Source organism: Entelurus aequoreus, linkage group LG03 (genome assembly GCF_033978785.1).
Source record: "Entelurus aequoreus isolate RoL-2023_Sb linkage group LG03, RoL_Eaeq_v1.1, whole genome shotgun sequence".
Taxonomy (NCBI): Eukaryota; Metazoa; Chordata; class Actinopteri; order Syngnathiformes; family Syngnathidae; genus Entelurus; species Entelurus aequoreus.
This window is the reverse complement of record NC_084733.1, coordinates 84,513,384-84,650,618: the sequence shown is the minus strand read 5'-3', so window position 1 is coordinate 84,650,618 and position 137,235 is coordinate 84,513,384. Positions and strand designations below refer to the sequence as shown.

The window sequence follows — 137,235 nt, the reverse complement described above, 5'->3', positions numbered from 1 at the left end:
AAGCCGAGTCCTACTTTCTGGGCCTGTTCCACACACTGCATGTAAGCAGACGCTATCTTGGAGCAGGTCAGAGTCTTTCCTGGTTGCTCCTGGTAACATTTCAGGATTTGACTCTGAAGATCCCCACACACGGGCTGGATGTTGAAGCGCCTGAAGGGGACCATCGCGGTAAAAAAAAAGTCAAAATGGCTTTTTCTCCAGCTAACGACCTTATAAAAAAAAAAGTAAATAAACTCTCACGCAAAGCGCCTGTGTGTCTCCTCTTTGCCTTTTTGGAAACTCTCAGAGGAAGCCTTGAAGAACTCCGCGCACTGGGGGGACAACATATTTGCATTTTAATTAATAGTGTTGAAACTAAAGTAAGCGAGGAATGAGAGGTTTGTGTCAAAGTACAGAACAAACTCACTTGTTTGCCTTTTTGCACCAGATTTTGCAAAGAAAATGCAATTGAAAAAAGTAATAAAATGTTAAAAGTAGGACATGTGTGTAGGTTCATTTTTAAAAAAGGATAGGGCATACTTGCCAACCTTGTATATTTACAACTAGAATTCCCCAACTCAAGTATTTCATATATATATATTTGTGTGTGTGTATATATATATATATATATATATATATATATATATATATATATATATATATATATATATATATATATGTATGAAATACTTGACTTTCAGTGAATTCTAGCTATATATATATATATATATATATGTATGTATATATATATATATATATATATATATACATACATACATATATATATATATATATATATATATATATATATATATATATATATATATATATACATACATATATATATATATATATATACATATATACATATATATATATATATATTTTTTTATTATACATACAAATAAAATAAATACTTGAATTTCAGTGTTCTGGAGGCTATCCAGTAGATGGCAGCATTGTCCTGTTTAACTTCTCCGTTCATGAATGAGTATATCATTTCGGCCACCGTGTTCAATGGAGAAGTCTGTTCTACAAAATGTACAGGCAACATACATACCCCTTCCCCTTCGAACTGTCCTGGATGAACTGAAATTGTTGTTTCCATTCGTTTTGGAACTTGCAAGCGTATTTCTTCATCTTGCTCGTCGACGGCGTCGCCATGTCTGTAACTTCCTCGTTCTTCTGCTTCGTCTCCTTGTTGTGTGCGCAGTTGTGCACTCTACTCCCTAAAAGCCGTAGATGTTATGACGTCATTGGGCAGGCAAGCTGTTTATATTGTGGGAAAGCAACAGGCTGTCCCCCCACTCAGGTCCGCATTGAGCTGGAGGGGGCGTGGCCTCCAGCTCCGGCTGAATACCGGGAGTTTGTCGGGAGAAAATTTCTGCCGGGAGGTTATCGGGAGAGGCGCTGAATACCGGGAGTCTCCCGGTAAAAACGGGAGGGTTGGCAAGTATGGGGTAGGGGGGAATAATTTTTTGTTTTAGTATGTTATTTGTTTGAGAACAAACATGACACAAACCTTCCCAATTGTTAGAACTACCACTGTTTAATATGTTTGTGTGTATGCTTCACTGATGACACTATTTGGTGATCATCGTTTTGTCCTACTCATTTCGGCGGTTCTTGAACTCACCATAGTGTGGACTGTGACGCAACAGTTTGTTTACATGTAAAATCTTCCACTCCTTTGTCTCATTTTGTCCACCAAATGCACAAAGGTGACCTCTGTTGATGTTATTGACTTGTTGGAGCGCTAATCAGGCATATTTGGTCACTGCGTGACTGCAAGCTAATCAATGCATTCACACACAGCATGAAACTTTTGGTGGACAAAATGAAACCAAGAAGGAGTGGAAGATTTTACATGTAAACAAACTGTTGCGTCACAGTCCACACTATGGTGAGTTCAAGAACCGCCAAAATAAATAGGACAAAATTACGTTCACCAAATAGTGTCATCACACTGCAAAAACTGAAATCTAAGTAAGATGAAATATCTCAAATAAGGGTGATAGTTGCTTATTTTCTGTCTGATAAGATAATTTTTCTCACTAAGCAGATTTTATGTTAGTGTTTTACTTTTTTTAAGCGTTTTGGTCCTAAATGATCTCAGTAAGATATTACAGCTTGTTGCTGAGATTTGATGACCTATATTGAGTAAAACATGCTTGAAACCAGAATATCAAGTGTTGCAAAGCTGTGTCATCAACACTCACAAGTATAAAACTACTTTTTTAAAAAGTAATCATTTCTTATTTCAAGCATGAAAAAAAAAATCATGACTTTGACACAATTTCGTCTCATAATTAAAACAGATGACAGCCAAATGGACTTTGCTGTTTTATTTTCAATGAAACAATAGAAAATATGCACTCATAAAGTAGTACAGTTGGCACAGTACAGTAAACTGACAGTTAATATTTAAACATTTAACATGTGACATTTCTAACAAATTTCTTCAAAATTACAATAAAAAATGTTTTGGCCAGGGGCCGGGCTGTATATATGCGCACTAATTGACTGAAAGAGCACGCTTACTTGGTGCGATGATGTCATGTTATTGATGGAAAAATGCATTTTTAGACCATATGATTTGCCTGAGCGGCGAGGAGCCCCCGAGAGTAACAAGCGCTTGCCTTGTTGCCTTTCCATTAAGAACAATAAATTAGTTTTTAGCATAAGTTTGCTGGTTTCAAGAAATGTAATGCCGAGCGCATATCATTATGTCAAGATAATGGCACTTGCATTTACTTCATTTAAGAATATTTTTCAACATATTGAGCAAAAAGGTCTCTTTTTTTCGACCAAGAAAAGTGCACTTGTTATTAGTGAGAATATACTTATTTTAAGGTATTTTTGGGGTTCATTGAAGTTAGCTAATTTTACTTGTATTGGAAAGTCTTGACAAGCCAAATTTTCTTGTTCTATTGGCAGATAATTTTGCTTAGTTCAAATAAAATACCCCTCATTTTTTTATTGTTTTTAAACACGGACTTTTTGCAGTGCAGTGAAGCATACACACAAACATATTAAACAGTGGGCTTTCTAACAATTGGGAAGGTTCGTGTCATGGTTGTCCTCAAACAAAACACATACTAAAACAAAACAAAAAAATTTCCCCCCATCTTTTTCCATTTTTAAAAATGCTCCAGGGAGCCACTAGGGCGGCAAAATAATGTCAACGATGCAACAAAGACTGAAGGGGTTGTCATTCCTGAACTACAGCGCCTCTCAGTGGCCAAAGGTAAATGGCAAACGCAGTTGTGTTTACCTTAGATTCAAGTTGAACAATGTGCTCTTTGTGGAGAGCGTTCCGTCTCTTTAAGGCTTCCTCTTTCTCCTCCAGCTGATGAGCCTGCCAGTGAAAGACTTTACTATGACATCATTGTTTAAGTAAGATGACGATGACATCATAGCTGACTGTAAATTACTATGACATCATTGTGTGCTAAGGATTACGGTAACATTGTAGCTGACTGAAAATGACTGACATTGTTGTTTAATAGGGATTACGGTGACATCATAGCTGACTGAAAATGACTATGACATCATTGTTTAGCAAGATTACGATGACATCATAGCTGACAACACCGTTTTTGAGTGTGTGCTTTTTGAATGCACACAAATGAGCAGACTTCCAACTCTAGGTAGAAAGGTGTCAAGTTCACAAAGTACAGTAAATCCCTATTGGCGAAAAAATACATTACATCCATTAGAAGCCCCATCAGTCGTTTTCTGTTTAAGATACTCGAAACCAGTGTTTTTCAACCTTTTTTGAGCGTAGGCACATTTTTTTCCATTTAAAAAAAAAATCCAGGGGCACACCACCAGCGGAAAATGTCAAAAACGAAACTCAATAGCCTATGTTGATAATATAAAGTTGTTCTCATCAAATACCTGACGCCATTGTTTTGATATGACTTCCAACCATAACCATCCTTGCATCATTAATACTCTTGTCTCAAAGTGGACTTACAAAGCAATTAGCTACCTGCTGCCACCTACTGATATGGAAGAGTATTACATGGTTACTCTGCTGACCTCTAGACTACTGTGCCGTGGGAGATTATCTAATTTGACCTATTTGGGTTAAAAATATTTTTTGCAAACCAGTAATTATAGTCTGCAAATTATTGTGTTGTTGAGTGTCGGTGCTGTCTAGAGCTCAGCAGAGTAACCGTGTAATTCTCTTCCATATCAGTAGGTGGTAGCCGGTAGCTAATTGCTTTGTAGATGTTGGAAACAATGGGAGGCAGTGTGCAGGTAAAAAAAAGTGTCTTATGCTTAAACCAAAAATAAACAAAAGGTGAGTGCCCCTAAGAAAAGGCATTGAAGCTTAGGGAAGGCTATGCAGAACGAAACTAAAACTGAACTGGCTACAAAGTAAACAAAAACAGAATGCTGGACGACAGCAAAGACTTACTGTGGAGCAAAGACGGCGTCCACAAGACATGACGTGACAATCAACAATGTCCCCACAAAGAAGGATAAAAACAACTGAAATATTCTTGATTGCTAAAAACAAAGTAGGTGCGGGGAATAGCGTTCAAGGAAGACATGAAACTGCTACAGGAAATTACCAACAAAAGAGGAAAAGCCACCAAAATAAGAGCGCAAGACAAGAACTAAAACACTACACACAGGAAAACACCAAAAAAGTCAAAATGAGTCGGGGCGTGATGTGACAGGTGGTGACAGTACACCTACTTTGAGACAAGAGCTGTAGTGATGCATGGTTGGTTATGGTTTGAATGAATATCCAACAATTGCGAGAACGATAGATGATGTTTTACAGATCATCTTCAAGCCGCTTTCTGATGGAGCTAACTATTTTTAAGTACATTCAGATTTTACTTCAATCAATAACGGAGCAGCATCTCCTCATCCGGAAACAATAACACCGGGAATGTGTCCCGTGAAAAAACGTCCGACCGGAACGCTAATAACTAAAGTTCCTTGGGCGAATAATTTAAACTCACTACACCGGTATGTTTTAGCGCTTTCATAGCGAGTTTACTGACAGATATAAGTAAGAACTTCACACTACTTTATATTGCAATGGGCAACAGTGGAGAATGAATGCCACATAACAAGAAGACGCTTATCGACTACGGTGTCGGCACGGACTACAAAGGCGGAGGGGCGCAATTTTTCAGGATTTATGCAGATCCCAAATACAGATCAGCAGGTACCAAAAGGTAAGAACAGTTGCTTTTACATAATATTGCGAAACAAAACGGCAGATAATATGTCTTACCTTATACACACACCATAATAATACTCCTATGTTTAAGCACATCAAACGGTGCAGCCTACACTTAACTCTTGTTTGACTGCCATCTACTGGTCACACTTATCATTACGCCATGTACCAAATAAAATTGCTTCGAAGTCGGTAAGCAAAACCAAACTCTTATTATTATTAAGGCGCACTGTCGAGTTTTGAGGAAAAAAAAAGGATTTTAAAGACCTACTGAAACCCACTACTACCGACCACGCAGTCTGATAGTTTATATATCAATGATGAAATCTTAACATTGCAACACATGCCAATACGGCTGGGTTAGATTACTCAAGTGCAATTTTAAAATTCCAGCGAAATATCCTGCTGAAAACGTCTCGGTATGATGACGCCTGCGTGTGACGTCACGGATTGTAGAGGACATTTTGGGACAGCATTGTGGCCAGCTATTAAGTCGTCTGTTTTCATCGCAAAATTCCACAGTATTCTGGACATCTGTGTTGGTGAATCTTTTGCAATTTGTTCAATGAACAATGGAGACAGCAAAGAAGAAAGCTGTAAGTGGGAAGCGGTGTATTAGTGGCCGTCTGCAGCAACACAAACACGTAGCCGGTGTTTCATTGTTTACATTCCCGAAAGATGACAGTCAAGCTTTATCATTGGCCTGTGGAGAACTGGGACAACATAGACTCTTACCAGGAGGACTTTGAGTTGGATACGCAGACGCGGTACCGTGAGTACGCAACCAGAATGTTGCCATAAGCATTTTGTTTAATTTGTATGTGTAACGCAGTACGCAGCTGCGGCTTCCAAACATTTGATCGCTTGCCCGTATGTGCGTGCCGCTATGTGCAGGTCACGTACGTAACTTTGGGGAAATATATGTGCTGTATGAACTTTGGGGAGGTGAACGGTACTTTGGGCTGTGGGATTGAGTGTGTTGTGCGGGTGTTTGATTTGTATTGGCGGGTTATATGGACGGGTGGGGGGGGGGGGGTGTTTGTTATGCGGGATTAATTTGTGGCATATTAAATATAAGCCTGGTTGTGTTGTGGCTAATAGAGTATATATATGTCTTGTGATTATTTACTGTTTTAGTCATTCCCAGCTGAATATTAGGTCCCACCCGCCTCTCACAGCATATTCCCTATCTGAATCGCTTCCACTGCCCTCTAGTCCTTCACTCTCACTTTCCTCATCCACAAATCTTTCATCCTCGCTCAAATTAATGGGGAAATTGTCGCTTTCTCGGTCCGAATCGCTCTCGCTGCTGGTGGCCATGATTGCAAACAATGTGCAGATGTGAGGAGCTCCACAACCTGTGACGTCACGCGCATATCGTCTGCTACTTCCGGTACAGCCAAGGCTTTTATATCAGCGACCAAAAGTTGCAAACTTTATCGTCGATGTTCTCTACTAAATCCTTTCAGCAAAAATATGGCAATATCGCGAAATGATCAAGTATGACACATAGAATGGACCTGCTATCCCCGTTTAAATAAGAAAATCGCATTTCAGTAGGCCTTTAAGTGCGCCTTACAGTCCGGAAATTACGGTAGTAAAGTTGCAATTACACAACATCACGTCTTGTCAAAGCATCTTCCAACAGGAAAATGTTGACTGGATTGTTCGATAGCTGCAGCACGTTTCCCCCTACAGATAGCTTTCAAAAAGTACTTATTTACAAATTAAATCTGAGAAAGAGGGCCTGGGGGGTTTACTGTACTTTCCATCCTACCTTCATGTCCACTCACTGAGACAAGACAGCAGGGCGAGAAAAAGGGGGAAAAAAAGGGCAAATAAGAGGACAAAGATTTGAAAGGTTTGCTAGTTTTCTCACGTAGAGTTGCATCACCCGTCTGTCGTCCTCCGTCCTCAAGCGCTCCTTGGCGATGGCGTCGCTCAGACTCGCCTCGTACGCCGCCTTGTCCGCCTCCCTCACCCGCTCCTCCACCTGAGCCTCGGCCTGCGCTCTGGCCGCAGCGTGGACCTCCGCCTTCATCGCCTCCAGCCTTGACAAAGAAGAATTATGTGGTAAATAAATAAGGACGACAGCCCTAATGTTATATTTCATACAGAGCAGTGGTTTATCTGGGAAACTCTTGTCTTTTTAAAGCTTTATTTTTTTGTTTGCACTTGGAGCAGCACATGACTTCCTTCATTGGCCAATGGGGCGGGTTTGCTTGAGCCCTGTGAATTCTGCCTAGCAACCAACAATAGTACAACTGTGGAAGTCTGTTCTTAATTTCAATCATGCTACATTTGTATTGAATTGGGACATTTTAAATGAAGTAAAATGCACATCATTGCTTGAAAAAAAAAAAAAGGCTTTCGGACAGGAAGAGAGCTCTGTACTGTACAGAGATGGGACGTTGGCGAACGAGTCGGAACTTTTGAATGTTTTCTTTAAAGTGAACAATGAGAATCGATTCGCAGATGCAACCCATTCGCACACATCAGGTCGGGTGGTACAGACTTGAACTTGTCCAAATAATTTTGGTAGTTTTATCTACTTTTTTATATACATATTATTTGTAGTTCTTTTCTGTAGATATAGCACCACCTTATGGAATCTTTACCATGAAAACATCAGCAAAATTAAATTATAATCAACATTGCGAGTGAATATTCCCATCAATAAAGTATATATTGGTGGGGTGTGTAAGTTTGAGGTATAACTGCTGCCAGTGATTCTTTCCTTGATACTTCAACCACAAGTACTACTATAATAAGGAGTCAGTCTTTTGAACGGCTCTTTGAAAGGAACGAGCCACACTTTTGACACCAAGGCTATAAATAATAAAAAAATACATCTGATAAGTCTATGGATAAAAAGCAGAGCCTGGCGACGCATGCGCATTTATCATAACGCACAGTCAGCATCTCTGCTTCTGTAAACAATGACGGTGATGATGTCAGCGATGCAAACTTGTCAGCCACTTCTCCAAGAGACTCCTTTTGAACATCCTCGCACATTAACACTTCAAAAGGCACATATTTGCCCCGTTTGTTAACCTACAAAGTATGTTTTTGGGGTGGAGGAGTCTGGTCGGATGCTGATTAGCTTGAAGCTAACAGCCAGCCTGTCTCCATCCTCGAACGAGTTTCCATGGACTCACAAAGACTAAAACAAGTCATTTACTGGAGACATGGCACAGGATGAAGTTAAAAAGGTGGACTTTACACTCACCTTAGTGTTTGCCATCAAGTCTGTCTTTTGACAGACCCTCACGGTAAAGTTGTGCCAGTGCAAACTGAGGCAGTGTTTGTCATTAATAAAACTTTCGGCAAATCAAAATTTACGACCAATAAAAACACAATCAACGGGGACGGAAATTTGACCCGGCAAATATAAACAAAACAAAACACAGTCGGAAAGCGATAATATTCTATGTTATATATGTTTTATGTTGCACGACTGCACCAAGTAAATTTCCTAGTTTGTGAACCCGTTCTCAAACAATGGCAATAAAAACTATTCTGATTCTGATAATCGATAAAATAAACAAAAACAAGCAAACCAGGCGGTAAAAAAAAAAAAAAAATCTGCGTCCTATGAACGCGCGGGCTTACGGAATTGTGCGTCCTTTCTGATTTCAATGCGTAAAAAGACACAAAAAGTACGTTAACGCCAACACTGTATGCGTGTATAAGTACTTATTGAGTACATTTAACACCACAGCAATAATAACCGTGACTAGGGATGTCCCATAATATCGGACTGCCGAAATTATCGGCCGATAAATGCTTTAAAATGTAACATCGGAAAATATCGGTATCGGTTTCAAAATTGTCGGTATCGGTTTCAAAAAGTAAAATTTGTGACTTTTTAAAACGCCGCTGTGTACACGGACGTAGGGAGAGGTACAGAGCGCCAATAAACCTTAAAGGCACTGCCTTTGCGTGCCGGCCCAGTCACATAATATCTACGGCTTTTCACACACACAAGTGAATGCAATTCATACTTGGTCAACAGCCATACAGGTCACACTGAGGGCGGCGGTATAAACAACTTTAACACTGTTACAAATATGCGCCACACTGTGAACCCACACCAAACAAGAATGACAAACACATTTCGGGAGAACATCCGCACCGTAACACAACATAAACACAACAGAACAAATACCCAGAACCCCTTGCAGCACTAACTCTTCCGGGACGCTACAATATACACCCCCGCTTAACCCCCCCCAAACCTCGACCCCGCCCCCACAACCCCGCCCACCTCAACCTCCTCACGTCCCAAATTCCAAGCTGCTGTTTTGAGGTATGTTAAAAAAAAATAATGCACTTTGTGACTTCAATAATAAATATGGCAGTGCCATGTTGGCATTTTTTTCCCATAACTTGAGTTGATTTATTTTGGAAAACCTTGTTACATTGTTTAATGCATCCAGCGGGGCATCACAACAAAATTAGGCATAATAATGTGTTAATTCCACGACTGTATATACCGGTATCGGTTGATATCGGAATCAGTAATTAAGAGTTGGACAATATCGGCAAAAAAGCCATTATCGGACATCTCTAACCGTGACCATTTTGGGCCTGATAACTGCAATATGAAACTGTTACTATTGTTATGATCCTCCTATGAGTAGATATAAGCACGTAAGAGTTTGTTGAAGATGATGCTGTGTTCTTACTGTAGCTGCAGCTCCTTCCTCCTCCCCTCCATCTCCTCCTGAAGGCTCCTTTGCATCTCCTCTCTGATTTTCTGCCTCAACTCCGCCTCAAACTCCTTAGCACCAACCTGAGAGACTGTTTGGGGAACACACGCAAACAGGAAACGATTAACAGAAGGTGGGGTTTTCAACAGGAAGGGGAGGCTAACCTGCGGCAGGTGGCGCCGTGGGGACAAAGGCGGCTACTTCCTCCTCCACATCAGGGGGCAGAAGAAGGGCGGCGGCGGGTTCCTCCGCAGGCGCTGAGGCCAAGCCTTCAGGAGGTCCGTCGGTGGGTACCACAGCTAGCTCCGTGGCGGGATAACAGGGCGCGGGGGAAGCAGCTGGCGGCGGTGGGTGAACATCTGGAGGAGGAGGAGGAGTCACCTTTGCAGGAGGAGGAGGAGTCACCTGTGCAGGAATCTGCGTTGGCGCCGCGGCTCTCTGATTGTGAGCGTCTGATGGCGGTGTCAACGTCTCCTGCTCAATGGGAGGTGGTGGATCTGAAGGTGGCGCTCCAGGCTCTGCAGGGGGTGGAGCACCAGCCTCTGCAGCGGGTGGAGCTAAAGACTCTGCAGGGGGCGGAGCGTAAAAGGTGACGACCGATGGCGGCGAAGAAGGTGATGGGCCCTGAGGAGGTGTGGCGGGGCTCGGTTCAGGAGGGGTCCGAAGAGGGAGCAGGTGCTCCGCTGAGGGGGCGGTCACAGGAGCGACTGCGTCTCCGTGAGGTGGGCCAGAAGACAGCGGACTTGGTGACGGGGGGCTGGCGATGTTTTGTCTCATCCGTTTGATGACTCTGGCTGACAGCTGACGACATGAGACACCATCATCATTATCATCAAGCGAAGTCAACAACACAAATACGGTTATAAGTTGACTCATCTTAGCATTATTGGCATTTTTGATGGGTGTGGAAAATGGATCTTACAACTTCACACTCGCGATGATGCAGATTTCTGATAACAAAAATACTTCACAATAAGAAACATTGCACAAGTTGTCTCAGAGAATGGAATTTTAATCGAAATACTGAAAAATGCCATTTTTAAAAGGGTAGAATTAGAGGTGGTCATCTTTGGTCACCTCACCATTTGATTAAGATTGGAGGGCTACAATTCTATTATATTTTTTTATTATTATATTGTATATGTAAGACATTGAATTAATAACAATAATAATATATTTTATTTGTAAAAAGCACTTTACATTGAGTAAACAACCTCAAAGTGCTACAGTGTATTAAAAAAATAAATAAATAAAAAGATTTAAAAAAATAAAAAAAATAAAAACTACAACAGCCAAATAGCTAAAACTAGTATGCATATATCTAAAAAAACCGGCTTTTTAAAAAAAAAAAAAAAAAGGGTTTTTAAGCCTTTTTTAAAAGCATCCACAGTCTGTGGTGCCCTCAGGTGGTCAGGGAGAGCGTTCCACAGACTGGGAGCGGCGGAGCAGAAAGCCCGGTCTCCCATTGTTCGTAGCTTTGTCCACGGAGGTTGGAGGAGGTTATCCTGTCCGGAGCGGAGGTGTCGTGTGGAGGATTTGGGGGTGAGTAGTTCTTTGAGGTAGAGGGGGGGCATTTCCATGGAGGCACTGGTGGGTTAGTAGGGAGAATTTGAATTCAATCCTGAGTGGAACAGGAAGCCAGTGAAGGGATTTGAGAGTTGGTGTGATATGGTCATATTTAACAATTACGGTATTTAATAATACCGTATTTTCCTGACCATAGGGCACACCGGATTATAAGGCGCACTGCCGATGAATGATCTATTTCTAATCTTTTTTATCATATATAAGGCGCACCGGATTATAGGGCGCATTAAAGGAGTCATATTATTATTTTTTTTTCTAAATGTAAAAGACTTCCTAGTGGTCTACATAACATGTAATGGTGGTTCTTTGGTCAAAATGTTGCATAGATGATGTTTTACAGATCATCTTCAAGCCGCTTTCTGACAGTCGCTTCAGGATGCGCCGTTTTGAGGGCGGTCTTATTTACGTGGCTCACCTTCGGCAGCGTCTTCTCCCCGTCATCTTTGTTGTAGCGGTGTGGCGTGCAAGGACGGGGGTGGAAGAAGTGTCAAAAGATGGCGCTAACTGTTTTAATGACATTCAGACTTTACTTCAATAACTAAAGTTCCTTGGGTGAATAATGTAAACTCACTACTAGGAGTATTATTATGGTGTGTGTATAAGGTAAGACATATTTTCTGGCGTTTTGTTTCGCAATATTATGCAAAAGCAACTTTCTTACCTTTTGGTACCTGCTGACCTGTATTTGGGATCTGCATAAATCCTGAAAAATTGTGCGCATCCGCGTTTGTAGTCTGTGACGACACCGTAGTCTATACCGTAGTCGATAAGCTTCTTCTTTTTCTCTTTTTTCTTGTTATGTGACATTCATCCTCCGCTGTTGCCATTTCTAATATAAAGTAGTGTAAAGTTCTTACTTATATCTGTCAGTAAACTCCCCATGAAAGCGCTAAAACATACCGGTGTAGTGATTTTTTGCCTTATTTACCCAAGAAACTTTAGAGAGTTCCGGTTGGACGGATTTTCACGGGACACATTTCTGGTGTTGTTGTTTCCGGATGAGGAGATGCTGCTCCGTTATTGATTGAAGTCAAGTCTGAATGTCATTAAAACAGTTAGCGCCATCTTTTGACACGTCTTCCACTCCCGTCCTTGCACGCTACACCGCTACAACAAAGATGACGGGGAGAAGACGCTGCTGAAGGTGAGCCACGTAAATAAGACCCGCCCACAAAACAGCGCATCCGGAAGCGACTGTCATAAAGCGGCTTGAAGATGATCTGTAAAACATCATCTATGCAACATTTTGACCAAAGAACCACCATTACATGTTATGTAGACCACAAGGAAGTCTTTTACATTTAGAAAAATAAAATAAAAATATGACTCCTTTAATGCGCCCTATAATCCGGTGCGCCTTATATATGGAAAAATATCAAAAATAGCCCATTCACCGGCAGTGCGCCCTATAATCCGGTGCGCCTTATATATGAAAAAAGATTTTTAAAAAATAGACCTCTCGTCTGCAGTGCGCCTTATAATTCGGTGCATCCTATGGTCCGGAAAATGCGGTAATTTTTTTTTGCTTTTTTTCCCCCTGCATTTTCATGGTTTGCTTTTCTTTGCCAACTGAATTTAGGAACTGAGGAAGAACAGACTGGAGAGGCAGCTGATGGTGACCTTCTACCGCTCGGCTGTCGAGAGCCTGCTGACGTACTGCACAACAGAGTGGTACGCCAGCTGCACTGAAGCAGACAAACAGGCGATTCAGAGGGTCATAAAGTCTGCACAAAAAATCATCGGCTGCCCCCTCCCCTCCCTGAAGGATTTACACAACTCCCGCTGCCTCAACAGAGCAAAAAGCATCACCAAGGACAGCACACACCCTGGCTTCCACCTGTTCGACCTGCTACCATCGGGCAGGCGCTATAGGTGCATCAGAGCCAGAACAAACAGACTCAGAGACAGCTTCTTTCCCAGAGCTGTCACCATCTTGAACTCTAACTTATAATAATAATTCACCCCTATACAATATCCTACCCTAATACCCTACTGTGCAATATTACCCTTCGAGTGCAATACGTCCGACACTGATTGTTATTTATTACTCCGGTACTCTTGTCTTGTTCTGTATATTGTACAGTATTTTGTATTTCTATAGTGTTTTGTATATTGTACAGGATTGCTTATTATTTTTATTGGATAGTAGTCTGTTTATTTCAATTGTTAGTTTTTTCTTTATTACCTGTTGTGTAATTACATTTATTTTTACCCCATATTTGTTCCCACTACCGCACCTTAAATTGGAGTCCTTAATCTCGTTATATGCAAATATAATGATATAAAGTCCATTCTATTCTATTCTTCTATTCTAACTTGAGCACTTTGGACACCCCTGGTGTAAATGATTAAAATGGTGTTTAAGTTTTGTTTTTGTTAAAACAATACATATGAAGTCAACAGTGAAAATCTGCTGGTAGTAAACACTAATACAGTCAAGATATAATTGCATTTTTTTAATGGACACATTCCTCTAGATTAGAATAATACTAAAATAATCCTGTATCATATACAAATTAGTCCATGCATGGATTATGTTGTTTACAATTAAAAAAACACCCAAAATGTGTTGCATTTCTAGAGAATGTCCACACTTGGTGTGACAAACCTGCTCTATAATTAGCTTGAACCCTAACCTCCGTGGGCCTGCGGGTTATTCAAACAAACCAAACAAAAAGTAAATTTAGTGATAATTTAAATTGATTTATTAATTAGCGGGAGTCATTTAATTGTAACACGCACAGTGTTGACTTAAAAGATGAGTTTCTCACTTGCAAATTAAAAAAAGCACTCACCCGAATGCCCTCCACCAACGTGACGCCTCCACCCTCTCCATGGTGGAGATGACTCGGGCTGTTTCCTCCCATGAAAAGCCCGCCGCGCACTTTCCCTTCCACGCGTGTTTTAATCCACTTAGTGCCTTCCAATACTACCAGTAACACTATTTAATCCAAACAGCAGCGCTCACCATCTGCATACCGAAGAGGATCAGTACCGACGACTGCCATTGGTGGATGGAACATGTGAATCAACATACCCTCTCCCGATTGGCCCGTTGCACTTCCGTGATTCGCGAGAACATCATGTACAAATTTTTAACCATAAACATTTTTTGATATTTTTGACTAAATACGTAAATTTAATCATTTTTAATACCAATAAAAGTGTGGTTATAATGTGTAAAAAAGAAAATAATTGTGATAAATCGTTTTAAACTGTTCCAATTTTAAAAAATAACCCACATTTAGGACAATGTAAACAAAATATTTTATCAGTAAAACAAATCTTTTTTAGCTGCTATTTTAAGTCTCTTAAGTGGACCTTTGCTTCTGCCCCTGAAAAAAACAAACCCATTATGAGATTAAAAAAATTTGAATTTATGAGATGAACAAGAAATTATGATATAAAATTGTCAACATTATGAGACAAAATTATCTGCATACCGAAAAGGATCAGTAACGACGACTGCCATTGGTGGATAGAACATGTGACTCAACATACCCTCTCCCGATTGGCCCGTTGACCTGCCACTTCTCTTTTCTGCCCCCCCCCCCCTTAACATGGGGCCACAGATAATCCCTAGCGAGGTACCAGTCTAGAATGATGACATGCTAATGTAATAACAAGATACTAATAAAATCAGTATACCTTAAAAGAGACAAAATGTGAACATTAGCATAAAGAATGTAGCGCATTTTCTTGTCCTATCTGAAAAAGTAGAGCAGAGATTGCAATGTTGGTGTGATAAAAGTGATCTTTATTTTATAACTTACGTTTACTGTACACAAAGACTGATTATATACGGTTAGTTCCTGTGATCGTGTTTGGGCGTCAGTTTTTTGTTGTCAAGAAAGCAGATTCACCAGGACGTCAGTTTGATGTTGTCAAGAAAACAGAATCACCAGGACGTCAGTTTGATGTTGTCAAGAAAACAGAATCACCAGGGCGTCAGTTTGATGTTGTCAAGAAAACAGAATCACCAGGGCGTCAGTTGGTTGTTGTCAAGAAAACAGAATCACCAGAATGTCAGTTTGTTGTTGTCAAGAAAACATAATCACTGTGACGTCAGTTTGTTGTTGTCAAGAAAACAGTATCACCATGACGTCAGTTTGTTGTTGTCAAGAAAACAGTATCACCATGACGTCAGTTTGTTGTTGTCAAGAAAACAGTATCACCATGACGTCAGTTTGTTGTTGTCAAGAAAACAGTATCACCATGACGTCAGTTTGTTGTTGTCGTGAAAACAGTATCACCATGACGTCAGTTTGTTGTTGTCGTGAAAACAGAATCACCAGGACGTCAGTTTGTTGTTGTCAAGAAAACAGAATCACCAGGACGTCAGTTTGTTGTTGTCGTGAAAACAGTATCACCATGACGTCAGTTTGTTGTTGTCAAGGAAACAGAATCACCATGACGTCAGTTTGTTGTTGTCGTGAAAACAGTATCACCATGACGTCAGTTTGTTGTTGTCGTGAAAAAAGTGTCACCATGACGTCAGTTTGTTGTTGTCGTGAAAACAGAATCACCAGGACGTCAGTTTGTTGTTGTTGTGAAAACAGAATCAGCAGGACGTCAGTTTGTTGTTGTCGTGAAAACAGAATCACCAGGACGTCAGTTTGTTGTTGTCGTGAAAACAGAATCGCCAGGACGTCAGTTTGTTGTGTCGTGAAAACAGAATTGCCAGGACGTCAGTTTGTTGTTGTCATGAAAACAGAATCACCAAGACGTCAGTTTGTTGTTGTCGTGAAAACAGAATCACCAGGACGTCAGTTTGTTGTTGTCGTGATCACCATGACTTCAGTTTGTTGTTGTGAAAACAGAATCGCCAGGACATCAGTTTGTTGTTGTCAGGAAAACAGAATCACCAGGACATCAGTTTGTTGTTGTCAAGAAAACAGAATCACCAAGACGTCAGTTTGTTGTTGTCAAGAAAACAGAATCGTCAGTACGTCTGTTTGTTGTTGTCGTGAAAACAGTATCACCATGACGTCAGTTTGTTGTTGTCGTGAAAACAGAATCACCAGGACCTCAGTTTGTTGTTGTCAAGGACCTGTTTGTTGTTGTCAAGAAAACAGAATCACCAGGACGTCAGCTTGTTGTTGTCGTGAAAACAGTATCACCAGGACTTCAGTTTGTTGTTGTCGTGAAAACAGAATCACCAGGACCTCAGTTTGTTGTTGTCAAGGACCTGTTTGTTGTTGTCAATAAAACAGAATCACCAGGACGTCAGCATGTTGTTGTCGTGAAAACAGTATCACCAGGACTTCAGTTTGTTGTTGTCGTGAAAACAGAATCACCAGGACCTCAGTTTGTTGTTGTCAAGAAAACAGAATCACCAGGACGTCAGTTTGTTGTTGTCAAGAAAACAGTATCACCATGACGTCAGTTTGTTGTTGTCGTGAAAACAGTATCACTATGACGTCAGTTTGTTGTTGTCGTGAAAACAGTATCACCATGACCTCAGTTTGTTGTTGTCGTGAAAACAGAATCACCAGGACGTCAGTTTGTTGTTGTTGTTGTTTGTTGCTCTTCTCTCTGGCACTCATCGAGGGTGGACGCTCCCCTTCCCTCTCCCTTATCTCTCCTGCTTGCTTCTTTGTCTTGTCTTAACTTTTTTGTTGCCTCTTTTTGCACTGCTCTCCAAATCTAAACATTGGAACTATTTAAGTGGCCTCAACAAAATTGACAAGATCTTGGGTTTAGGGGAACCTGCTTGTCGTGACGGAGCGGTTGTTGCTGGACACCCGACGGACTCTTGGGAGAAGAAGGAGTGCCGCGTGCCTGGCGACCCTTTTCTGTCGAGGACGTGAAGATATCTACTTATTCGGAATTATGACAACAGGACATGTGCTGATTGGAGTAAGCGTTGCTCTGGTTTGTCGACAAATTGGAAGTTGCTGGCAGTCTTCAAAGTACCCCAAAGCTGCCACAAATGATTGGAGGATGCGGGAAGAACTGTGGACACTTGTGATTTTGGATCACATCGGACTGTCTGCCCCTGCAGGTTTGAGGACCAGTCATAGACAATTTAGAGTGAAAAGCACATTTTATTTTCACTCGCATACAAAACATTCTAACTTGGATTGTTTCCCTGGCTTGGAGACTCTCCCGAAGGACAGTGCGGCGAAGACACAACAAACTCCCTTCTTGTCTCTCATGGACACACACCTGTTGTTGTTGACTTTGGACTAGCGACTGCACGACATCAAGGCCACGGAACAGAGACACACTGCAGGCTTACACACAAACATGCATCCACAAAAATATACGCCACACACATACATACCCCACCCCGCAATCCAACGCCCTCGACGCAAATCCCATAGGCGTGATGAAAGGATGGTCAGCGCATCAGAGCTGCGGCCTACCACCATGACCCCGCACTCCCTTCCCTCTGTTGCTAGATATCTCGAGATGTATGTTGTAATATGTATATGTGCTTTGCTATGGAGGTTTTTTCCCACTCCAGACTGAGCTCCCTTAGGAGCCCAGTCTAGATTGTATTTCTTTACTCATCCTTCCCCAGCGTTTTACCTTTTTCCCCATCGCCTTGTGGCGACCCATCAGCGTTCCTGTTCTGTAACCCTGTACACTGTTTGTTTGTCTAATCTTGAACGGGTTTGTGCTGAAAACAAAGTTTCGTTGTACTTGTGCAATGACAATAAAGACCTATCTTATCCTATCCTATCCTGTCAAGAAAACAGAATCGCCAGGACGTCAATATGTTGTTGTCAAGAAAACAGAATCGACAGGACGTCAGTTTGGTGTTGTCGAGAAAACAGAATCACCACGATGTCGGTTTATTGTTGTCAAGAAAACAGAATCACCAGGAAGTCAGTTTGTTGTTGTCGTGAAAACAGTATCACCATGACGTCAGTTTGTTGTTGTTGTGAAAACAGAATCACCAGGACGTCAGTTTGTTGTTGTGAAAACAGAATCACCAGGACGTCAGTTTGTTTTTGTTGTGAAAACAGTATCACCAGGACGTCAGTTTGTTGTTGTTGTGAAAACAGAATCACCAGGACTTCAGTTTGTTGTTGTCAAGAAAACAGAATCACCAGGACGTCAGTATGTTGTTGTTGTGAAAACAGAATCGCCAGGACTTCAGTTTGTTGTTGTGAAAACAGAATCACCAGGACTTCAATTTGTTGTTGTCAAGAAAACTGAATCACCAAACGTCAGTTTGTTTTTGTTGTGAAAACAGAATCGCCAGGACTTCAGTTTGTTGTTGTCAAGAAAACAGAATCGCCAGGACGTCAGTTTGTTGTTGTCAAGAAAACAGAATCACCAGGACGTCAGTATGTTGTTGTTGTTGTGAAAACAGAATCGCCAGGAGTTCAGTTTGTTGTTGTCAAGAAAACAGAATTGCCAGGACTTCAGTTTGTTGTTGTCAAGAAAACAGAATTGCCAGGATGTCAGTGTCCAACCTGTCATGTGAGTACCTTAAATGTCCACTTAAGTGGGCGTCTGTTGTACTGCTTGCCCTGAGTCTTGTCCTGAAGTCAGCTGCTCCTCAAGTGGGTGGTCTGTCCCACCGCTAGCTCCTCCTTCCGTTGGTTGCGCTAACGCGTCAGTCCCACCGCTAGCTCCTTCTAGCGCGACATGGGAGGTGAGCGTACCCGGAAGACATTCCTGCAACTTGTCCTCCGTCGTCGTGATACGATCCTCCAGCACCGACACTGTCTGTGGACACACAAGATACCTATTGCTTTTGGGCACCTGAGACACATCTAACAGGTCTGACCTTGGACACCACCTCCCACAAGCATCTTGGCTGGAGAAAAATCAATAGAAGATTTGTATCAGTTGAAGTATTAGATTTAAAACCAACAGAAGTTTTGTATAAGTTGAAGTATTATAATTAAAATCAATAGAAGTTTTGTATCAGTTGAAGCATCAGAATTAAAAGCAATACAAGTTTTTTTATCAATAAAAGTATTATATTTAAAATCAATAGAAGTTTTGTATCAGTTTAAGTATTGGAACTAAAATCAATAGAAGTTTTGTATCAGTTGAAGTATTGGAACTAAAATCAATAGAAGTTTGTTCATAAGTAAAAATATTATATTTAAAATCAATAGAGGTTTATTGGTAAAAGTATTACATTTAAAATCAATAAAAGTTTATTGGTAAAAGTATTATACTTGAAATCAATAGAAGTTTATTCTTAAAATATTATATTTAAAATCAATAGATGTTTATTAGTAAAAGTGTGAGATCAAAAATCAATAGAAGTTTATAAGTAAAAGTATTATATTTAAAATCAATAGAAGTTTATAACTAAACGTACTATACTTGAAATCAATATAAGTTTATTATTAAAATATTATATTTAAAATCAATAGATGTTTATTAGTGAAAGTGTGAGATCAAAAATCAATAGAAGTTTATAACTAAACGTATTATACTTGAAATCAATAGAAGTTTATTATTAAAATATTATATTTAAAATCAAGAGATGTTTATTGGTAAACGTATTATAATTAAAATCAATAGAAGTGTATCAGTAAAAGTATTATATTAAAAATCAATAGAAGTTTATTGGTAAAAGTATTATATTTAATATCAATAGAAGTTTATCGGTAAAAGTATTATATTTAAAATCAATAGAAATTTATCAGTAAAAGTATTATACTTAAAACCCATAGAAGTTTATTAGTAAAAGTATTATACTTAAAATCAATAGATGTTTATTATAAAAGTGTGAAATCAAAAATCAATGAAAGTTTAATAGTAAAAGTAATATATTTAAAATCAATAGAAGTTTATTGGTAAAAGTATTATAGTTCAAATCAATAGAAATATATCGATGAAAATATTACATTTAAAATCAATAGAAGTTTATTGGTAAAAGTATTATATTTAAAATCAATAGAAGTTTATTGGTAAAAGTATTATATTTAAAATCAATAGAAGTTTATTGGTAAAAGTATTATATTTAAAATCAATAGAAGTGTATCGGTAAAAGCATTATATTTAAAATCAATAGACGTTTATCAGTAAAAGTATTATATTTAAAATCAATAGAAGTTTATCAGTAAAAGTATTATATTTAAAATCAATAGAAGTTTATATGTAAAAGTGTTATATTTAAAATCAATAGAAGTTTATCGGTAAAAGTGTTATATTTAAAACCAATAGAAGTTTATTGGTAAAAATATAAAATTTAAAATCAACAGAAGTTTATAAGTCAAATATTATATTCAAAATCAATAGAAGTTTATAGGTAAAAGTATTATATTTAAAGTCAATAGAAGTTTATAGGTAAAAGTATTACATTTAAAATCAATAGAAGTTTCTTATTAAAAGTATGAGATGTAATCAGTGTGAGATTGAAAATCAATAGGGTGCTTGTGAAGGGGGACGTACCCGCGTGAGGACGTCCAGCTGTTGGACGATGTGCTGCAGGATGGAGTTGAGGACGGGCGAGGGACGTAAGGTGTCTCCAGGTGTGTCTTGGTGTCTTCTTCTCTCCTCGTGCACTTCCTGTTTGGTCTTCTGCTCCTCCTCGCTGGTGTCCTCCTCCACGGCATCCACATCCTCCACAGCGTAGTGGGCGAGGTCAGCGTTGTGACGCTGCTGGTGAGGAGAAGATTCAAACATCTCTTTGTGATATTCAGAATCACATACGAGTGCACATGTTGCCCGTCCCCTGAAAAGAGGTGGAGGGGTCGCACTAATATACAATGAAAACCTTAACCTTAGCTCTAAGCTAAGTAATATCATTTGAGGTCTGTCACACCGCTACCTCTCTATTTGGCTGTTATCTATCGCCCCCCATGGGCCCTATTCCGACTTTATCAGTGAACTTTCAGAGTTTGTTGCTGATCTAGTGACGCATGCAGATAATATAATTATAATGGGGATTTTAATATCCATACGAATGCCCCGTCATACCCTCCGTGCATGGCGCTCCAGACTATAATTGATAGCTGTGGTCTTACACAAATAATAAATTAACCCACACAACGGTAATATGATAGACATAGTCCTTGTCCGGGGTGTCACCACCGCCAAAGTTATGTTACTCCCGTACACTAAAGTAATGTCCGATCACAACCTTTTTTTTTCCCATTTCCTTTATTCATTTATTTCAGGCAATGACATATTAAAAAAAGTACAAGGTATCACCTTGTAGAACACATAAATCAATATAATGCAAAAGGTAATGTACAGTATGTAAGCATGATGATCCAGTTTTGCCTGGGATTTAAAAAAACAAGATTTGTCAAATAATAATAAAGAATTAACAAACATAATATATAACAAATAATAAAAAATGAATAAATATTAAAGAATGCATACATATAATAATAAATAATGAATAAATATAATAATAAAGAATGATTAAATATAATAATAAAGAATGAACAAATATAATAATAAAGAATGATTAAATATAATAATAAAGAATGAATAAACATAATAATAAAGAATTAATAAATATAATAAATATTAAACAATATAACAATAAAGAATGAACAATATAATAATAAATAATAAATAAATATAATAACAAAGAATGAATAAGTATAATAAGAACCTTCATTTAACGACAGTATAACCTTCTAGTCACATGTAGCTACAGTAAAAACGCCATAGAACTCCAGTGGAACCTTAATTTAACGACAGTAGAACCTTGTAAAACACATGTAACTACAATAGAATCTTGTAGAACACATGGAACTACAGTATAACCTTCATTTAACGACAGTATAATCTTCTATGCACATGTAACTACAGTACAACCTTCATGTAACTACTGTAGAACCTTGTAGAACACATGTGAGTACAATATAACCTTATAGAACACATGGAACTACAGTGGAACCTTCATTTAACGGCAGAATAACCATATAATAACAGTAGAACCTTGTAGCACTACAGTAGAACCTTCTAAACACACGTATCTACAGTAGCACTTTCATGAAACAGTAGAACCTTCTAGAACACATGGAACTACAGTAGAACCTTCATTTAACGGCAGTATAACCGTCTAGACACATGTAACTACAGTAGAACCTTGTAGAACACATAAGTACAGTAGAACCTTCATGGAACTCTATTAGAACGACAGTAGAACCTTGTAGAACTACAGTAAAACCTTCTAAACACACGCATCTAAAGTAACACCTTCATGTAACAGTAGAACCTTGTCGAACACATGGAACTCCAGTAGAACCTTCATTTAATGACAGTAGAACCTTGTAGAACCTTCTAAACAGGTGTATCTATGGTAGCACCTTCATTTAACAACAGTAGAACCTTCTAAACACATGTGTCTACAGTAGCACTTTCATGAAACAACAGTAGAACCTTGTCAAACACATGGAACTCCACTACAACCTTACATTAACAACAGTAGAACCTTGTAGAACACATGTAATTACAGTAGAACCTTGTATAACACATGTAACTACAATAGAACCTTATAGAACACATGGAACTACAGTAGAACCTTCATTTAACGACAGTATAACCTTCTAGACACATGGAACTACAGTAGAACCTTCATGTATCTACAATAGAACCTGGTAGAACACATGGAACTCCAGTAGACCTTCATTTAACGACAGTATAACCTTGTCGAACACATGCAACTACAATATAACCCTGTAGAACACATGTAACTACAATATAACCTTATAGAACACATGGAACTCCAGTAGAACCTTCATTTAATGACAGTAGAACCTTGTAGAACCTTCCAAACACATGTATCTACAGTAGCACCTTCATGAAACGACAGTAGAACCTTTTCGAACACATGGAACTCCAGTACAACCTCACATTAACGACAGTAGAACCTTGTATACCACATGTAACTACAATAGAACCTTATAGAACACATGGAACTACAGTAGAACCTTCATTTAACGACAGTACAACCTTCTAGACACATTGGAACTATAGTAGAACCTTCATATAACTACAGTAGAACTTTGTAGAACACATGGAACTCCAGTAGACCTTCATTTAACGACAGTATAACCTTGTTGAACACATGTAATTAAAATATAACCTTATAGAATACATGGAACTACAGTAGAACCTTCCTTTACGCCAGTAGAACCTTTATTTAATGACAGTAGAACCTTGTAGAACACATGTAACTACAATAGAACCTTATAGAACACATAGAATTACAGTAGAACCTTCATTTAACGACAGTATAACCTTCTAGACAAATGTAACTACAGTAGAACTTTCATGTAACTCCAGTTAAACCTTCACCTAATGACAGTAGAACCTTGTAAAACTACAGTAGAACCTTCTAAACACATGTATCTACAGTAGCACCTTCATGGAACTCCAGTAGAACCTTCACTTAATGACAGCAGAACCTTGTAGGACCGTCATGCTAGTACAGTAGAACCTTGTAGTAACTAGAGTGTGAGATCAGCATTATAGCACAATGATTGTTAAGAGAGTGGACAGGTGACAAGATGGCGACTCACCAGGTGACGTTCGGCCTCCTGCAGCACCACGATGTGCGGCTCAGGTGTGTGTGTGTCTGCCAGAGATGCAGCGACCTGCGAGGACACACACACACACTTTTATATGAAAATTGAAATAGAAATATTTAAAGATGACCGTCACCACGGCGACGGCAAGTGACCTGGACGTCAGAAGGATACGTGGAGTGAGGGTGGGCGGTCCTTGGCTGGATGTCGGTCAGGTGGGGCGGGGGATAGGACACGGACCTCCTGCTGTGCTGCTGCAGGACTTCATTGTAGGACTTGGTGTCAAAGTTGGTCTTCCACAACATCACCTGTAGGACACCAGCAGGAGAACATCCATGAAGATGACTTTGGAACGAGAACATCTGACATACCCATCATCCATGAGTGATATCAGTCGATACCATCACATGTATCAACTGTTACAATGTATTTATGCTGACAATATTTTAACATTATTTCTTTTAAGACATACAATAGTTGGATCAAAACCAAGTCAATAGTACACAATAACTTCAGAAAGTCAAAAGTACTATCTACTACTCTTTTAAATACTGTAGTTTTTACCTTCAAAGTCCTCGCGTGTACAGGGAATTATTCCCTCAGTTTGTAAATATGAACCACAACAATAAAAAAAAAAAAGTATTTTGTTAAAATAAAAATATCCACCTACTCACTCGAGAATCGGTCATATATTGATACTACCCTTCGTATCGATATCGGCAATTTTTGGATGAAACTGATCCTCCTCTTACATGTGTTGTACTGATTGGGACAATGCTGACTCAGCAAGACGTGTTGATATCTTGTTATCTCTATGGCTTATTCATTTCCTGTTCATATCTGCTTCCTTTCTGCTGTCTCCTGCTTCCATCTACACTTATACAAAAATTTAAAAATGTAATGAAAAACTAAAATAAATAAATAAATAAAATGAAGAGTGGATATTCAGACACAACTAAGGGGCTAGTATGTCCCGTATCTTAATGTATCATGCATCATCATGAATCATCATGTATCATCATCTATCGTCATGGTTCGTCACATATCGTCATGTATCATCACGCATCGTCATGCATCGTCATGTATGATCATGCATCGTCCTGTATGATCATGCATCGTCCTGTATCATCATGTATGATCATGCATCATCATATATAGTCATGTATCATCATATATCATCATGCATCGTCACGTATTGTCATGTGTCATCATATATTGTCGTGCATTGTCACATATCGTCGTGTATTGTCATACATGGTCATGCATCGTCACATATCGTCGTGTATTGTCATGCATCGTCGCATATCGTCGTCACGCATCATCATGCATCATCACGTATCGCCATGCATCGTCACACATCGTCGTCATGCATCGTCACGTATCGCCATTGCATCATCATGTATCTTCACGTATCACCATGCATCATCATGTATATCATGCATCGTCACGTATTACCATGCATTGTCATGTATCGTCAAACATCATCATGCATCTTCACATATCCCCATGCATCGTCACATATCCCCATGCATCGTCACGTATTGTCACATATCGTCGCCGCGCATCATCATGCATCGTCACGTATCGCCATGCATCGTCACGTATCGTCATGCATCGTTACGTATCGCCATGCATCGTGCATCGTCACATATCGCCATGCATCGTCACGTATCACCATGCATCTTCACATATCCCCATGCATCGTCACGTATCGTCATGCATCGTTACGTATCGCCATGCATCTTCACATATCCCCATGCATCGTCACGTATCGTCACATATCGTCGCTGCGCATCATCATGCATCGTCACGTATCGCCATGCATCGTCATGTATGTCACATTTCGTCGTCATTCATCATCACGTGTTGCCATGCGTCGTCACGTATCGCCATGCATCGTCACGCATCATCACATATCGCCATGCATCTTCACATATCCCCATGCATTGTCACGTATCGTCATGCATCAAAATGCATCGTTACGTATCGCCATGCATCATCATGCATCGTCACGTATCGTCACATATCGCCATGCATCGTCACGTATCACCATGCATCGTCACGTATCGTCATGCATCGTTACGTATCGCCATGCATCTTCACATATCCCCATGCATCGTCACATATCGTCGCTGCGCATCAAACATCGTCACGTATCGCCATGCATCGTCATGTATGTCACATTTCGTCGTCATTCATCATCACGTATTGCCATGCATCGTCACGCATCATCACATATCACCATGCATCATCACATATCACCATGCATCTTCACGTATCCCCATGCATCAAAATGCATCGTTACGTATCGCCATGCATCATCATGCATCGTCACGTATCGTTACATATCGCCATGCATCGTCACGTATCACCGTGCATCTTCACATATCCCCATGCATCATCACGTATCGTCATGCATCGTTACGTATCGCCATGCATCTTCACATATCCCCATGCATCGTCACGTATCGTCACATATCGTCGCTGCGCATCATCATGCATCGTCACGTATCGCCACGCATCGTCATGTTTGTCACATTTCGTCGTCATTCATCATCACGTATTGCCATGCATCGTCACGTATCGCCATGCATCGTCACGCATCATCACATATCGCCATGCATCTTCACATATCCCCATGCATCGTCACGTATCGTTAGCATCAAAATGCATCGTTACGTATCGCCATGCATCATCACGTATCGTCACATATCGCCATGCATCGTCACGTATCACCATGCATCTTCACATATCCCCATGCATTGTCACGTATCGTCATGCATCGTTACGTATCGCCATGCATCTTCACATATCCCCATGCATCGTCACGTATCGTCGCTGCGCATCATCATGCATCGGCACGTATCGCCATGCATCGTCATGTATGTCACATTTCGTCGTCATTCATCATCACGTATTGCCATGCATCGTCACGTATCGCCATGCATCGTCACGCATCATCACATATCGCCATGCATCTTCACATATCCCCATGCATTGTCACGTATCCCCATGCATCAAAATGCATCGTTACGTATCGCCATGCATCATCATGCATCGTCACGTATCGCCATGCATCGTCACGTATCACCGTGCATCTTCACATATCCCCATGCATCGTCACGTATCGTCATGCATCGTTACGTATCGCCATGCATCTTCACATATCCCCATGCATCGTCACGTATCGTCACATATCGTCGCTGCGCATCATCATACATCGTCACGTATCGCCATGCATCGTCATGTATGTCACATTTCGTCGTCATTCATCATCACGTATTGCCATGCATCGTCACGTATCGCCATGCATCGTCACGCATCATCACATATCGCCATGCATCTTCACATATCCCCATGCATCGTCACGTATCCCCATGCATCAAAATGCATCGTTACGTATCGCCAAGCATCATCATGCATTGTCACGTATCGTCACATATCGCCATGCATCGTCACATATCGCCGTGCATCTTCACATATCCCCATGCATCGTCACGTATCGCCATGCATTGTCACGCATCATCACATATCGCCATGCATCTTCACATATCCCCATGCATCGTCACGTATCCCCATGCATCAAAATGCATCGTTACGTATCGCCATGCATCATCATGCATCGTCACATATCGCCATGCATCGTCACGTATCACCGTGCATCTTCACATATCCCCATGCATCGTCACGTATCGTCATGCATCGTTACGTATCGCCATGCATCTTCACATATCCCCATGCATCGTCACATATCGTCGCCGCGCATCATCATGCATTGTCACGTATCGCCATGCATCGTCACGTATCGCCATGCATCGTCATGCATCATCACACATCGCCATGTATCGCCATGCATCTTCACATATCCCAAAGCATCGTCACGCATCAAAATGCATCATTACGTATCGCCATGCATCATCATGCACCGTCACGTATCGCCATGCATCGTCATGTCACACTTCGTCGTCATGCATCATTACGCATCATCACGTATCGCCATGCATCATTATGCATTGTCACGTATTGCCAAGCATACTCGTGTATCGCCATGCAGTCCTGTATCGCCATGCATCGTCACGCATTATCATGCATCGTCACGTATATCTTCATGCATTGTCACGCATCATCATGCATAGTCACGTATATCGTCACGCATCATCGCGCATTGTCACGCATCGCCACGCATCGCCATGCATAGTCACGTATCGCCATGCCTCGTCAGGTATGGCCCTGCATGAGGAGCGGCGACTCCAAGCACCAACCTTGGCGTCCAGTCCGGCAGAAGCAAAGAGGTCTCCCTCGGTGGAAAAGCAGACAGTGAGCACGGCGCCCTGGAAGCAGGAAAGACAAAAGTGGTTTTTGAAGTTACTTTCCTCCGCACAAACGTCTTCCTGCAGAACTGAAGAAACATCCATAAAACACTTGAAGCAAGAAAATAGGAGAAGAACAAACAGGAAACGCTGTCAAAGAGCGCACACCTGTGCCAGGGTCTACCTCCCAATCCGGACCAGCCCCAAAATATCATCCCTTCTTCCTTATTTTACTGGGGACTATTTCCTGAGAACCAGGACCAGGACTCTCTGAGCTATGTTGCTCTTGATCTTTGGCAGAACCAGAGTCACCCAAATCCATGACTTTTTTGGCACACACCGAATCCCGCCGGTCCTACCAGACACCGAGTCACATCAAATCCAAGGGTGCCATGTTACGGTACCTGGCTTGTGTGTGACGTCATGCCTGATTGCTATATATATATATATATATATATATATATATATATATATATATATATATATATATATATATATATATATATATATATATATATATATATATATATATATATATATATATATATATATATATATATATATATATATATATATATATATATATATATACATATATATATACATATACATATATATATATATATACATATATATATATACATATATATATACATATATATATACATATACATATATATATATATATATATATATATATATATATATATATATATATATATATATATATATATATATATATATATATATATATATATATATATATGTGTGTGTGTATTTATACATTTTAATACTGCAGGGAAAATAATGAATATTAATAACGTGTGTTTTAGATTCGCATACGTGTGTTTTAGATCTGTGTTGTAGATCACTGCATGTAAGCAATGATATTACAGACCTTCGATCCCTCAGGCGGTACTGGATCAAAAAGCGATATCAGTGTGTAAAGGATATCACCATATGGGCTCAGGAACCCTTCAGAAAACCACTGTCAGTAACTAGTTTGTCGCTACATCTGTAAGTGCAAGTTAAAACTCTACTATGCAAAGCGAAAGCCATTTATCAACAACACCCGGAAACGCCGCCGGCTTCGCTGGGCCCGAGCTCATCTAAGATGGACTGATGCAAAGTGGAAAAGTGTTCTGTGGTCTGACGAGTCCACATTTCACATTGTTTTTGGAAACTGTGGACGTCGTGTTCTCCGGAACAAAGAGGAAAAGAACCATCCGGATTGTTGTAGGTGCAAAGTTGAAAAGCCAGCATCTGTGATGGTATGGGGGTGTATTAGTGCCCAAGACATGGGTAACTTGCACATCTGTGAAGGCACCATTAATGCTGAAAGGTACATACAGGTTTTGGAGCAACATATGTTGCCATCCAAGCGACGTTATCATGGACGCCCCTGCTTATTTCAGCAAGACAATGCCAAGCCACGTGTTACAACAGCGTGGCTTCATAGTAAAACAGTGCGGGTACTAGACTGGCCTGCCTGTAGTCCAGACCTGTCTACCATTGAAAATGTGTGGTGCATTATGAAGACTAAAATACCACAACGGAGACCCCCGGACTGTTGAACAACTTAAGCTGTACATCAAGCAAGAATGGGTAAGAATTCCACCTGAGAAGCTTCAAAAATGTGTCTCCTCAGTTCCCAAACCTTTACTGAGTGTTGTTAAAAGGAAAGGCCATGTAACACAGTGGTAAAAATGCCCCTGTGACAACTTTTTTGCAATGTGTTGCTGCCATTAAATTCTAAATTAATGATTATTTGCAAAACACAATGTAGTTTCTCAGTTGGAACATAACATTTCTTGTCTTTCATTCGGCTCCAAGAACACGTCCATAGCTGAGACCTTATGTCCGTGCAGGGTGTAGATGAGGCGTCCCTCCAACAGGTCCAGCATCTTGATGGTTCCATCGCTGGAGGCGCTGATCATGTAGTTATCAGACGGGTGGAAGGAGAAGCTGTTGATGCTTGCACTGTGGACTTCAAAGACACCATCATTTCCTGGACATCTCCTACTATTATTAATATTATTTACCTTGGTAGTGCTGGATCAGCTTGTTGGTGCGGATGTCCCAGATCCTTAGTGTGCTGTCCGCCCCCGAGGCCGCGATGCAGGTGCCTCTGGAGTTGAAGTCCACAAAGGTGGCTGATCTGGAACATGAGGAAGACAGCTGAGCTCAGAAGTGCTGACACGGAAGAAAAGCAAAGAACGTTTGTGGGTTCTGTTTACCCGCGGTAATCGGTGAAGCAGTTGATGCAGTGTTTGCTGGACGTGTCCCACAGTCGCACGCTCCGGTCGTCCCCGCAGGACACGATGAGGCGGCCGTCGGGAGAAAATCTGCACGCCAACAAGTCCCAAGCGGCACTTTTAACAACACGGTTACAAAAAGCTACCGCAGGTGTGGACTGCGGACATGTGACATTTGCCAACCGATCCACTCTTTTGAACGGCTCCTTTGAGTGAGCCATGAGATGCCATTCCCTGTTTTTATTTTCCACATGCAGATATACTGCCGGCAATTGTCCACACTACTGGAAAATGATTCATACTTAAAGGAAACATTTGGAGTCACTTATTTCTATTAAAAAATGTATTAATTATACACACATATATATATATATATATATATATATATATATATATATATATATATATATATATATATATATATATATATATATATATATATATATATATATATATATATATATATATATATATATATATATATATATATATATATATATATATATATCCATCGATCCATTTTCTTCGCTTGTCCCTTTCATATATATATATATATATATATATATATATATTATATATATATATATATATATATATATATATATATATATATATATATATATATATATATATATATTATGGCTGCAACTAACGATTAATTTGATAATCAATTAATCTGTCGATTATTGCTTCGATTAATCGATTAATAATCGGATAAAAGAGACAAACTAGATTTCTATCCTTTCCAGTATTTTATTGAAAAAAAACAGCATACTGGCACCATACTTATTTTGATTATTGTTTCTCAGCTGTTTGTACATGTTGCAGTTTATAAATAAAGGTTTATTTTTAAAAAAAAAAAAAAATTTAAATAATAAAAAAAGTTGCCTCTGCGACCAACATAGAGCCAACGAATCGATGACTAAATTAATCGCCAACTATTTTTATAATCGATTTTAATTGATTTAATCGATTAGTTGTTGCAGCCCTAATATATATATAGAATAGAATAGAATAGAAAGTAATTTATTGATCGCTGGGGGAAATTCAGATACATACATACATACATATATATATATATATATATATATATATATATATATATATATATATATATATATATATATATATATATATATATATATATATATATATATATATATATATATATATATATATATATATTCGCCATATATATATATATATATGTATATATATATATGTATATATATATATATATATATATATATATATATATAAATAAATGATAAATGGGTTATACTTGTATAGCGCTTTTCTACCTTCAAGGTACTCAAAGCGCTTTGACAGTATTTCCACATTCACCCATTCACACACACATTCACACACTGATGGCGGGAGCTGCCATGCAAGGCGCTAACCAGCAGCCATCAGGAGCAAGGGTGAAGTGTCTTGCCCAAGGACACAACGAACGTGACTAGGATGGTAGAAGGTGGGGATTGAACCCCAGTAACCAGCAACCCTCCGATTGCTGGCCCAGCCACTCTACCAACTTCGCCATATATATATACATATATATGTGTATGTATGTATATTTATATGTATATATATATATATATATATGTATATATATATATATTAGGGCTGCAACTAACGATTAATTTGATAATCAATTAATCTGTCGATTATTGCTTCGATTAATCGATTAATAATCGGATAAAAGAGACTAACTAGATTTCTATCCTTTCCAGTATTTTATTGAAAAAAAACAGCATACTGGCACCATACTTATTTTGATTATTGTTTCTCAGCTGTTTGTACATGTTGCAGTTGATAAATAAAGGTTTATTAAAAAAAAAAAAAAAAAAAAACTTTTTTTTTTTTTTTTTAAAAAGCCTCTGCGCATGCGCATAGCATAGATCCAACGAATCGATGACTAAATTAATCGGCAACAATTTTTATAATCGATTTTAATCGATTAGTTGTTGCAGCCCTAATATATATATATACACACACATATAAATTATATATATATATATATATATATATATATATATATATATATATAAATTATATATATATATATATATATATATATATATATATATATATATATATATATATATAAATTATATATATATAATATATATATATATATATATATATATATATAAATTATATATATATATATATATATATATATATATATATATATATATATATATATATGTACATAAAAAAATTTTTTTTTTAATATATATATATATTTAAAAAAATATATATATATATATATATAAATATTTCCACACACACACACACACACACACACACACACACACACACACACACACACACACACACACACACACACACACACACACACACACACACACACACACACACACACACACACACACACACACACACACACACACACACACACACACACACACACTCAAACTAGGGTTGTCGAAATAAATTTTGGTCCCGGTACCAAAATGTATTTCAATGCTTTTCTAAATAAAGGGTACCACAAAAAATGGCATGATTGGCTTTATTTTAACAAAAAATATTTAGGTACATTAAACATATGTTTATTATTGCAAGTTTGTCCTTAAATAAAATAGTGAACATACAAGACGACTTGTCTTTTAGTAGTAAGTAAACAAACAAAGGCTCCTAATTAGTCTGCTGACATATGCAGTAACATATTGTGTCATTTATCATTCTATTATTTTGTCAAAATTATGAGGGACAAACTGTAAAAAATTTATTATTAATCCACTTCTTCATTTACTGTTAATATCTGCTTACTTTCTGTTTTAACATGTTCTATCTACACTTCTGTTAAAATGTTATAATCAATTATTCTTCTGTTGTTTGGATACTTTACATTAGTTTTGGATGATACCACACATTTAGGTATCAATCCGATACCAAGTCGTTACAGGATCATACATTGGTCATATTCAAAGTCCTCATGTGTGCAGGGACGTATTACCTGAGTTTATAAACATAATATGAATTTTAACAAAAGGAAAAAAGATTTTGTGACGATAAAAAATATAGATGTAATCATAGTAGTATTGACTAGATAGATACGCTATTGTACTTGGTATCATTACAGTGGATGTCAGGTGTAGATCTACCCATGGCATTTGTTTACATTTAGGAGCACTAACTTTTGTTAGCGGTGACGCCGGTGAGCTATTGTATCCTCCTACGGTGTGTAGTGAAGCATGTTTAGCTATTCCTCGTCCTGCAGTGATAATGATACTTGTAAGAAACTTACTTTATTTGTCGCCATGGAGGCCAGAATTAGTGACTTAGAAGTAGCTAAAACACTGTTTGTTCTCCCTTTTCTGTCTACAATCTGTTTCTGCTTGTAAGTACTCTGTGTGTGCGTTGCAAAACATGCTCCTCTGCTCGTAAAAAAAGGGGAACCAGTACTTTTCAAACAGATTATAGTACCAATTTTGATCCATTAGTACTGTGATACTATACTAGTACCGGTATACCGTACAACCCTAATATATACACAAACACACATATACATATATATGTACATATATACACACACAATTGTTATTATTGTTACAATAAGATGCAATCGTGGAGACGTAAAGAGTGCAGGTGTTAAAGATTCCTGTTTGCGGGTGTTGCTGCTTACCTGGCACATCGCACCCAGTTGGTGTGCTGGTTGAGCGAGTAGACAAAGCATCGGCGGCTGACGCTCCACACCTTCACGGTCTTGTCGTCGGACGCCGTCACTAACTTCTCGCCGTCGTTGGAGAAGGCGACGCTGCGCACGGTGGCCGTGTGCGCCTTGAACACCGTGGACTCTCCTTTCCTGTCAGGCGCACAGGGGGGCGGAGTTCTATATTTGTATGTTATAAATATATTAAAAATGGGACTGGTAACGTTAACGCATGTGATTAATCACATATTCATTGGCATTAATCACGTATAAACACAGATTAATTGCATGATTTATTTGAATGACCTTAACTGTGGCTGTTTACCTGAAAGGTGTGTTGTTGTAGTGTACGTCACTGATGAGGTCAATAAGACGTGATGATGCAATCACTAAATAATGACTTGGTTTGAACTGTTTTGAATAAATAAAACTAGAGATGTCCGATAATATCGCCTGCCGATATTATCGACCTAAAAATGCTTTAAAATGTAATATCGGAAATTATCGGTATCGTTTTTTTTATTACCGGTATCGGGTATATATATTTATTTATTTTTATTTTTATTTTTTTTAAAGTTAAATCAACATAAAAAACACAAGATACACTTACAATTAGTGCACCAACCCAAAAAACCTCCCTCCCCCATTCACACTCATTCACACAAAAGGGTTGTTTCTTTCTGTTATTAATATTCTGGTTCCTACATTATATATCAATATATATCAATACAGTCTGCAAGGGATACAGTCCGTAAGCACACATGATTGTGCGTGCTGCTGGTCCACTAATAGTACTAACCTTTAACAGTTAATTTGATTCATTTTCATCAATTACTAGTTTCTATGTAACTGTTTTTTGTATTGTTTTACTTTCTTTTTTATTCAAGAAAATGTTTTTAATTTATTTATCTTATTTTATTTTATTAATTTTTAAAAAAAAGGACCTTATCTTCACCATACCCGGTTGTCCAAATTAGGCATAATAATGTGTTAATTCCACGACTGTATATATCGGTATCGGTTGATATCGGTATCAGTTGATATCGGTATCGGTAATTAAATAGTTGGACAATATCGGATATCGGCAAAAAGCCATTATCGGACATCCCTAAATAAAACATTTTAAAATGTTTATGTATGATATTACAAAAGTAAAATTGCTTTGATATCCAAATATTGGGCTTTTTTAATTTAAATTTGAAAATAATTTTAATTGCAAGTCATTATTTGCTGCAATTAATTGCAATTAAATCGTTTGATAATTCAATTAAATAGTATTGAAAAAAATTGAAAAAAAATCCCTTAGAGACAGGGTGAGAAGCTTTGCCATCCGGGGGGAGCTCAAAGTAAAGCCACTGCTCCTCCACATCGAGAGGAGCCAGATGAGGTGGTTCGGGCATCTGGGCAGGATGCCACCCGAACGCCTCCCTCTGGAGGTGTTTAGGGCACGTCCAACCGGTAGGAGACCACGGGGAAGACCTAGGACACGTTGGGAAGACTATGTCTCCCGGCTGGCCTGGGAACGCCTCGGGATCCCCCGGGAGGAGCTGGACGAAGTGGCTGGGGAGAGGGAAGTCTGGGTTTCCCTGCTTAGGCTGCTGCCCCCGCGACCCGACCTCGGATAAGCGGAGGAAGATGGATGGATGGATGGAAGTATTGAAAAAAATATAGTAAAAAAAATCTAATAGTCAATTCAAAAGTGTGATTGATCTGATTTTAAAAGTGCATCATTTTTACCTTTGGCACTTATTTTACCACCATAGAGTGTGTACAGTTTGTTGTAATAAATAAGATTAAATAAAATGTTGGTTAATGAAATACAAAAATCCTCACATTTATTGATGCCAATTGAGTCCAATATTTGAAGTCAAAGCATAATAATTGTGTAAATGTAACAATAAGTGTTTCCGGTACATTATGATTGTGTAAGGTACTTTTTTGAAACCTTTATTTTGTTAGCGTAGCCCGACTGGATGTTGCCCACAGCGCTGTTATTGTGAAGGGGAGAAGTGTTGTTCTGAGCTTGAAGAGTTAAAAAAAAAATCCTCTCAAATTGCGACCACCGTTTGTACATTGATGTTACATCCATGATGTCGTTCACAACAACACAACAGATGAGGTGTGTTGTGGGTGTGTATGATTGTTTGTACATTGATGTTACATCCATGATGTCGTTCACAACAACACAACAGATGAGGTGTGTTGTGTGTGTATGATTGTTTGTACATTGATGTTACATCCATGATGTCGTTCACAACAACACAAGAGATGAGATGTGTTGTGTGGATTATAATTTTTTGTACATTGATATTACATCCATGATGTCGTTCACAACAACACAACAGATGAGATGTGTTGTGTGGGTATGATTGTTTGTACATTGATGTTACATCCATGATGTCGTTCACAACAACACAACAGATGAGATGTGTTGTGTGGGTATGATTGTTTGTACATTGATGTTACATCCATGATGTCGTTCACAACAACACAATAGAGGAGATGTGTTGTGTGGGTATGATTGTTTGTACATTGATGTTACATCCATGATGTCGTTCACAACAACACAACAGATGAGATGTGTTGTGTGTGTATGATTGTTTGTACATTGATGTTACATCCATGATGTCGTTCACAACAACACAACAGATGAGATGTGTTGTGTGGGTATGATTGTTTGTACATTGACGAGGAGCCAAAATGGAAATTAAAATTTAAAATGACTAATTGTCCAGCCATATTGTGTCTTTTAACTTTAAGTTTGAAGAGGGTAGTTAAAGACGACCTACATGGACGGCTTCCACAGTCGCACCATCTTGTCCTTGGACGAGGTGGCCACCAGGCTCCCCACCGGGCAGAACTGGACCGCAGTGACGGTGTCCTGATGGTTGACAAAGCGCAGAGACCTCCCTTTGGGGGACAGATTCCAGACCATCAAACTCTTGTCCGCGGAGCCTGTGGCTGAAAGACCGGAGAAATGTCATCAAAACTTAAGTAGGCTGTAGATAAATCTAATTAATGATGTATAGTCACTACAGTGTAGTGACTATACATCATTAATATACAGACTATACACATGGGCCCAGGAAAAAACAGGGTTTCCCTGACATCTACAAACCCCAAAACCAGTGAAGTTGTCACGTTGTGTAAATGGTAAATAAAAACAGAATACAATGATTTGCAAATCCTTTTCAACTTATATTCAATTGAATAGACTGCAAAGACAAGATACTTAGCGTTCGAACTGGAAAACGTTGTTATTTTTGGCAAATATTAGCTCATTTGGAATTTGATGCCCGCAACAGGTTTTAAAAAAGCTGGCACAAGTGGCAAAAAAGACTGAGAAAGTTGAGGAAAGCTCATCAAACACTTATTTGGAACATCCCGCAGGTGAACAGGCTAATTGGGAACAGGTGGGTGCCATGATTGGGTATAAAAGCAGCTTCCATGAAATGCTCAGTCGTTCACAAACAAGGATGGGGCGAGGGTCACCACTTTGTCAACAAATGCGTGAGCAAATTGTTTAAGAATAACATTTCTCAACCAGCTATTGCAAGGAATTTAGGGATTTCACCATCTACGGTCCGTAATATCATCAAAAGGTTCAGAGAATGTGGAGAAATCACTGCACGTAAGCAATGATATTACTGACCTTCGATCCCTCAGGGCGTACTGCATCAAAAAGCGACATCAGTGTGTAAAGGATATCACCACATGGGCTCAGGAACACTTCAGAGAACCACTGTCCGTAACTACAGTCGGTCGCTACATCTGTAAGTGCAAGTTAAAACTCTACTATGCAAAGCCAAAGCCATTTATCAACAACACCCACAAACGCCGCCGGCTTCCCTGGGCCCGAGCTCATCTAAGATGGACTGATGCTAAGTATAAAAGTGTTCGGTGGTCTGACGAGTCCACATTTCAAATAGTTTTTGGAAACTGGGGACGTTGTGTCCTCTGGCCAAAAGAGGAAAAGAACCAGCGCAAAGTGTAAAAGCCAGCATCTGTGATGGTATGGGGGTGTATTAGTGCCCAAGACATGGGTAACTTACACATCTGTGAAGGCGCCATTAATGCTGAAAGGTACATACAGGTTTTGGAGCAACATTTGTTGCCATCCAAGCAACGTTATCATGGACGCCCCTGCTTATTTCAGCAAGGCAATGCCAAGCCACGTGTTACAACAGCGTGGCTTCGTAGTAAAAGAGTGCGGGTACTAGACTGGCCTGCCTGTAGTCCAGACCTGTCTCCCATTGAAAATGTGTGACGCAATATGAAGCCTAAAATACCACAACGGAGACCCCCGGACTGTTGAACAAAGTGTAAAAGTGATGACGTCATGTTGACCACGCCCCTCGCCACGCCCACACCACCCAGGCAATCTGGAGTAAACACTGTATACTGTACATGTACTGTATATCTGCAGAAATCAACAAGCCACGTCTTATAGGCGTGATTATTTTATTATTAAAAGTTTGCTAGACTCGAAGAATAAAAGAAGGACAGAATAGTTACCCAGTTGTTTGGAGTTGGGACTGAAATGTGCACAAGTGACAGCATCCGTGTGGCCCTTCAACACCCTTTCCATGCAGGGGTCGTCCTGCGACGAACACAAACGTATTCCGTGTGTTTGTCATGGTTTCTGCACAATTTTTAAGCAATCTTGAAGAACAAAACCGCAGCAAGCAGCGGGAGGGTTGACGTAAGAAAGCGAAACAAGTTACTTGGCACACATTTAGCTCGCATCAGTCAACGACTTCTTTATTTTCATCCGTCAAGACGTCCATAGTCGTGACCAAACTTACCAACACTGAAGCCATGGTGAGCCTGGAACTTGTTTATCCTGCTTCCTCCATGACAGTCAAAACTTGGCGCCCTCGCCGTGCTCCGCAGACCAGACCAGTCGAACTCAGATCAAACAACAACGCCAACATTGTGAGCGTTTGCATTAGAATTGAGAAACATCGCTGCACTTTGCATGCAATTGACCTTTTTCCTCACTCGGAAAGTTGAGTCAACATCGCGAACAAGCCCGCTGCATTCGTGTACAAATGACTAGGGCACGTCGAGTGACAGAATCACCCAAAATAGGTGACGAAATGACTTCATACCCGGCGAAAATATGCCAAAGATGATGTATTCGCCTCGTATATGAAGTAACGCGTCCTTCGACGCTTAGCAACCACACTAGCCTACTGTTTTTCACCTGGGACAGTATCGGCGTCTGCTATTGGCTGGAAAAAGTTCAGCACTTTCCAATGGCGTCTGTGATTGGTTGAAAAAAGTCCAGCACTTCCTAATGGCGTCGGTGATTGGTTGTAAAAAGTCGACACGTCCCAATGGCGTCTGTGATTGGTTGGGCAAAAGTCAGCACTGCCCAATCAGCGCTTCGATTGAAGAGAGGTGACAATTCTAGGGCTTCGGTTGAAGTTGCGTTACTAAAACGCGGTAAATGTTCATTTGTTGGTTCATAATAATCCAAATTATCACTGGGATACACGGAACTTGCCTATTTCTACGAGGCGTTAAACTCAAAATATTACTGCACGCGTTACATCGCATATAATAGTGCAGAATGACAAGCACTCTCAACCACACTATCTTACTGTTGTTGACGTGATACAGTATCGGTGCCTGTTATTGGCTAGAAAAAGTCAGCGCTCCCCAATAGCGTCTGTGATTGGTTGGAAAAGTCAACACGTCCCAATGACGTCTGTGATTGGTTGGGCAAAATTCAGCACTGCCCAATCAGCGCTTCGATTGAAGAGAGGTGACAATTCTAGGGCTTCGGTTGAAGTTGCTACTAAAACGCGGTAAATGTTCATTTGTTCGTTCATAATAATCCAAATTATCACTGGGATACACGGAACTTGCCTATTTCTACGAGGCGTTAAACTCAAAATATTACTGCACGCGTTACATCGCATATAATAGTGCAGAATGACAAGCACTCTCAACCACACTATCTTACTGTTGTTGACGTGATACAGTATCGGTGCCTGCTATTGGCTAGAAAAAGTCAGCGCTCCCCAATAGCGTCCGTGATTGGTTGGGAAAAGTCAATGCTTCAAAATGACGTCTGTGATTGGTTGGGGAAAAGTCAGCACCGCCCAATCAGCGCATCGATTGAAAAGAGGTGAAAATTCGAGGGCTTCGGTTGAAGTTGCTTTACTAAAACGCGGTAAATGTTCATTAGTTGGTTCATAATAATCTAAATTATCACTGGGATACACGTAACTTGCCTATTTCTACGAGGTATTGAACTCAAAATATCACTGCACGCGCTACATCGCATATAATAGCGTCCAATTATTGACAAGCACTCTCAACCACACTAGCCTACTGTTGTTGACGTGATACAGTATCGGTGCCTGTTATTGGCTGGAAAAAGTCAGTGCTTCCCAATGACGTCTGTGATTGGTTGGGAAAATGTCAATGCTTCCCAATGGTGTCTGTGATTCGTTGGAAAAAGTAAACACCGCCCAATCAGCGCATCGATTGAAGGGAGTTTAAAATTCGAGGGCTTCGGTTGAAGTTGCGTTACTAAAACGCGGTGAATGTTCATTTGTTGGTTGATAATAATCCAAATTATCACTAGGATACAAGTAACTTGCCTATTTCTACTAAAACGCGTTACTAAAACACGGTGAATGTACATTTGTTGGTTCATAATAATCCAAATTATCACTAGGATACAAGTTACTTGCCTATTTCTACTAAAACGCGTTACTAAAACACGGTGAATGTACATTTGTTGGTTCATAATAATCCAAATTATCACTAGGATACAAGTAACTTGCCTATTTCTACGAGGCGTTGAACTCAAAATATTACTGCAGGCGTTACATCGCCACTTGTAGTTTTTCATTATTTTCGTACGTTTGTGAGCTTTTAAGTGCTTATCATTCTGCACTGTTGGATGGAGGAGACATTTGAACATCATCGAACAATGTTTGCATGCCTGTAAGGTGACTAACTGACTTCATACCCGGCGAAAATATGACCAAAAAAAAGTATTCCGCCGCTGTGCAACCGGTTGTACAAGAAGGACAGTATCGGCTTCTGTGATTGGTTGAATGAAGTCAGTGCCGCCCAAAGGCGTTTGTGATTGGTTGGAAAACGTCAGCACTGCCCAATCAGCACCGAGAGCTAAGCTAACGGAGACTAGCACCATGCAAGGCTCAATGAAGACGTCATGTCGTCGTTGATGTAATGATTGTGATGATGTAAAGGCGCCATTGTCATGCTTTTGAGGCATTGTCTTGAAAACACGTCTCCTTGTTGTGTCGCCGACGTCTGTGTTGCATCACGGAGGCGACGCTAGTCACCAGCTTGATTGTTTAGCCTGTGAGCGATGGCTCATCAGTTGACTAGTTAGGTCTGGCTTGTTAGCACGGGAGAGCTCCGTTTCTTTAAAAAAAAAAAAAGCCAACGTTTCAATAAAAGCCACAATATTGCTTTTCGTGGCACGGCGTTGTTAATACTTTTTTTTTTTTTGTGCAGCGACGTTTAAATTGTGTCTTAGTGTGAAGAAACGTCGCGTTTGGTTTTCAAGGCATTCCGTCTTTTGGAGAGGAAGATGTCGCTGTACAGAGGCATCGGCGGAAACAAGGTACTTTCCTGCGTCAGTACTTCGTATTTGTCATACTTGCCCTGATAATGTGAAGTATAATGTGTGTACATTTGCGCCAATACGGGGGTTAACTGACTGAAGCTATGCTAGCTGGCTAGCTGCCGTTTGAGCTCCATGTCATGTTGCTATGGCAACCCCACAGCACCTGCTAACTATTCTGTCAAGAATTGTCCTTTCTTCCATCACAATACATGACCAAAATGGTCTTTAATTCCATCACAGTTCATGACCAAACTTGTATTTTCTTCCCTCACAATTCATGACCAAAATTGTCTTTTCTTCCATCACAGTTCATGACCAAAATTGTATTTTCTTCCCTCACAATTCATGACCAAAATTGTCTTTTCTTCCATCACATTTCATGACCAAAATTGTCTTTTCTTCCATCACATTTCATGACCAAAATTGTCTTTTCTTCCATCACAGTACATGACCAAAATTATGTTTTCTTCCATCACAGTACATGACCAAAATTATGTTTTCTTCCATCACAGTACATGACCGAAATTGTCTTTTCTTCTATCACAGTACATGACCAAAATTGTGTTTTCTTCCATCACAACACATGACAAAATTGTCCTTTCTTCCATCACAGTTCATGACCAAAATTGTATTTTCTTCCCTCACAATTCATGACCAAAATTGTATTTTCTTCCCTCACAATTCATGACCAAAATTGTCTTTTCTTCCATCACAGTTCATGACCAAAATTGTATTTTCTTCCCTCACAATTCATGACCAAAATTGTCTTTTCTTCCATCACATTTCATGACCAAAATTGTATTTTCTTCCATCACATTTCATGACCAAAATTGTCTTTTCTTCCATCACAATACATTACAAAATTATATTTTCTTCCATCACTGTACATGACCAAAATTGTCTTTTGTTCCATCACAATACATGACCAAAATTGTATTTTCTTCCATCACATTTCATGAGCCAAATTGTCTTTTCTTCCATCACAGTGCATGACCAAAAATATTTTCTTCCATCACAATACATGCCAAAATTATATTTTCTTCCATCACAGTACATGACCAAAATGGTCTTTTCTTCCATCACAGTTCATGACCAAAATTGTATTTTCTTCCCTCACAATTCATGACCAAAATGGTCTTTTCTTCCATCACTTTTCATGACCAAAATTGTCTTTTCTTCCATCACAGTTCATGACCAAAATTGTATTTTCTTCCATCACAGTTCATGACCAAAATTGTATTTTCTTCCCTCACAATTCATGACCAAAATTGTCTTTTCTTCCATCACAGTACATGACCAAAATTATGTTTTTTTCCATCACAGTACATGACCGAAATTGTATTTTCTTCCATCACATTTCATGACCAAAATGGTCTTTTCTTCCATCACATTTCATGACCAAAATTGTCTTTTCTTCTATCACAGTTCATGACCATAATTGTCTTTTCTTCCATCACAGTTCATTAACAAAATTATATTTTCTTCCATCACAGTACATGACCAAAATTGTGTTTTCTTCCATCACAGTTCATGACCAAAATTGTCTTTTCTTCCATCACAGTACATGACCAAAATTGTATTTTCTTCCATCACATTTCATGACCAAAATGGTCTTTTCTTCCATCATATTTCATGACCAAAATTGTCTTTTCTTCCATCACATTTCATGAAGTTATATTTTCTTCCATCACAGTACATGACCAAAGTTATATTTTCTTCCATCACAGTACATGACCAAAGTTATATTTTCTTCCATCACAGTTCATGACCAAAGTTATATTTTCTTCCATCACAGTTCATGACCAAAATTGTATTTTCTTCCATCACATTTCATGACCAAAATGGTCTTTTCTTCCATCAAAATACATGACAAAATTATATTTTCTTCCATCACAGTTCATGACCCAAATTGTCTTTTCTTCCATCACAATGCATGACCAAAAATATTTTCTTCCATCACAGTACATGACCAAAATGGTCTTTTCTTCCATCACAGTACATGACCAAAATGGTCTTTTCTTCCATCACAGTTCATGACCAAAATTATATTTTCTTCCATCACAGTTCATGACCAAAATTGTCTTTTCTTCCATCAAAATACATGACAAAATTATATTTTCTTCCATCACAGTACATGACCAAAATTGTCTTTTCTTCCATCACAGTTCATGACCAAAATTGTATTTTCTTCCATCACAGTACATGACCAAAATTATATTTTCTTCCATCACAGTTCATGACCAAAATTATATTTTCTTCCATCACAGTACATGACCAAACGCATACCGAAGAATGCAAAGTATCAGCACATCAAAACAAAACTGGACACAGGTTTGCGTACCATAATAATGTCATATTTCTAAACCATTCCCACTATTAAACTTTCATTTCTGTGTCTTGGAACCAGGGGTCAGCCTCACCAAGTATTTGGAGCGCCTAGAGGACATCAAAAAGAGTTATAACAAACATTTATTTGGCCCTTATTCGTCTGTTTGTGAATGACTTAGTTTCTTCTTCTTTGCCCTCCAGACTACAAGTTTAACCGAGGGGAAATCTACAAACGCTTTAAAGTGACAACATTTGCAGAACTGGTAAGATTCCACTCAGCTTGTTTTGGAATAGGAGTTCAAGTTAGAATGTGTACGGCACGTATTTAACGGTTTTTGTACAAACCCCAAAACCAGTGAAGTTGGCACGTCTGTAAATGGTAAATAAAAACAGAATACAATTATTTTCAAATCCTTTTCAACTTATATTCAATTGAATAGACTGCAAAGACAAGATATTTAACGTTCGAACTGGAAAACTTTGTTATTTTTTGCAAATATTAGCTCATTTGGAATTTGATACCTGCCACATGTTTCAAAAAAGCTGGGACAAGTGGCAAAAAAGACTGAGAAAGTTGAGGAATGCTCATCAAAACACTTACTTGCAACATCCCACAGGTGAACAGGCTAATTGGGAAAAGGTGGGTGCCATGATTGGGTATAAAAGCAGCTTCCATGAAATGCTCTGTCGTTCACAAACAAGGACGGGGCGAGGGTCACCACTTTGTCAACAAATGCGTGAGCAAATTGTCCAACAGTTTAAGAACAACATTTCTCAACCAGCTATTGCAAGGAATTTAGGGATTTCACCATCTACGGTCCGTAATATCGTCAAAAGGTTCAGAGAATCTGGAGAAATCACTGCATGTAACATTGAATGCCCGTGACCTTGAATCCCACAGGCAGTACTGCATCAAAGAGCGACATCAGTGTGTAAAGGATATCACCACATGAGCTCAGGAACACTTCAGAAAACCACAGTCAGTAACTACAGTTGGGCGCTACATCTGTAAGTGCAAGTTAAAACTGTACTTTACAAAGCGATAGCCATTTATCAACAACACCCAGAAACGCAGCTGGCTTCGCTGGGCCCGAGCTTATCTAAGATGGACTGATGCAAAGTGAAAAAGTGTTCTGTGGTCTGACGAGTCCACATTTCATTGTTTTTGGAAACTGTGGACGTTGTGGCCTACGGACCAAAGAGGAAAAAAAACTTCCGAATTGTTCTAGGCGCAAAGTTCAGAAGCCAGCATGTGTGATGGTATGGGGGTGTATTAGTGCCCAAGACATGGGTAACTTACACATCTGTGAAGGCACCATTAATGCTGAAAGGTACATACAGGTTTTGGAGCAACATATGTTGCCATCCAAACAACGTTACCATAGACGCCCCTGCTTATTTCAGCAAGACAATGCCAAGCCACGTGTTACAACAGCGTGGCTTCATAGTAAAAAGAGTGCGGGTACTAGACTGGCCTGCCTGTAGTCCAGACCTGTCTCCCATTGAAAATGTGTGGCTCATTATGAAGCCTAAAATACCACAACGGAGACCCCCGGACTGTTGAACAACTTAAGCTGTACATCAAGCAAGAATGGGGAAAAATTCCACCTGAAAAGCTTCAAAAATGTGTCTCCTCAGTTCCCAAACGTTTACTGAGTGTTGTTAAAAGGAAAGGCCATGTAACACAGTGGTAAAAATGCCCCTGTGACAACTTTTTTGCAATGTGATAGATAACTAACAGTGTAAGCTCAACAAATGTGCCTTCTAGCAGAATCAAATTTAGGGATTTCTAAGGTGTTCTTTTCTGCCAAAAGGAGGGCAAATGTTCCTCAAACACCATCATTGAAGCTTTAAAAGTGTACAGGCAATGTTTTAGCTCACTTAAGTGTAAAAAAAGAAGTCAAGTTGTGTTAACTTTGAACATTTCCCGCTGACACCTCAGATCCTTCAGGTGGCGTCCGTGTCGGACTTCGCCGAATGTGTCAGTGGGGATTCCAGTCACGGCCTGGATGGTAAGACGCAACAATTAGCATCACAAACATTTAGCATCATGTCTGACGTGACCCGGGTTGTAAGACCCAACAATTAGCATCACAAACATTTAGCATCATGTCGGACGTGACCCGGGTTGTAAGACCCAACAATTAGCATCACAAACATTTAGCATCATGTCTGACGTGACCCGGGTTGTAAGACCCAACAATTAGCATCACAAACATTTAGCATCATGTCTGACGTGACCCGGGTTGTAAGACCCAACAATTAGCATCACAAACATTTAGCATCATGTCGGACGTGACCCGGGTTGTAAGACCCAACAATTAGCATCACAGACATTTAGCATCATGTCGGACGTGACCCGGGTTGTAAGACCCAACAATTAGCATCACAAACATTTAGCATCATGTCGGACGTGACCCGGGTTGTAAGACCCAACAATTAGCATCACAAACATTTAGCATCATGTCTGACGTGACCCGGGTTGTAAGACCCAACAATTAGCATCACAAACATTTAGCATCATGTCTGACGTGACCCGGGTTGTAAGGCCCAACAATTAGCATCACAAACATTTAGCATCATGTCGGACGTGACCCGGGTTGTAAGACCCAACAATTGGCATCACAAACATTTAGCATCATGTCGGACGTGACCCGGGTTGTAAGACCCAACAATTGGCATCACAAACATTTAGCATCATGTCGGACGTGACCCGGGTTGTAAGACCCAACAATTAGCATCACAAACATTTAGCATCATGTCGGACGTGACCCGGGTTGTAAGACCCAACAATTAGCATCACAAACATTTAGCATCATGTCGGACGTGACCCGGGTTGTAAGACCCAACAATTAGCATCACGTGACCCGGGTTGAAGAGTGTCTCTCACACAGACGGTGACGGCGTGATGGTGGCAAAGGCAGAGGCGGAGTCAAACGGCTCACCCGAGAGGTTGGGACCTTCAGGGCGTCAGGACGGGGCACAGGAGCAGGACTCCGGCCAGGGCAGGTCCACTCTGCTAAGGTAGCATTTAGTGTCTACTAACATAAACGTTTGTTATCACATAGTATAATAGTCACTAACATGAAGGTTGTTATTACATAGTTTAATAGTCACTAACATGAAGGTTGTTATTAAATAGTTTAATAGTCACTAACATGAAGGTTGTTATTACATAGTATAATAGTCACTAACATGAAGGTTGTTATTAAATAGTTTAATAGTCACTAACATGAAGGTTGTTATTACATAGTTTAATAGTCACTAACATGAAGGTTGTTATTACATAGTATAATAGTCACTAACATGAAGGTTGTTATTAAATAGTTTAATAGTCACTAACATGAAGATTGTTAAAAGGTTGTTATTACATAGTTTAATAGTCACTAACATGAAGGTTGTTATTACAGAGTTTAATAGTCACTAACATGAAGGTTGTTATTAAATAGTTTAATAGTCACTAACATGAAGGTTGTTATTACATAGTTTAATAGTCACTAACATGAAGGTTGTTATTACAGAGTTTAATAGTCCCTAACAAGAAGGTTGTTATTACAGAGTTTAATAGTCTCTAACATGAAGGTTGTTATTACATAGTTTAATAGTCACTAGCATGAAGGTTGTTATTACAGAGTTTAATAGTCACTAACATGAAGGTTGTTATTACATAGTTTAATAGTCACTAACATGAAGGTTGTTATTAAATAGTTTAATAGTCACTAACATGAAGGTTGTTATTACATAGTATAATAGTCACTAACATGAAGGTTGTTATTAAATAGTTTAATAGTCACTAACATGAAGGTTGTTATTACATAGTTTAATAGTCACTAACATGAAGGTTGTTATTACATAGTATAATAGTCACTAACATGAAGGTTGTTATTAAATAGTTTAATAGTCACTAACATGAAGGTTGTTATTACATAGTTTAATAGTCACTAACATGAAGGTTGTTATTACATAGTATAATAGTCACTAACATGAAGGTTGTTATTAAATAGTTTAATAGTCACTAACATGAAGATTGTTAAAAGGTTGTTATTACATAGTTTAATAGTCACTAACATGAAGGTTGTTATTACATAGTTTAATAGTCACTAACATGAAGGTTGTTATTACATAGTTTAATAGTCACTAACATGAAGGTTGTTATTACAGAGTTTAATAGTCACTAACATGAAGGTTGTTATTACACAGTTTAATAGTCACTAACATGAAGGTTGTTATTACATAGTTTAATAGTCACTAACATGAAGGTTGTTATTACATAGTTTAATAGTCACTAACATGAAGGTTGTAATTACAGAGTTTAATAGTCACTAACATGAAGGTTGTTATTACAGAGTTTAATAGTCACTAACATGGAGGTTGTTATTACATAGTTTAATAGTCACTAACATGAAGGTTGTAATTACAGAGTTTAATAGTCACTAACATGAAGGTTGTTATTACATAGTTTAATAGTCACTAACATGAAGGTTGTTATTACATAGTATAATAGTCACTAACATGAAGGTTGTTATTAAATAGTTTAATAGTCACTAACATGAAGGTTGTTATTACATAGTTTAATAGTCACTAACATGAAGGTTGTTATTACATAGTATAATAGTCACTAACATGAAGGTTGTTATTAAATAGTTTAATAGTCACTAACATGAAGGTTGTTATTACATAGTTTAATAGTCACTAACATGAAGGTTGTTATTACATAGTATAATAGTCACTAACATGAAGGTTGTTATTAAATAGTTTAATAGTCACTAACATGAAGATTGTTAAAAGGTTGTTATTACATAGTTTAATAGTCACTAACATGAAGGTTGTTATTACATAGTTTAATAGTCACTAACATGAAGGTTGTTATTACATAGTTTAATAGTCACTAACATGAAGGTTGTTATTACAGAGTTTAATAGTCACTAACATGAAGGTTGTTATTACACAGTTTAATAGTCACTAACATGAAGGTTGTTATTACATAGTTTAATAGTCACTAACATGAAGGTTGTTATTACATAGTTTAATAGTCACTAACATGAAGGTTGTAATTACAGAGTTTAATAGTCACTAACATGAAGGTTGTTATTACATAGTTTAATAGTCACTAACATGAAGGTTGTTATTACATAGTTTAATAGTCACTAACATGAAGGTTGTTATTACATAGTTTAATAGTCACTAAAATGAAGGTTGTTATTATATAGTTTAATAGTCACTAACATGAAGGTTGTTATTACATAGTTTAATAGTCACTAACATGAAGGTTGTAATTACAGAGTTTAATAGTCACTAACATGAAGGTTGTTATTACATAGTTTAATAGTCACTAACATGAAGGTTGTTATTACATAGTTTAATAGTCACTAACATGAAGGTTGTTATTACATAGTTTAATAGTCACTAACATGAAGGTTGTTATTACAGAGTTTAATAGTCACTAACATGAAGGTTGTTATTACATAGTTTAATAGTCACTAACATGAAGGTTGTTATTACATAGTTTAATAGTCACTAACATGAAGGTTGTAATTACAGAGTTTAATAGTCACTAACATGAAGGTTGTTATTACATAGTTTAATAGTCACTAACATGAAGGTTGTTATTACATAGTTTAATAGTCACTAACATGAAGGTTGTAATTACAGAGTTTAATAGTCACTAACATGAAGGTTGTTATTACATAGTTTAATAGTCACTAACATGAAGGTTGTTATTACAGAGTTTAATAGTCACTAACATGAAGGTTGTTATTACAGAGTTTAATAGTCCCTAACAAGAAGGTTGTTATTACAGAGTTTAATAGTCTCTAACATGAAGGTTGTTATTACATAGTTTAATAGTCACTAGCATGAAGGTTGTTATTACAGAGTTTAATAGTCACTAACGTGAAGGTTGTTATTACATAGTTTAATAGTCACTAGCATGAAGGTTGTTATTACATAGTTTAATAGTCACTAACATGAAGGTTGTTATTACATAGTTTAATAGTCACTAACATGAAGGTTGTTATTACATAGTTTAATAGTCACTAACATGAAGGTTGTTATTACAGAGTTTAATAGTCACTAACATGAAGGTTGTTATTACAGAGTTTAATAGTCACTAACATGAAGGTTGTTATTACATAGTTTAATAGTCACTAACATGAAGGTTGTTATTAAACATAGTTTAATAGTCACTAACATGAAGGTTGTTAGTACATAGTTTAATAGTCACTAACATGAAGGTTGTAATTACAGAGTTTAATAGTCACTAACATGAAGGTTGTTATTACATAGTTTAATAGTCACTAACATGAAGGTTGTTATTACATAGTTTAATAGTCACTAACATGAAGGTTGTAATTACAGAGTTTAATAGTCACTAACATGAAGGTTGTTATTACAGAGTTTAATAGTCACTAACATGAAGGTTGTTATTACATAGTTTAATAGTCACTAACATGAAGGTTGTTATTAAACATAGTTTAATAGTCACTAACATGAAGGTTGTTATTACATAGTTTAATAGTCACTAACATGAAGGTTGTAATTACAGAGTTTAATAGTCACTAACATGAAGGTTGTTATTACATAGTTTAATAGTCACTAACATGAAGGTTGTAATTACAGAGTTTAATAGTCACTAACATGAAGGTTGTTATTACAGAGTTTAATAGTCACTAACATGAAGGTTGTTATTACATAGTTTAATAGTCACTAACATGAAGGTTGTTATTACATAGTTTAATAGTCACTAACATGAAGGTTGTTATTACAGAGTTTAATAGTCACTAACATGAAGGTTGTTATTACATAGTTTAATAGTCACTAACATGAAGGTTGTTATTACATAGTTTAATAGTCACTAACATGAAGGTTGTTATTACAGAGTTTAATAGTCACTAACATGAAGGTTGTTATTACATAGTTTAATAGTCACTAACATGAAGGTTGTTATTACATAGTTTAATAGTCACTAACATGAAGGTTGTTATTACATAGTTTAATAGTCACTAACATGAAGGTTGTTATTACATAGTTTAATAGTCACTAACATGAAGGTTGTAATTACAGAGTTTAATAGTCACTAACATGAAGGTTGTTATTACAGAGTTTAATAGTCACTAACATGAAGGTTGTTATTACATAGTTTAATAGTCACTAACATGAAGGTTGTTATTACATAGTTTAATAGTCACTAACATGAAGGTTGTTATTACATAGTTTAATAGTCACTAACATGAAGGTTGTTATTACAGAGTTTAATAGTCACTAACATGAAGGTTGTTATTACATAGTTTAATAGTCACTAACATGAAGGTTGTTATTACATAGTTTAATAGTCACTAACATGAAGGTTGTAATTACAGAGTTTAATAGTCACTAACATGAAGGTTGTTATTACATAGTTTAATAGTCACTAACATGAAGGTTGTTATTACATAGTTTAATAGTCACTAACATGAAGGTTGTTATTACATAGTTTAATAGTCACTAACATGAAGGTTGTTATTACATAGTTTAATAGTCACTAACATGAAGGTTGTAATTACAGAGTTTAATAGTCACTAACATGAAGGTTGTTATTACAGAGTTTAATAGTCACTAACATGGAGGTTGTTATTACATAGTTTAATAGTCACTAACATGAAGGTTGTAATTACAGAGTTTAATAGTCACTAACATGAAGGTTGTTATTACATAGTTTAATAGTCACTAACATGAAGGTTGTTATTACAGAGTTTAATAGTCACTAACATGAAGGTTGTTATTACATAGTTTAATAGTCACTAACATGAAGGTTGTTATTAAACATAGTTTAATAGTCACTAACATGAAGGTTGTTATTACATAGTTTAATAGTCACTAACATGAAGGTTGTTATTACAGAGTTTAATAGTCACTAACATGAAGGTTGTTATTACATAGTTTAATAGTCACTAACATGAAGGTTGTTATTACATAGTTTAATAGTCACTAACATGAAGGTTGTAATTACAGAGTTTAATAGTCACTAACATGAAGGTTGTTATTACAGAGTTTATTATAGTCATTAACATGAAGGTTGTTATTACATAGTTTAATAGTCACTAGCATGAAGGTTGTTATTACAGAGTTTAATAGTCACTAACATGAAGGTTGTTATTAAACATAGTTTAATAGTCACTAACATGAAGGTTGTTATTACAGAGTTTAATAGTCACTAACATGAAGGTTGTTATTACATAGTTTAATAGTCACTAGCATGAAGGTTGTTATTACATAGTTTAATAGTCACTAGCATGAAGGTTGTTATTACAGAGTTTAATAGTCACTAACATGAAGGTTGTTATTACATAGTTTAATAGTCACTAACATGAAGGTTGTTATTACAGAGTTTAATAGTCACTAACATGAAGGTTGTTATTACATAGTTTAATAGTCACTAACATGAAGGTTGTTATTACATAGTTTAATAGTCACTAACATGAAGGTTGTTATTACAGAGTTTAATAGTCACTAACATGAAGGTTGTTATTACATAGTTTAATAGTCACTAACATGAAGGTTGTTATTACAGAGTTTAATAGTCACTAACATGAAGGTTGTTATTACATAGTTTAATAGTCACTAACATGAAGGTTGTTATTACATAGTTTAATAGTCACTAACATGAAGGTTGTAATTACATAGTTTAATAGTCACTAACATGAAGGTTGTTATTACAGAGTTTAATAGTCACTAACATGAAGGTTGTAATTACAGAGTTTAATAGTCACTAACATGAAGGTTGTTATTAAATAGTTTAATAGTCACTAACATGAAGGTTGTAATTACAGAGTTTAATAGTCACTAACATGAAGGTTGTTATTACATAGTTTAATAGTCACTAACATGAAGGTTGTAATTACATAGTTTAATAGTCACTAACATGAAGGTTGTTATTAAATAGTTTAATAGTCACTAACATGGAGGTTGTAATTACTCGTAGGCCATGGCAGCTGTCAGTGTGTGTCATGTCAGAAGATGCAAAGACGTTATTCTTGTCATCCTTTCTGCCAGCGTCATCAACGGTGTGGGCGAGCTGAACATGAACGGCGACAAAAGCAAGGCGCCGGACAACGCGGACCCCGATAAGCCGTACCCGGACTGCCCCTACCTGCTGCTGGACATGCGTGATCGCGACAACTACGATCAGTGCCACATCGTCAGCGGTATGTGGCTCCGCCCCTTCCTGGTCCTCCTACAATAAGGTCCTCACGGTTGGTCTCCCATGTTCTCCGCAGCCTACAGTTTCCCCATGGCCATGCTGTCACGCACCATGAACCCTTACACCAAGGAAGTGCTGGAATATGTATCCTTATCCTCGCCTAGATCTTGTCATAATGTGTGGCCTTCGCGCACATCTGAGGTTTTGGGGCCCGCCAGGCATCACTAGTTTAAGAAGGCATCTGGCCCCTAATATTTGACTTTTTAATTGCTGCAACTTTGCTGCCATCTTGAGGACAATGTGAGTAAATCAGGTCAATGACCATGGAATACACATTATATATATATATATATATATATATATATATATATATATATATATATATATATATATATATATATATATATATATATATATATATATTTATATATATATATTTATATTTATATATTTATATATATATATATATTTATATTTATATTTATATTTATATATATATATTTATATTTATATATTTATATATTTATATATATATATATATATATATATATATATTTATATATTTATATATATATATATATTTATATATATATATATTTATATATATATATATATATATATTTATATATATATATATTTATATATATATATATATATATATATTTATATATATATATATTTATATATATATATATATATATATTTATATATATATATATTTATATATATATATATATATATATATATATATATATATATATATATATATATATATATATATATATACAGGTATATACCAGCTTTTCCTCCCAGGGAATTAAGGTCACTGGTCAATCCCAAATTCTTTTGATGACATATATGCTGAGTAAGAAGGACCATCAAGACAGAATAGGAATATTAAAGTACTAGCTGATCCAAACATGAATATCAATATAGAAATAACTCTTAAACATATATGCATTCTCCACAATATATATATACAGTATATATATATATATATATATATATATATATATATATATATATATATATATATATATATATATATATATATATATATATACATACAGTCGTGATCAAAAGTTTACATACACTTGTAAAGAACATAATGTCATGGCTGTCTTGAGTTTCCAATCATTTCTACAACTCTTATTTTTTTGTGATAGAGTGATTGGAGCACATACGTGTTGGTTAGAAAAAACCTTCATAAAGTTTGGTTCTTTTATGAATTTATGATGGGTCTACTGAAAATGTGACCAAATCTGCTGGGTCAAAAGTATACATACAGCAATGTTAATATTTGCTTACATGTCCCTTGGCAAGTTTCACTGCAATAAGGCACTTTTGGTAGCCATCCACAAGCTTCTGCTTGAATTTTTGACCACTCTTGACAAAATTTAGCTAAATTTGTTGGTTTTCTGACATGGACTTGTTTCTTCAGCATTGTCCACACATTTAAGTCAGGACTTTAGGAAGGCCATTCTAAAACCTTAATTCTATTCTGCTTTAGCCATTCCTTTACCACTTTTGACGTGTGTTTGGGGTCATTGTCCTGTTGGAACACCCAACCTCCGGGCTGATTTTTTTTAGGTTGTCCTGAAGAATTGGGAGGTAATCCTCCTTTTTCATTGTCCCATTTACTCTCTGTAAAACACCAGTTGCATTGGCAGCAAAACAGGCCCAGCGCATAATACTACCACCACCATGCTTGACGGTAGGCGTGGTGTTCCTGGGATTAAAGGCCTCACCTTTTCTCCTCCAAACATATTGCTGGGTATTGTGGCCAAACATCTCCAATTTTGTTTAATCTGACCACAGAACTTTCCTCCAGAAGGTCTTATCTTTGTCCATGTGATGTCAGATGAAACACAAATGGAGCTGTTTGGCCACAACACCCAGCAATCAGTTGTGTGATGTCCACGTTGTTGGTTGTTGACCTTTAACCCCGCCCGAGTAGAAGAACACCGACGGCAAGATCATCATCGTGTACGACGAGGACGAGCGCATCGCCAGCCACGGCGCCACCATGATGTGCCAGCGAGGCTTCGAGAACCTCTTCCTGCTCAGCGGAGGTACATAAGGCGGAGCCCGCAGGCGTTGCCGTGACGACGTGAGCCGACAAGTGTCCTGTGTCCCGCAGGTCTGAAGGCGGTGGCTCAGAAGTTCCCTGAGGGCATGACCACGGGCACCCTGCCGCTGTCCTGCCAGCCTCCTCCCGCACCCTCCAAGTGGAAGAAGTGCCTTGCTTCGCCACCGCCGCCGCCCTCGCGCGTGGCCGACAAAAGATGGCGCTTCACTGCCGACGAGCTCACCAGGATCGAAGGCCAGCTGGAGAACATCGCCGTCAACAGCAGTAATAACTCTTCTTATATTATTAGTATTATATTCTTTCTATGCACAAAACATACATAATACTCTATTTAATTTATATTATTATTATTATTATTATTATTATGTTCTTTCTACACACTAAACATACATAATACACTCTTTACTTTGTTATTATTATTATTATTATTATTATATTATTTCTACACACAAAACATGCATAATACACTCTTTACTTTATATTATTATTATTATTATATTCTTTCTACACAGAAAACATACATAATACACTCTTTACTTTATATTGTTATTATTATTATATTATTTCTACACACAAAACATACATAACACACTTTACTTTTTATTGTTATTATTATATTCTTTCTACACACTAAACATACATAATACACTCTTTACTTTATATTATTATTATTATATTATTATTTATACACACAAAACATACATAATACACTCTTTACTTTATATTATTATTATTATTATATTTTTTCTACACACTAAACATACATAATAAACTATTTAGTTCATATTATTATTATTATTATATCTTATTCTTTCTACACACAAAACATACATAATACACTTTTCAGTTTATATTCTTCTTATTATATTCTTTCTACACACTAAACATAATACACTCTTTACTTTATATTATTATGATTATATTCTTTCTACACACAAAACATACATAACACACTCTTTACTTTGTATTGTTATTATTATTATATTCTTTCTACACACTAATCATACATAATACACTCTTTACTTTATATTATTATTATTATTCTATTATTATTTATACACACAAAACATACATAATACACTTTTTTCTTTATATTATTATTATTATATTTTTTCTACACACTAAACATACATAATACACTATTTAGTTCATATTATTATTATTATTATTATTATATCTTATTCTTTCTACACACAAAACATACATAATACACTTTTCAGTTTATATTCTTCTTCTTTTTATTATTATAGTCTTTCTACACACTAAACATACATAATACACTCTTTACTTTATATTATCATTATTATATTCTTTCTACACACAAAACATACATAATACACTCTTTACTTTATATTATTATTACTATTATATTCTTTCTACACACTAAACATACATAATAAACAATTTAGTTCATATTATTATTATTATTATTATTATTATATCTTATTCTTTCTACACACAGAACATACATAATACACTTTTCAGTTTATATTCTTCTTATTATTATTATATTCCTTCTACACACAAAACATACATAATACACTTTTCAGTTTATATTCTTCTTCTTCTTATTATTATATTCTTTCTACACACTAAACATACATAATACACTCTTTACTTTTTATTATTATTATTATTATTATTATATTCTTTCTACACACCAAACATACATAACACACTCTTTACTTTTTATTGTTATTATTATTATATTCTTTCTACACACTAAACATACATAATACACTCTTTATTTTATATTATTATTATTATTATATTATTATTTATGCACACAAAACATACATAATACACTCTTTTCTTTATATTATTATTATTATTATATTTTTTCTACACACTAAACATACATAATAAACTCTTTAGTTCATATTATTATTATTATTATTATTATTATTATATCTTATTCTTTCTACACACAAAAGATACATAATACACTTTTCAGTTTATAGTATTATTATTATTATTATTATTATTATTATTATTATTATTATTATTATTATTATTATTATTATTATAATATTCTTTCTACACACAAAACATACATAACACACACTATACTTTTTATTGTTATTATTATATTCTTTCTACACACTAAACATACATAAAACACTCTTTACTTTATATTATTATTATTATATTATTATTTATATACACAAAACATACATAATACACTCTTTACTTTATATTATTATTATTATTATATTTTTTTCTACACACTAAACATACATAATAAACTATTTAGTTCATATTATTATTATTATTATAAGATTATCATATCTTATTCTTTCTACACACAAAACATAATACACTTTTCAGTTTATATTATTATTATTATTATTATATTCTTTCTATGCACTAAACATACATAATACACTCCTTACTTTATATTATTCTATTCTTTCGACGCACTAAACATAATACACTCTTTACTTTATATTATTATTATTATATTTTATTATTCTTTCTACACACTTAACATATATAATACACTCTTTAGTTTATATTATTATACTATATTTTATTGTACTTTTCTACTCACAAGACACTCTTTAGTTGATATTATTATTTAGCAAAAATGCTGTGCTTCATCAATACATTCATTTCATCATCCTGTCTTCAGCAATAATATGTAGATTAATTAAAGTGTAATAATTGTAGGTTTATAGTGTTGATTTTAGTAGAAAAATACTGTTATTGTATTAATAAATGTAGTAGAAAAAGTACGTTTTTTTGCAGTAATTGTTCATTTAAGCGGAAACAGGTTTATTGTGTTCCACTAAAATGACCAAATAAGTTTATTGCAGTGGTGAAAGTTTCAGTAATATTGTAGAAAGTGTACTTGACGCTGGACTTTGTGCAGTCCTCTTGCCAAAAACAATATGTTGTTGTGTTCAGGTCGTACGTCCAGTCGCATGTCCACCTGCAGCAGTCTGTCCAAAATATCCAGTGTTCACACTTCTCACACGTCATCCACGTCCGGCAGGGACGGCCATGTTCAGAGGCCCTGGAAGTAGCCCCGCCCCCTTTTCAAGTCTTTCCTGCTGCTGCGGAATCAATCAATACTTGGATCTGTGGAGGACTTTTTTATTAATATTTAATGTGCACGCAGGTCATGTCCGGTTGGGACAAAACATCCGTGTGTGTGTGTGTGTGTGTGTGTGTGTGTGTGTGTGTGTGTGTGTGTGTGTGTGTGTGTGTGTGTGTGTGTGTGTGTGTGTGTGTGTGTGTGTGTGTACACTGGACAACTGAATGTTCATAAGACAAAAGATGCATTTTTAATGCTGTATTTTTGTAAACTGCTTAATGTATCACAACTGTCTTAATGATTTGATTCAATGATGAGGCTGATTTTTACTGATTGTGTGTGTGTGTGTGTGCGTGTGTGTGTGTGTGTGTGTGTGTGTACTGAACAACTGAATGTTCATAAGACAAAAGATGCATTTTTAACACTGTATTTTTGTAAAGTGCATCATGAATCACAACTGTCTTAATTTGATTCAGTGATGAGGCTGATTTTTACTAATTGTTTTCTTTTGTGTGTGTGTGTGTGTGTGTGTGTGTGTGTGTCTTGCTGCCTTCCTTGTTGTGTTGTTGGTTTCAATCGTGGAAGATCACCGATTTTCCTGTCATTTTCAAGTGTGTTGGTCTTTAGATTGAAATAAAATGATAGAATTATGGAAATATTTCATGTCATTTTTTGTCATCCTATATGTGGAGGGGGGCGTGGTCTGCCGGGCCTGCCGCGGAGCGGGGTGTGTAAGGACCGGCCTCGAAGCACAGCTGGCAGGTGAATGGATTACCCAGCTGGGGCTGATCGTTCAATCACCCGCCATGCTCATTAGCAGCAGCCGGGCCGAGACACGGTTGTTGGAGTTGGAGTGAACGAGGAAGTGCGCACTGGACATTGCCAGAGAGACTGAAAAGTTGTGCGCTGTCCTAGCGTGTGTGCGCTGCCAATAAAAGAAGACATTTTTAACAGCAGACATCCAGGTTGTGGGAGGATTTGTCAGCATCAGGTGAACCTACGGGAGAAAGACCTCCACACTATGTAAACATGTTTGCAACTTGTTCAAAGTATGAAATAAAAAACGTAAAACTTGTTTATTGGCCTAAATGAACACACAGGTGCTCATTGCAGAGGCGTGCACATAACACAAATATCAGTTGTGTTCACAAATAGCTAAACAAAAGTCTCAGGTGCCTCTTTGACCTTCATAAGTACTGAATGTTGACTATTGGGCATGTCTCCCTGTGAGTATAAACACTTTGTTGTCTGGGCATGTCATTCCCCCTGTGAGGACAAATACATTGTTGTCTGGGCATGTCTCCCCTTGTGAGGATAAACAAACTGTTGTTTAGGCATGTACCCTCATGTGAGGATAAAGACTTGTATTGTCTGGGCATATCATTCTCCCTGTGAGGCTAAACACACTGTTGTCTGGGCATGTCTCCCCGTTAGAATAAATACATTGTTTTCTGGGCATGTCTCCACTTGTAAGGATAAACACATTGTTGTGTGGCCATGTCCCCTCATGTGAGGATAAACATATTGTTGTCTGGGCATGTCATCCCCCCGTGAGAATGAATACATTGTTGTCTGGGTATGTTTCCCCTGTGAGGATAAACACATTGTTGTCTGGGCATAACCCCCGTAAGAATGAATACATTATTTTCTGGGCATGTCATTCCCCCTGGGAGGATAAACACATTGTTGTCTGGGCATGTCCACCCGTAAGAATAAATACATTGTTGTCTGGGCATGTCATTCCTCCTTTGAGAATACATACATTGTTGTCTGGGCATGTCATTTCCCCTGTGAGAATAAATACATTGTTTTCTGGGCATGTCCACCCGTAAGAATAAATACATTGTTGTCTGGGCATGTCATTCCTCCTTTGAGAATACATACATTGTTGTCTGGGCATGTCATTTCCCCTGTGAGAATAAATACATTGTTGTCTGGGCATGTCCACCTGTAAGAATAAATACATTGTTGTCTGGGCATGTCATTCCTCCTTTGAGAATACATACATTGTTGTCTGGGCATGTCATTTCCCCTGTGAGAATAAATACATTGTTGTCTGGGCATGCTATTCCCGCTGTGAGGATAAACACATTGTTGTCTGGGCATGTCATTCCCCCTGTGAGGATAAACACATTGTTGTCTGGGCATGTCCCCCGTAAGAATAAATACATTAAGGATTAATACATTGTTGTCAGGGCACGTCCTCTCCTGAAAGGATAAATACATTGCTGTCTGGGCATGTCACCTCATGTGATGAAGACAAACTGAACATTCCAGTTGTGATTGAATCAATGCTCTGAATATACATAATCAATGATCAATGATCAATTCAAAGGCATTGATCAGACAGTGATTTTTCTCATTTGTTATCAGTGTTCTTTGCAACTGAGAGACCAAGTAATACGTGGCCACATGAATAATAATAATAATTATAGCAATAATAAGCATAATAGTAATACCAACAATGATATTTTAAGAACATTCATATTGTACGCGCATTTCACCACCAGGGGGCGTTCCCATCTCAAGTCAGTTAATAAGGTTATGATTAATGTTTATAATTGTGCTTGCAAATCCTTACTGTATCATACTCAGCGCTGTTACTAATATTATGGTCACATGTATTTGTGTGTACCTGTGTGTATCTATAATCTACCTGTGTGTGTCTATCATCTACATGTGTGTATCTATAATCTACATGTGTGTATCTATAATCTACCTGTGTGTATCTGTAATCTACACGTGTGTACCTATAATCTACATGTGTGTATCTATAATCTACCTGTGTGTGGCTATCATCTACACGTGTGTACCTATAATCTACATGTGTGTATCTATAATCTACCTGTGTGTATCTGTAATCTACACGTGTGTACCTATAATCTACATGTGTGTATCTATAATCTACCTGTGTGTGTCTATCATCTACATGTGTGTATCTATCATCTACATGTGTGTACCTATAATCTACCTGTATGTATCTATAATCTACCTGTGTGTGTCTATCATCTACATGTGTGTATCTATAATCTACCTGTGTGTACCTATAATCTACCTGTATGTATCTATAATCTACCTGTGTGTATCTATAATCTACCTGTATGTATGTATATATATATATATATATATATATATATATATATATATATATATATATATATATATATATATATATATATATATATATATATATATATATTAGGGATGTCCGATAATGGCTTTTTGCCGATATCCGATATTCCGATATTGTCCAACTCTTTAATTACCGATACCGATATCAACCGATACCGATACTGATATATACAGTTGTGGAATTAACACATTATTATGCCTAATTTGGACAACCAGGTATGGTGAAGATAAGGTCCTTTTTTTTTAAATTAATAAAATAAAATAAGATAAATAAATTAAAAACATTTTTTTGAATAAAAAAGAAAGTAAAACAATATAAAATCAGTTACATAGAAACTAGTAATTAATGAAAATTAGTAAAATTAACTGTTAAAGGTTAGTACTATTAGTGGACCAGCAGCACGCACAATCATGTGTGCTTACGGACTGTATCCCTTGCAGACTGTATTGATATATATTGATATATAATGTAGGAAGCAGAATATTAATAACAGAAGGAAACAACCCTTTTGTGTGAATGAGTGTAAATGGGGGAGGGAGGTTTTTTGGGTTTGTGCACTAATTGTAAGTGTATCTTGTGTTTTTTATGTTGATTTAATAAAAAAAACAAAAAAAACCGATACCGATAATAAAAAAAAACCGATACCGATAATTTCCGATATTACATTTTAAAGCATTTATCGGCCGATAATATCGGCCGGCCGATATTATCGGACATCTCTAATATATATATATATATATATATATATATATATATATATATATATATATATATATATATATATATATATATATATATATATATATATATATATATATATATATATATAGTACATATATACATATATATACTGTATATAGATAGATAGATTGATAGATAGATAGATACAAATGGCATCCAACAATCAGACACTTGCATTCTTTTATTGGTCTGCTTGATGACACTTGAGGCGTCAAACAACATTCCCCCTACAGGTGGCGCTGTGCAGGTCAGTACAGGTTCTTGGAGCTGTGGTCCATGATGGCCATGAGGGCCAACCATGTCTCCTTGGCTGTGGGCACGATCTGGTTGGCGGGCAGTATGAAGCCATAACGTCCAGTGTCCCTCAGCTCGAAGGTGAACGAGTACTTGATGCCTTGGTTGTAGGTCCAGTCGATGGTGCCGCCGCTGGCCTGGTCTGTAGTGACCGTGTGGGGAATATTACAACCTATTGTTACCATCGTTGGTGGAGGTCAAGAAACTAAAATGGTCATTGGTGGAGGTAAAAAGCACTCACAGATGGTGTTGATGATGCTTCCGTATCTGTAGCGAGTGCGGTACAAGGATGCCAGGTCAGTGATGGCCTTCTTGGCTAGATTGTGCTGCAGAAACCCCAAAGGACAGTATGTGTTATAGAATGTTCTGGAAGCACCAGGACAGACAAGACCTGAATGACAGCATTTAAGAACAAGCTGTTACCAGCTCAGCCTGGTCCCTGACGGGGGTCCGGGTGTAGCCGTAAGGGTACAGCAGCATCTGCGAGTACGAGTGGATGGACACAAAGGACTTGATGTTGCCATGAGACTTCACAAAGTCCACGATGGACTTGACTTCCGACTCGGAATGGGCTCTGGATCCACGGTATGTCTCGGAGCAAGGACTACCGCTGGCCCCGGGTCCTACAGTCATGAGAGGAAAAACAAACTTGTTCAGACTCTCCACACAGTTCTCAGATGACACTGATCTTCAGGAAATGAAAGCAGTCAAACATTACCTCCAAAACCAGCATCCCAGTTCCTGTTGGGGTCGACACCGACACAGCTAGAACCAGGATTGGGCTTCCTGGTCTTGCGCCACATGCGGTTCTGGAAACATCACACACATGTTAGGTCTTCTGGTTGGTCTACTTGAAAAGCTTTCAGTGTTGTCGACTCACTCTAGTGTGGGTGTAGTAGTATCCGTCAGGGTTGGTGACCATCTCCAGGAAGATGTCCATCTTGTTGAGGATGGCGGTGAGCGCGGGGTCGCGGCCGTAGTCGGTCACGATCTGAAAATGACGGACACGGCTGTCAGAATGTGAGAATGGAGCTGAGGGCCGACAACATTAGAACCTGAGAGCCTTTAGAGTACCTTCTTGGCGAACCAGGCACCGCTAGCCTGGGTCACCCACTCCCTGGAGTGGATCCCTGTGTCAATCCAGATGGCGGGACGTTTGCTTCCACCGGTACTGAACTAAAAACCGCAAGAAGGTATGCCAGTGTCAGGAAGAAGCAGGTCCAGTAGTTCTTTCATCAACGTTTCCTTACCTTGAGCACGTTGAGGGGACGACGCTCGTAACTCTGACCAATCACCAGCTTGCTGACCAGTGTGGGATTCTCAGCAACCAGCATATCCTGGAAACTGTACAGCTACCACAGCAAGACCCAGGTCAGAAGTCTGAGAGTCCGTTATTTCAAAGACTTAAAGATAGATTAAGTTAGGACTTTGAAGTCGAGATGAAGTTCAGGCTGTCGGTCCAACCTCGCTGATGGTGTGGTATCTGTAGAAGTCGAAGCTGTCTGTGTTTCTGGGCTCGGCTTTACGAGTGGAAGCGTCCATGTCCTCCTGCTCCTCGTCCAGGATCGCCTGCGGACCGACGAGCAAGACAACGATTTCAAAGTCTTTAAGTCGAGCACAAACAATCCGAAATGTGTTTGACATGTCGGCTGCTACGTTCCACCTCAGTCCTGTAGGTGGCAGCAATGCACCTCAAAAGCAAATGAAGTCTGGAACGTACAGACCAGTAAACAAACAAACGACTCACTGATAGGCCACTCCAACATACAATTTCAAACGTGTGACTCGCCATAGAACAGAAACTGCCCTCCTCAAAGTCACCAGACCTCCTCCTCTCTTCAGACTGAGGACTACTCTTCATCTCCATCTTCATCCTCTCTGCCAATCAACATCCTGTCCTACTTTCCTGCCCTCACCTGTCTGACATCTTGTCTCACAGACCATAAACTCTTCATCCTTTTAGGTAACTGCTTGTCCTCTACTAGCCTCCTGTCCCAAGGTGTCCCACAGGGTTCACTGCTTGGTCCTCTCCTCTACATCCTCCCCCTCGGTCAGATGATCCGTCACCATGGTCTCTGATTCCACTGTTAGGCCGATGGTATCCGAGGTTGCATATCCACAAAATTAATCTGACTTCTTTTTCCTTCTCAAACGGTTTTTCTCTGCAGCTGAAACCCTCACTCAGGCTTTCATCACATCAACATCTGGAACTCATCATCGGCGGTCACTCGCACGAGTATGACGATCCTCCTGGTAGGGGTGTATCCCTTTATGGAGGATGCCTGTGTGTGACTTTGTTTAACGTGGGGAGACTGGTGCACAGACAGTCACCACACGATCCTTGACAGAATCGGGTCAGGGTCCAGTGGCATGGAGTCCAAGATGACTGGAGACCCTTTTCTGCTGCAGCCTTCCTCCGCCATCGCAGCCGTTGTGGTAGTTCTTAAATCTACCGTCTTCCGCCTGCTCCGCCGTTGAGGTCTTCACCATATCCCTGGCTAGGGGGCAATCAGGTATTAGGCTTTTGCCAAGGACCACCTGGGGTAAGGGGTTAACCTCCTACTGCCCCAAGACCCCATAGAGGAGCCTCCACTGCCGGATGCCCTTTAACGTCATGCCCAGGACCTCTGGAACTACTTCCTCTTTGGCACCACCACCAATCTCCTCAACAAACATTCTCAACTCAGTCCCGTTCTGACATTGACAACAACAACAACAACAACAACAATGACAACAATGACAACAAGAACAACCTACCTGCAGGTCTTCAATCATGACGGAGAAATGGATGTTGTTGTTGTCCAAGTAACCTTTGACAGACTCCAGATTGTGGCCAGGAACTCTGACATCCACAAAATTGTTCACGTCAATAACCTCCATCCAGAAGTCCAGCTGACAACACACACAAAGGGGGCAAAAAGAGCAGTTTATAGTTGATGATTGTGTTATGTTGTAGTTTAAAGTTGATGTTGATGATTGTGTGATGTTGTAGTTTATAGTTGATGTTGTAGTTTATAGTTAATGTTGATGATTGTGTGATGTTGTAGTTTATAGTTGATGTTGATGATTGTGTGATGTTGTAGTTTTTAGTTGATGTTGTAGTTTATAGTTAATGTTGATGATTGTGTGATGGTGTAGTTTATAGTTGATGTTGATGATTGTGTGATGTTGTAGTTTATAGTTGATGATTGTGTGATGTTGTAGTTTATAGTTGATGTTGATGATTGTGTGATGTTGTAGTTTATAGTTGATGTTGATGATTGTGTGATGTTGTAGTTTATAGTTGATGTTGATGATTGTGTGATGTTGTAGTTTATAGTTGATGTTGATGATTGTGTGATGTTGTAGTTTATAGTTGATGTTGATGATTGTGTGATGTTGTAGTTTATAGTTGATGTTGTAGTTTATAGTTAATGTTGATGATTGTGTGATGTTGTAGTTTATAGTTGATGTTGATGATTGTGTGATGTTGTAGTTTATAGTTGATGTTGTAGTTTATAGTTAATGTTGATGATTGTGTGATGGTGTAGTTTATAGTTGATGTTGATGATTGTGTGATGTTGTAGTTTATAGTTGATGATTGTGTGATGTTGTAGTTTATAGTTGATGTTGATGATTGTGTGATGTTTTAGTTCATTGTTAATGTTGATGATTGTGTAATGTTGTAGTTTATAGTTGATGATTGTGTGATGTTGTAGTGTATAGTTAATGTTGATGATTGTGTGATGTTGTAGTTTATAGTTGATGTTGATAATTGTGTGATGTTGTAGTTTACAGTTAATGTTGATGATTGTGTGGTGTTGTGGTTTATAGTTGATGATTGTGTAGTGTTGTAGTTTATAGTTGATGTTGATGATTATGTGATGCTGTAGTTTATAGTTGATGTTGATGATTGTGTGATGTTGTAGTTTATAGTTGATGTTGATGATTGTGTGATGTTGTAGTTTATAGTTGATGTTGATGATTGTGTGATGTTGTAGTTTATAGTTGATGTTGATGATTGTGTGATGTTGTAGTTTATAGTTGATGATTGTGTGATGTTGTAGTTTATAGTTGATGTTGATGATTGTGTGATGCTATAGTTTATAGTTGATGTTGATGATTGTGTGATGTAGTTTATAGTTGATGTTGATGAGTGTGTGATGTTGTAGTTTATAGTTGATGTTGATGATTGTGTGATGTTGTAGTTTATAGTTAATGATGATGATTGTGTGATGTTGTAGTTTATAGTTAATGTTGATGATTGTGTGATGTTGTAGTTTATAGTTAATGTTGATGATTGTGTGATGTTGTAGTTTATAGTTGATGTTGATGATGATTGTGTGATGCTGTAGTTCATAGTTGATGATGGTTGCGTGATGTTGAAGTTTATGTTGAAGAGTGTGTGATGTTGTAGTTTATAGTTGATATTGATGATTGTGTGATGCAGTATTTTATAGTTGATGTTGATGATTGTGTGATGTTGAAGTTTATAGTTGATGTTGATGATTGTGTGATGTAGTATTTTATAGTTGATGTTGATGATTGTGTGATGTTGTAGTTTATTTTGAAGAGTGTGTGATGTTGTAGTCTATAGTTGATGTTGATTATTGTGTGATGTTGTAGTTTATAGTTGATGATGATTGTGTGATATTGTAGTTTATAGTTGATTGTGATGATTGTGTGATGTTGTAGTTTATGTTGAAGAGTGTGTGATGTAACATCACACAATCATCAACACCAACCATAAACTACAACATCACACACTCATCAACATCAACTATAAACTACAACATTACACACCCTCAACATCAACATCACACACACGCGTCAACATCAACTATAAACTACAACATCACACACTCATCAACATCAACTATAAACTACAACATCACACAATCATCAGCATCAACTATAAACTACAACATTACACACTCAACATCAACATCACACACGCGTCAACATCAACTATACACTACAACATCACACACTCATCAACTATAAACTACAACATCACACACTCATCAACATCAACTATAAACTACTACATCACTGATGTTGGAGTTTATAGTTAATGTTGATGATTGTGTGATGTTGTAGTTTATAGTTGATGTTGTAGTTTATAGTTGATGTTGATGATTGTGTGATGTTGTAGTTTATAGTTGATGTTGTAGTTTATAGTTGATGTTGATCATTGTGTGATGTTGTAGTTTATAGTTGATGTTGTAGTTTATAGTTGATGTTGATGATTGTGTGATGTTGTCCTACTTGAAGTTCCTCCATGTCTCTGAGCTGCGCCAGAAGAGACAACTGGACTTCATCTTCTGCTACGATGCGAAGGACTTGATGTCTTGGAGGAAGAAACACAAGTGATGAAGTGAGTGTGTACATGATGATTATCAATCATGTGATTATGATCATAGTTATTACCACTCACCCTTCAAAGGTGTCCTTGCTGAGCGCATCAGCGAGCAGCACGACCAACAGCAGCAGAACCTTCATCTTGAGAGAAGCTCTCAGTCTGCCCGCAGCCTGCAGGCTCACAGCTTTATGCACCTGCCACTGGGACACGTCACCTCCACCAAGGACCTTGCTGGGAGGCAGCGGCTGCTTCAATTCCCACGTCACACTTATGTGTTCTTTGGAAACAACATCCAGCTTGTGTTGGACCTTCATATTCATACTCAATACACACGTGTACTGTAATATTCATACTCAATACACTCTTGTACTGTAATATTTATACTCAATACACACTTGTACTGTAATATTCATACTCAATACACACTTGTACTGTCACGGTGGGGTTAACTTAAAGAGGTTCGTTCTCCCGGAATGCAGGACGGGCGGCTCCGGACGACAGCGTGAAGGTAGGATTAGATTTATTTAACATTAATCACCAAACTACAAAAATGCAGGCAAAACAACAAAAGGGCAAGCGTGCCTTCCACATAGGAAGCTAAGACTTAGCATAGACTATGACATGGAATAAACAAAACCTCCTTGGCATAAACGGTGTGACGCAAACAACAGAGGCAGGTGAAAATCAGAAGTAACCATGGTGACAAAACAAACAAGGAAGTGCAACCAGGAACTAAAGAAGTCCAAAACTAACCGAACATAACTAAACTAAACATGATCCGGATCATGACAGAGCCCCCCCCCCTTAAAAGACAGATTCCAGATGTCCAAAAACACCAAAACAAAAAAAACAAGGCAGAATCGAGAGTCATGGGAGGGCAGGAGGGGGACATGGCAGTGGGTCGCCAGACCGAGTGTCCCCAAATCCACCGAGGACAAGTCAAGTGGCGGCGGCCGCCGCAGCAGGCGAGGTGGGCGACCCGGGAGCGGCCACTACCGTGGCCGACGGGGAGGTGGGCGCACTTGGCGAGGCGGACGACCAGGGAGCGGCCACATCCGTGGTCGACGGGGAAGTGGGCGCGTCGGTGTCGGCGTCGTGGCAGGCTTGGAAGCAGCGGACGAGGCAGGCGGGGAAGCAGACGGCGAGTCAGGCGTGGACGCAGACGACGAGTCAGGCGTGGACGCAGCAGCAGACGAGTCAGGCGTGGAAACAGCAGATGAAGCAGTCACGGGTGCCGTAGACGAAGCAGGCGGCGGGTCTTGGCATGGCGGGTCTTGGCATGGAGGGTCTTGGCATGGAGGGTCTTGGCATGGAGGGTCTTGGCTTGGAGGTGCTTGGCTGGGTAGGTGCTTGGCGGCGTGGAGCTGCTACGGGCGGCGCATGGCGGCGTGGAGCTGCTACGGGCGGCCCTTGGCGGCGTGGAGCTGCTACGGGCGGCACTTGGCGGCGTGGAGCTGCTACGGGCGGAACTTGGCGGCGTGGAGCTGCTACGGGCGGCACTTGGCGGCGTGGAACAGCTACTGGCGGCACTTGGCGGCGTGGAGCAGCTACGGGCGGCGCTTAGCGGCGTGGTGCAGGTACAGAACCTGCCGTGGAGCTTGACGTGGTGGAGGTGGTGCTAGCCTTGGTGCTAGCCCTGGTGCTAGCTTTGGCGCTGATGCTAGCCTTGGTGCTAGCCATGGTGCAGCTACAGGTGCTAGCCTTGGAGCAGCTAGCCGTGGAGCAGCTAGCCGTGGTGCTATCCGTGGTGCAGCTACAGGTGGTAGCCTTGGAGCAGCTAGCCGTGGAGAAGCTAGCCGTGGTGCTATCCGTGGTGCTAGCCGTGGTGCTGCTACTGGTGCTAGCCTTGGTGCTGGTGGAGATGGCCAAGCCGGGGCGCAGCTGAGCCACCCCACTAGCAGAAGCTCCGGGCCCTAGCCCCCCCCTCAAGGAGCGGATACCAGACGCGCTCCTTGCGGTCTGGAACCGTCTTTAGGGGTGGGTGGAGGGAGGACAGGAAGGGGGTAGACTCCTCCCCTTTAAATTGTCCAAAATGTCTTTTTGTATTCCCCACCTGAGTTTGAGTGGGTGGACAAGAAGAAAATGTCTGTGACGTGGGCGGGACTTGAGTCTTGGAGGGCGAAACAGAATTCAGAAAAAAAAAATCCTGGCCCATGACGTCATCAGCAGGCGGCGCCGTGGTGCTGACTGACAGCCCAATCGATGAACTGCTTGGCGAAATGATGAATCGGATAATCAAACTTCGGCGGCGAGGAATTCTGGTCTGATTGTGGCGTCCTGCTGTCCGGAGGAGGAGTTTGGGGGAACGACGCGTCTTGACGGCGAAACGAAGCCTTTTTGGCTAGCTTCCGTCTTCGCCAGCGCGTCTCCATCTCCTCGTGGTCCGCTGCGAAAGAACTGTAAGCTGGCTTCATTTTGTCACGGCGGGGGTTGACTTAAAGAGGTTCGTTCTCCCGGAATGCAAGACGGGCGGCTCCGGACGACAGCGTGAAGGTGGGATTAGATTTATTTAACATAAATCACCGAACTACAAAAATGCAGGCAAAACAACAAAAGGGCAAACGTGCCTTCCACATAGGAAGCTAAGACTTAGCATAGACTATGACATGGAATAAACAAAACCTCTTTGGCATAAACGGTGTGACGCAAACAACAGAGGCAGGTGAAAATCATAAGTAACCGTAGTGACAAAACAAACAAGGAAGTGCAACCAGGAACTAAAGAAGTCCAAAACTAACCGAACATAACTAAACTAAACATGATCCGGATCATGACAGAACCCCCCCCCCCCCCATCCACCCCCCCCCCTCCCCCACCCCCGTCTTAAAAGACAGATTCCAGATGTCCAAAAACACCAAAACAAAAAAAACAAGGCAGAATCGAGAGTCATGGGAGGGCGGGAGGGGGACATGGCAGTGGGTCGCCAGACCGAGTGTCCCCGAATCCACCGAGGACAAGTCAAGTGGCGGCGGCGTGTGGAACGCCGCCGCAGCAGGCGAGGTGGGCGACCCGGGAGCGGCCCGACGGGGAGGTGGGCGCACTTGGCGAGGCGGACAACCAGGGAGCGGCCACATCCGTGGTCGACGGGGAGGTGGGCGCGTCGGTGTCGGCGTCGTGGCAGCCTTGGAAGCAGCGGACGAGGCAGGCGTGGAAGCAGACGACGAGTCAGGCGTGGACGCAGCCGACGAGTCAGGCGTGGACGCAGCAGCAGACGAGTCAGGCATGGAAACAGCAGACGAAGCAGTCACGGGTGCCGTAGACAAAGCAGGCGGCGGGTCTTGGCATGGCGGGTCTTGGCATGGAGGGTCTTGGCATGGAGGGTCTTGGCTTGGAGGTGCTTGGCTGGGTAGGTGCTTGGCTGGGTAGGTGCTTGGCGGCATGGAGCTGCTACGGGCGGCGCTTGGCGGCGTGGAGCTGCTACGGGCGGCACTTGGCGGCGTGGAGCTGCTACGGGCGGCACTTGGCGGCGTGGAGCTGCTACGGGCGGCACTTGGCGGCGTGGAGCTGCTATGGGCGGCACTTGGTGGCGTGGAGCAGCTACTGGCGGCACTTGGCGGCGTGGAGCAGCTACGGGCGGCGCTTAGCGGCGTGGTGCAGGTACAGAACCTGCCGTGGAGCTTGACGTGGTGGAGGTGGTGCTAGCCTTGGTGCTAGCCCTGGTGCTAGCTTTGGCCGTGGTGCAGCTACAGGTGCTAGCCTTGGAGCAGATAGCCGTGGTGCTATCCGTGGTGCAGCTACAGGTGCTAGCCTTGGAGCAGCTAGCCGTGGAGAAGCTAGCCGTGGTGCTAGCCGTGGTGCTGCTACTGGTGCTAGCCTTGGTGCTGGTGGAGATGGCCAAGCCGGGGGTTGCGGCCGCACTAGGCGCACCTGAGCCACCCCACTAGCAGAAGCTCCGGGCCCTAGCCCCCCCCTCAAGGAGCGGATACCAGACGCGCTCCTTGCGGTCTGGAACCGTCTTTAGGGGTGGGTGGAGGGAGGACAGGAAGGGGGTAGACTCCTCCCCTTTAAATTGTCCAAAATGTCTTTTTGTATTCCCCACCTGAGTTTGAGTGGGTGGACAAAAAGAAAATGTCTGTGACGTGGGCGGGACTTGAGTCTTGGAGGGCGAAACAGAATTCAGAAAAAAAAAATCCTGGCCCATGACGTCATCAGCAGGCGGCGCCGTGATGCATCAGCGTGGGTCTCCAGCTGACTGACAGCCCAATCGATGAACTGCTTGGCGAAATGATGAATCGGATTATCAAACTTCGGCGGCGAGGAATTCTGGTCTGATTGTGGCGTCCTGCTGTCCGGAGGAGGAGTTTGGGGGAACGACGCGTCTTGACGGCGAACTGAAGCCTTTTTGGCCAGCTTCCGTCTTCGCCAGCGCGTCTCCATCTCCTGCGAAAGAACTGTAAGCTGGCTTCATTCTGTCACGGCGGGGGTTGACTTAAAGAGGTTCGTTCTCCCGGAATGCAAGACGGGCGGCTCCGGACGACAGCGTGAAGGTGGGATAAGATTTATTTAACATAAATCACCGAACTACAAAAATGCAGGCAAAACAACAAAAGGGCAAGCGTGCCTTCCACGTAGGAAGCTAAGACTTAGCATAGACTATGGCATGGAATAAACAAAACCTCTTTGGCATAAATGGTGTGACGCAAACAACAGAGGCAGGTGAAAATCATAAGTAACCATAGTGACAAAACAAACAAGGAAGTGCAACCAGGAACTAAAGAAGTCCAAAACTAACAGAACATAACTAAACTAAACATGATCCGGACCACGGATCATGACATGTACTATAATGATTATACTCAATACACACTTTTTCTGTAATATTTATACTCCATACACACTTGTACTGTAATATTTATACTCCATACACACTTGTACTGTAATATTCATACTCAATACACTCTTGTACTGTAATATTCATACTCAATACACACTTATACTGTAATATTTATACTCAATACACACTTTTACTGTAATATTTATACTCAATACAAACTCGTAGTGTAATATGTATAGTCAATACACACTTGTACTGTAATATTTATACTCAATACACACTTACACTGTAATATTTATACTCAATACACACCTGCACTGTAATATTCAATCTCCTACACACTTGTAGCGTAATATTTATACTCAATACACACTTGTACTGTAATATGTAGACTCAATACACACCTGTACTGTAATATTCAATCTCCTACACACTTGTAGCGTAATATTTATACTCAATACACACTTGTACTGTAATATGTAGACTCAATACACACCTGCACTGTAATATTCAATCTCCTACACACTTGTAGCGTAATATTTATACTCAATACACACTTGTACTGTAATATGTAGACTCAATACACACCTGTACTGTAACATGTATGCTCAATACACACTTGTACTGTAATATGTATACTCAATGCACACTTGTATTAGAATATCCATACTCAATACACACCTGTACTGTATTATTCATACTCAATATACACGTATACTGTAATATTCATACTCAATACACACTTGTACTGTAATATTTAAATTAATAAAGTATTTCTGATCCTGATTCTGATACTCAATACACACTTGTACTGTAATATTCATGCTGCACTTTGGCATAAAATATTCATATAAATATACACAAACAATATCACTCATTGCATTATTGCCATCATATTTCTTGTTTACTTGGGAAGGGCTAAAATATATTATATATTTATATATATATATATATATATATATATATATATATATATATATATATATATATATATATATATATATATACATATATATATATATATATATATATATATATATATATATATATATATATATATATATATATATATATATATATATATATATATATATATGTATAATAATAATAATTATTATTATTATTTATGGTGTCAAGAAGTACCAGCCTGGAGCAATGTGTGTGCATTCAAGCAAACAAGGAGGACAAAAGCATGAGAGACGGGCGACCGTTTTAGAGATTGCTCCGACCTTTAGAGAGCTCACTTTACTCCCTCTTCACACAGGTAACTTCTATGTTTCCTCTTTTTTCTCCATGTTTAATTTTATTTCTAATTATGCTGTGGGTCAAATAAAAAAATGGAGCAACAAAAAAATTTAAGATAATGTATCACGTAAAGTAAGCTGGCCTCTCACAAAAGAGGAGGAAGAAGAAATAGAAAAAATGAAAAAAGGAGAAGAAGAAAAAAATCGTGAGTCACATCTTCCTCGTTTGTGACCTCGCTGCTTCAATTTCAGCATAACGGTTGTTGTTTTGTAAAAAAAAAAAAAAAAAGAAGCATATCAATGTGATGGAACATGTGCTAATCCAGCAGTTTTATATATATATATATATATATATATATATATATATATATATATAATATAATATAATATATATATATATATATATATATATATATATATATATATATATATAAGGGAATAAGCGGTAGAAAATGGATGTATATATATATATATATATATATATATATATATATATATATATATATATATATATATATATATAAACCCAAAACCAGTGAAGTTGGCACGTTGTGTAAATGGTAAAGAAAAACAAAATAATATGATTTGCAAATCCTTTTCAATTTATATTCAAATGAATAGACTGCAAAGACAAGATATTTCATGTGCAAACTGGTAAATTTTTTGCAAATATTAGCTCATTTGGAAAATTGTTGAACAGTTTAAGAACATTTCTCAACCAGCTATTGCAAGGAATTTAGGGATTTCACCATCTACGGTCCGTAATATCATCAAAAGGTTCAGAGATTCTGGAGAAATCACTGCACGTAAGCGGCAATGCCCATGACCTTTGATCCCTCAGGCAGTACAGCATCAAAAAGCGACATCAGTGTGTAAAGGATATCACCACATGGGCTCAGGAACACTTCAGAAAACCACTGTCAGTTACTACAGTTTGTCGCCTCATCTGTAAGTGCAAGTTAAAACTCTACTATGCAAAGCGAAAACCATTTATCAACAACACCCAGAAACGCTTTGCTGGGCCCGAGCTCATCTAAGATGGACTGATGCAAAGTGGAAAAGTGTTCTGTGGTCTGACGAGTCCACATTTCAAATTGTTTTTGGAAACTGTGGACGTCGTGTCCTCCGGACCAGAGAGGAAGAGAACCATCCGGATTGTTCTAGGCGTGAGGTTGAAAAGCCAGCATGTGTGATGGTATGGGGGTGTATTAGTGCCCAAGACATGGGTAACTTACACATCTGTGAAGGCACCATTAATGCTGAAAGGTACATACAGGTTTTGGAGCAACATATGTTGCCATACAAGTAACGTCTTTTTCATGGACGCCCCTGCTTATTTCAGCAAGACAATGCCAAGCCACATTCTGCACAGCGTGGCTTAGTAGTAAAAGAGTGCGGGTACTAGACTGGCCTGCCTGTAGTCCAGACCTGTCTCCCATTGAAAATGTGTGGCGCATTATGAAGCCTAAAATAGCACAACGGAGACCCCCGGACTGTTGAACAACTTAAGCTGTACATCAAGCAAGAATGGGAAGGAATTCCACCTGAGAAGCTTCAAAAATGTGTCTCCTCAGTTCCCAAATGTTTAGTGAGTGTTGTTCAAAGGAAAGGCCATGTAACACAGTGGTAAAAATGCCCCTGTGGCAACTTTTTTGCAATGTGTTGCTGCCATTAAATTCTAAGTTAGTGATTATTCGCAAAAAAAAATTTAGTTTCTCAGTTGGAACGTTAAATATCTTGTCTTTGCAGTCTATTTAATTGAATATAAGTTGAAAAGGATTTGCAAATCATTGCATTCTGTTTTTATTTACCATTTACACAGCGTGCCAACTTCACTGGTTATATAGACATACATAAATGTATATATACATATATATATATTATTTTGATGACACACTCGTAAATATGTGTATAAATATATAAATACATACAGCACATAAATATGTGTTTACTGCCTGCAATATTTGAATATTACACATTCATTTCCTCTCATGACTTATGTAATAACACTCATATCATCGCGACTCAGTTTAGAGAGACACCTGATAAAAAGCACACCTGCTGGGGTCTCACACACACACACACACACACACACACACACACACACACACACACACACACACACACACACACACACACACACACACACACACACACACACACACACACACACACACACACACACACACACACACACACACACACACACACACACACACACACCTGTGTCTACCTGCTGGCTGCCAAGATGTCCTCGTGTCATCCTAGTGAGTGTGAGACAACATTCTGACAAGTCACTTCCTTTATTTCAACATTTTCTTTCCACTCACACCATATAAGTACTACATGCACCATAGAAGTACTACATGCACCATAGAAGTACTACATGCACCATAGAAGTACTACATGCACCATATAAGTACTCCATGCACCATAGAAGTACTACAAGCACCATATAAGTACTACATGCACCATAGAAGTACTCCATGCACCATAGAAGTACTCCATGCACCATAGAAGTACTACAAGCACCATATAAGTACTACATGCACCATAGAAGTACTCCATGCATCATAGAAGTACTCCATGCACCATAGAAGTACTACATGCACCATAGAAGTACTCCATGCACCATAGAAGTACTACATGCACCATAGAAGTACTCCATGCACCATAGAAGTACTCCATGCACCATAGAAGTACTACAAGCACCATAGAAGTACTCCATGCACCATAGAAGTACTACAAGCACCATAGAAGTACTACATGCACCATAGAAGTACTCCATGCATAGAAGTACTACATGCACCATAGAAGTACTCCATGCACCATAGAAGTACTACAAGCACCATAGAAGTACTACAAGCACCATAGAAGTACTACATGCACCATAGAAGTACTCCATGCATAGAAGTACTACAAGCACCATAGAAGTACTACATGCACCATAGAAGTACTCCATGCATAGAAGTACTACATGCACCATAGAAGTACTCCATGCACCATAGAAGTACTACAAGCACCATAGAAGTACTACAAGCACCATAGAAGTACTACATGCACCATAGAAGTACTCCATGCATAGAAGTACTACAAGCACCATAGAAGTACTACATGCACCATAGAAGTACTCCATGCATAGAAGTACTACATGCACCATAGAAGTTCTCCATGCACCACATAAGTACTACAAGTACTGCATACTTGTAGTATTTTACAAATACTACAAGTATTTGTGAAACATTTCAAATGTAATGTCTGCAGATTGTTTAAATAAATTGACTGCATGTGAATGTTATCAACATTATAGTTTACTTTTATGATCAATGACCCCGTCTGACATTAGAGGGCGTGGCCAAGCGTCCAAAGGAAACCACGTGGTTTCCTGAAAGCTGACGTCACACGAGCAGGAGTCAGTCTTTAATGGTGTTCTGTTGCGCAAAAAAAAAAGCAATAAAGTGTTCATTGTGAAGAAAGGAGGATTCACGGTTCAAAACAATGGACAACTCCTTTAATCCTTTTGTCAGGACGAGCACCCGCCTTTACTACACGCTGATTGGCTGCCGACTGTGCATTGCGGCTTTCTATTGGTTGAACAAAGCGCCAGTCAAGGCGGGAGTGCCGCATAATGTGAAAGTGAACGGGACCTGCTAAGTGAAAACAAGCGTCAAACTGACTAGCGGATAAAAGAAGTGGTAGTAATTTCAAAATAAAATAAAGACAGTGACTCATAATTACTGTAAATTACATTCGATAACCTTTTTGTGTGAAAAAAAATCATGTCATTTGACATTTATTACTTAAAACGTTTAATTGTAGCGCATTCCCTCTACATTAACTCAACTCCACGACGGAATTATCTTAATTTTGTGACTCCACGCCGGTTTCTCCTGTCTGTAGTATCGATAGCTTGACGATCCATCGGAGCCGGCTGAGGTCCAGAAGTGAAGAAGATTGTGTTCGAGCCGGCTCCTTTGTCGTCCTCCGGTCCGACTTGTCGTGTGTTCTTTGCGGCTTAGACCGGCTTCCTGCTCCTCCCTCGGTACGGCGGGTGTATCGTGAGTCCGAACGCCACCATGGAGATCGAGAAGGAAGTGAAGAAGGTGAGTTTCCGCCCAGCCAAGGTGCGCGTGCACGCAGCAGGTGACCACCCCCCCCTCCCAAAAAAAGTTCTCAAAGTTTCTTTTTGTACACTTTTATTCACAATGTGTCCCTTAAGTAACTACTTCCCTTTTAGTTTGATTCATTCATGTTTGACGTCCACTGACTCATGTTGCTGCTCTTTTAAACGACTTCGCTAAACTAGCTAACGGCAAACATTAGTGAAATGTGACATTTGTTTCAATACATACATTTAAACTTATAAAATACTTGTTAAACATACACAATTACATCTACATAAAGCATTGAAAATGTATCTAAAAGGCGCTTTTCTTTCTATAGTTCCTATTTTCTCAGGCCAAGGTCCATATGTATATTGTATTATTACGATGACGTCATGGCTTTGCCAGTAAACCTGTGGACTGGTGTGACGTCATCACCATGCGCTTTGGAGCCAGCAGGGTCTATTGGTACTGTACGGCAGTGGTTCTTTTTTCACCGGGTACCACCCATAATGACCGACGTTAAAAATACAATAGCATAGTAGGCCCAAGTATTAATTAAAAACAAGGAAGAGGTTTTATTTAACAAGTCTATTTGAATATTTATGGTCACCGTAACATCACACACAGTTTAAACCAGACCTGGGCAAATTAAGGCCCCGGGGGCCACATGCGGCCCGTTGATCTTTCCCAAATAATTTTTTTAGATCTTTAAGATCGAAATATTCGCCGCCATTATGATGTGCAGTGATGTTTTCTAATGACCGTAAGTCTTCAACTATACAAAGTATTTCAATGGTTGGAACCTGCGCTTCCTACGTCACAGCAGCTCAGACGAGGTACCAAGCAGTGTGGGCGGGAAGCGTTTCCACAGAATCGGAAGGAGATTTTCACAACAAAGTTCTAAAGCCTAGTGATGTATAGAATAGAATAGAAAGTACTTTATTGATTAGAGATGTCCGATAATCATACTTGCCAACCCTCCCGTTTTTACCGGGAGACTCCCGGTATTCAGCGCCTCTCCCGATAACCTCCCGGCAGAAATTTTCTCCCGACAAACTCCCGGTATTCAGCCGGAGCTGGAGGCCACGCCCCCTCCAGCTCAATGCGGACCTGAGTGGGGACAGCCTGTTCTCACGTCCGCTTTCCCACAATATAAACAGCTTACCTGCCCAATGACGTCATAACTGTAGAATGATCGAGGGCGAGTTCTTGGTTTCTTATGTGGGTTTATTGTTAGGCGGTTTCATTAACGTCCTCCCAGCGCCGGTAACAACACACAACAACAGCAGTCACGTTTAGTCTACCGTAAAGCAGTTCGTCTGCCGTAAACAGCAATGTTGTGACACTCTTAAACAGGACAATACTGCCATCTACTGGATAGCCTCCAGAACACTGAAATTCAAGTATTTATTTTATTTATATGTATAATAAAATAAATATATATGTATATATATATAGCTAGAATTCACTGAAAGTCAAGTATTTCATATATATATATATATATATATATATATATATATATATATATATATATATATATATATATATATGAAATACTTGAGTTGGTAAATTCTATCTTAAATATATTCCCCTTTTAACCACGCCCCCAACCACGCCCCCCACCCCCCACCTCCCGGTATCGGAGGTCTCAGGGTTGGCAAGTATGCCGATAATATTAAAGATTAAGATTAAAGTACCAATAATTGTCACACACACACTAGATGTGGTGAAATTTGTCCTCTGCATTTGTCCCATCCCCTTGGGGAGCAGTGGGCAGCAGCGGTGCCGCGCCCGGGAATCATTTTGGTGATTTAACCCCCAACTCCAACCCTTTGTTGCTGAGTGCCAAGCAGGGAGGTTATGGGTCACATTTTCGGCCGATAAATGCTTTAAAATGTAATATCGGAAATTATCGGTATCGTTTTTTTTTATTATCGGTATCGTTTTATTTTTTTAAAAATTTTTTTTAATTAAATCAACATAAAAAACACAAGATACACTTACTATTAGTGCACCAACCCAAAAAACCTCCCTCCCCCATTTACACTCATTCACACAAAAGGGTTGTTTCTTTCTGTTATTAATATTCTGGTTCCTACATTATATATCAATATATATCAATACAGTCTGCAAGGGATACAGTCCGTAAGCACACATGATTGTGCGTGCTGCTGCTCCACTAATAGTACTAACCTTTAACAGTTAATTTTACTAATTTTCATTCATTACTAGTTTCTATGTAACTGTTTTTATATTGTTTTACTTTCTTTTTTATTCAAGAAAATGTTTTTAATTTATTTATCTTATTTTATTAATTTTTTAAAAAAGGACCTTATCTCCACCATACCTGGTTGTCCAAATTAGGCATAATAATGTGTTAATTCCACGACTGTATATATCGGTATCGGTTGATATCGGTATCGGTAATTAAGAGTGGGACAATATCGGATATCGGCAAAAAGCCATTATCGGACATCCCTATTATGGATCCCTGGGGGAAATTCAGTAAATATCAGGGGCCGTATTTATCAAGCGTCTTAGAGTGCCATTTTACACTTAAGTCCTGAGAATATGCAAAATTTAGTCCTACTCTCAAACTTAAGAATAAAAGCTATTTATCAGCTTTCTTAAGTCTAAGAATCACTCCTACTCTCCACGATATTTAAGAGACCTTCAGAGGTGTCTTAACTGGTTAGGAGTTGCCAGCAGGGGATGGCACTGAGGCGAGAGAGACGTGCGCGAATGTTCAGGGAGGGAAGGATGTCCTGGCTTTTTTTGATGATGAGCAGCAGATCAAACGGTATCGTTTAGACAGAGCGGGTATTATTTTTTTGTCACAGATTTAATAATTTTCATTTCCTTGTTGATTTCTGCATGAGGCTGCAGTGGGCTAGTTTATATGGAGCCACCCACACCGGTTTCAAATTAGTTGCCTAATTAATGAATTGGAAAGAAAATGTTATGAGAGTAGCGTATGTGTGTGTGTGGCCCTTTAATAGGTGACAGCATGTGAGGTGAGTGACGTCAGTGAGTGTGTGGGCGAGAGAAGAGAAGAGGGAGCGGGGACTAGTTTGTTTTGTATTATTTTGTAGTTTATTGTCAAAATATACACTCCCATTGTCCACTTAAATATTTCTAAGATATTTCTTTATTCTTAGACAAGGGATTCCCTTCCGTGATTGGTCATTTCTATGGACACAGAAATGACGTCACATTGTAATGTCGTAATTCAGCTCTGAGTGTGACACTTAAGATTCAGTCCTACACTTCGCCGAAAGAGTGAGTAAGACGCTTGATAACTAACTTTTAAGTGCAGCTTTCAGCGAAGAATTTATTTACTCTTAAGTCAACTCTTAAGGGACTTCTTAGGAGTAATTCTAAAAAGCTTGATAAATATGGCCCCAGATATGTCATATTGTAGGAGGGTTTATTTTGTACCCTCCGCGTTCATATTTCACCGTTTGTTGCATTTTTGTTGCGTTTCACTTGATTGTAAAATATGTCGATCGAAAGGGGGTGTGACGCTGATATTTTGTCAATATTCAGTGTTTTATCCTTCATAGAAAAATGTAAAATTCCATTACGGTTTTTAAGGCGGTCTGTCATTACGTTTTTAGCATTCAATCAGACATTATTGTGAGGTTTTGTATTAATGTTCCTAAAAATAGATATACCGGCCCCCAGACACATTTTTTTCTCTAAATGTGGCCCCCGAGTCAAAATAATTGCCCAGGCCTGGTTTAAACAGTGACACTGTGTTTGGATATTTAATTGAATGATTCTTTGGTGTACCACTAGATGGAGCCCGAGTACTACTTGTGGTGCACGCACCACAGTTTGACAACCATTGTTGTACGCTGTTTGGGGATCGCTAGTTAGCAGTCAGAAGCACATGTTGTGTATTTGCCGTGCAGATGAATGAAGTAGTTTGCTGGATGACTAACGGTAATGATGATGGATGATGCTTTGTTGTGTCGCTAGGTGACCCAGACACATATAAACAAAACACCCTACACATGCTGACGACAGGCCGGGGGTCCCTGGGTTTAAGATCATCCATGAAATCTGCAATAATGTGTAAATAATCATCCCTGCAGCATGTTTGTGCTTCATAAAACAGATGTTTGATTGGAACATCTGCTACATTAACGAAGGAAGTCGCCCTACTCAACATCTCAACATGTTTGGACTGTTCAGACGGAATAATCACTCATTCTTCCGTTCTTTGATACTTTTAAGTTTTGGCTGATTCTACACATTTGCGTGCGGATGACTTTATGAACTTCATAAGCAATAAAGTCACGTAATCATTGTGGTATCGACTATATACACGGCTCTTGTACTTTGGTATCGTTACAGTCTATATTTGTATAGGTCCACCCATTTGTTTACATTGAGTAGCTGTTAGCGGTTAGCTATTGTATCCTCCTAGGGCAGGGGTAGGCAACCCAAAATGTTGAAAGAGCCATATTGGACCAAAAATGCCAAACAAAAATCTGTGTGGAGCCACAACAAATTAAAAGCCTTATATAAGTGTAATAATGAAGGCAATACATGATGTAAGTGTCTATATTAGCTATTTTAGCCTACTTTTAAAATGGCTTTAAAAGTCTTACATAAGTGTTATAATGAAAGCAACACATGATGTAAGTGTCTATATTAGCCTACTATCAAAATGACTTTAAAAGTCTTATATAAGTGTTATAATGAAGGCAACACGTGATGTAAGTGTCTATATTAGTTATAATAGCCTACTATCAAAATGACTTTAAAAGTCTTATATAAGTGTTATAATGAAGGCAACACATGATGTAAGTGTCTATATTAGCCTTCTATCAAAATGACTTTAAAAGTCTTATATAAGTGTTATAATGAAGGCAACACATGATGTAAGTGTCTATATTAGCCTTCTATCAAAATGACTTTAAAAGTCTTATATAAGTGTTATAATGAAGGCAACACATGATGTAAGTGTCTATATTAGCCTTCTATCAAAATGACTTTAAAAGTCTTATATAAGTGTTATAATGAAGGCAACACATGATGTAAGTGTCTATATTAGCTATATTAGGCTACTATCAAAATGACTTTAAAAGTCTTATATAAGTGTTATAATGTAGGCAACACATGATGTAATTGTCTATATTAGCTATATTAGCCTACTATCAAAATGACTTTAAAAAGTCTTATATAAGTGTTATAATGAAGGCAACACATGATGTAGGTGTCTATATTAGCCTACTATCAAAATGACTTTAAAAGTCTTATGTAAGTGTTATAATGAAGGCAACACATGATGTAAGTGTCTATATTAGCTATAATAGCCTACTATCAAAATGACTTTAAAAGTCTTGTATAGGTGTTATAATGAAGGCAACACATGATGTATGTGTCTATATTAGCTACACTACCGTTCAAAAGTTTGGGGTCACCCAAACAATTTTGTGAAATAGCCTTCATTTCTAAGAACAAGAATAGACTGTCGAGTTTCAGATGAAAGTTCTCTTTTTCTGGCCATTTTGAGCGTTTAATTGACCCCACAAATGTGATGCTCCAGAAACTCAATCTGCTCAAAGGAAGGTCAGTTTTGTAGCTTCTGTAACGAGCTAAACTGTTTTCAGATGTGTGAACATGATTGCACAAGGGTTTTCTAATCATCAATTAGCCTTCTGAGCCAATGAGCAAACACATTGTACCATTAGAACACTGGAGTGATAGTTGCTGGAAATGGGCCTCTATACACCTATGTAGATATTGCACCAAAAACCAGACGTGTGCAGCTAGAATAGTCATTTACCACATTAGCAATGTATAGAGTGTATTTCTTTAAAGTTAAGACTAGTTTAAAGTTATCTTCATTGAAAAGTACAGTGCTTTTCCTTCAAAAATAAGGACATTTCAATGTGACCCCAAACTTTTGAACGGTAGTGTATATTAGCCTACTATCAAAATGACTTTAAAAGTCTTGTATAAGAGTGTGAATGTTGTCTGTCTATCTGTGTTGGCCCTGCGATGAGGTGGCGACTTGTCCAGGGTGTACCCCGCCTACCGCCCAAATGCAGCTGAGATAGGCTCCAGCGACCCCAAAAGGGACAAGCGGTAGAAAATGGATGGATGGATGGGTGAAGGCAACACATGACGTTGATTGGTGGGCAGAGGGAAGGCACTTTCAGAATGGGAAGAAGACGGATAAAAAGCGCCCTGGCTCATATTATCAAGGGTTGGAATTGGGGGTTAAATCACCAAAAATAATTCCCGGGCGCGGCCACCGCTGCTGCTCACTGCTTCCCTCACCTCCCAGGGGGTGATGGGTCAAATGCAGAGAATAATTTCGCCACACCTAGTGTGTGTGTGACAATCATTGGTACTTTAACTTAATTACCATCGACGTCACCACGGCGCCATCATGTGCGTGAAATTAGTACTTTTTTTACATTCATGAGTACCGCAGTACTTTAACAACTCAACACAAAACGTGTACATTTGTGCAAATTATAAAAAAAATGTGTTATTATTTATTTATATAACAATTATTAATATCGTCATCGCCGTGACAACATAAAGGAAACATTTCGAGGTTCTGTAGTCCTGTGTACCTAATGAAGTGGCTAGGGAACTCGGACCGTCGGCCATTGTTGCTGCGCATCTGGTGGAAGCGAGGGCGGCCGTATTAAAGTCACGTGACACTTTGATCACGTCAGGGTTGGATCGGCGGCCGTCCCTAATGAAGTGTCCACACGTGGCGGCGTCTCGTCACGTGACCCGTCTTGTGAGCCGCCATGTCCAGTGTTTCCCATAAACTGCCAAGATACCTGTGGCGGTGGGGGCGTGGCTATGGGCGTGGTCACCATGACATCATCGAGCAATTTGCATAATTTACTACAATGATTTGATTTTCTCTAAAAAGGCTCAAAAAATGTATACTTACTAATTAATAATAAGTTTTGTTTTAAACGTCCATCCATCCATTTTACAATATAATTACAACACTTTATGTACATATTTATATACAGATTTGAACAATAAGTTATTCACTGAAATATATTTATTAATTGTGGTTCTTACAAAAAATATATCTTATAAAATATAAAAGGTAACATGTCTCAAAGCTCTGCCCCTTTAATTAGTGCATACGAAATAATTTAACTTTAGCCTACTACTACAACCATATTATTTACCAGCAACATAAAGTGAAACAGAGGCAGAGGTGTCCTGCCACAGTCAGTAACAAATAAACAGACAACAGTAGTGGTGGTAGATAGACACAGAGCTTCATCAAACATCTGATCCACTGAACAAAGAGCTCCAAAAATCTTGAACATTAGACTGCCATCAGTTTTACTCCCTACACTTAACCATGTGTTTCCTACTGCCTGCAGACTTTGCACCCTTTGTTATATACACATGTTGTGTTTCTAATATAAATACATTTAATAAAGTCAAATACAAATAAGGCAACAAGAGAAGTATCCTACACTTCTCTTTTGTAAAGTAAATCTGAACAGCCTATATGGGCATCTACATCAACTATATGATTTGCCTGAGAAGCTGGAGAGGACAAAAAAAAAAAAAAAAAAAAAATTAATTTATTTTTTTTATTTTTTATTTTTTATTTGTGGCGGACGTAATTCTTTCGTGGCGGGCCGCCACAAATAAATGAATGTGTGGGAAACCCTGATGTCGTCTTCCTCACGCCCCCGTTGTGCTCCTTGTCTCGCAGATGACGCTGGGTCACGAGTTCGGCGCTGGAGCGTCCTGCCTGAAGTGCAAAGACAAGTGTGAAGGCTTCGAGCTCCACTTCTGGAGGTCAGTACACGTCACGCCGCTCTCATCCCAGGCGTGAACACAACCTGGGCCAAAACCAACGCTTGTTGTTTCTATTCAAAAGTACGAGATCGGTGGATTTTTGTCTTCCGATGCCGATAAAAAGGCAGATCTTCATTTGTTTTATGTTCCCCGGCTGTTTTATTTTATCTTATTTGAACTAAGCAAAATTATCTGTCAAGAGAACAATAAAATTTGGCTTGTCAGGACTTTCCAAAACAAGTAAAATTAGCTAACTTCAATGAACCCCAAAATACCTTAAAATAAGTATATTCTCACTAATAACAAGTGCACTTTTCTTGGTAGAAAAAAAATAGACCTTTTTGCTCAATATGTAGCAAAATATTCTTAAATGAAGTAAATGCTAGTGCCATTATCTTGACATAGTTATATGCGCTCGGCATTACATTTCTTGAAACCAGCAAACTTATACTAAAAACTAATTTATTGTTCTTAATGGAAAGGCAACAAGGCAACCGCTTGTTACTCTCAGGGCTCCTCGCCACTCAGGCAAATCGTATTGTCTAAAAAGGCATTTTTCCATCGATAACATGACATCATCGCACCAAGTGTGTGCTCTTTCAGTCAATTAGTGCGCATATATACAGCCCGGCCCCCAGCCAATAATGTTCTAATTGTAATTTTTAAAGAATTCATCTGAATGTGCATGAACCATTTCTGTTCAAAATTGTTAGAAATGTTAAATATTTCAATATTAACTGTCAATTTACTGTACTGTGCCAGCTGTACTACTTTATAGTATATTTATAAGAACGTATTTTCTATTGTTTCATTGAAAATAAAACAGCAAAGTCCGTTTGGCTGTCATCTGTTTTAATTATGAGACACAATTGTGTCAAAGTCATGATTTTTTTTTTCACGCTTGAAATAAGAAATGATTACTTTAAAAAAGTAGTTTTATACTTGTGAGTGGTGATGACACAGCTTTGCAACAGTTGATATTCTACTTTCAAGCATGTTTTACTCAATATAGCTCATCAAATCTCAGCAACAAGCTGTAATATCTTACTGACATCATTTAGGACCAAAACCCTTAAAACAAGTAAAACACTCCAACATAAAATCTGCTTAGTGAGAAGAATTATCTTATCAGACAGAAAATAAGCAACTATCACCCTTATTTGAGATATTTAATCTTACTTAGATTTCACTTTTTGCAGTGCAGCTAGCAGCGAACTGTGGATGTTCACAGTGTGGAGCCGCTCCACTTGGTTATTATTCGTCCATTGCAGCAAATAAAGTACATTCCTCACAAGTACTATTAAGACTGGAGGATAAAAATGTTGCACACTAAGAACAGATAAGAAGGCATGCTAATTGCTAAGCCAGCTGCTAAACTAGCGTATAAATGATTCTTAATCAAATTTTAAAAAATTAAAAAAATTCTAATTTGTAATCTTTATTATGTACTTAACACAAAAAGGTGAAATAACTGAAAACATGTTTTATACTCTAGTTTCTTCAAATTAGCCACCCATTGCTCTGATTACTGCTTTGCACACTCTTGGCATTCTCTCGATGAGCTTCAAGAGGTAGTCACCTGATGTGATGTCATAGTTTTGATGCCTTCAGTGACAATCTACAAGGTAAATAGTCATGAAAATAAAGAAAACACATTGAAATGAGAATTTGTGTCCAAACCTTTGCCCTGTACTGCATACACAGTGTATATATATATTAGGGCTGCAACTAACGATTAATTTGATAATCGATTAATCTGTCGATTATTACTTCGATTAATCGATTAATAATCGGTTAAAAGACACAAACTAAATTTCTACCCTTTCCAGTATTTTATTGAAAAAACCCAGCATACTGGCACCATACTTATTTTGATTATTTTTTCTCAGCTGTTTGTGAATGTTGCAGTTTATAAATAAAGGTTTATTAAAAATAAATAAATACATTTTTAAAAAAGCCTCTGCGCATGCGCATAGCATAGATCCAACGAATCGATGACTAAATTAATCGGCAACTATTTTTATAATTGATTTTAATCGATTTAATCGATTAGTTGTTGCATCCCTAATATATATATATATATATACTTTACACTGTATGTATTTACTGTACACTGTGTATATATATGTATGTATATATATATATATATATATATATATATATATATATATATATATATATATATATATATATATATATATATATATATATATATATATATATATATATATATATACATACATACATCCATTTTCTATCGCTTGTCCATATATATATATATATATATATATATATATATATATATATATATATATATATATATATATATATATATATACATATATATATACATATATATATATATACATATACATACATATATATATATAACAAAGATACTGTACACTGAATGTATATACTGTAAATGTATAGGTGTGTGTGTGCATGCGTGTGTGTGCACATACACTTCCCATATAGAAGTGTCTTTAAAAGTCACTTGGTAAAATGGAAACAGGACCAGACGTGTGTAGAGTTCTACTTCAGGCAAAACTTCAACACAACACTGTGGCAAACATGGGAAACACTGACTCACTCCTACATTCCACTGTGTGTGTGTGTGTGTGTGTGTGTGTGTGTGTGTGTGTGTGTGTGTGTGTGTGTGTGTGTGTGTGTGTGTGTGTGTGTGTGTGTGTGTGTGTGTGTGTGTGTGTGTGTGTGTGTGTGTGTGTGTGTGTGTGTTCGTGTGTGCGCGCCGTGGGTTGAGTGAAACAAAGTCTTGTGTCTGGACCCCAGTTGTGTTGAAGTGATGGTCACAACAAAGAAACTCTGCAGCCCGCTGACCTCATGTTGCTTGTCAGGAAAGGTTGTCTTGTGCTAAATATGAACACTCCTCTCTTTTCTGCCTGAAAGTAGAAGAATGTGAAATGTGTTCTAGTCCAGTGTTTTTCAACCACTGTGCCAGTGCCGTGAGATACAGTCTTTTGTGCCGTGGGAGGTTATCTAATTTCACCTATTTGGGTAAAAAATATTTTTTGCAAACCAGTAATTCTAGTCTGCAAATGATGTGTTGTTGTTGAGTGTCTGTGCTGTCTAGAGCTTGGCAGAGTAACCGTGTAATACTCTTCCATATCAGTAGGTGGCGGCAGGTAGCCAATTGCTTTGTAGATGTCGATACAGCGGGAGGCAGGGTGCAGGTAAAAAGGTGCCTAATGCTTAAACCAAAAATAAACAAAAGGTGAGTGCCCCTAAGAAAAGGCATTGAAGCTTAGGGAAGGCTATGCAGAACGAAACTAAAACTGAACTGGCTACAAAGTAAACAAAAACAGAATGCTGGACGACAGCAAAGACTTACTGCGGAGCAGAGACGGCGTCCACAATGTGCATCCGAACATGACATGACAATCAACAATGTCCAGTGTTTCCCATAAACTGCCAAGATACCTGTGGGGGAGGGGGCGTGGCTATGGGCGTGGTCACCATGACATCATCAAGTAATTTGCATAATTTACTACAATGATATGATTTTCTCTAAAAAGGCTAAAAAAAATGTATACTTACTAATTAATAATAACAGTTTTGTTTTAAACGTCCATCCATCCATCCATTTTACAATATAATTACAACACTTTATGTACATATTTATATACAGATTTGAACAATAAGTTATTCACTGAAATATATTTATTAATTGTGGTTCTTACAAAAAATATATCTTATAAAATATAAAAGCTAAAATGTCTCTTAAAGCTCTGCCCCTTCAATTAGTGCATACTAAATAATTTAACTTTAGCCTACTACTACAACCATATTATTTACCAGCAACATCAAGTGAAACAGAGGCAGAGGTGTCCTGCCACAGTCAGTAACAAATAAACAGAAAACAGTAGTGGTCAAATACAAATAAGGCAACAAGAGAAGTATCCTACACTTCTCTTTTGTAAAGTAAATCTGAACAGCCTATATGGGCATCTACATCAACTATATGATTTGCCTGAGAAGCTGGACAGGACAAAAAAAAAAAAAAAAAAAGTTAAAAATAAATAAATAAATAAAAAATAAATATTTTTTTAAATTATTATTTTTTATTTGTAGCGGACGTAATTATTTCGTGGCGGGCCGCCACAAATAAATGAATGTGTGGGAAACACTGATGTCCCCACGAAGAAGGATAAAAACAAAGTAGATGCGGGAAATATCGCTCAAAGGAAGACATGAAACTGCTACAGGAAAATACCAAAAAAGGAGATAAAGCCACCACAAGAAGTAAAACACTACACACAGGAAAACAGCAAAAAAGTCCAAATAAGTCATGGCGTGATGTGACAGTACACCTACTTTGAGACAAGAGCTATAGTGATGCATGCTTGGTTATGGTTTAAAGTCATATCCAACAATTGCGACAACGACTTTTTGCTGTCAACTGAGTTTCGTTTTTTAATGATTTCTGCTGGTGGTGTGCCTCCGCATTTTTCCAACGCAAAAAATGTGCCTTGGCTCAAAAAAGGTTGAGAAACACTGCTCTAGTCAACATCAGTAGAAGAACACAAGTATGAGCTTCTTGGCACTGGATACTTATGTACATGGGATTGTTTACTTTTTTAATTTAAAAAAACAATGTCATTATGGGGTAATGTGTGTAGAATTTTGAGGACAAAAATGAATGTCTTCCATTTTGGAATAAGGCATGACAAAAAGTACTTTGTGGATGCACTATGCGTCTCTTTAAAGGCCTACTGAAAGCCACTACTACCGACCACGCAGTCTGATAGTTTATGTATCAATGAAGAAATCTTAACATTGCAACACATGCCAATACGTCCGGGTTAACTTATAAAGTGCAATTTTAAACTTCCGGTTGAAAACGTCTATGTATGATGACGTATGCACGTGACGTCAATGGTTGAAATGGAAGTATTCGGACACATTGAATCCAATACAAAAAGCTCTGTTTTCATCGCAAAATTCCACAGTATTCTGGACATCTGTGTTGGTGAATCTTTTGCAATTTGTTTAATGAACAATGGAGATTGCAAAGAAGAAAGTTGTAGGTGGGATCGGTGTATTAGCGGCTGGCTGCAGCAACACAACCAGGAGGACTTTGACTTGGATAGCAGACGGGCTATCCGACGCTAGCCGCCGACCGCATCGATGATGGGGTGAAGTCCTTCTTCGCGCCGTTGATCGCTGGAACGCAGGTGAGCACGGGTGTTGATGAGCAGATGAGGGCTGGCTGGCGTAGGTGGAGAGATAATGTTTTTAGCATAGCTCTGTGAGGTCCCGTAGCTAAGTTAGCTTCAATGGCGTCGTTAGCAACAGCCAGGCTGGAAAGCATTAACCTTGTGTTTACATGTCCATGGTTTAATAGTATTGTTGATCTTCTGTCCATCCTTCCAGTCAGGGGTTTATTTCTTTAGTTTCTATCTGCAGTTAAGCACGATGCTATCACGTTAGCCCCGTAGCTAAAGTGCTTCGCCGATGTATTGTCGTGGAGATAAAAGTCACTGTGAATGTCCATTTCGCGTGCTCGACTCTCATTTTCAAGAGGATATAGTATCCGAGGTGGTTTAAAATACAAATCCGTGATCCATAATAGAAAAGTGAGAAAGTGTGGAATCCAATGAGCCAGCTTGTACCTAAGTTACGGTCAGAGCGAAAAAAGATACGTCCTGCACTGCACTCTAGTCCTTCACTCTCACGTTCCTCATCCACGAATCTTTCATCCTCGCTCAAATTAATGGGGTAATCGTCGCTTTCTCGGTCCGAATCGCTCTCGCTGCTGGTGTAAACAATGGGGAAATGTGAGGAGCCTTTCAACCTGTGACGTCACGCTACTTCCGGTACAGGCAAGGCTTTTTTTTATCAGCGACCAAAAGTTGCGAACTTTATCGTCGATGTTCTCTACTAAATCCTTTCAGCAAAAATATGGCAATATCGCAAAATGATCAAGTATGACACATAGAATGGATCTGCTATCCCCGTTTAAATAAAAAAAATTCATTTCAGTAGGCCTTTAAAGGCGTAAGAAGAAGTGGTCCGCCTTCAGTGGATTGTTGAAGAACATTCCCACTTCATCTTCATCAGAGTAACGTTGTCACAAAGTCATGGTGCAACATTTCAAAGTGATTATTTTGGTGTGTGCGATGCAGGAAGATCTGCCGGAACTGCAAATGTGGTCTGGCGGAGCACAACGTGCAGATGAACTCAGAGGAGAACAAGAAGGTGGGCAAGTTGTTCGAGGACACCAAGTACACCGGCCTCATCGCCAAGCTCAAGACAGACGGCGTCTCCGGGTACCGCGGCAACGCCGTCACCATCACGCTGGCCGGCCCCGCCACTGCCCACGCCGTAGTACTCCCCGCCGTGCCTTCGGCCGCCGCCATCGTGCCTCCAGCCACTGATGCTTCTGCCCGGCACACTAAGGGCGTGGCCACCGGAGGCGCGGCCTCTGGGGCCGTGGCTTCTGGGGGCGCGGCCTCAGGAGGTGCAGCCGTAGCGAGGGCAGCGCCCGGCGGTGGGAAGGCTCAACTGGCACCAGCTGGTGTTGCACCGCTCCAAGTGAGCACAGCGACCATTTGCATTGGGTCGTCTACCGCTGATGTCGTGCCCGTTCACAAAGACATGCCTCTCAAGTCTGTCACGTACGAGTGGGCGCCACCTGTGGCCAACAAATATGTGGTAAGTGTTAGTACTTGAATATGCAGATTATGTGGTAAATGTTAGTACTTGAATATGTAGATTATGTGGTAAATATTAGAACTTGAATATGTAAATTATGTGGTAAATATTAGTACTTGAATATGCAGATTATGTGGTAAATGTTACTACTTGAATATGTAGATTATGTGGTAAATGTTAGTACTTGAATATGTAGGTTATGTGGTAAATGTTAGTACTTTAATATGTATATTATGTGGTAAATGTAGGATTTGAATATGCAGATTATGTGGTAAATGTTAGTACTTTAATATGTATATTATGTGTTAAATGTAGGACTTGAATATGTAGATTATGTGGTAAATGTTAGTACTTGAATATGCACATTATGTGGTAAATGTTAGTACTTTAAAATGTATATTATGTGGTAAATGTAGGACTTGAATATGTAGATTATGTGGTAAATGTTAGTACTTTAATATGTATATTATGTGGTAAATGTAGGATTTGAATATGTAGATTATGTGGTAAATGCTAGTACTTGAATATGCAGATTATGTGGTAAATGTTAGTACTTGAATATGTAGATTATGTGGTAAATGTTAGTACTTGAATATGTAGATTATGTGGTGAATGTTAGTACTTGAATATGTAGATTATGTGGTAAATGTTAGTACTTGAATATGTAGATTATGTGGTAAAAGTTAGTACTTGAATATGTAGATTATGTGGTGAAAGTTAGTACTTGAATATGTAGATTATGTGGTAAATGTTAGTACTTGAATATGTAGATGATGTGGTAAACGTTAGTGATTTATTCTCATTCATTATTAATATGTGTTTGTTTATTCCATGTTTACCTGTTAATTGTTGACCTTGATGTTGGGTGAGCGCGAGAAAATGCAATAAATCAATCCAAGTGAAATAGTGAAATGTTTGGAAGGAGTTTTAGGTCAAGAAAACATTTAACTTGGCCTTGCTAGCACAACCCGAGTTGTTGTTGTGTCTGAGTTGCTATCTCGTTCTCCTCTGCTGTGATTGGTCGATTTGTCTTTAATCGCCGTTCTCTCGTCCCTTTTCCTCGTCTGGCAGGCGGTGCAATACATCCAACTGCTGCCGCCCGAGAAGCGGCCCGTGGCGGGTTCGGAAGGCGCCCTGTACCGCCGCCAGCAGATGGCCCGCCAGCTGCCCGAACACGACCAGGACCCCGCCAGGTGCCACGACCTGAGCGCGGCCGAGGTCAAGCAGATGCAGCAGTACGTGCGCAAGTACAAGGACGAGGCCCTGGGCATCGGAGACGTCAAGATGCCTGAGGAGATGGTTCTGGTGCGGGCGGCGGCTCTGGGTGCCGGTGACGCCGCGGGGGCTAAAGATGGAGCCGCGGCAGGCGGAGTGGGCCCGCAGGCTGCCGGAGCACGAGCGGGGTCCGCGTCCGGAGGGTCCGTTCCTGCCGGAGGAGCCGTGGGCACTGCAGCCACCGCCGGGTTGCAACTAAGTGGATCATCGCAGAAAAGCTTTGTAAGAACTTTTAACGTTTTTAACTTTATGGTTTTAAACCGTTTTGCCTCCATGTTGTTGTCGTGTTTTCCAATCATGTTGTTGTGTGTCAAAAAGTGTAAGATTGCATGTTGTTGTGTGTCAAAAAGTGTAAGATTGCATGTTGTTGTGTGTCAAAAAGTGTAAGATTGCATGTTGTTGTTTGTCAAAAAGTGTAAGAGTGCATGTTGTTGTTTGTCAAAAAGTGTAAGATTGCATGGTGTTGTTTGTCAAAAAGTGTAAGAGTGCATGTTGTTGTGTGTCAAAAAGTGTAAGATTGCATGTTGTTGTGTGTCAAAAAGTGTAAGAGTGCATGTTGTTGTTTGTCAAAAAGTGTAAGATTGCATGTTGTTGTTTGTCAAAAAGTGTAAGATTGCATGTTGTTGTTTGTCAAAAAGTGTAAGATTGCATGTTGTTGTTTGTCAAAAAGTGTAAGATTGCATGTTGTTGTTTGTCAAAAAGTGTAAGATTGCATGTTGTTGTTTGTCAAAAAGTGTAAGAATGCTTGTTATTGTTTGTCAAAAAGTGTAAGAATGCATGTTGTTGTTTGTCAAACAGTGTAAGATTGCATGTTGTTGTTTGTCAAAAAGTGTAACAATGCATGTTGTTGTTTGTCAAAAAGTGTAAGATTGCATGTTGTTGTGTGTCAAAAAGTGTAAGAGTGCATGTTGTTGTTTGTCAAAAAGTGTAAGAGTGCATGTTGTTGTGTGTCAAAAAGTGTAAGATTGCATGTTGTTGTTTGTCAAAAAGTGTAAGAGTGCTTGTTGTTGTTTGTCAAAAAGTGTAAGAGTGCATGTTGTTGTCATCCCTGCCAGTCATGTGTGTAAGAGTGCATGTTGTTGTTTGTCAAAAAGTGTAAGATTGCATGTTGTTGTTTGTCAAAAAGTGTAAGATTGCATGCTGTTGTTTGTCAAAAAGTGTAAGAGTGCATGTTGTTGTTTGTCAAAAAGTGTAAGAGTGCATGTTGTTGTCATCCCTGCCAGTCATGTGTGTAAGAGTGCATGTTGTTGTCGTCCCTGCCAGTCATGTGTGTAAGAGTGCATGTTGTTGTCATCCCTGCCAGTCATGTGTGTAAGAGTGCATGTTGTTGTCATCCCTGCCAGTCATGTGTGTAAGAGTGCATGTTGTTGTCGTCCCTGCCAGTCATGTGTGTAAGAGTGCATGTTGTTGTCATCCCTGCCAGTCATATGTGTAAGAGTGCATGTTGTTGTCATCCCTGCCAGTCATGTGTGTAAGAATGCATGTTGTTGTCGTCCCTGCCAGTCATGTGTGTAAGAGTGCATGTTGTTGTCATCCCTGCCAGTCATGTGTGTAAGAGTGCATGTAGTTGTCATCCCTGCCAGTCATGTGTGTAAGAGTGCATGTTGTTGTCATCCCTGCCAGTCATGTGTGTAAGAGTGCATGTTGTTGTAATCCCTGCCAGTCATGTGTGTAAGAGTGCATGTTGTTGTCGTCCCTGCCAGTCATGTGTGTAAGAGTGCATGTTGTTGTCGTCCCTGCCAGTCATGTGTGTAAGAGTGCATGTTGTTGTCATCCCTGCCAGTCATGTGTGTAAGAGTGCATGTTGTTGTCATCCCTGCCAGTCATGTGTGTAAGAGTGCATGTTGTTGTCATCCCTGCCAGTCATGTGTGTAAGAGTGCATGTTGTTGTCATCCCTGCCAGTCATGTGTGTAAGAGTGCATGTTGTTGTCATCCCTGCCAGTCATGTGTGTAAGAGTGCATGTTGTTGTCATCCCTGCCAGTCATGTGTGTAAGAGTGCATGTTGTTGTCGTCCCTGCCAGTCATGTGTGTAAGAGTGCATGTTGTTGTCATCCCTGCCAGTCATGTGTGTAAGAGTGCATGTTGTTGTCGTCCCTGCCAGTCATGTGTGTAAGAGTGCATGTTGTTGTCGTCCCTGCCAGTCATGTGTGTACGAGTGCATGTTGTTGTCGTCCCTGCCAGTCATGTGTGTAAAAGTGCATGTTGTTGTCATCCCTGCCAGTCATGTGTGTAAGAGTGCATGTTGTTGTCATCCGTGCCAGTCATGTGTGTAAGAGTGCATGTTGTTGTCGTCCCTGCCAGTCATGTGTGTAAGAGTGCATGTTGTTGTCGTCCCTGCCAGTCATGTGTGTAAGAGTGCATGTTGTTGTTGTCTCTGCCAGTCATGTGTGTAAGAGTGCATGTTGTTGTCGTCCCTGCCAGTCATGTGTGTAAGAGTGCATGTTGTTGTCGTCCCTGCCAGTCATGTGTGTAAGAGTGCATGTTGTTGTTGTCTCTGCCAGTCATGTGTGTAAGAGTGCATGTTGTTGTCGTCCCTGCCAGTCATGTGTGTAAGAGTGCATGTTGTTGTCATCCCTGCCAGTCATGTGTGTAAGAGTGCATGTTGTTGTCATCCCTGCCAGTCATGTGTGTAAGAGTGCATGTTGTTGTCATCCCTGCCAGTCATGTGTGTAAGAGTGCATGTTGTTGTCATCCCTGCCAGTCATGTGTGTAAGAGTGCATGTTGTTGTCATCCCTGCCAGTCATGTGTGTAAGAGTGCATGTTGTTGTCATCCCTGCCAGCCATGTGTGTAAGAGTGCATGTTGTTGTCATCCCTGCCAGTCATGTGTGTAAGAGTGCATGTTGTTGTCATCCCTGCCAGTCATGGGTGTAAGAGTGCATGTTGTTGTCATCCCTGCCAGTCATGTGTGTAAGAGTGCATGTTGTTGTCATCCCTGCCAGTCATGTGTGTAAGAGTGCATGTTGTTGTCATCCCTGCCAGTCATGTGTGTAAGAGTGCATGTTGTTGTCAGCCCTGCCAGTCATGTGTGTAAGAGTGCATGTTGTTGTCATCCCTGCCAGCCATGTGTGTAAGAGTGCATGTTGTTGTCATCCCTGCCAGTCATGTGTGTAAGAGTGCATGTTGTTGTCATCCCTGCCAGTCATGGGTGTAAGAGTGCATGTTGTTGTCATCCCTGCCAGTCATGTGTGTAAGAGTGCATGTTGTTGTTGTCTCTGCCAGTCATGTGTGTAAGAGTGCATGTTGTTGTCATCCCTGCCATTCATGTGTGTAAGAGTGCATGTTGTTGTCATCCCCAGTCATGTGTGTAAGAGTGCATGTTGTTGTTGTCTCTGCCAGTCATGTGTGTAAGAGTGCATGTTGTTGTCATCCCTGCCAGTCATGTGTGTAAGAGTGCATGTTGTTGTCATCCCCAGTCATGTTTGTAAGAGTGCATTTTGTTGTCATCCCTGCCAGTCATGTGTGTAAGAGTGCATGTTGTTGTCATCCCTGCCAGTCATGTGTGTAAGAGTGCATGTTGTTGTCATCCCTGCCAGTCATGTGTGTAAGAGTGCATGTTGTTGTCGTCCCTGCCAGTCATGTGTGTAAGAGTGCATGTTGTTGTCATCCCTGCCAGTCATGTGTGTAAGAGTGCATGTTGTTGTCATCCCTGCCAGTCATGTGTGTAAGAGTGCATGTTGTTGTCATCCCTGCCAGTCATGTGTGTAAGAGTGCATGTTGTTGTCGTCCCTGCCAGTCATGTGTGTAAGAGTGCATGTTGTTGTCATCCCTGCCAGTCATGTGTGTAAGAGTGCATGTTGTTGTCATCCCTGCCAGTCATGTGTGTACGAGTGCATGTTGTTGTCGTCCCTGCCAGTCATGTGTGTAAAAGTGCATGTTGTTGTCATCCCTGCCAGTCATGTGTGTAAGAGTGCATGTTGTTGTCATCCGTGCCAGTCATGTGTGTAAGAGTGCATGTTGTTGTCATCCCTGCCAGTCATGTGTGTAAGAGTGCATGTTGTTGTCGTCCCTGCCAGTCATGTGTGTAAGAGTGCATGTTGTTGTTGTCTCTGCCAGTCATGTGTGTAAGAGTGCATGTTGTTGTCATCCCTGCCAGTCATGTGTGTAAGAGTGCATGTTGTTGTCATCCCTGCCAGTCATGTGTGTAAGAGTGCATGTTGTTGTCATCCCTGCCAGTCATGTGTGTAAGAGTGCATGTTGTTGTCATCCCTGCCAGTCATGTGTGTAAGACTGCATGTTGTTGTCATCCCTGCCAGTCATGTGTGTAAGAGTGCATGTTGTTGTCATCCCTGCCAGTCATGTGTGTAAGAGTGCATGTTGTTGTCATCCCTGCCAGTCATGTGTGTAAGAGTGCATGTTGTTGTCATCCCCAGTCATGTGTGTAAGAGTGCATTTTGTTGTCATCCCTGCCAGTCATGTGTGTAAGAGTGCATGTTGTTGTCATCCCTGCCAGTCATGTGTGTAAGAGTGCATGTTGTTGTCATCCCCAGTCATGTGTGTAAGAGTGCATTTTGTTGTCATCCCTGCCAGTCATGTGTGTAAGAGTGCATGTTGTTGTCATCCCTGCCAGTCATGTGTGTAAGAGTGCATGTTGTTGTCATCCCTGCCAGTCATGTGTGTAAGAGTGCATTTTGTTGTCATCCCTGCCAGTCATGTGTGTAAGAGTGCATTTTGTTGTCATCCCTGCCAGTCATGTGTGTAAGAGTGCATGTTGTTGTCATCCCTGCCAGTCATGTGTGTAAGAGTGTATGTTGTTGTCATCCCTGCCAGTCATGCCGCCACTGCCAGCAGCCCATGCGTGCGGGCGACCCCGCCGTCTACGCCGAGCGTGCGGGCTACGATACGCTGTGGCACCCGGCGTGCTTCGTGTGCTGCACGTGCGGCGAGCTGCTGGTGGACATGATCTACTTCTGGAAGAGAGGCAAGCTCTACTGCGGCCGTCACTACGGCGACAGCGAGAAGCCGCGCTGCGCGGGCTGCGACGAGGTAAAGCGCATATCTTGAGGGGGCGTGTCCTGCGTGCTCGCTCACGGCGCGTGTGCTCCTGCGCCCGCAGCTGATCTTCAGTAACGAGTACACTCAGGCCGAGGGGCAGGACTGGCACCTGAAGCACTTCTGCTGCTTCGACTGCGACCTGGTCCTGGCGGGGGAGACCTACGTGATGGAGCGCGACAAGCCCGTCTGCACGCCATGCTACATGAACAACTACGCTGTGGTGAGACGCCCTCATTTCTCTCGCTTTTTTTTGTACATCAAATTATGCCGACAATTTCACTGGAAAAAAATCGGTAGCAAAATACGTGTTCAACAGTTCATTTTATACAATTTCAGTATATATAAAAATGTGTTTTAGAATTACACCAAATGTTTCAGCACTGAATTTTAAAAACAATTAATTTTTTTACACAAAATGTTTAAATACTGACTTTTTAAAACACTGAATTATTAAACACTGCCTTTTTATACACGCATTTTTTAAACACTGAATTTTTATACACTGAATTTTAAAAACACAAAATTTGTTTATATTGATATTTTTAAACACTGGGTTTTTAAACACTGAATTTTTATACACTGGATTTTAAATACACTGAATTTTTATACACTGAATATATAAACATTATATTTTCAAACACTGATTTTTTCACACTGAATTTTCAAACACTTAATTTTAAAAACACAAAATTTGTTTGTATTGATTTTTTTCAACACTGGGTTTTTATACACTGAATTTTTATACACTGGATTTTAAATACACTGAAATTCATACACTGAATTTTTATACACTCAATTTATAAACATTATATTTTCAAACACTGATTTTTTTCACACTGAATTTTCAAACGCTTAATTTTAAAAACACTGAATTTTTAAACACTGAAACGTGTACACTGAATTTTTAAACACTGACTTTTCAAACACTGAATTTTAAAAACACTGCATTTTAAAAAACGAATTTTTTTTTACCCTGAATTTTTCGACATTGAATTTTCAAACACTGAATATTTTTTACACAGAATTTTTAAACTTTGAATTTTCAAACACTGGATTTTTAAAACACTGAATTTTCAAAACACGGAATTTTTACACACTGGATTTTCAAACACTTAATTTTCAAAACACACACTTTTAAAAACACTGAATTTTCAAACACTGAATTTTAAAATCACAATTTTTTTACACAAAAATTTTTTTTACACTGAATTTTAAATACGCTGAATTTTTTTACACTGAATTTTCAATCACCTAATTTTTTACACTCAATTTTCAAACACTGAATTTTAAAAACACTGATTTTTAAAAACACTGAATTTTCAAACACTGAATTTAAAATCACAACATTTTTTTACACAAAATTTTCAAACACTGAATTTTAAATACAGTGGATTTTTTTACACTGATTTTTCAAACACCGAATTTTTTCAACTGAATTTTCAAACACCACATTTTCTAACACTGAATTTTAAAAACTGAATTTTTTTTTACACTGAATTTTTCAAAATTGAATTTTCAAACACTGAATTTTTTTTACACAGAATTTTTAAACTTTGAATTTACAAACACTGAATTTTTAAAACACTGAATTTTCAAAACACTGAATTTTTATACACTGGATTTTCAAACACTTAATTTTCAAAACACACATTTTTAAAAACCCTGAATTTTCAAACACTGAATTTTCAAATCACAATTTTTTTACACAAAAAGTTTTTTTACACTGAATTTTAAATACGCTGAATTTTTTTACACTGAATTTTGAATCACTTAATTTTTTACACTGAATTTTCAAACACTGAATTTTAAAAACACTGCTTTTTAAAAACACTGAATTTTCAAACACTGAATTTAAAATCACAACATTTTTTTACCCTAAATTTTCAAACACTAAATTTTAAATACAGTGGATTTTTTTACACTGATTTTTCAAACACCGAATTTTTTACACTGAATTTTCAAACACCACATTTTCTAACACTGAATTTTAAAAACTGAATTTTTTTTACACAGAATTTTCAAACACTGAATTTTTAAAACACTGAATTTTCAAAACATGGAATTTTTATACACTGGATTTTCAAAACACACATTTTTAAAAACACTAAATTTTAAAACATTGAATTTGAAAATCACAATTTTTTTACACAAAAATTTTTTTTACACTGAATTTTAAATATGCTGAATTTTTTTACACTGAATTTTCAATCACCTAATTTTTTACACTGAATTTTCAAACACTGAATTTAAAGAACACAGATTTTTAAAAACACTGAATTTTCAAAACACACATTTTTAAAGACACTGAATTTGCAAACACTGAATTTTAAAATCACAATTTTTTTACACAAAATTTTTTTTTTACACTGAATTTTAAATACGCTGAATTTTTTTACACTGAATTTTCAATCACCTAATTTTTTACACTGAATTTTCAAACACTGAATTTTAAAAACACAGATTTTTTAAAAACACTGAATTTTCAAACACTGAATTTTAAATACAGTGGATTTTTTTACACTGATTTTTCAAACACCTTAATTTTTTACACTGAATTTTCAAACACCACATTTTTTAACACTGAATTTTCAAACACTGTATTTTAAAAACACTGCATTTTGAAAACAAAATTTTTTTTACACTGAATTTTTCAACATTTAATTTTCAAACACTGAATTTTTTTACACTGAATTTTCTAACTTTGAATTTTCAAACATTGAATTTTTATACACTGAATTTTCAAATACACATTTTGCTAACATCATTTTCGATGGAACTGTCAGTGATGTAAAAAAGTCAGTTTTACAAAGTCGAGTGTCAAGAAAGGTTTCGGCCAGAAGACACAAAGGATGCTGGGAGGTGACAAACACGAGACGAGCGCATGAATTTTGACGTGCGTCCTCCACCCGCACAGAAATGCTCGTCCTGCCAGCAGCCGGTGGAACCGGAAGCCCAGCGCGTGTCGTACGGCGAGCACCACTGGCACGCCGAGCCGCACTGCTTCAAGTGCGCCGGCTGCAGCAAGTGTCTGATTGGCCAGCGCTTCATGGCGGCGCAGGGACGCCTCTTCTGCTCCGCGGAGTGCAAGAGGAACAGCGCCGCCTAGAGGCTCCTGAAGGTACCACACCTACAAATCCACTGCACGCACTTCCCACTCCGGCGCTCATATTACCGTAATGCCACCGATAAAGTGGCAGCACAACTACTGAATGTCACATTCCTGCAGAAATATGACAATTTTTCTGGAATAAAAGTCTGTCAAAAGCAAATATGGCTGACATAAATCATCATGGAAGTCCGAACTAGGGTTTGCAAAAGTATTGATTTATTCCAAACATGGGGTGTGGAAGTCGCCTCCCAGCAGCTCCACGGCACAAGAGCCCAGCGTGCAGGTTCAACAAGGTTTGAATCAAAATGTTTTCTTTCCTACAACACTTTTCTCTCCTAGAACGTGACTTTTCAGCCACGTCCGTAACCTCCGGACTCCTCTGCTCCCGGCCGCTTACTGTTAAAGACAACAGATGACTAGATTAACACGTACCACCTGTGAAATCTAATCACCTGCCAGCTGTGTCTCGCCGTCAACACATGCCCCGCCCCTGCCCGATGGTGCTCGTCCTCAGTACCATGGACAGCGGCGGTGACTTTTCCTCCTGCAAGCAGCGCTGACTACACCACTTTAGTATGGGGAACACATATTCACCATTAATTAGTTGCTTATTAACATGCAAATTAGTAACATATTGGCTAATTATTAAGTACTTATTAATGCCTTATTATGCATGGCCTTATTATACAACCAGTAAGCCATTAACTAAGAGTATTCCCTCAATAATCTCAGAATTATTGCTTATTAGTAACCTTAACCCAGGGTTTCCCACACATTCATTTATTTGTGGCGGCCCGCCACGAAAGAATTACATCCGCCACAAATAACAAAATACATTTTAAAAAATAAAAAATAAAAAAAACCAGGCAAATCATATAGTTGATGTAGATGCCCATATCGGCTGTTCAGATTTACTTTACAAAAGAGAAGTGTAGGATACTTCTCTTGTTGCCTTATTTGTATTTGACTTTATTAAATGTATTTATATTAGAAACACAACATGTGTATATAACAAAGGGTGCAAAGTCTGCAGGCAGTAGGAAACACATGGTTAAGTGTAGGGAGTAAAACTGATGGCAGTCTAAAGTTCAAGATTTTTGGAGCTCCTTGTTCAGTGGATCAGATGTTTGATGAAGCTCTGTGTCTATCTACCACCACTACTGTTTTCTGTTTATTTGTTACTGACTGTGGCAGGACACCTCTGCCTCTGTTTCACTTTATGTTGCTGGTAAATAATATGGTTGTAGTAGTAGGCTAAAGTTAAATTATTTAGTATGCACTAATTAAAGGGGCAGAGCTTTGAGACATTTTAGCTTTTATATTTTATAAGATACATATTTTGTAAGAACCACAATTAATAAATATATTTCAGTGAATAACTTATTGTTCAAATCTGTATATAAATATGTACATAAAGTGTTGTAATTATATTCTAAAATGGATGGATGGATGGATGGATGGACGTTTAAAACAAAACTGTTATTATTAATTAGTAAGTATACATTTTTTGAGCCTTTTTAGAGAAAATCAAATCATTGTAGTAAATTTTGCAAAAAAGCCATTATCGGACATCTCTACTCAAAAGTGAGCTCAGGTGCATCCTGTTCACCTGATCATCCTTGGGAAGGAATGGTCTGTAGACCTCCGAGACAGGATTATCTCCTGGCTCAAATCTGGGGAAGGGATACGGAAAAATATCTGCTGTCTTGAAGGTCCGTGTGAGCACAGTGGCCGCCATCACCAGGACTCTTCCTGGAGCTCAGCGATCGGGGGAAAAGGACCCTAGTCAGGGAGGAGTCCAAGAACCCAAGGGTCTCTCTGTCAGTATTTTGTAATACAATCATAATATTGTCAATATTTACCTCTTCCAACAGATAAAAGAGGACTTTGAAATCCTTTTAGTTTGTTATGATCGGGTCTTCGCGTGTCATTAGGTCCAACGACGAGTAAAGTTAGCGAAGAAGCATCGAGTCATGGTGCTTAAAAGAAGTCCTCCACAATCAGTGTTGATGAACTCAGTGGCGTCGTACCTGAGATGAGACACACCTGCACCGCTTCAGGTGAGCAAACCTTGAGGTTTAGGTGAGTCCTCCTACACTCTAAAGGTGTCTAATGATGACAGGTGACCAGAACTGAAGGTGAATAATTATTGTACAACAAAGACTAAGTGCTAGGGTGGTCCCAATATTGTTATACAGTCACAAACATGTATTTTGATACTTTTCAAAATAAAGGCAGCCACAAAACATGTTATTATTGCCTTTAACATAAAACATTTTGAAACATGATACATAATTTTGTTATTGCAATGAAAGAAGAATGTTGTCATGAAATAAAATGTAGAACATACTAGTCAACTTGTCTTTTAGCTGTTATTTTTACAATATTTTTTTTAATATCGCAAAAATTTAGTACAGTATTGTTTGTTTTGATATACTGGTAGATTATACATCACTGCTGTACATTATCTTTAAATATTGTTATTTATGATCCTATTTCACAGCACAGTATTGATTGTTTTGATATACTGGTAGATTATACATCACTACTGTTGTTTTTACTATGTGCCTCCATGGAAATGCCCCTCCTCTACCTCAAAGAACTACTCACCCCCCAAATCCTCCCCACGACACCTCCGCTCCGGACAGGCTAACCTCCTCCAACCTCCGAGGACAAAGCTACGAACAATGGGAGACAGGGCTTTCTGCTCCGCCGCTCCCAGTCTGTGGAACGCTCTCCCTGACCACCTGAGGGCACCACAGACTGTGGATGCTTTTAAAAAAAGGCTTAAAAACCCTTCTTTTTAAAAAAGCCTTTTTTTTAAAAATATATGCATACTACTTTTAGCTATTTGGCTGTTCTAGTTTTTATTTTTTATTTTTTTTAATACACTGTAGCACTTTGAGGTTGTTTACGCAATGTAAAGTGCTTTTTACAAATACAATCTATTATTACGATTATTATTATGTACATTATCGTTAAATGTTGTTATTTATGATCCTATTTCACAGCACAGTATTGTTTGTTTTGATATACTGGTAGATTATACATCACTACTGTTCTTTTTTTTATGTACAATATTATATATATGAACATATTTCATAGCACAGTATTGTTTGTTTTTATATACTGATAGATTATAGAGCACTGCTCTTCTTTTTACAATGTACAATATTGTTAAATATTACATTTCATAGCACAGTATTGTTTGTTTTGATATACTGGTAGATTATACATCACTGCTGTTCTTTTTACAATGTACAGTAATTGTTTTTGACATGTTCTAATAAGTATTGAGAATTGCGTCAGTGAAATAGTGCTGAGACATAAAAGATAAATTATATATAATATACATATCATATATATATATATTGATATCAGGTCGATGTTTTAAGTCTGCTGATGGAAAATGTGGACAATCGAAGGAAGCGCTTTTATTGTCTCACCTCAATCTGCTGGCTACTTCCTGTCTCTTCTCTGACGCCACATCCGGCCTGGCGGGCTTGGACCGCCCAAGATTGTCCGCGCTTGACTGCTTTTGCGACACTCTGGCCACCAGGAGGCGACAGTGTTCGCATCTTTTCATGTCAATATGCTTTTAATAGGGCAAAGAATGGTGGGGGCGTGGCCACAATCTCCACCATCGTGGAGGACAGTTTGCTTTCTTTTTTTTTCTTTTCTTTATTTTATAAACCTTTATTTATAAATTGCAACATTTACAAACAATTGAGAAATAATAATAAACAAAATAAGTACAAAACAGCGCCAGGGGGTTGTAAAGTCAATACTTTTTTCTTTTTTAACTTTTATTTATAAATTTCAACATTTACAAACAGACAAGAAACAATAATCAAAATAAGTACAAAAATAGTACAAGACAGTTTGCTTTCTTATTTTTTTTTTTTTTTTTTTTTTTAAGTCTCCCCTCGGCCCGCCAATCAACACGCAGCGCTGTGTGTAGCTCCGCCCCTCGATGTCATTCCTTGGTACGTTCAAAAATGTTGGCAACATGGAAACATTCCGTGGAAAGGAGAACTTTAGAATGTTCTAGTACTAATGAAGCGGTATTCTTCTTTCATTGCAAAATAACAACCATGTTTCATGTGTCATAACATGTTCTGTTCAAACAAAGACAATAAGGACATTTTTTTGTGGTGCCATTTATTTTGAAAAGTATGTACATGCACACTTTTGTACAACATACTAGAAAACATGGAAGTTTCGTACTCAGCGAGGCCAGACCGTGGCGCTGTTTGCTTTCTAACACACACACACACGCACGCACACACACACACACACACACACACACACACACACACTCTTCCCACGACATGTTTCCTCTTCCTGCCATTGTGTGAGTCGCGTTGGCAAACATAGACAATGGAAAAACAAAAGTTGCGGTGGAATTGCAGCCCGGCGATGCGTTCAAGGACCAGCTGGTGTGTGTGTGTGTATTGTGTAGTGATGTCGTACATTCACAATACACAATGTAACTCTTGTGATTGGTTACCTCCAACTATTGTTAACATGTTTCTTTCATTTGGACGCAAACACCCACGCAGGATTGTATTCCATTATGGAGCCATTCAGAAAAAAATACCCAGTATATATCTAATCTAAATCTAAGATTAGATGTGACCAATCTAAGTCTAAGATTAGATGTGACCAATCTTAGTCTAAGACTAGATGTGACCAATCTAAGTCTAACACTAGATCTGACCAATCTAAAACTAAGAATAGATCTGACCACTCTTAGTCTAAAACTAGATCTGACCAATCTTAGTCTAACACTAGATCTGACCAATCTTAGTCTAAGACTAGATCTGACCCATCTTAGTCAAAGACTAGATCTGACCAATCTAAGTCTAAGACCAGATATGACCAATCTAAGTCTAAGACTAGATCTGACCACTCTTAGTCTAAAACTGGATCTGTCCAATCTTAGTCTGAGACTAGATCTGACCAATCTTAGTCTATGACTAGATCTGACCAATCTAAGTGTAAGACTAGATCTGACCATCTAAGTCTAAGACTAGATTTGACCAATCTTAGTATAAGACTAGATCTGACCAATCTTAGTCTAAGACTACATCTGACCAATCTTAGTCTGAGACTAGATTTGACCAATCTTAGTCTAAGACTAGAACTGACCAATCTTAGTCAAAGACTAGATCTGACCAATCTAAGTCTAAGACCAGATATGACCAATCTAAGTATAAGACTAGATCTGACCAATCTAAGTCTAAAACTAGATCTGACCACTCTTAGTCTAAAACTGGATCTGTCCAATCTTAGTCTGAGACTAGATCTGACCAATCTTAGTCAAAGACTAGATCTGACCAATCTAAGTGTAAGACTAGATCTGACCATCTAAGTCTAAGACCAAATCTGACCAATCTTAGACTAAGACTAGATCTGACCAATTTAAGTCTGAGACCAGATCTGACCAATCTAAGTCTAAGACCAGATCTGACCAGTCTTAGTCTTAGACTAGATCTGACCAATCTAAGTCTACAACTAGATCGGTCCAATCTTAGTCTAAGACTAGATCTGTCCAATCTTAGTCTAAGACTAGATCTGTCCAATCTTAGTCTAACACTAGATCTGACCAATCTTAGTCTAAGACTACATATAACCAATGTAAGTCTAAGAATAGATCTGACCAATCTTAGTCTAAGACTAGATCTGACCACTTTAAGTCTAAGACCAGATATGACCAATCTAAGTCTAAGTCTAGATCTGACCACTCTTAGTCTAAAACTGGATCTGACCATCTAGGTCTGAGACTAGATTTGACCAATCTTAGTATAAGACTAGATCTGACCAATCTTAGTCTAAGACTACATCTGACCAATCTAAGTCTAAGACCAAATCTGACCAATCTTAGACTAAGACTAGATCTGACCAATCTAAGTCTAAAACTGGATCTGTCCAATCTTAGTCTGAGACTAGATTTGACCAATCTTAGTATAAGACTAGATCTGACCACTTTAAGTCTAAGACCAGATATGACCAATCTAAGTCTGAGACCAGATCTGACCAGTCTTAGTCTTAGACTAGATCTGACCAATCTAAGTCTACAACTAGATCTGTCCAATCTTAGTCTAAGACTAGATCTGTCCAATCTTAGTCTAACACTAGATCTGACCAATCTTAGTCTAAGACTACATATGACCAATCTAAGTCTAAGAATAGATCTGACCAATCTTAGTCTAAGACTAGATCTGACCACTTTAAGTCTAAGACCAGATATGACCAATCTAAGTCTAAGACTAGATCAGACCAATCTAAGTCTAACGCTAAATCTGACCAATGTTAGTCTAAGGCTACATCTGACCAATATAAGTCTAAGACTAGATCTGACCACTCTAAGTCTAAGACCAGATATGACCACTCTAAGTCTAAGACCAGATATGGCCAATCTAAGTCTAAGACTAGATCTGACCAATCTAAGTCTAACACTAGATCTGACCAATTTTAGTCCAAGGCTACATCTGACCAACCTTAGTCTAAGGCTACATCTGACCAATCTAAGTCTAAGACTAGATCTGACCAGTCTAAGACTAGATTTGACCAGTCCAAAACAGAGGGGAATTTGTCAAGGGAAAGCCTGCGATTCCTGAATAGGCTGAACAGTTTGAAGTTGGAACGGTTTGAATCGGGTGGAAAATGTGGAAGGTAGAGCGTGCCAAAATCTGGAGAAGAATAATAATAATAAGATAAATAGATGAATTTTGGTGTAGAAAAGCATGTGTGAATGTTTTAGAGCGTTCACACAATTGAACATTTCATAAATAACAGAGATATATCCCAACAACCTCTTGGTCCTGAAATCTACTGCATCTAGAAAACCAATTTTGAACGTAACCAAGTTGAGCAGAGTGTACTATGAATTAGGTAAGTAGTCAAAAAGTACTGCAAGTAGTTTACAAACACAAGATGTCAGGAGATCAATCTGCCGACAGCAACACACTTAAACGTCAAGAATGACTTTTGATTCATAATTTCATGTTTTGAAGATTTTAAAAATTGGGTCCTCCTGTCTTCTTATACGGTGTTTTACCTGCAGGCCCAAGTCCAGTAAAACTGCTTCCCGGGTAAACTTGATGTAAGCCCCGCCCACAGGCACCCCCCCCCGCGTCAAATTGATTTAGTTTGAAGCCGGAAACAAAAAAGCGAAACCGAAAAAAGGAGGCGCGACTGCGGGTGTCGTGTACAGAGGGAGTTGTGACGGCACATTTCCAAAAGGGGGCTTCCATCCATCCATTTTCTACCGCTTATTTCCTTCGGGGTCAAAAGGGGGCTTATTATATATATACACAATATATATAATAATTAAACAATAATAATACAAACTAAGGAAATGGAGTGTGAACTAATATCCAAGAGTGTGTGGTGTAAACTAGGTGTGGGAATTACTTGAGTGTTTTACCGTAGTGTTGAATCGAGAGCGGGGACAAGGCAGAGGAAGGTCCGTGAGACAAGCGGGAGGTCCGTGGGGCTGAGAGAGAGGCGTCAAGAGGTCTGTGTCCAAGCGGGAGGTCCGTGGGGCTGAGAGAGAGGCGTCAAGAGGTCCGTGTCCAAGCGGGAGGTCCGTGGGGCTGAGAGAGAGGCGTCAAGAGGTCCGTGTCCAAGCGGGAGGTCGAGATCCAAGAGGCAGTCCGGGAAGCGGGGGGTGGGGGAACGAGGAATGGTTTGTATTTACTTGACTTCCTTAATATTCTTTGTATTTATTTGTTGACAAAAAAAACGTTTTTTAGGCTGTCCAATCTTGATTACGTGTTGTCGACCACAAGAATGTTTTATTAAGAACATCTTGAAGTGAATTCAAGAGCAGCATTGCTGTAGATATGTTCTCCCAGCATATAGCGCCATCTGCAGGATCATCAGCAGAGCACCTAGCCCTCTGACCTCTGTTTGACCTCTCCTACACGCTGAACTGCCCCCGTTAACCTTTGACCCGAGCTCATCCATCTTCACAAGGTCAGTCCTCTTCCTCCTCCTCCTCCTCCTCCTCGTCCCCGTGAGGAGAAGACGACGTGAGAGGCAGCAATGAGATGAACATTTCCTTCTTTGGTCATAAAAATGCAGCACTGCTTCTCTTCTACTTTTGATCAGGTCCACTTCAACTTGTTTCTCTTACTCGACATTATATCTCTTACTGTGCATTATATCTCTTCCTTGACATATCTCCTACTTGACATCATATCTCTAACTGTGCATTATATCTCCTACTTGACATTATATCCCTTACTCGACATTATATTTCTTACTCTGCATTATATCTCTTACTCGACATGATATCTCCTACTTGACATTATATCTCTTACTGTGCATTATATTTCCTACTCGACATTATATCTCTTACTCGACATTATATCTCTAAATCTGCATTATATCTCCTCCTCGACATTATATCCCTTACTCGACATTATATTTCTTACTCTGCATTATATCTCTTACTCGAAATTATATCTCCTACTTGACATTATATCTCTTACTGTGCATTATATCTCCTACTCGACATTATATCTCTTACTCGACATTATATCTCTAAATCTGCATTATATCTCTTACTCAACATATCTCCTACTCGACATTATATCTCTTACTCAACATGTCTCTTACTCTGCATTATATCTCTTACTTGACATTATATCTCTTACTCTGCATTATAGCTCTTACTCTGCTTTATATCTCTTACTCTGCATTATATCTCTTACTTGGCATTATATCTCTTACTCTGCATTATAGCTCTTACGCTGCTTTATATCTCTTACTCTGCATTATATCTCTTACTCTGCATTATATCTCTTACTCGGCATTATAGCTCTTACTCTGTATTGTATCTCTTACTCGACATTATCTCTCTTACTCGACATTATCTCTTTCACCTTACATTGTACATCTTGCTTAACATTATATCTCTTACTCAACATTATATCTCTTACTCAACATTATATCTCTTACTCATCATTATTTCTCTTTCTCTACATTATCTCTCTTACTCAACGTTATCTCTCTTACCCGACATTATATCTCTTACTCTACATTATATCTCTTACGCTACAATATCTCTCTTAATCTAAATTATACCTCTTACTGCACTATATATCTCTTACTCGACATTATATCTCTCACTTTACATTGAACATCTTGTTCGTCATTGAATCTCTCTACATTATGTCTCTTACTCTACATTATATCTCTTACTCGACATTATCTCTCATGCTCTACATTGGATCTCTTACTCTACATTATATCTCTTTACTTCTGTTACGGTATGTAAAACCCTGCATTGCAACAATTTCCCCATTGTGGGATAAATACAAGTCCATCCTATTATCTCTCTTACTCTACATTATCTCTCCTACTGTAAATTATCACTCTTACTATAGATTGCATATATATATATACATACACATATATATATAGACTGCATATATATATATATATATATATATATATATATATATATATATATATATATATATATATATATATATATATATATATATATATATACAGTCTAAATATATATATATATATATATATATATATATATTATATATATATATATATATATAATTCACATGTACAGATACACATATATAGACCGCATGTGTACAGTCTATATATACATATATATATATATATATATATATATATATATATATATATATATATATATATATATATATATATATATATATATATATATATATATATATATATATATACACATACAGCACATACAGATACTGTACATACATACATGAATACTGGGAATCTTTCATGTTCCTTCCACACTCGCTCATAAATTCCATGACTGAATGACACCTCGCTAACTTGTGACCTTTGACCTCGGGCTGGTGCCAAAATCCACACATCCACCCGACCAGGACACTCACATGTTGGTGACACACACACACTCTCACACACACACAAATTATTGTAGTATTAATATTGGAGTATATTATTATTACTGCACTTTGTATTATATGTATATATTTGTATCTAATGCACTAGTAATTTTAATTATAATGGATTAGATTTATAACGCGTTAATTTCGCTAGATCAGTGATTCTCAAACTGTGGGCGCCATCTAGTGGTACGCCAAAGAATCACTTGATTAAAGTTCAGTGTTTTATTTCCTATATTCAAACACAGTGTTACTGTTCAAACTGTAACGTTACAGTGGCCAAAAATATGAAACATACTTAACCTTGTTTTAATGAGTACTTAGGCCTACTACGCTACTGTATTTTATTGTTGCTCATTATGGTGCTACTTGGACAGCCGAGTGTTGTCTGAGGTGCTACTTGGTGGGAAAAGTTTGACAAACACTGTCCTGGAGATAACAATTATAATAATAGTTGATCATATTTATATAGCACTTTAGGTTACACTAGTAATAATATTATTAATAATGGAATGGACGTATGCATTGTTTTAACTTACACTAGTGATAATAATCATCATATAATAATCAGGGATTAGACTGGCCATTAGCTTGCATTAGTAATAATAATAAAAACAATAAAATAATGAACAGAGATGTTGGGGGAAAACATGTGCTCCAAGCAGGGGGCGGAGCCAGAGTGCCCCAGTGAGTCATTGGCATCAAGTGTAAAAAAGAAAAAGAAAAAAGAATGACATCATCGTAAAGTTTCATTTTCATGGCTCAGGAAGGTTGAGTTGTGTCAACTCTTGGCAACACTTTGACGTCTTCTCGCTACTTTCTGGAAACTTTCCTCTTCAATGGACGCCTGTTTCACACACTCGGGGACGCACTGGGCACAACATGCTGCCTCAACTCTACACAACTACAACAGCAAATACAACAACTAAAACTACAACCAAAATTACAATAGCAACTACAACAACTAAAACTACTACAACTAATACGACAACAACTAAAACGGCAACTACAAATAAGACTGCAACTACAACTATGACAACTAAAACTACAATGACAACTACAACAACTACAACTATAACTAAACTAAAACTACAACTACTACACCTAAAACTACAAATAAAACAACTACAACTAAAGCTAAAACTAAAACCGCAACTACAACTACAACTAAAACTACAACAACTACTAAAACTGCTAAAACTTTAACTACAACAACAACTACAACTACTACAACTACGACCACTAAAACTAAAACTGCAACGCAACTACTGAAACTATACCTACTACAACGACTACTAAAACTACAATCACAACTAAAACTACAACACAAACTACAACAACAAACTACAGCAGCAACTTAAACTAAAACTTCTACAACTAATACGACAACTAAAACTACAACAACTAAAACTACAACTACAAATAACACTGCAACTACAACTATGACAACTAAAACTACAATGACAACTACAACAACTACGACTATAACTAAATTAAAACTACACCTACTACAAATAAAACGACAACAACTACAACTAAAGCTACAACTAAAACTAAAACCGCAACTACAACTAAAACTACAACTACAACAACTACGACCACTACAACTAAAACTGCAATGGCAACTACTGAAACTATACCTACTACGACTACTAAAACTACAATCACAACCACAACTATAACTAAACTAAAACTACAACTACTACAACTACTACAAATAAAACAACAACAACTACAACTAAAGCTACAACTAAAACTAAAACCGCAACTACAACTAAAACTACAACTACTAAAACTGCAACGGCAACTACTAAAACTTTAACTACAACTACTAAAACTACAACTACAACAACTACGACCACTACAACTAAAACTAAAACTGCAATGGCAACTACTGAAACTATACCTACTACAACGACTACTAAAAGTACAATCACAACTACAACAACTATGACTATAACTAAACTAAAACTACAACTACTACAAATAAAATGACAACAACTACAACTAAAGCTACAACTAAAATTAAAACCGCAACTACAACTAAAACTACAACTACTAAAAGTGCAACGGCAACTACTAAAACTTTAACTACAACAACTACAACTACTAAAACTACAACAACTATGACCACTACTACTAAAATAACTACGACCACTACAACTAAAACTAAAACTGCAATGGCAACTACTGAAACTATACCTACTACAACGACTACTAAAACTACAATCACAACTACAACAACTATGACTATAACTAAACTAAAACTGCAACTACTACAAATAAAACGACAACAACTACAACTAAAGCTACAACTAAAACTAAAACAGCAACTACAACTAAAACTACAACTACCAAAACTAAAACCGCAACTACTAAAACTTTAACTACAACGACAACTACAACTACTAAAACTACAACTACAACAACTACGACCACTACAACTAAAACTAAAACTGCAATGGCAACAACTGAAACTATACCTACTACAACGGCTACTAAAAGTACAATCACAACTACGACTATAACTAAACTAAAACTACAACTACTACAACTACTACAAATAAAACGACAACAACTACAACTAAAGCTACAACTAAAACTAAAACCGCATCTACAACTAAAACTACAACTACTAAAACTGCAACGGCAACTACTAAAACTTTAACTACAATGACAACTACAACTACTAAAACTACAACTACAACAACTACGACCACTACAACTAAAACTAAAACTGCAATGGCAACTCCTGAAACTATACCTACTACAATGGCTACTAAAAGTACAATCACAACTACAACAACTACGACTATAACCAAACTAAAACTACAACTACTACAAATAAAATGACAACAACTACAACTAAAGCTACAACTAAAATTAAAACCGCAACTACAACTAAAACTACAACTACTAAAACTGCAACGGCAACTACTAAAACTTTAACTACAACTACTAAAACTACAACTACAACAACTATGACCACTACTACTAAAACAACTACGACCACTACAACTAAAACTAAAACTGCAATGGCAACTACTGAAACTATACCTACTACAACGACTACTAAAACTACAATCACAACTACAACAACTATGACTATAACTAAACTAAAACTACAACTACTACAAATAAAACAACAACAACTACAACTAAAGCTACAACTAAAACTAAAACAGCAACTGCAACTAAAACTACAACTACTAAAACTAAAACCGCAACTACTAAAACTTCAACTACAACGACAACTACAACTACTAAAACTACAACTACAACAACTACGACCACTAAAACTAAAACTGCAATGGCAACTACTGAAACTATACCTACTACAACGGCTACTAAAAGTACAATCACAACTACGACTATAACTAAACTAAAACTACAACTACTACAACTACTACAAATAAAACGACAACAACTACAACTAAAGCTACAACTAAAACTAAAACCGCATCTACAACTAAAACTACAACTACTAAAACTGCAACGGCAACTACTAAAACTTTAACTACAATGACAACTACAACTACTAAAACTACAACTACAACAACTACGACCACTACAACTAAAACTAAAACTGCAATGGCAACTCCTGAAACTATACCTACTACAACGACTACTAAAACTACAATCACAACTAAAACTACAACACAAACTACAACAACTACAACTAAAACTGCAGCTACAACTACAAATGAACTACAACAACAACTATTACAACTAAAACAAAAACTGCAATGGCAACAGCAACTACAACAGCAACTACTACAACAACAACAACTGCAACCAAAACTGCAATTGCAACTACAATTAGAAGTATAATAAGAACTTCAAGTAGAACTAACAGTATCGAGCAGAAGTAGGACTAGAAGTAAAACCAAAAGTATAGAAGTAGAACGAGAAGTCAAACTGAAAGTATAGAAGTAGAACTAGAAGTAAAACTAAAAGTATAGAAGTAGAACTAGGAGTAAAACTACAAGTATAGAAATAGAACTAGAAGTAAAACTAAAAGTATAGAAATAGAACTAGTCTGGGAATTCTATGCCCCTGCTAGGGTCTCCCACGATAAACAGGTCCTAGGTGAGGGACCAGACAAAGAGCATGTCAAAGACTTCTATGACAAAACAAAAACAAGGACACAGATTTCATTTGCCCGCTCCCCCCCTCTAGACCGAAGCCTGTAGGCGGGTTGTCGGGCCGTCTACATGGAGCCCGGCCAGGCACATCCCAAAGGTGCAATGTGGGTCCCCACTCCAATGGGCTCTCAACTCACCTTGGCGGTCTGATCCTCGGCGACAGAAGCTAACTCTCAGGACATGGAACGTCGCCTCGCAAGGGGGGAAGGAGCCTTAGCTGGTCCAAGGTCTCTGGAACCAGTCCACTCAAGAGAGGCTGGACTCTCTTCCAAGCAGTGAGAGGTGGGCGGGTGGGGGTGGCAATACTTGTTGCCCCCCAGCTCAGAGCCTGTAGGTTGGAGTTTAATCGAGTAGTGGAGGACAGGTCCTGACTATTGTTCGCAGTTACGCACCAAAGAGTAGATCAGGATACCCCCCTCTCCCCCCTTTTTGGATTACCTAATCTCGAGGGAGTACTGGAGAGTGCTCCCTCAGGTGATTCCGGTGTTCTGCTGGGGGACTTCAACGTTCACATTGGAAAGACAGTGAAACCTGGGGAGGCATGATAGGGGGACCTGAACCAGAGTGTTTTGTTATTGGACTTTTGTGCTCGTCACAAACACCATGTTCAAACATATTGGTGTCCATATGTTCACTTGGCACCAGGACACCCCTAGGCTGCAGTTCCATGATCGACTTTGTGGTTGTGTCATCAGATTTGCAGTCTCATGTTTTGGATGGGTGAAGAGAGGGGTGGAGCTTTCTACAGATCACCACCTGGTGGTGGTGAGTTGGCTCCGATGGTAGGGGAGGATGCCGGTCAGACCAGGCAGGCCCAAACGCATTGTGAGGGTTTGCTGGGAACGTCTAGCAGAGTCTCCTGCCAGAGAGAGTTTCAATTCCCACCTCCAGAAGAACTTTGAACATGTCATGAGGGAGGCGCTGGACATTCAGTCCGAATGGACCATGTTCCGTTGGTTGGTTGGTGCCTGTTGTGGCGATGATCCCAGGATCCCAAAAGGGATGCCGTCAAGCTGAAGAAGGTGTCCTATCGGGTCCTCTTGGCTCATGGGACTCCGGAGGCAGTGGAAAGTACTGATTGGCCAAGTGGTGTGCAGCTTTGGTGGTCGCAGAGGCAAAAACTCAGACATGGGAGAAGTTTGGCGAAACCATGGAGAACAACTTCCAGATGGCTTGGAAGTGACTCTGGACCACCATCATCGGTGCACTGACTACATGCTGCTGACCTCCACTCGAGATGTTGTGGATCGGTGGGGGGAATACTGGGAAGACCTCCTCAATCCCACCTACGCGTTTTTCTGTAAGGGAGCAGTGCCTGGAGACTCCAAATCTTTCATAAAGACATCTTGAAAATATTACAACTGACATATGTTTACTTTCAAGAAAGTTATGAATATTGCAAACATCGGGAAGGATGTTGGGTGGGTTCCCTCCGGGTACTCTGGCTTCCTCCCACCTCCAAAGACATGCACCTGATAGGTTGACACTTAATGGTCCCTAGTGTGTGAATGTTGTCTGTCTGTGTTGGCCCTGCCGTGAGCTGGACACTTGTCCAGGGTCTACCCCACCTTTCTTGTCCAGGGTGTACCCCGCCTTTTTTGTTCAGGGTGTACCCCACCTTTCTTGTCCAGGGTGTATGCCGCCTTCCTTGTTCAGGGTGTACCACACCTTCCTCGTCCAAGGTGTACCCTGCCTTTCTTGTCCAGGGTGTACCCCGCCTTTCTTGTCCAGGGTGTACCCCGCCTTCCTTGTCCAGGGTGTACCCCGCCTCCGCCCGAATGCAGCTGGGATAGACTTCAGCACCCCTGCGACTCCGAGAGGGACAAGCGGTAGAAAAATGGATGGATGGATTTTAGTCTTCTTCCTGTTTGTGGACGACTTTTCAGTCTTTCTTCTTGTTCGTGGACGACTTTTTAGTCTTTCTTTTTGTTCGTGGACAACTTTTTAGTCTTTCTTCTTGTTAGTGGACAACTTCTTAGTCTTTCTTCTTGTTCGTTGATTACTTTTTAGTCTTTCTTCTTGTTAGTGGACAACTTCTTAGTCTTTCTTCTTGTTCGTTGATTACTTTTTAGTCTTTCTTCTTATTAGTGGAAAACTTCTTAGTCTTTCTTCTTGTTCGTTGATTACTTCTTAGTCTTTCTTTTTGTTAGTGGACAACTTTTTAGTCTTTCTTCTTGTTAGTGGACGACTTTTTAGTCTTTCTTCTTGTAGGTGGACGACTTTTTAGTTTTTCGTCTTGTTAGTGGACAACTTTTTAATCTTTCTTCTTGTTCGTGGACAGCTTTTTAGTCTTTCTTCTTGTTCGTGGATGACTTTTTAGTCTTTCTTCTTGTTTGTGGACAACTTGTTAGTCTTTCCTTTTGTTCGTTGATGACTTTTTAGTCTTTCTTCTTGTTCGTGGACGACTTCTTAGTCCTTCCTCTTGTTTGTGGATGACTTTTTAGTAGTTCATCTTGTTCGTGGACGACTTCTTAGTCTTTCTTCTTGTTTGTTGATTACTTTTTAGTCTTTCTTCTTGTTCGTGGACGACTTCTTAGTCCTTCCTCTTGTTCGTGAACAACTTTTTAGTTCTTCTTCTTCGTGGACGACTTCTTAGTCTTTCTTCTTGTTAATGGACGACTTCTTAGTCTTTCTTCTTGTTTGTGGACGACTTCTTAATCGTTCTTTTTGTTCGTGGACAACTTTTTAGTTTTTCCTCTTGTTCGTGGACGACTTCTCAGTCTTTGTTCTTGTTAATGGACGACTTTTTAGTCTTTCTTCTTGTTCGTGGACAACTTTTTAGTCTTTCTTCTTGTTCGTGGACAACTTTTTAGTCTTTCTTCTTGATCTACAACTTTTTAGTCTTTCTTCTTGTTTTCGTGGACGACTTTTTAGTCGTTCTTGTTAGTGACCAACTTTTTAGTCTTTCTTCTTGTTCGTGGACGACTTTTAGTCTTTCTTCTTGTTCGTGGACGACTTCTTAGTCGTTCTTCTTGTTCATGGACGACTTCTTAGTTGTTCTTTTTGTTCATGGACGACTTCTTAGTCGTTCTTCTTGTTCGTGGACAACTTCTTAGTCGTTCTTCTTGTTCTTGGACGACTTCTTAGTCGTTCTTCTTGTTCGTGGATGACTTCTTAGTCTTTCTTCTTGTTCTTGGACGACGTCTTAGTCTTTCTTCTTGTTTTCGGAAAACTTGTTAGTCTTTTTCCTTGTTCGTGGATGACTTTTTAGTCATTCTTCTTGTTCGTGGATGACTTCTTAATCTTTCTTCTTGTTCGTGGAAGACTTCTTAGTCTTTTTCCTTGTTCGTGGACGACTTCTTAGTCTTTCTTCTAGTTCGTGGATGACTTCTTAGTCTTTCTTGTTGTTCGTGGGCGACTTCTTAGTCTTTCTTTTTGTTGGTGGACGACGTTTTAGTCCTACTTCTCGTTCGTGGATGACTTTTTAGTCTTTCTTTCTGTTTGTGGACGAGAACTTTTAGTGTTAGTTTGCTGTCAGGATCCACTTTTATTGTCTGTGATAAATCTGATGGTTCACAAAGACCACATCCTGGGAGATGAACCTGGAATGTGTGTGTGTGTGTGTGTGTGTGTGTGTGTGTGTGTGTGTGTGTGTGTGTGTGTGTGTGTGTGTGTGTGTGTGTGTGTGTGTGTGTGTGTGTGTGTGTGTGTGTGAGTCCCGCCCATCAGCCTGTCATCTCCTGCTATTGTTTCAGCTGTTTTCCTTCAGCCTGTCAAGACGTTCACTGCATTCCAACACACAGGTGCTTTAGGAAAGTTTGCTCTCTGACGCCATCTTCTACCGTCTTTGATGATCTTTTATCATCTTACATCACATTCCATCATCTTTTATCATTTGTTTTAGGTCTCCTTGTTCCATCCAAACTTCACTGCCCATGTTGGCCATGGTCTTCATGTCCAGTTGGAATGAATTATTTTAATGTGAAAGAAGATCTTCAGAGACTTTGGACCTCACAAATGCACCAAACACAGAAAAAGAAGCAAAAACACCCGACTTTTTGACATTTAGAAAAAATCCAGACTTTCCGACCCTTGGAAAAAAATCCAGTTTTTTTTTGACAAAAGATTTCCGACTTTTTGACATTCAGAAAAAAATCCAGATTTTTTGACACTTAGAAAAAATCCAGACTTTTTGACATTTAGAAAAAATCCCAATCTTTTTACACATAGAAAAAATCCCGACATTTTGACTCGTACAAAAAATCCCGATTTTGTGACACTTTGAAAAAATCCTGACTTTTTGACACTTACAAAAAAATCCCGACTTTTTGACACTTACAAAAAATCCCGACTTTTTGACCAAAAAATTCCAGAATTTTCGACAAAATTTTTTCTGACTTTTTGACAAAAAAATCCAGACTTTTTGACAAAAAAATCCAGACTTTTTGACAAAAAAATCCAGACTTTTTGACAAAAAAATCCAGGCTTTTAGACAAAAAAAATCCAGACTTTTTGACCAAAAAAATCCAGACTTTTTGACAAAAAAATCCAGGCTTTTTGAAAAAAAAATCCCGATTTTTTGACCAAAAAAATCCCGACTTTTTGACAAAAAAATCCAGATTTTTTGACAAAAAATTCCAGACTTTTCGAAAAAAATTCCAGACTTTTTGACAAAAAAATCCCGACTTTTTGACACTTAGAAAAAATCCCGACTTTTTTACACTTAGAAAAAATCCCGACTTTTTGACAAATACAAAAAATCCTAAATTTTTGACACTTACAAAAATTGCACACTTTTTGACAAAAAAATTGCACACTTTTTGACAAAAAAATTTCCAGACTTTTTGACAAAAAAATTCCAGACTTTTTGACAAAAAAATACCTGAATTTTTAACAAAAAAATTCCAGACTTTTTGACAAAAAAAATCAAGACTTTTTGACAAAAAATTCCAGACTTTTTGACAAAAAAATTCCAGAGTTTTCGACATTTAGAAAAAATCCAGACTTTTCGACACTAAGAAAAAATCCCGATTTTTTTGACACTTAGAAAAAATCCAGATTTTTTGACCAAAAAACTTCAGACTTTTTGACATTTACAAAAAATCCAGACTTTTTGACACTTAGAAAAAATCCAGACTTTTTGACCAGAAAAATTCAGAATTTTTGACCAGAAAAATTCAGAATTTTTGACACTTAGAAAAAATCCCGACTTTTTTACACTTAGAAAAAATCCCGACTTTTTGACAAATACAAAAAATCCTGAATTTTTGACACTTACAAAAATTGCACACTTTTTGACAAAAAAATGGCAAATTTTTTGACAAAAAAATTCCAGACTTTTTGACAAAAAAATTCCGGACTTTTTGACAAAAAAATTCCAGACTTTTTAACAAAAAAATTCCAGACTTTTTGACAAAAAAATTCCAGACTTTTTGACAAAAAATTCCAGACTTTTTGACAAAAATATTCCAGAATTTTTGACATTTAGAAAAAATCCAGACTTTTCGACACTAAGAAAAAAATCCCGATTTTTTTGACACTTAGAAAAATCCCGATTTTTTTGACACTTAGAAAAATCCAGATTTTTTGACACTTAGAAAAAAATCAAGATTTTTTGACCAAAAAACTTCAGACTTTTTGACATTTACAAAAAATCCAGACTTTTTGACACTTAGAAAAAATCCAGACTTTTTGACCAGAAAAATTCAGAATTTTTGACCAGAAAAATTCAGAATTTTTGACACATTAAAAAAAATCCTGACTTTTTGACCCTTAAATAATATGACGTCCCTCTGAGGCCTCCATCTTGTCCCAATACTTTTGCTGACGTCCCTCCATGATGCAACGTCCTCCTGAGGGGACACATTCCAACCTGTGCTCCCAGCTGGGATGATCATGGAAGTTGTGACGGAGGAGGAGAATGTTCCGGCTGACAATATGAGGAAGCCCAGCTGATTCTGAAGCCCACCTCTCAGGGGTGTCCTTTGTCCTCACAACAATAGTTGGACCGAGGACACGGTGAGGATGGAGGACCAGGGCGTGTGAGGAAACCACAAAACCTCCTTGCATCCGGAGTGTGGCCGCCACGTCGTCACGGGGGTGTCCTCTAGTGTGTGTGTGTGTGTGTGTGTGTGTGTGTGTGTGTGTGTGTGTGTGTGTGTGTGTGGTGAGGTGCTATGGAAGGAATGCCAGGAGCTGAGAGGGTTTCCCTGTCAGCCCTTTGACAAACGTTCCTTTTCCAGCGCAGAGTTGCCGCCCGCGAGGCAAACATCATCATTCCTCGCTCCCTGCTCCGCGTCTTCCTCGCGGCTTCACGTCCAAACATTTGGACCTTCCCAAGATAACCTTGAGCAACTTTGTCTGTCTTGGCTCAGGCATGTTTGACATCCTACTTGTGAAACACGCTCAGTCACAGTCCTTCGCCTCCTGGTGGCTGCCAGTGGAACTTGCCCTTAGTGTGACAAGCACATGTTTACCTGCAATTATCTGAACATCTCACAATTATCTCGATATGTCACAATTATCTGGACATGTCGTAATTATCTGGACATGTTGTAATTATCTGGACATGTCATAGGTATCTGGGCATGTCACAATTATCTGGACATGTCGTAATTATCTGGACATGTCACAATAATAATAATAATAATAGATTTTATTTGTAAAAAGCCCTTTACATTGAGTAAACAACCTCAAAGTGCTACAGTGTATTAAAAAAATATATATGATTTTTTTTTTTTTAAATAATAAAAAAAAAAAAAGATAATAAAAAATAAATACAAATAAAAACTAGAACAGCCAAATGGCTAAAACTAGTATGCATATATCTTTTAAAAAAAGGCTTTTTAAAAAAGAAGGGTTTTTAAGCCTTTTTTAAAAGCATCCACAGTCTGTGGTGCCCTCAGGTGGTCGGGGAGAGCGTTCCACAGCCTGGGAGCGGCGTAGCTTTGTCCTCGGAGGTTGGAGGAGGTTAGCCTGTCCGGAGCAGGAGGTGTCATGTGGAGGATTTGGGGGTGAGTAGTTCTTTGAGGTAGAGGGTGGGCATTTCCATGGAGGCATCTGGACATGTCGTAATTATCTGGACTTGTCATAGGTATTTGGCCATGTCACAATTATCTGGACATGTCACAGGTATCTGGACATGTCATAATTATCTGGACATGGCGTAATTATCTGGACATGTCATGGTTATCTGGACATTTCGTAAATATCTGGACATGTCATAGTTATCTGGACATGTTATAATTATCTGGACATTTCATAAATATCTGGACATGTTGTAATTATCTGGACATGTCATAATTATCTGGACATGTCATAGTTATCTGGACATGTCGTAATTATCTGGACATGTCATAGTTATGTTGTCATGTTATAATTATTTGGACATGTCATAGTTATGTTGTCATGTTATAATTATCTGGACATGTCATAGTTATGTTGTCATGTTATAATTATCTGGACATGTCATAGTTATGTTGTCATGTTATAATTATTTGGACATGTCGTAATTATCTGGACATGTCATAGTTATGTTGTCATGTTATAATTATCTGGACATGTCATAGTTATGTTGTCATGTTATAATTATTTGGACATGTCGTAATTATCTGGACATGTCATAGGTATTTGGCCATGTCATAATTATCTGGACATGGCGTAATTATCTGGACATGTCATGGTTATCTGGACATTTCGTAAATATCTGGACATGTCATAATTATTTGGACATGTCATAATTATCTGGACATGTCACAGGTATCTGGACATGTCATAATTATCTGGACATGGCGTAATTATCTGGACATGTCATGGTTATCTGGACATTTCGTAAATATCTGGACATGTCATAATTATCTGGACATGTCACAGGTATCTGGACATGTCATAATTATCTGGACATGGCGTAATTATCTGGACATTTCATAAATATCTGGACATGTTGTAATTATTTGGACATGTCATAATTATCTGGACATGTCATAGTTATCTGGACATGTCGTAATTATCTGGACATGGCGTAATTATCTGGACATGTCATGGTTATCTGGACATTTCGTAAATATCTGGACATGTCATAATTATCTGGACATGTTGTAATTATCTGTACATGGCGTAATTATCTGGACATTTTATAATTATCTGGACATTTCATAAATATCTGGACATGTTGTAATTATTTGGACATGTCATAATTATCTGGACATGTCATAGTTATCTGGACATGTCGTAATTATCTGGACATGTCATAGTTATGTTGTCATGTTATAATTATCTGGACATGTCGTAATTATCTGGACATGTCATAGTTATGTTGTCATGTTATTATTATCTAGATATGCCGTAATTATCTGGACATGTCATAGTTATCTGGACAAGTCCTAATTATCTGGACGTGTCACAATTATCTGAACATGTCATAATTATCTGGACATGTCCTAATTATCCGGACATGTCGTAATTATCTGGACATGTCCTAATTATCCGGACATGTCGTAATTATCTGGACATGTCCTAATTATCCGGACATGTCGTAATTATCTGGACATGTCCTAATTATCTGGGCATGTCGTAATTATCTGGACATGTCCTAATTATCCGACATGTCCTAATTATCTGGACATGTCCTAATTATCCGACATGTCCTAATTATCTGGACATGTCCTAATTATCCGGACATGTCCTAATTATCCGGACATGTCGTAATTATCTGGACATGTCATAATTATCTGGGCATGTCGTAATTATCTGGACATGTCCTAATTATCCGACATGTCCTAATTATCTGGACAAGTCCTAATTATCTGGGCATGTCCTAGTAATTCCTCTCCAACATGTTAGCATCGATCACAAACACAAATGTTATCGAGCCAGCTGACACAAAAGCATCATCAAATAAAAACATATTTAGTTGCTAGGCAGAGTTCAACTGTTGCATCTTTCTGGAAGCTTCTTGCTCAAATGCTGGAGTAAAGTTTGAAAACTGAAATCAAGTTTAGCGCCTGTGTCACATGACCACGCCCTCGTCTAAATGCAGTCAGTTTTACTTGCAGAAGACAAAGTCATGAAGTGTGAACCTACTTCTTGACTACACAGCAGATAGTTCAGGCAGGAACATTCTCTGAGGCAACCCCGTTGTCACGGCAACCCACTAGCAACAACATCCACGCCAAAGGAAACCAAGGAACACTCAAGGGGGGGAGGATTTTTGTGGACACTGACATCAGCTGTGGGGAATTCTGCAATTCTATGGTGTGTGTGTGTGTGTGTGTGTGTGTGTGTGTGTGTGTGTGTGTGTGTGTGTGTGTGTGTGTGTGTGTGTGTGTGTGTGTGTGTGTGTGTGTGTGTGTGTGTGTTCTAATAAAATGCTAGCATGGTTGCATGAAAAAGGGAACTAAAACCCACAGACGAGGCATCATGTGGATTTTATTTTGTTGAATATACCACATAGTTATAGTGGAGGTGTCTATGCTTTTATTTTGTTGAATATACCACATAGTTATAGTGGAGGTGTCTGTACTTTTATTTTGTTGAATATACCACATAGTTATAGTGGAGGTGTCTGTGCTTTTATTTTGTTGAATATACCACATAGTTATAGTGGAGGTGTCTGTGCTTTTATTTTGTTGAATATGCCACATACAGTATAGTGGAGGTGTCCATTCTTTTATTTTGTTGAATATACCATATAGTTATAGTGGAGGTGTCTGTGCTTTTATTTTGTTGAATATGCCACATACAGTATAGTGGAGGTGTCCATTCTTTTATTTTGTTGAATATACCACATAGTTATAGTGGAGGTGTCTATGCTTTTATTTTGTTGAATATACCACATAGTTATAGTGGAGGTGTCTATGCTTTTATTTTGTTGAATATACCACATAGTTATAGTGGAGGTGTCTATGCTTTTATTTTGTTGAATATACCACATAGTTATAGTGGAGGTGTCTATGCTTTTATTTTGTTGAATATACCACATAGTTATAGTGGAGGTGTCTATGCTTTTATTTTGTTGAATATACCACATAGTTATAGTGGAGGTGTCTATGCTTTTATTTTGTTGAATATGCCACATAGTTATAGTGGAGGTGTCTATGCTTTTATTTTGTTGAATATGCCACATAGTTATAGTGGAGGTGTCTATGCTTTTATTTTGTTGAATATGCCACATAGTTATAGTGGAGGTGTCTATGCTTTTATTTTGTTGAATATACCACATAGTTATAGTGGAGGTGTCTGTGCTTTTATTTTGTTGAATATACCACATAGTTATAGTGGAGGTGTCTATACTTTTATTTTGTTGAATATACCACATAGTTATAGTGGAGGTGACTATGCTTTTATTTTGTTGAATATGCCACATACAATATAGGGGAGGTGTCCATCCTTTTATTTTGTTGAATATACCATATAGTTATAGTGAAGGTGTCTGTGCTTTTATTTTGTTGAATATGCCACATACAGTATAGTGGAGGTGTCCATTCTTTTATTTTGTTGAATATACCACATAGTTATAGTGGAGGTGTCTGTGCTTTTATTTTGTTGACTATGCCACATACAGTATAGTGGAGGTGTCCATTATTTTATTTTGTTGAATATACTACATAGTTATAGTGGAGGTGTTTATGCTTTTATTTTGTTGAATATGCCACATATAGTGGAGGTGTCCGTTCTTTTATTTTGTTGAATATACCACATAGTTATAGTGGAGGTGTCTATGCTTTTATTTTGTTGAATATACCACATAGTTATAGTGGAGGTGTCTGTGCTTTTATTTTGTTGAATATACCACATAGTTATAGTGGAGGTGTCTGTGCTTTTATTTTGTTGAATATACCACATAGTTATAGTGGAGGTGTCTGTGCTTTTATTTTGTTGAATATACCACATAGTTATAGTGGAGGTGTCCATTCTTTTATTTTGTTGAATATACCACATAGTTATAGTGGAGGTGTCTATGCTTTTATTTTGTTGAATATACCACATAGTTATAGTGGAGGTGTCTATGCTTTTATTTTGTTGAATATACCACATAGTTATAGTGGAGGTGTCTATGCTTTTATTTTGTTGAATATACCACATAGTTATAGTGGAGGTGTCTGTGCTTTTATTTTGTTGAATATACCACATAGTTATAGTGGAGGTGTCCATTCTTTTATTTTGTTGAATATACCACATAGTTATAGTGGAGGTGTCTATGCTTTTATTTTGTTGAATATACCACATAGTTATAGTGGAGGTGTCTATGCTTTTATTTTGTTGAATATACCACATAGTTATAGTGGAGGTGTCTATGCTTTTATTTTGTTGAATATACCACATAGTTATAGTGGAGGTGTCTATGCTTTTATTTTGTTGAATATACCACATAGTTATAGTGGAGGTGTCCATTCTTTTATTTTGTTGAATATACCACATAGTTATAGTGGAGGTGTCTATGCTTTTATTTTGTTGAATATACCACATAGTCATAGTGGAGGTGTCTATGCTTTTATTTTGTTGAATATACCACATAGTTATAGTGGAGGTGTCTATGCTTTTATTTTGTTGAATATACCACATAGTTATAGTGGAGGTGTCTGTGCTTTTATTTTGTTGAATATACCACATAGTTATAGTGGAGGTGTCTGTGCTTTTATTTTGTTGAATATACCACATAGTTATAGTGGAGGTGTCTGTGCTTTTATTTTGTTGAATATACCACATAGTTATAGTGGAGGTGTCTATGCTTTTACTTTGTTGAATACACCACATAGTTATAGTGGAGGTGTCTATGCTTTTATTTTGTTGAATATACCACATAGTTATAGTGGAGGTGTCTATGCTTTTATTTTGTTGAATATACCACATAGTTATAGTGGAGGTGTCTGTGCTTTTATTTTGTTGAATATACCACATAGTTATAGTGGAGGTGTCTATGCTTTTATTTTGTTGAATATACCACATAGTTATAGTGGAGGTGTCTATGCTTTTATTTTGTTGAATGTACCACATAGTTATAGTGGAGGTGTCTATGCTTTTATTTTGTTGAATACACCACATAGTTATAGTGGAGGTGTCTATGCTTTTATTTTGTTGAATATACCACATAGTTATAGTGGAGGTGTCTATGCTTTTATTTTGTTGAATATACCACATAGTTATAGTGGAGGTGTGTATGCTTTTATTTTGTTGAATATACCACATAGTTATAGTGGAGGTGTCTATGCTTTTATTTTGTTGAATATACCACATAGTTATAGTGGAGGTGTCTATGCTTTTATTTTGTTGAATGTACCACATAGTTATAGTGGAGGTGTCTGTGCTTTTATTTTGTTGAATATACCACATAGTTATAGTGGAGGTGTCTGTGCTTTTATTTTGTTGAATATACCACATAGTTATAGTGGAGGTGTCTATGCTTTTATTTTGTTGAATATAACACATAGTTATAGTGGAGGTGTCTATGCTTTTATTTTGTTGAATATACCACATAGTTATAGTGGAGGTGTCCATGCTTTTATTGTGTTTAATATTTCCCACATAGTGGAGATGTCAATGGTTTTATTTTGTTTTTGTTGAATTTGATTCATAGTTATAATGGAGATGCCCATGCTTTTATTTTGTTGAATATGCCACATATAATGGAGGTGTCCATGCTTTTATTTTGTTGAATATTTCACACATAGTGGAGGTGTCCGTGCTTTTATTTTGTGGAATATTTCACACATAGTGGAGGTGTCCATGCTTTTATTTTGTTTATGTTGTTTACTAGTATGGGATATTTGCTATGTTGATTACTATTATTAGATGTGTTATTTTGCCTACTACTATGGGATGTTTATGTTGTTTACTATTATGGAATGTTTGTTATGTTGATGACTATTATGGGATGTTTATGTTATTTACTATTATGGGATGTTTATGTTGTTTACTACTATGGGCTATTTATGTTCATTACTACAATGGAATGTTTATGTTGATTACTACAATGGGATGTTTTCGCTGTTTACTATAATGGGATGTTTATGTTGTTTACTACTATGGGATGTTTATGTTGATTACTACAATGGGAGGTTTATGCTGTTTACTATTATGGGATGTTTATGTTGTTTACTATTATGGAATGTTTATGTTGTTTACTGCTATGGGCGGTTTATGTTGATTACTACAATGGGATGTTTATGTTGTTTACTGCTATGGGATGTGCATGTTGTTTACTACAATGGGATGTTTATGTTGATTACTATTATGGGATGTTTATGTTGTTTACTACAATGGGATGTTATGTTGTTTACTACAATGGGCTGTTTGTGTTGATTACTACTATGGGATGTTTATGTTGTTTGCTACTATGGGATGTTTATGTTGATTACTATTATGGGATGTTTGTTATGTTGATGACTATTATGGGATGTTTATGTTGTTTACTACTATGGGATGATTATGTTGTTCACTACTATGGGATGTTTGTGTTGTTTACTGTTATGGGATATTTATGTTGTTTACTACAATGGGATGTTTATGTTGTTTACTATTATGGGATGTTTATGTTGTTTACTATTATGGGATGTTTATGTTGCTTACTATTATTGGATGTTTATGTTGTTTACTACTATGGGATGTTTATGTTGTTTACTGTTATGGGATTTTTATGTTGTTTACTATTATGGGATGTTTACGTTGTTTACTACTATGGGATATTTATGTTGTTTACTACAATGGGATGTTTATATAGTTTACTACAATGGAATGTCTATGTTGTTTACTATTATGGGATGTTTATGTTGTTTACTACTTTGGGATGCTTATTTTGTTTACTATGATAGGATGTTTATGTTGTTTACTATGATAGGATGTTTATGTTGTTTACTACAATGGGATGTTTATGCTGTTTACTACTGTGGGATGTTTATGTTGATTACTATTATGGAATGTTTAGGTTGTTTGCTACTATGAAATGTTTATGTTGTTTACTACTATGAGCTATTTATTTTGTTTACTACTATGGGATGTTTATGTTGTTTAATATTATGGGCTGTTTACTACTATGGGATTTTTATGTTGTTTACTACTATGGGCTGTTTACTACAATGGGATGTTTATGTTGTTTGCTACTATGAAATGTTTATGTTGTTTACTACTGTGGGCTGTTTATGTTGTTTACTACTATGGGGTGTTTATGTTGTTTACTATTGTGGGCTGTTTACTACTATGGGGTGTTTATGCTGTTTACTACTATGGGCTGTTTACTACTATGGGATGTTTATGTTGTTGACTGCTATGGGCTGTTTACTACTATGGAATGTGTATGTTGTTGACTACTATGGGCTGTTTACTATTGTGGGATGTTTATGTTGTTTACTACTATGGGCTGTTTATGTTGTTTACTACTATGGGCTGTTTACTACTATGGGATGTTTATGTTGTTTGCTACTATGGGATGTTTATGTTGTTTACTACTATGGGCTGTTTATGTTGTTTACTACTATGGGATGTTTATGTTGTTTACTATTGTGGGCTGTTTACTACTATGGGGTGTTTATGCTGTTTACTACTATGGGCTGTTTACTACTATGGGATGTTTATGTTGTTGACTACTATAGGCTGTTTACTACTGTGGGATGTTTATGTTGTTTACTACTGTGGGATGTTTATGCTGTTTACTACTATGGGCTGTTTACTACTATGGGATGTTTATGTTGTTGACTGCTATGGGCTGTTTACTACAATTGAATGTGTATGTTGTTGACTACTATGGGCTGTTTACTATTGTGGGATGTTTATGTTGTTTACTACTATGGGCTGTTTATGTTGTTTACTACTATGGGCTGTTTACTACTATGGGATGTTTATGTTGTTTGCTACTATGGGATGTTTATGTTGTTTACTACTATGGGCTGTTTATGTTGTTTACTACTATGGGATATTTATGTTGTTTACTATTGTGGGCTGTTTACTACTATGGGGTGTTTATGCTGTTTACTACTATGGGCTGTTTACTACTATGGGATGTTTATGTTGTTGACTACTATAGGCTGTTTACTACTGTGGGATGTTTATGTTGTTTACTACTGTGGGATGTTTATGTTGTTTACTACTATGGGCTGTTTACTACTATGGGATATTTATGTTGTTTACTACTATGGGATGTTTATGTTGTTTACTATTGTGGGCTGTTTACTACTATGGGATGTTTTTGTTGTTGAGTACTATGGGCTGTTTACTACTATGGGATGTTTATGTTGTTGACTACTATGGGCTGTTTACTACTATGGCATGTTTATGTTATTGACTACTATGGGCTGTTTACTACTGTGGGATGTTTATGTTGTTTACCACTGTGGGATGTTTATGTTGTTTACTACTATGGGATGTTTATGTTGTTGACTACTATGGGCTGTTTACTACTATGGCATGTTTATGTTGTTGACTACTATGGGCTGTTTACTACTTTGGGATGTTTATGTTGTTTACTACTATGGGATATTTATGTTGTTTACTACTTTGGGATGTTTATGTTGTTTACTACTATGGGATATTTATGTTGTTTACTACTATGGTATGTTGTGTTTTTAGTATAATAGCATATATGTGTTGATATTGGAGGTGTCGGTATGTGTGTGTGTGTGTGTGTGTGTGTGTGTGTGTGTGTGTGTGTGTGTGTGTGTGTGTGTGTGTGTGTGTGTGTGTGTGTGTGTGTGTGTGTGTGTGTGTGTGTGTGTGTGTGTGTGTGCGCGTGCGCGTGCGTGCGTGTGCGTGTGCGTGCGTGCGCGTGCGTGTGTGTGTGTGGAACATTCCAGAAAAGAGGAGTGTAGAAGGTCCACACTCGGTTGCACATCAGTGTTGGTGGGAGTGTGGGTGCGGTCGTGGGGGTCAGAGTTCACAGCTGCCGACTTAACAGATGTGATTGATGTGTTTTGTTGAATCCATCTAGGAAAAGAATACATGATGTTAGCATTGTTAGCATGTGTGCTGCTAGCAACAACTTCACGTCTACTTGGTCACCTGACATGGCGCCATGGCGACTGAAGCCCAGTGCACACACACACACACACACACACATTGTCTCACACACAGACACAAACACACACACATTGTCAGCGTGCAGAAGGTGGAGCTGAGGAAGTGTGTAGCCGAGATAAGAGTGTGTTTGTGTGTGAGTTGTGTAGCGCTAATGGTGGGGGGCTAATGAATGCTAGCGAACAGGAAGTGTGCGCTTTGTTGTCCAACATGAAAACATGAAACTTGATCGCAGACCTTCTGGAACCTCTCGCCATCAGCTGCTGATCTTTATAGCATTAGCTCTTAGCTTAGCATCACTTCTTGCTACTTGAAGACGAGACTGCTAGCGGGTGCTGCTGGCGTGTGCACGCTAACGCTGTGTTCTATAAAAAGCCCGACTGGCTCGCCTTCTTCCCACAATCCTTTGTTGCCTCTCAAGCACAAACTTTCCTGGCCAGGCTTCAGGAAAATGTAAGTCCAAATAAGGAGGAGGATGGAAGCTTCGCCTGGGATAGCAAAAGAATCCAACACACTGCATGCTTGTGCTACCAGGCTACATGAACAACTACATCCCGTCTTCTGCCCTTCATCTTAAAAGAACTGTAGGCCCGGGGACTAACATTTATTCTGCGGCCTTCACCCTAACCAGGAAGGCGCCATTACTCTATCTAGGAACATAGATCACTGTTTGAGTCACGCTTGACTAACGACACCAGAGCAAGCTCGGACACAGGCAATTACAGAGTCTCTTAGTCCGGGTGAGGAGTCAGTTAGGATAGAACTAACCAGCGCCAGGCTGGAAAATTCCTGCGCACATAGCATTTCTTGTAGCCATTGTTTAATTAATTTAATTGTATAGATATAAAAAATAGTATTTAAAAAAATCCTTCACTCATTGATTTAATCATTCACTCGTGTTTCCATTCATTCATTCATTTACTCATTTATTCGCTCATTCAATAAATGAACGTCAAACGACTGTCACACAACTGTTACATGACTGTCACATCATTGTTACATGATTGTCACATGACTGTCACATGACTGTTTCACGACTGTCACACGACTGTCACAGGGCTGTCACGTGACTGTTACGTGGCTGTCACACAACTGTCACACGACTGTCACACGACTGTCACACAACTGTCACAGGGCTGTCACATGACTGTTACGTGGCTGTCACACAACGGTCACACGACTGTCACACAACTGTCACACGACTGTCACAGGGCTGTCACATGACTGTTACGTGGCTGTCACACAACAGTCATGTGACTGTTTCACGACTGTCACACAACTGTCGCAGGGCTGTCACATGACTGTCACATCAACTGTCACAGGGCAGTCACAGGACTGTCACAGGAGTGTCGCACGACTGTCACATGACTGTCACAAGGCTGTTAAATGACTGTTACATGACTGTCACACGACTGTCTCACGACTGTCACATGACTGTTACGTGGCTGTCACACAACTGTCACTGGGCTGTCACACGACTGTCACCTGACTGTCACATGACTGTTACGTGGCTGTCACACAACGGTCAGGTGACTGTTTCACGACTGTGACACGACTGTCACATGACTGTCACATGACTGTCTCACGACTGTCACACGACTGTCACGTGACTTTCACACGACTGTCACAGGACTGTCACATGACTGTGACACGACTGTCACACGACTGTCACACGACTGTCACATGACTGTCACATGACTGTTACATGACTGTCACATGACTGTCACACGACTGTCACATGACTGTCACACGACTGTCACATGACTGTCACACGACTGTCACAGGACTGTCACATGACTGTCACATGATTGTCCCACGACTGTCACACGACTGTCACACGACTGTCACACGACTGTCACATGACTGTCACACGACTGTCACATGACTGTCACACGACTGTCACATGACTGTCACATGACTGTCACACGACTGTCACACGACTGTCACACGACTGTCACACGACTGTCACATGACTGTCACATGACTTTCACATAACTGTCACAGGGCTGTCACGTGACTGTCACACGACTGTCACACGACTGTCACATGACTGTCACACAACTGTCACATGACTGTTACATGACTTTCACATGACTGTCACAGGGCTGTCACACGACTGTCACACGACTGTCACATGACAGTTACATGACTGTCACACGACTATCACACGACTGTCACATGACTGTTACGTGGCTGTCACATGACTGTGACACGACTGTCACACGACTATCACACGACTGTCCCATGACTGCCCTATGACTGTCACATGACTGTCACACGACTGTCACACGGCTGTCACATGACTGTCACACGACTGTCACAGGGCTGTCACACGACTGTCACACGACTGTCACAGGACTGCCACACGACTGTCACACGACTGTCACATGACTGTCACATGACTTTCACATGACTGTCACAGGGCTGTCACATGACTGTCACACGACTGTCACACGACTGTCACATGACTTTCACATGACTGTCACAGGGCTGTCACATGACTGTCACATGACTGTCACATGACTTTCACATGACTGTCACAGGGCTGTCACATGACTGTCACACGACTGTCACACGACTGTCACACGACTGTCACATGAGTTTCACACGACTGTCACACGCAGTGACTAGGTTGGCAGAAGAGGTCTCACAACTAAATGTTTCCTAAAGTAGAAAAAAGGTGTACAGGAAACATTTGAAGACGATTAAATTATTATTATTTTGTAACTTTAAAAGCAAGTTTTCTCAAAGTGTTATTGGAGTGAAGCAGATATCTTACAAGAAGTTGGAGTGTACAAGTAAAGCAGATATCTTACAAGAAGTTAGTGACACTAAAGTCTTACTTCTTCACGGCACTTCATGATGTTTTTTCTTCTTCTTGGCTCTAAAAAAAAAAAAAAAAGGCCAATGAATTGAATTTGAGTGGCAAACTACATGAAAATGTAGAATTGCTCACTGTTGCCCCCAGTGGAACATGACGGTACTACAAGCCAAAAAGTGTTTCCCTGTCTCCATGGCAACTTTTTTTAAGGTCTGCATTCGATCATCGACTTGTTTTGTCCTGTACTTGGACGTCCGCCTGCAGGAACATTCCTGAGGTAGGCTCGTTCTTCTTCTTCTTGTTGCCATGACGACGCCAGGCAGGCCCACATTCCTCTGCCCGCCTCAGGCTGACGGAGCATCTTGAAACACTTTTTTTTTAAACTCTCAATTCTACATCTGTCTCCCTGTGTGTGTGTGTGTGTGTGTGTGTGTGTGTGTGTGTGTGTGTGTGTGTGTGTGTGTGTGTGTGTGTGTGTGTGTGTGTGTGTGTGTGTGTGTGTGTGTGTGTGTGTGTGTGTGTGTGTGTGTGTGTGTGTGTATTTATTACAATATAACTTTATATATATATATATATATATATATGTATATATATATATATATATATATGTGTGTGTATATGTATAATATATATGTATGTGTATGTATAATATGGTGTAGCACAATATAATATAATATAATGTAGTACAATATAAATTAATATTTTATAATATAATAAATGTGATATGATACACAGTAATATTATATATATATATATATATATATATATATATATATATATATATATATATATATATATATAAAATATGATAATTTGATATCATATGAATACAACATAAAATGAGTATAATATGAAATAATTTGATATTAATATAATATAACAAAATAATGTATAATTAATATAATAAAAAAGAAAATATAATTTAAGGTAATTTAAAATTACATGATATAATATGATGTAAATATAATATAATAATACAATGATATGATCATAATAAATAGTCTCCAGCATCTCTCGCTACCCTGAGGGGCACAAGCGGTAGAAAAATGGATGGATGATTATAGTAAAATGGATGGATGACTATAATAAAAATGGATGGATGATTGTATTAAAAATGGATGGATGATTATATATAAAAAGATGGATGATTATAATACAAAAAAATGGATGATTATAATGAAAATGGATGGATGATCAAATAAAATGGATGGATGTTTATAATAAAAATGGATGTATATTATTTAAAAAATGGAGGGATGGTTATAATAAAAATGGATGTATATTATATTAAACATGGATGGATGGGTAAAATAAAAATGGATGGATGATTATAATCAAAATGGATGGATGAATATAATAAAAATTAATGTATATTATATTAAACATGGATGGATGGTATAATAAAAATGGATGGATGATTATAATCAAAATGGATGGATGAATATAATAAAAATTAATGTATATTATATTAAACATGGATGGATGGGTATAATAAAAATGGATGGATGATTATAATCAAAATGGATGGATTAATATAATAAAGATGGATGGATGATTATAATAAAAAGGATGGATGATTATAATCAAAATGTACGGATTATATATTAAAAATGAATGGATGATTATAATAAAAACTGATGGATGATCAAATAAAATGGACGGATGATTATAATAAAAATGGATGCATATTATATTAAACATGGATGGTTATAATAAAAATGGATGTATATTATATCAAAAATGGATGGATGGGTATAATAAAAATGGATGGACGATTATAATCAAAATGGATGGATGAATATAATAAAGATGGATGATTATGATAAAAATGGATGGATGATTATAATCAAAATGTATGGATCATTATATTAAAAATGAATGGATGATTATAATAAAAACGGATGGATGATCAAATAAAATGGACGGATGATTATAATAAAAATGGATGTACATTATATTAAAAATGGATGGTTATAATAAAAATGGATGTATATTATAATACAAATGGATGTATATAATATCAAAAATGGATGGATGGTTATGATAAAAATGGATGGATGATTATAATCAAAATGGATGGATGATTATAATCAAAATGGATGGATCATTATATTAAAAATGGATGGATGATTATAATAAAAATGGATGTATATTATATTCAAAATGGATGGTTATAATAAAAATGGATGTATATTATAATAAAAATGGATGTATATAATATCAAGAATGGATGGATGGTTATGATAAAAATGGATGGATGATTATAATCAAAATGGATGGATGATTATAATCAAAATGGATGGATCATTATATTAAAAATGGATGGAAGATTACAATAAAAATGGATGGATGATCAAATAAAATGGACGGATGATTATAATAAAAATGGATGTATATTATATTCAAAATGGATGGATGATTATAATAAAAGTGGATGGATGATTATAATAATCATGGATGGGTGATTATAATAA

At 38.4% G+C, this 137,235-nt stretch overlaps 5 protein-coding genes across 11 annotated transcripts in view; 2 read left to right on the top strand and 3 right to left on the bottom strand.

Moving 5' to 3' along the window:
• Positions 1-14,507, bottom strand: part of LOC133645832 (MICOS complex subunit mic25-b-like) — a 14,915-nt gene extending 408 nt beyond the window's left edge. Inside the window, exons 1-7 of the mRNA XM_062040732.1 lie at positions 14,280-14,507; positions 10,062-10,698; positions 9,874-9,988; positions 7,065-7,236; positions 3,254-3,337; positions 241-311; positions 15-150 (exon numbers count right to left, since the gene is read on the bottom strand). Coding sequence (XP_061896716.1) covers positions 15-150; positions 241-311; positions 3,254-3,337; positions 7,065-7,236; positions 9,874-9,988; positions 10,062-10,698; positions 14,280-14,351 — 1,287 coding nt within the window. The 5' untranslated portion in view covers positions 14,352-14,507. The remainder of the gene's footprint in view (positions 1-14; positions 151-240; positions 312-3,253; positions 3,338-7,064; positions 7,237-9,873; positions 9,989-10,061; positions 10,699-14,279) is intronic.
• A 3,101-nt stretch (positions 14,508-17,608) lies between these two features.
• Positions 17,609-39,428, bottom strand: poc1b (POC1 centriolar protein B). 2 transcript variants are annotated; one of them, XM_062043028.1, is made up of 12 exons: positions 38,995-39,428; positions 38,705-38,789; positions 36,979-37,150; positions 34,163-34,342; positions 30,496-30,603; positions 30,301-30,416; positions 30,112-30,245; positions 28,211-28,279; positions 24,104-24,256; positions 23,943-24,017; positions 20,854-21,060; positions 17,609-19,167 (listed from the first exon to the last, which is right to left on the bottom strand). In XM_062043028.1, the coding sequence occupies exons 1-12, from the start codon at positions 39,007-39,009 to the stop codon at positions 18,940-18,942; spliced, it is 1,542 nt and encodes a 513-aa protein (XP_061899012.1). In that variant the 5' UTR covers positions 39,010-39,428; the 3' UTR covers positions 17,609-18,939. The 2 variants fall into 2 exon arrangements, with proteins under 2 accessions (XP_061899012.1, XP_061899011.1); XM_062043027.1 differs by having other exon boundaries at positions 17,610-19,167; positions 20,854-21,063.
• Positions 39,429-39,984: 556 nt separating this feature from the next.
• On the top strand, positions 39,985-59,092 carry cep41 (centrosomal protein 41). Of its 6 annotated transcripts, none has more exons than XM_062040730.1 (12): positions 39,985-40,002; positions 41,693-41,801; positions 44,072-44,135; positions 44,212-44,259; positions 44,334-44,395; positions 46,075-46,144; positions 47,027-47,156; positions 53,163-53,314; positions 53,387-53,454; positions 55,268-55,382; positions 55,451-55,663; positions 58,307-59,092. In XM_062040730.1, exons 2-12 carry the CDS (start codon positions 41,769-41,771, stop codon positions 58,423-58,425), a joined length of 1,074 nt encoding a protein of 357 aa, XP_061896714.1. In that variant the 5' UTR covers positions 39,985-40,002; positions 41,693-41,768; the 3' UTR covers positions 58,426-59,092. The 6 variants fall into 6 exon arrangements, with proteins under 6 accessions (XP_061896714.1, XP_061896715.1, XP_061896712.1 ...); XM_062040731.1 differs by lacking the exon at positions 39,985-40,002 and adding an exon at positions 40,353-40,370; XM_062040728.1 differs by lacking the exon at positions 39,985-40,002 and adding an exon at positions 40,739-40,822.
• A 3,386-nt stretch (positions 59,093-62,478) lies between these two features.
• Positions 62,479-68,173, bottom strand: cpa5 (carboxypeptidase A5). The gene is made up of 11 exons (XM_062040724.1): positions 68,021-68,173; positions 67,852-67,933; positions 65,362-65,496; positions 64,069-64,173; positions 63,855-63,956; positions 63,679-63,780; positions 63,485-63,595; positions 63,323-63,413; positions 63,028-63,227; positions 62,846-62,930; positions 62,479-62,746 (listed from the first exon to the last, which is right to left on the bottom strand). Exons 1-11 carry the CDS (start codon positions 68,083-68,085, stop codon positions 62,559-62,561), a joined length of 1,266 nt encoding a protein of 421 aa, XP_061896708.1. The 5' UTR covers positions 68,086-68,173; the 3' UTR covers positions 62,479-62,558.
• Positions 68,174-77,639: 9,466 nt separating this feature from the next.
• tes (testis derived transcript (3 LIM domains)) lies at positions 77,640-102,662 on the top strand. The gene is made up of 7 exons (XM_062040723.1): positions 77,640-78,066; positions 85,790-85,875; positions 92,022-92,550; positions 93,622-94,047; positions 98,597-98,812; positions 98,883-99,041; positions 101,736-102,662. Exons 1-7 carry the CDS (start codon positions 78,040-78,042, stop codon positions 101,925-101,927), a joined length of 1,635 nt encoding a protein of 544 aa, XP_061896707.1. The 5' UTR covers positions 77,640-78,039; the 3' UTR covers positions 101,928-102,662.
• Positions 102,663-137,235: the final 34,573 nt, after the last annotated feature.

Coding starts and splice junctions, on each gene's coding strand:
- cpa5 (XM_062040724.1), bottom strand. CDS start 68,085: ATGAAGGTTCTGCTGCTGTTGGTCGTGCTGCTCGCTGATGCGCTCAGC. Junction 63,957..64,068: donor GATACCACACCATCAGCGAG/GTTGGACCGACA, acceptor TTGCTGTGGTAG/CTGTACAGTTTCCAGGATAT. Junction 63,228..63,322: donor CTGGGATGCTGGTTTTGGAG/GTAATGTTTGAC, acceptor TCATGACTGTAG/GACCCGGGGCCAGCGGTAGT.
- tes (XM_062040723.1), top strand. CDS start 78,040: ATGGAGATCGAGAAGGAAGTGAAGAAG. Junction 78,067..85,789: donor TCGAGAAGGAAGTGAAGAAG/GTGAGTTTCCGC, acceptor CTTGTCTCGCAG/ATGACGCTGGGTCACGAGTT. Junction 94,048..98,596: donor GATCATCGCAGAAAAGCTTT/GTAAGAACTTTT, acceptor CATCCCTGCCAG/TCATGCCGCCACTGCCAGCA.
- cep41 (XM_062040730.1), top strand. CDS start 41,769: ATGTCGCTGTACAGAGGCATCGGCGGAAACAAG. Junction 44,396..46,074: donor TGACAACATTTGCAGAACTG/GTAAGATTCCAC, acceptor CTGACACCTCAG/ATCCTTCAGGTGGCGTCCGT. Junction 55,383..55,450: donor CCTCTTCCTGCTCAGCGGAG/GTACATAAGGCG, acceptor TGTGTCCCGCAG/GTCTGAAGGCGGTGGCTCAG.
- poc1b (XM_062043027.1), bottom strand. Junction 30,417..30,495: donor TGCTTCACCGATTACCGCGG/GTAAACAGAACC, acceptor CTCATGTTCCAG/ATCAGCCACCTTTGTGGACT. Junction 24,018..24,103: donor CGTATCCTTCTGACGTCCAG/GTCACTTGCCGT, acceptor GTGTCCTCGCAG/GTCGCTGCATCTCTGGCAGA.